This window comes from Oncorhynchus nerka, linkage group LG10 (assembly GCF_034236695.1).
Source record: "Oncorhynchus nerka isolate Pitt River linkage group LG10, Oner_Uvic_2.0, whole genome shotgun sequence".
NCBI classification, from domain to species: domain Eukaryota; kingdom Metazoa; phylum Chordata; class Actinopteri; order Salmoniformes; family Salmonidae; genus Oncorhynchus; species Oncorhynchus nerka.
Genome location: NC_088405.1, coordinates 3375496 through 3519674, shown reverse-complemented (window position 1 = coordinate 3519674; position 144179 = coordinate 3375496). Strand labels below are relative to the sequence as shown.

The 144179-nt window shown below is 45.7% G+C and overlaps 5 protein-coding genes across 10 annotated transcripts in view; 2 read left to right on the top strand and 3 right to left on the bottom strand.

Annotated features, from left to right (window-relative positions):
- LOC135573634 (thrombospondin-2-like) overlaps positions 1-34091 on the bottom strand; it is an 81324-nt gene extending 47233 nt beyond the window's left edge. The window contains exons 1-8 of the mRNA XM_065022928.1: positions 33519-34091; positions 23201-23254; positions 16223-16341; positions 13587-13757; positions 13396-13489; positions 10274-10444; positions 9678-9854; positions 9425-9598 (exon numbers count right to left, since the gene is read on the bottom strand). Coding sequence (XP_064879000.1) covers positions 9425-9598; positions 9678-9854; positions 10274-10444; positions 13396-13489; positions 13587-13757; positions 16223-16341; positions 23201-23252 — 958 coding nt within the window. The 5' untranslated portion in view covers positions 23253-23254; positions 33519-34091. The remainder of the gene's footprint in view (positions 1-9424; positions 9599-9677; positions 9855-10273; positions 10445-13395; positions 13490-13586; positions 13758-16222; positions 16342-23200; positions 23255-33518) is intronic.
- Positions 34092-74415: 40324 nt separating this feature from the next.
- On the bottom strand, positions 74416-81286 carry chac2 (ChaC, cation transport regulator homolog 2 (E. coli)). Of its 5 annotated transcripts, none has more exons than XR_010464801.1 (4): positions 80901-81285; positions 80691-80726; positions 74787-75711; positions 74416-74722 (listed from the first exon to the last, which is right to left on the bottom strand). XR_010464801.1 is itself a non-coding variant. In XM_065022925.1 (4 exons), exons 1-3 carry the CDS (start codon positions 81072-81074, stop codon positions 75232-75234), a joined length of 690 nt encoding a protein of 229 aa, XP_064878997.1. In that variant the 5' UTR covers positions 81075-81286; the 3' UTR covers positions 74416-75059; positions 75183-75231. The 5 variants fall into 5 exon arrangements, 4 of the variants coding, with proteins under 4 accessions (XP_064878997.1, XP_064878996.1, XP_064878995.1 ...); XM_065022925.1 differs by having other exon boundaries at positions 74416-75059; positions 75183-75711; positions 80901-81286; XM_065022924.1 differs by having other exon boundaries at positions 74416-75149; positions 75183-75711.
- Positions 81287-84508: 3222 nt separating this feature from the next.
- Positions 84509-90207, top strand: ube2d1b (ubiquitin-conjugating enzyme E2D 1b). Its single transcript, XM_065022927.1, has 7 exons — positions 84509-84708; positions 85617-85680; positions 86614-86645; positions 86790-86867; positions 86971-87076; positions 87378-87471; positions 87680-90207. Exons 1-7 carry the CDS (start codon positions 84685-84687, stop codon positions 87723-87725), a joined length of 444 nt encoding a protein of 147 aa, XP_064878999.1. The 5' UTR covers positions 84509-84684; the 3' UTR covers positions 87726-90207.
- A 2668-nt stretch (positions 90208-92875) lies between these two features.
- Positions 92876-132727, top strand: tfam (transcription factor A, mitochondrial). 2 transcript variants are annotated; one of them, XM_065022921.1, is made up of 9 exons: positions 92876-93126; positions 93458-93508; positions 99075-99202; positions 99294-99364; positions 107654-107803; positions 109280-109375; positions 110168-110224; positions 113416-113665; positions 132431-132727. In XM_065022921.1, exons 1-8 carry the CDS (start codon positions 93041-93043, stop codon positions 113635-113637), a joined length of 861 nt encoding a protein of 286 aa, XP_064878993.1. In that variant the 5' UTR covers positions 92876-93040; the 3' UTR covers positions 113638-113665; positions 132431-132727. The 2 variants fall into 2 exon arrangements, with proteins under 2 accessions (XP_064878993.1, XP_064878994.1); XM_065022922.1 differs by lacking the exon at positions 93458-93508.
- zgc:171971 (uncharacterized protein LOC569690 homolog) lies at positions 114763-140466 on the bottom strand. The gene is made up of 8 exons (XM_065022919.1): positions 139642-140466; positions 132649-132695; positions 132407-132552; positions 132178-132296; positions 126391-126493; positions 117000-117691; positions 116167-116316; positions 114763-115213 (listed from the first exon to the last, which is right to left on the bottom strand). Exons 1-8 carry the CDS (start codon positions 139810-139812, stop codon positions 115073-115075), a joined length of 1569 nt encoding a protein of 522 aa, XP_064878991.1. The 5' UTR covers positions 139813-140466; the 3' UTR covers positions 114763-115072.
- Positions 140467-144179: the final 3713 nt, after the last annotated feature.

The window sequence follows — 144179 nt, the reverse complement described above, 5'->3', positions numbered from 1 at the left end:
CCCTATCCGTGTCCTCATGCCCAGACCAGCTGGCTGGAGTGTTACAGACATATTCAATCACTCCCTATCCGTGTCCTCATGCCCAGACCAGCTGGCTGGAGTGTTTACGGACATATTCAATCACTCCCTATCCGTGTCCTCAGAGCAGACCAGCTGGCTGGAGTGTTACAGACATATTTAATCTCTCCCTATCCGTGTCCTCAGAGCAGACCAGCTGGCTGGAGTGTTACAGACATATTCAATCTCTCCCTATCCGTGTCCTCAGAGCAGACCAGCTGGCTGGAGTGTTTACGGGCATATTCAATCACTCCCTATCCGTGTCCTCAGAGCAGACCAGCTGGCTGGAGTGTTACAGACATATTCAATCTCTCCCTATCCGTGTCCTCATGCCCAGACCAGCTGGCTGGAGTGTTACAGACATATTCAATCACTCCCTATCCGTATCCTCAGAGCAGACCAGCTGGCTGGAGTGTTTACAGACATATTCAATCTCTCCCTATCCGTGTCCTCATGCCCAGACCAGCTGGCTGGAGTGTTACAGACATATTCAATCACTCCCTATCCGTGTCCTCATGCCCAGACCAGCTGGCTGGAGTGTTACAGACATATTCAATTGGACACTCCCTATCCACGTCTGCTGTCCCCACTTGCTTCAAGATGTCCACCATTGTTCCTGTACCCAAGAAAGCAAAGGTAACTGAACTAAATGTCTATCGCCCCGTAGCACTCACTTCTGTCATCATGAAGTGCTTTGAGAGGCCAGTTAAGGATCATATCACCTCTACCTTACCTGACACCCTAGACCCACTTCAATTTGCTTAGATCCACAGACGATGCAATCGCCATCGCACTGCACATTGACCTATCCCATCTGGACAAGAGGAACAAGAGGAATGCCTATGTATAATGCTGTTCATTGACTATAGCTCAGCATTCAACACCATAGTACCCTCCAAGCTCATCATTAAGCTCATGGTCCTAGGTCTGAACCCTGCCCTCTGCAACTGGGTCCTGGACTTCCTGACTGTCTGCCCCAGGTGGGGAAGGTAGGGAACAACAACTCCACTTTGCTGATCCTAAACACAGGGACCTCGCAAGAGTGCGTGCTCAGCCCCTTCCTGTACTCTCTGTTCACCCATGGCTGCGTGGCCACACACGCCTCCAACCCAATCATCAGGTTTGCAGATGACACAACAGTAGTGGGCTTGATTACCCAGAATGACGAGACAGCCTACAGAGAGGAGGTGAGGGCACTCGGAGTGTGGTGTCAGGAAAACAACCTCCCACCAAACATCCACAAAACAAAGCAGCTGATTGTGGAATTCAGGAAACAGCAGAGGGAGCAGCCCCCTATCCACATCGACGGGACTGCAGTGGACAAGGTGGAAAGCTTCAAGTTCCTCGGCGTACACATCACTGACAACCTGAAATGGTCCACCCACACAGACAGTGTGGTGAAGTAGGCGCAAAAGCGCCTCTTCAACCTCAGGAGGCTGAAGAAATTTGCCTTGGCCACTAAAACCCTCGTAAACTTTTACACATGCACAATTGAGAGCATCCTGTCGGGCTGTATCACTGCCTGGTACGGCAACTGCACCGCCCGCAACCGCAGGGCTCTCCAGAGGGGGGTGTGGTCTGCCCAACAAATCACCGGGGGCAAACTACCTGCCCTCCAGGACACCTACACCACCCGATGTCACTTTCTTTTACCTTTGGATTTGTGTGTATTGCTGTGAATTGTTAGATATTACTGCACTGTTGGAGCTAGGAACACAAACATTTAGTTAGATATTACTGCTCTGTTGGAGCTAGGAACACAAGCGTTTAGTTAGATATTACTGCTCTGTTGGAGCTAGGAACACAAGCGTTTAGTTAGATATTACTGCTCTGTTGGAGCTAGGAACACAAGCGTTTAGTTAGATATTACTGCTCTGTTGGAGCTAGGAACACAAGCGTTTAGTTAGATATTACTGCTCTGTTGGAGCTAGGAACACAAGCATTTAGTTAGATATTACTGCTCTGTTGGAGCTAGGAACACAAGCGTTTAGTTAGATATTACTGCTCTGTTGGAACTAGGAACACAATCATTTAGTTAGATATTACTGCTCTGTTGGAGCTAGGAACACAAGCATTTAGTTAGATATTACTGCTCTGTTGGAACTAGGAACACAAGCATTTAGTTAGATATTACTGCTCTGTTGGAGCAAGAAACACAAGCATTTAGTTAGATATTACTGGACTGTTGGAGCTAGAAACACAAGCATTTAGTTAGATACTTCTGCTCTGTTGGAGCTAGAAACAAGCATTTCACTGTTGGAGCTAGAAACACAAGCATTTAGTTAGGTACTACTGCTCTGTTGGAACACAAGCATTTAGCTAGGAACACAAGCATTTAGTTAGGTACTACTGCTCTGTTGGAGCTAGGAACACAAGCATTTAGTTAGGTACTACTGCTCTGTTGGAGCTAGAAACACAAGCATTTAGTTAGGTACTACTGCTCTGTTGGAGCTAGAAACACAAGCATTTAGTTAGGTACTACTGCTCTGTTGGAGCTAGGAACACAAGCATTTAGTTAGGTACTACTGCTCTGTTGGAGCTAGGAACACAAGCATTTAGTTAGGTACTACTGCTCTGTTGGAGCTAGGAACACAAGCATTTAGTTAGGTACTACTGCTCTGTTTAGGAACACAAGCATTTAGTTAGGTACTACTGCTCTGTTGGAGCTAGGAACACAAGCATTTAGTTAGGTACTACTGCTCTGTTGGAGCTAGGAACACAAGCATTTAGTTAGGTACTACTGCTCTGTTGGAGCTAGGAACACAAGCATTTAGTTAGGTACTACTGCTCTGTTGGAGCTAGGAACACAAGCATTTAGTTTACTACTGCTCTGGTAGGAACACAACTACTGCTCTGTTGGAGCTAGAAACACAAGCATTTAGTTAGGTACTACTGCTCTGTTGGAGCTAGGAACACAAGCATTTAGTTAGGTACTACTGCTCTGTTGGAGCTAGGAACACAAGCATTTAGTTAGGTACTACTGCTCTGTTGGAGCTAGGAACACAAGCATTTAGTTAGGTACTACTGCTCTGTTGGAGCTAGGAACACAAGCATTTAGTTAGGTACTACTGCTCTGTTGGAGCTAGGAACACAAGCATTTAGTTAGGTACTACTGCTCTGTTGGAGCTAGGAACACAAGCATTTAGTTAGGTACTACTGCTCTGTTGGAACTAGGAACACAAGCATTTAGTTAGGTACTACTGCTCTGTTGGAGCTAGGAACACAAGCATTTAGTTAGGTACTACTGCTCTGTTGGAGCTAGGAACACAAGCATTTAGTTAGGTACTACTGCTCTGTTGGAGCTAGGAACACAAGCATTTAGTTAGGTACTACTGCTCTGTTTAGGAACACAAGCATTTAGTTAGGTACTACTGCTCTGTTGGAGCTAGAACACAAGCATTTAGTTAGGTACTACTGCTCTGTTGGAGCTAGGAACACAAGCATTTAGTTAGGTACTACTGCTCTGTTGGAGCTAGGAACACAAGCATTTAGTTAGGTACTACTGCTCTGTTGGAGCTAGGAACACAAGCATTTAGTTAGGTACTACTGCTCTGTTGGAGCTAGGAACACAAGCATTTAGTTAGGTACTACTGCTCTGTTGCTCATTTGTTGGTACTAGCTAGGAACACAAGCATTTAGTTAGGTACTACTGCTCTGTTGGAGCTAGGAACACAAGCATTTAGCATTTAGGTACTACTGCTCTGTTGGAGCTAGGAACACAAGCATTTAGTTAGGTACTACTGCTCTGTTGGAGCTAGGAACACAAGCATTTAGTTAGGTACTACTGCTCTGTTGGAGCTAGGAACACAAGCATTTAGTTAGGTACTACTGCTCTGTTGGAGCTAGGAACACAAGCATTTAGTTAGGTACTACTGCTCTGTTGGAGCTAGGAACACAAGCATTTAGTTAGGTACTACTGCTCTGTTGGAGCTAGGAACACAAGCATTTAGTTAGGTACTACTGCTCTGTTGGAGCTAGGAAACACAAGCATTTAGTTAGGTACTACTGCTCTGTTGGAGCTAGGAACACAAGCATTTAGTTAGGTACTACTGCTCTGTTGGAGCTAGGAACACAAGCATTTAGTTAACTACTGCTCAGCTAGCATTTAGTTAGGTACTACTGCTCTGTTGGAGGAACACAAGCTAGGTACTAACTAGGAACACAAGCATTTAGTTAGGTACTACTGCTCTGTTGGAGCTAGGAACACAAGCATTTAGTTAGGTACTACTGCTCTGTTGGAGCTAGGAACACAAGCATTTAGTTAGGTACTACTGCTCTGTTGGAGCTAGAAACACAAGCATTTAGTTAGGTACTACTGCTCTGTTGGAGCTAGAACACAAGCATTTAGTTAGGTACTACTGCTCTGTTGGAGCTAGGAACACAAGCATTTAGTTAGGTACTACTGCTCTGTTGGAGCTAGAAACACAAGCATTTAGTTAGGTACTACTGCTCTGTTGGAGCTAGAACACAAGCATTTAGTTAGGTACTACTGCTCTGTTGGAGCTGTTAGGAACACAAGCATTTAGTTAGGTACTACTGCTCTGTTGGAGCTAGGAACACAAGCATTTAGTTAGGTACTACTGCTCTGTTGGAGCTAGGAACACAAGCATTTAGTTAGGTACTACTGCTCTGTTGGAGCTAGGAACACAAGCATTTAGTTAGGTACTACTGCTCTGTTGGAGCTAGGAACACAAGCATTTAGTTAGGTACTACTGCTCTTGGAGCTAGGAACACAAGCATTTAGTTAGGTACTACTGCTCTGTTGGAGCTAGGAACACAAGCATTTAGTTAGGTACTACTGCTCTGTTGGAGCTAGGAACACAAGCATTTAGTTAGGTACTACTGCTCTGTTGGAGCTAGGAACACAAGCATTTAGTTAGGTACTACTGCTCTGTTGGAGCTAGGAACACAAGCATTTAGTTAGGTACTACTGCTCTGTTGGAGCTAGGAACACAAGCATTTAGTTAGGTACTACTGCTCTGTTGGAGCTCTGTTGGAGCTAGAGCTAAACACAAGCATTTTTAGTTACTGCTCTGTTGGACTAGAAACACAACATTTAGTTAGGTACTACTGCTCTGTTGGAGCTAGGAACACAAGCATTTAGTTAGGTACTACTGCTCTGTTGGAGCTAGGAAACACAAGCATTTAGGAACACAAGCATTTAGGTACTACTGCTCTGTTGCTAGGAACACAAGCATTTGTTGGTACTACTGCTCTGTTGGAGCTAGGAACACAAGCATTTAGTTAGGTACTACTGCTCTGTTGCTCATTTAGTTAGGTACTACTGCTCTGTTGGAGCTAGGAACACAAGCATTTAGTTAGGTACTACTGCTCTGTTGGAGCTAGGAACACAAGCATTTAGTTAGGTACTACTGCTCTGTTGGAGCTAGGAACACAAGCATTTAGTTAGGTACTACTGCTCTGTTGGAGCTAGGAACACAAGCATTTTTAGTTACTGCTCTGTACTAGGAACACAAGCATTTAGTTGTACTACTGCTCTGTTGGAGCTAGGAACACAAGCATTTAGTTAGGTACTACTGCTCTGTTGGAGCTAGGAACACAAGCATTTAGTTAGGTACTACTGCTCTGTTGGAGCTAGGAACACAAGCATTTTTAGTTACTGGTACTAGAAACACAAGCATTTAGTTAGGTACTACTGCTCTGTTGGAGCTAGAAACAACATTTAGTTAGGTAACTGCATAGAAACACAAGCATTTAGTTAGGTACTACTGCTCTGTTGGAGCTAGAACACAAGCATTTAGTTAGGTACTACTGCTCTGTTGGAGCTAGGAACACAAGCATTTAGGTACTACTGCTCTGTTGGAGCTAGGAACACAAGCATTTAGTTAGGTACTACTGCTCTGTTGGAGCTAGGAACACAAGCATTTAGTTAGGTACTACTGCTCTGTTGGAGCTGCATTTAGTTAGGTACTAGCTAGGAACACAAGCATTTTTAGTTACTGCTCTGTTGGAGCTAGGAACACAAGCATTTAGTTAGGTACTACTGCTCTGTTGGAGCTAGGAACACAAGCATTTAGTTAGGTACTACTGCTCTGTTGGAGCTAGGAACACAAGCATTTAGTTAGGTACTACTGCTCTGTTGGAGCTAGGAACACAAGCATTTAGTTAGGTACTACTGCTCTGTTGGAGCTAGGAAACACAAGCATTTAGTTAGGTACTACTGCTCTGTTGGAGCTAGGAACACAAGCATTTAGTTAGGTACTACTGCTCTGTTGGAGCTAGAAACACAAGCATTTAGTTAGGTACTACTGCTCTGTTGGAGCTAGAAACACAAGCATTTAGTTAGGTACTACTGCTCTGTTGGAGCTCTGTTGGAGCTAGGAACACAAGCATTTAGTTAGGTACTACTGCTCTGTTGGAGCTAGGAACACAAGCATTTAGTTAGGTACTACTGCTCTGTTGGAGCTAGGAACACAAGCATTTAGTTAGGTACTACTGCTCTGTTGGAGCTAGGAACACAAGCATTTAGTTAGGTACTACTGCTCTGTTGGAGCTAGGAACACAAGCATTTAGTTAGGTACTACTGCTCTGTTGGAGCTAGGAACACAAGCATTTAGTTAGGTACTACTGCTCTGTTGGAGCTAGGAACACAAGCATTTAGTTAGGTACTACTGTTGCTCTGTTGGAGCTCTAGAAACACAAGCATTTAGTTAGGTACTACTGCTCTGTTGGAGCTAGGAACACAAGCATTTAGTTAGGTACTACTGCTCTGTTGGAGCTAGGAACACAAGCATTTAGTTAGGTACTACTGCTCTGTTGGAGCTAGGAACACAAGCATTTAGTTAGGTACTACTGCTCTGTTGGAGCTAGGAACACAAGCATTTAGTTAGGTACTACTGCTCTGTTGGAGCTAGGAACACAAGCATTTAGTTAGGTACTACTGCTCTGTTGGAGCTAGGAACACAAGCATTTAGTTAGGTACTACTGCTCTGTTGGAGCTAGGAACACAAGCATTTGTTAGGTACTACTGCTCTAGGAACACAAGCATTTAGTTAGGTACTACTGCTCTGTTGGAGCTAGGAACACAAGCATTTAGTTAGGTACTACTGCTCTGTTGGAGCTAGGAACACAAGCATTTAGTTAGGTACTACTGCTCTGTTGGAGCTAGGAACACAAGCATTTAGTTAGGTACTACTGCTCTGTTGGAGCTAGAAACACAAGCATTTAGTTAGGTACTACTGCTCTGTTGGAGCTAGGAACACAAGCATTTAGTTAGGTACTACTGCTCTGTTGGAGCTAGAAACACAAGCATTTAGTTAGGTACTACTGCTCTGTTGGAGCTAGGAACACAAGCATTTAGTTAGGTACTACTGCTCTGTTGGAGCTAGGAACACAAGCATTTAGTTAGGTACTACTGCTACTGCACTCTGTTGGTTAGTACTAGAGCTAGGAACACAAGCATTTAGTTAGGTACTACTGCTCTGTTGGAGCTAGGAACACAAGCATTTAGTTAGGTACTACTGCTCTGTTGGAGCTAGGAACACAAGCATTTAGTTAGGTACTACTGCTCTGTTGGAGCTAGGAACACAAGCATTTAGTTAGGTACTACTGCTCTGTTGGAGCTAGGAACACAAGCATTTAGTTAGGTACTACTGCTCTGTTGGAGCTAGGAACACAAGCATTTAGTTAGGTACTACTGCTCTGTTGGAGCTAGGAACACAAGCATTTAGTTAGGTACTACTGCTCTGTTCTGCATTTAGTTAGGTACTACTGCTCTGTTGGAGCTAGAAACTAGGAACACAAGCATTTAGTTAGGTACTACTGCTCTAGGAACACAAGCATTTAGTTAGACTGCTCTGTTGGGAACACAAGCATTTAGTTAGGTACTACTGCTCTGTTGGAGCTAGGAACACAAGCATTTAGTTAGGTACTACTGCTCTGTTGGAGCTAGGAACACAAGCATTTAGTTAGGTACTACTGCTCTGTTGGAGCTAGAACTAGGAATCAAGCACAAGCATTTAGTTTAGCTAGGAACACAAGCATTTAGTTAGGTACTACTGCTCTGTTGGAGCTAGGAACACAAGCATTTTTAGTTGTTAGGTACTACTGCTCTGTTGGAGCTAGGAACACAAGCATTTAGTTAGGTACTACTGCTCTGTTGGAGCTAGAACACAAGCATTTAGTTAGGTACTACTGCTCTGTTGGAGCTAGAAACACAAGCATTTAGTTAGGTACTACTGCTCTGTTGGAGCTAGGAACACAAGCATTTAGTTAGGTACTACTGCTCTGTTGGAGCTAGGAACAAGCATTTAAGCTATTTAGTAGGAACACAAGCATTTAGGTACTACTGCTCTGTTGGAGCTAGGAACACAAGCATTTAGTTAGGTACTACTGCTCTGTTGGAGCTAGGAACACAAGCATTTTTAGTTACTGCTCTGTTGGAGCTAGGAACACAAGCATTTAGTTAGGTACTACTGCTCTGTTGGAGCTAGGAACACAAGCATTTAGTTAGGTACTACTGCTCTGTTGGAGCTAGGAACACAAGCATTTAGTTAGGTACTACTGCTCTGTTGGAGCTAGGAACACAAGCATTTAGTTAGGTACTACTGCTCTGTTGGAAGTAGTTTTCACACCCTGGCCTTAGTTATCTGTGTTTTCTGTATTCTTTAGGTTATTCCTGGCCTAACCAGGGTGTGACATGGGTGATTTATTGTGTGTTTTCTTGTCTAGGGGTTTATCAGATTTATGGGGTTGTGTTCAGTGTAGTTGTCTAGGTAGGTCTATGGTTGCCTAGAGTGGTTCTCAATCAGAGGCAGGTGTTTATCATTGTCTCTGATTGGGAACCATATTTAGGCAGCCATATTCTTTGGGTATTTTGTGGGTGGTTGTTTCCTGTCTCTGTGTTCTCTGCACCAGTTAGGACTGGTTTGGTTTTGCCACATTTTGTATTCGTATAGTGTTTTCGTCTTTATTAAAGATGCTTAACAATAACCACGCTGCATTTTGGTCCTCCTCTCCTTCCCAGGAAGAAAACACGTTACACTAGGAACACAAGCATTTAGCCGCACCCGCAATAACATCTGCTAAATATGTGTAAGTGACCGATAACATTTGATTTGATTTGAGCAGAAAGGCCAAAATCAATGTTTCATCAAATCATTTTTTACATGTTTTTTTTATACTAAAGGGGTCCTAAAATTCCAAATCAAATAGCTAAATTATATCCTTGGTATGACAATCTTAAAACAATTCCATATGTTAGTTTAGACTGTTATGGATAAATTATCTGTACTGTATCCTAACTGTTTCAAAAACTTCCATAGTTTACTTGGATTGTTCCTGTTCACAACTATGTTGTCAGTGGAATAATGGTTCTTGGCCCTCTCTGTCATCCTATGTCTGCTACCTATTGGACAGGGTTGTGTATTGCAGGCTGCGTAGTCGGCCGTCTCTCCCACACAGTTCCTGCCTCCATGCCGGGGGGCGGGGTTAGAACACTCCCGCTGACGAATCATCAGCCCACTGCCACACGACACACTGCATGGTAACCAGGAAGACCACGGTCCCCAGACCCCGACAACTATAATCACACAAACAGTGTATCAGTCAATCCAACATCAACAATAGCAGTCATCTGGAATGTTTGTTTGTGTTCTCACTTGGACAGGGTGTAGCGTCACAGGGATGTGTCTCTGTAGTGTTGCCACGGCAGCCGCTGCCCCCGCGCTGAGCGAGGGGGAAGTTGCAGAGTCGAACACGCACAACGAGACCTGAACCACACGACACAGAACATGCAGACCACGGAGACCACAGGCCCCAGCCGCTGTTCCCATGGACTACACACACACACACACACACACACACACACACACACACACACACACACACACACACACACACACACACACACACACACACACACACACACACACACACACATTTTTATAAAAGGGAAATGATTGCTCAAACCCAACACCCAAACCTGAGCGTTCCATTCTGCCACCTCTGGTCTCTTGGCCCTCCCACCCATATGAGGGTCAGCTCCCCCCCAGACCAGTCAAAGATCTTCTCTGTCCTGACACCTCAACAGTGGAATGAGCTTCAGCCTAACGTCAGCAGAGTCCCAACCCCACCTTCCTAACATGTCTGAAACCGTACATCTTCAAAGAGTATCATAAATAAATACAACGACGTAGCTAACCATAATGTGTATTACAGGAGCTAGCTGTACTACAGGAGTTATTGGTGAACTCACCTCGGCTTTCACAACTTCCCAGGGTGCACCTGCGGGTTTGGAGGGAGGAGTCAGAACAGGACGTGGAGACATCATCACAAGATCGCCCTCTCCGCTGGAAGCCACGCCCACAGGTGACCGAACATTCCGTCCACTCCGACCATGGGGACCATCCATCTTCACTTCCCAACCCTATACACACACACGCACACAAACACAAACACACACAAACAAATACATACGCACACATATGTATACAAACTCTACGACTCTGACTCTAACACCATCATTAAGTTTGCCGATGACACAACAGTGGTAGGCCTGATCACCGACAACAATGAGACAGCCTATAGGGAGGAGGTCAGAGATCTGGCAGTGTGGTGCAAGGACAACAACCTCTCCCTCGATGTGATCAAGACAAATGAGATGATTGTGGACTACAGGCAAAGGAGGACCGAGCACGCCCCCATTCTCATTGACGGGGCTGTAGTAGAGCAGGTTGAGAGCTTCAAGTTCCTTGGTGTCCACATCACCAACAAACTAACATGGTCCAAGCACACCAAGACAGTCGTGAAGAGGGCACGACAAAACCTATTTCCCCTCAGGAGACTGAAAAGATTTGGAATGGGTCCTGAGATCTTCAAAAGGTTCTACTGCTGCACCATCAAGAGAATGACTGGTTGCATCACTGCCTGGTATGGCAATTGCTCGGCCTCCGACCGCAAGCACTACAGAGGGGAGTGCGTACGGCCCAGTACATCACTGGGGCCAAGCTTCCTGCCATCGAGGACCTCTATACCAGGAGGTGTCAGAAGAAGGCCCTAAAAAATGTCAAAGACTCCAGCCACCCTAGTCATAGACTGTTCTCTCTACTACCGCACTGCAAGCGGTACCGGAGTGCCAAGGCTAGGTCCAAGAGGCTTCTAAACAGCTTCTACCCCCAAGCCATAAGACTCCTGCACATCTAATCAAATGGCTATCCAAACTATTTGCATCCCCCCCCCCTCTCTTACCGCTGCTACTCTCTGTTATTATCTATGCATAGTCACTTTAACTTCTTAGTGACTGGGGGGCAGTATTGAGGAGCTTGGATGAATAAGGTGCCCAGAGTAAACCGCCTGCTACTCAGTCCCAGATGCTAATATATGCATATTATTAGTAGTATTGGATAGAAAACACTCTGAAGTTTCTAAAACTGTTTGAATGATGTCTGTGTGTATAACAGAACTCATATGGCAGGCAAAAACCTGAGAAAAAAATCCAACAAGGAAGTGGGAAATCTGAGGCTTGTAGGTTTTCAACTCAGCCCCTATTGAAGACACAGTGGGATATTGGTCATGTTGCACTTCCTAAGGCTTCCACTAGATATCAACAGTCTTTAGAACATTGTTTCAGGCTTCTACTGTGAAGGGGGGCTGAATGAGAGGGGAATGAGTCAGGTGTCTGGCAGAGTGCCACGGGCTCGTGATGCGCGGTCATGAGAGAGTTAGCTCTTGTTTCATTGCTTTTCTACAGACAAAGGAATTCTCCGGTTGGAACATAATTGAAGATTTATGGTAAAAACATCCTAAAGATTGATTCTATACATCGTTTGACATGTTTCTACGGACTGTAACAATTTTTTGGGACATTTTGTCTGCTCCTAGTGAACGCGCTTCATGACTTTGGATTTGTTTACAAAACGTGCTAACAAAAGTAGCTATTTGGACATAAATGATGGACATTATCGAAGAAATCAAAAATGTATTGTGGAACTGCGATTCCTGGGAGTGGATTCTGATGAAGGTCATCAAAGGTAAGTGAATATTTATAATGCTATTTCTGACTAATGTTGACTACACAACATGGCGGATATTTTTCGGCTGGTTTGGGCTCTGAGCGCCGTACTCAGATTATTTTATGGTGTGCTTTTTCCGTAATGTTTAAAAAAAAATCTGACACAGCGGTTGCATTAAGGAGAAGTTTATCTAAAGTTCCATGTATAATAGTTGTATCTATTATCAATGTTTATTATGAGTATTTCTGTGAATTGATGTGGCTCTCTACAAAATCACCGCATGTTTTGGAACTACTGAACATAACACGCCAATGTACTTTGAGATTTTTGGATATAAATATGCACTTCATCGAACAAAACATACATGTATTGTGTAACATGAAGTCCTATGAGTGTCAACTGATGAAGATCATCAAAGGTTAGTGATTAATTTGACCTCTGTGCTTTTTATGACTCCAGTCTTTCTCCAGTCCGTGACTTGGTGGTGACCTAACATAATCGTTTGTGGTGCTTTCGCTGTAAAGCCTTTTTGAAATCAGACACTGTGGCTGGATTAATGAGAATGTTATCTTTAAAATGGTGTAAAATACTTGTATGTTTGAGGAGTTTTAATTATGAGATTTTTGTTGTTTTGAATTTGGCGCCCTGCACTTTCATTGGCTGTTGGCGGGGTGGGACGCTACTGTCCCAAATATCCCAGCACTTTCACTGGTTGTTGGCGGGGTGGGACGCTACTGTCCCGAATATCCCAGCACTTTCACTGGCTGTTGGCGGGGTGGGACGCTACTGTCCCGAATATCCCAGAGAGGTTTTAATAACTCTACCTACATGTACATATTACCTCAATTACCTTGACTAACAGTGCCCCCTGGACAACCCAGACCCCTCTTCTACCCTGCTGCTACTCTCTGTTATTATCTATACAGTCACTTTAACTCTACCTACATGTACATATTACCTCAATTACCTCCACTAACCGGTGGCCCCTGGACTACCCAGACCCCTCTTTTACCCTGCTGCTACTCTCTGTTTATTATCTATACAGTCACTTTAACTCTACCTACATGTACATATTACCTCAATTACCTCCACTAACCGGTGCCCCCGCACATTGACTCTGTACCGGTACCCCCTGTAAATAGTCTCGCTATTGTTATTTTACTGCAGCTCTTTAACTACTTGTTACTTTTATTTCTTATTCTTATTCATATTTTTTAAACTACATTGTAAGTAAGCATTTCACTGTAAGGTCTACACCTGTTGTATTCAGGGCTTGTGACGAATACAATTTGATTTGACTAAATATGACTTCTGAAATAATCATTTGAAATAGACTAGAGTAAGTGAATGTGTTTAGATATCTCACCCAGACACACAGGGCAGCATTCCCCTTCAATGAAGGAAGGACTGGAACATATTACTGGAGGACAGGTGACCTGCCGACACACTGCCTTCCCCTCCTACACACACACACAACACACACACACACAGTAGTAAAGCAAAAGGGCCTAGAGATATCTTGACTCAAGAGTTGAGCGTGTGTGTGTGTGTGTTTACCTGGCAGGTACAGAATGTGCAGCTGTCTGAAACCCAGTCCTCCTCCCACTGATACACACGTCCGTCCTGCACACACACTCTCTCCTCTTCACCATCTTCTCCTCCTCCCTCTCTGTCCAAACTGCTGCCCAGCTCAGAGAGAGCTTCACGCAATGCCTCATTCTCCTCTGTCTGAACACACACAGATGAAGACGGCAGGAGGCTTGTGGATCTGGTTATGGTTAGCACTGATGCTGTGTGTGTGTGTGTGTGTGTGTGTGTGTGTGTGTGTGTGTGTGTGTGTGTGTGTGTGTGTGTGTGTGTGTGTGTGTGCGCGTCACACTCCATGAGAACCCAAGATATATATTTTTCCCCTCCAATGTTTGTAAACACTGTAAATGTAATCAAACACTGTACAGCCTCATAACATGGTTAAAACAATAGTGTTAGTCCTGTATAGCCTCATAACATGGTTAAAACAATAGTGTTAGTCCTGTACAGCCTCATAACATGGTTAAAACAATAGTGTTAGTCCTGTATAGCCTCATAGCATGGTTAAAACAATAGTGTTAGTCCTGTATAGCCTCATAGCATGGTTAAAACAATAGTGTTAGTCCTGTATAGCCTCATAACATGGTTAAAACTATAGTGTTGATATCATGGATGGTCAGTCCTGTACAGCCTCATAGCATGGTTAAAACAATAGTGTTAGTCCTGTACAGCCTCATAACATGGTTAAAACAATAGTGTCCAGTCCTGTATAGCCTCATAACATGGTTAAAACAATAGTGTTAGTCCTGTACAGCCTCATAACATGGTTAAAACAATAGTGTTAGTCCTGTACAGCCTCATAGCATGGTTAAAACAATAGTGTTAGTCCTGTATAGCCTCATAACATGGTTAAAACAATAGTGTTAGTCCTGTATAGCCTCATAACATGGTTAAAACAATAGTGTTAGTCCTGTACAGCCTCATAACATGGTTAAAACAATAGTGTTAGTCCTGTATAGCCTCATAACATGGTTAAAACAATAGTGTTAGTCCTGTACAGCCTCATAACATGGTTAAAACAATAGTGTTAGTCCTGTACAGCCTCATAACATGGTTAAAACAATAGTGTTAGTCCTGTATAGCCTCATAACATGGTTAAAACAATAGTGTTAGTCCTGTACAGCCTCATAGCATGGTTAAAACAATAGTGTTAGTCCTGTATAGCCTCATAACATGGTTAAAACAATAGTGTTCATAAGCATGGTTAAAACAATAGTGTTAGTCCTGTATAGCCTCATAACATGGTTAAAACAATAGTGTTAGTCCTGTACAGCCTCATAACATGGTTAAAACAATAGTGTTAGTCCTGTACAGCCTCATAACATGGTTAAAACAATAGTGTTAGTCCTGTACAGCCTCATAGCATGGTTAAAACAATAGTGTTAGTCCTGTACAGCCTCATAACATGGTTAAAACAATAGTGTTAGTCCTGTACAGCCTCATAACATGGTTAAAACAATAGTGTTAGTCCTGTATAGCCTCATAACATGGTTAAAACAATAGTGTTAGTCCTGGATGGTCTGTCCTGTACAGCCTCATAGCATGGTTAAAACAATAGTGTTAGTCCTGGATGGTCTGTCCTGTACAGCCTCATAACATGGTTAAAACAATAGTGTTAGTCCTGTACAGCCTCATAACATGGTTATAACTATAGTGTTGATATCATGGATGGTCTGTCCTTGCATCCACAGCTCTGTCTATTACTCTGAGAGTGGTTACATTTCTCCAGGCCCATCCCTCAGCTTTTTACCAAAACAGAGGCGGGGAGGTCGTTTTGTTATTGTTTCATCTGTGGACTTGCCCTTTAAACAGCTGCATATTATGAAGATATCAAAGTGTCACCAACACAAAGTTCAACAAGAGGCCGACAGCAAATGAAGCGTACTGCATATTATGAAGATATCAAAGTGTCACCAAGACAAAGTTCAACAAGAGGCCGACAGCAAATGAAGCGTATTGCATTTATTATTCACATGTAAATAGCACTTTTCAGTAGTGCTCAAAGCCATTCCATGAGTGAGGCATTTATTTTTCAACTTTAATCAATGAGCCCATTCAGTTCTCCATGACAACTAAATCATAAACAACAGAGTAGGGCTGGCTATGCTCAGGTGGGTCATGCTCAGGTAAAACTATTAGGCTAATCAATACTTCCATATTTCCAAGTCCTGTTCTTGAAGATCAAGGGGTATAACATTTATTGGAATGAGTGGAATTCTGATAAGCTTTGGTTTTTAATGTAAAGATATGGTTTAATCATGTTATTATATGTAGTAGAAAGCGATGGGTTAGAAGAAGCCTACTTAACCAATCCATAAAGTAAAATTTAACATCCATATATGGCCAGCTATGTAAACATTAACATTCATTTATCCTGCAATAGATGTTGTTCAATTGGTTACATACATTGTTGTCTTCTTCTAATGCCTCTTTAAGGGGAAAGTAATCTAAAAGTAACTGAATGTAATCAGATTACGTTACTGAGTTTGAGTAATCCAAAAGTTACATCACTGATTACTAGTTAGGACAGGTAACCAGTAACTGTAACGAATTCCATTTAGGAAGTAACCTAGCCAACCCTGTCTGTATGTGTCTGTGTGTCTTACAGCTCTCTGAAGGTCGTGCAGCAGACTAGTGGTAACGATGTGGAGGCCATGCAGCTCTGATAACAGATCATTCAGCTCCTCACAGGACCGACGACACATCACCTCAGGACGCTCCACCCCTACACACACACACACACACACACACACAGAATCAGAGCCAACCCAAACCAGATCCACAAGCCTTCTGCTGTCTTTATCTGTGTGTTCAGACAGAGTTTTCTTAACATTGTTTTTGAAAAAGGTGTTATGGATAGTAAAGGTGTTATGGATAGTGAAGGTGTTATGGATAGTGAAGGTGTTATGGATAGTGAAGGTGTTATGGATAGTGAAGGTGTTATGGATAGTGAAGGTGTTATGGATAGTGAAGGTGTTATGGATAGTGAAGGTGTTATGGATAGTGAAGGTGTTATGGATAGTGAAGGTGTTATGGATAGTAAAGGTGTTATGGATAGTGAAGGTGTTATGGATAGTGAAGGTGTTATGGATAGTGAAGGTGTTATGGATAGTGAAGGTGTTATGGATAGTAAAGGTGTTATGGATAGTGAAGGTGTTATGGATAGTAAAGGTGTTATGGATAGTGAAGTTGTCCTCCCTCTTACCTATCAGCGTATCTGTGCTCCTCCCTCTTACCTATCATCGTATCTGTGCGCCTCCCTCTTACCTGTCAGCGTATCTGTGTTCCTCCCTCTTACCTGTCAGCGTATCTGTGCTCCTCCCTCTTACCTATCAGCGTATCTGTGCTCCTCCCTCTTACCTGTCAGCGTATCTGTGCTCCTCCCTCTTACCTGTCAGCGTATCTGTGCTCCTCCCTCTTACCTGTCAGCGTATCTGTGCTCCTCCCTCTTACCTGTCAGCGTATCTGTGCTCCTCCCTCTTACCTATCAGCGTATCTGTGCTCCTCCCTCTTACCTATCAGCGTATCTGTGCTCCTCCCTCTTACCTATCAGCGTATCTGTGCTCCTCCCTCTTACCTATCAGCGTATCTGTGCTCCTCCCTCTTACCTATCAGCGTATCTGTGCTCCTCCCTCTTACCTATCAGCGTATCTGTGCTCCTCCCTCTTACCTGTCAGCGTATCTGTGCTACTCCCTCTTACCTGTCAGCGTATCTGTGCTCCTCCCTCTTAACTATCAGCGTATCTGTGCTACTCCCTCTTAGGACCGGAGCTATGGGACCGGAGCTATGGGACCGGAGCTATGGGACCGGAGCTACGGGACCGGAGCTATGGGACCGGAGCTATGGGACCGGAGCTACGGGACCGGAGCTATGGGACCAGCGGTACGGCACCGGAGCTACGGGACCGGAGCTATGGGACCGGAGCTACGGGACCGGAGCTACGGGACCGGAGCTACGGGACCAGCGGTACGGGACCAGCGGTACGGGACCGGAGCTACGGGACCGGAGCTATGGGACCGGAGCTACGGGACCAGCGGTACGGGACCAGCGGTACGGGACCGGAGCTACGGGACCGGAGCTATGGGATCGGCGCTATGGGACCGGCGCTATGGGACCGGCGCTATGGGACAGGAGCTACGGGACTGGAGCTACGGGACCAGCGGTACGGGACCGGAGCTACGGGACCGGAGCTATGGGACCGGAGCTACGGGACCGGAGCTACGGGACCAGCAGTACGGGACCAGCGGTACGGTACCGGAGCTATGGGACCGGAGCTACGGGACCAGCGGTACGGGACCGGAGCTATGGGACCGGCGGTACGGGACCGGCGCTACGGGACCGGCGGTACGGGACCGGAGCTATGGGACCAGCGGTACGGGACCGGAGCTACGGGACCGGAGCTACGGGACCGGAGCTACGGGACCAGCGGTACGGGACCGGAGCTATGGGACCGGAGCTATGGGACCGGCGCTATGGGACCGGAGCTACGGGACCAGCGGTACGGGACCAGCCGTACGGGACCGGAGCTATGGGACCGGAGCTATGGGACCGGAGCTATGGGAACAGCGGTACGGGACCGGAGCTATGGGACCGGAGCTATGGGACCGGAGCTATGGGACCAGAGCTATGGGACCAGCGGTACGGGACCGGAGCTATGGGACCGGAGCTATGGGACCGGAGCTATGGGACCAGCGGTACGGGACCGGAGCTATGGGACCGGAGCTACGGGACCGGAGCTACGGGACCGGCGGTACGGGACCGGAGCTACGGGACCGGAGCTACGGGACCGGAGCTATGGGACCGGAGCTACGGGACCGGAGCTACGGGACCAGCGGTACGGGACCGGAGCTATGGGACCGGAGTTATGGGACCGGAGCTACGGGACCGGAGCTATGGGAAGGAACAAATCTGGAACAAATCTCTTGCTCTGCAGTTAACCCACTGTTCCTAGGCCGTCATAGAAAATACTTGAAACCCTTGTAAGTGAACAGCTAAAAGAGTTTTTATTTACTAACTCTATTTTATCAATGTACCAATCGGGCTTCAGGAAGAAGCATAGCACAATTACAGCAGCCATGAAGGTTTTAAATTATATCAATGAAGCCCTTGACAAAAAACAGCACTGTGTCTCACTTTTTATTGATCTCTCTAAGGCTTTTGATACAGTTCATCATGATATACTAAGGCAGAGATTGTCGAGTGAAGGTCTTTCGGAGCAAGCAGTTGCATGGTTTGCTAACTATCTGTCTGATAGAACGCAGTGCACTCAATTTGATGGGCTTATGTCTGTTAAATTGTATGTCTTGAATGGTGTGCCCCAAGGCTCTGTACTTGGTCCTGTTTTATTCACTATTTATATAAATTATTTAGACAAAAAATGTCCAAACTGCACAACTTCATTTTTATGCTGATGATACTGTTATTTACTGTTGTGCCTCGTCTCTTACAAAAGCTTTCCAGAACTTGCACTGCTTTTTATACTGTTCAACATACCTTGTGTCAATTGAAGCTTATCCTCAATACTGGGCTCCGGGCAGCCGAGCGGAAATGGATGAAAACTCGCCTCCCTGCGGACCTGGCATCCTTTCACTCCCTCCTCTCTACATTTTCCTCTTCTGTCGCTGCTGCTAAAGCCACTTTCTACCACTCTAAATTCCAAGCATCTGCCTCTAACCCTAGGAAGCTCTTTGCCACCTTCTCCTCCCTCCTGAATCCTCCTCCCCCTCCCCCCCCTCCTCCCTCTCTGCAGATGACTTCGTCAACCATTTTGAAAAGAAGGTCGACGACATCCGATCCTCGTTTGCTAAGTCAAACGACACCGCTGGTTCTGCTCACACTGCCCTACCCTGTGCTCTGACCTCTTTCTCCCCTCTCTCTCCAGATGAAATCTCGCGTCTTGTGACGGCCGGCCGCCCAACAACCTGCCCGCTTGACCCTATCCCCTCCTCTCTTCTCCAGACCATTTCCGGAGACCTTCTCCCTTACCTCACCTCGCTCATCAACTCATCCCTGACCGCTGGCTACGTCCCTTCCGTCTTCAAGAGAGCGAGAGTTGCACCCCTTCTGAAAAAACCTACACTCGATCCCTCCGATGTCAACAACTACAGACCAGTATCCCTTCTTTCTTTTCTCTCCAAAACCCTTGAACGTGCCGTCCTTGGCCAGCTCTCCCGCTATCTCTCTCAGAATGACCTTCTTGATCCAAATCAGTCAGGTTTCAAGACTAGTCATTCAACTGAGACTGCTCTTCTCTGTATCACGGAGGCGCTCCGCACTGCTAAAGCTAACTCTCTCTCCTCTGCTCTCATCCTTCTAGACCTATCGGCTGCCTTCGATACTGTGAACCATCAGATCCTCCTTTCCACCCTCTCCGAGTTGGGCATCTCCGGCGCGGCCCACGCTTGGATTGCGTCCTACCTGACAGGTCACTCCTACCAGGTGGCGTGGCGAGAATCCGTCTCCTCACCACGTGCTCTCACCACTGGTGTCCCCCAGGGCTCTGTTCTAGGCCCTCTCCTATTTTCGCTATACACCAAGTCACTTGGCTCTGTCATAACCTCACATGGTCTCTCCTATCATTGCTATGCAGACGACACACAATTAATCTTCTCCTTTCCCCCTTCTGATGACCAGGTGGCGAATCGCATCTCTGCATGTCTGGCAGACATATCAGTGTGGATGACGGATCACCACCTCAAGCTGAACCTCGGCAAGACGGAGCTGCTCTTCCTCCCGGGGAAGGACTGCCCGTTCCATGATCTTGCCATCAGGGTTGACAACTCCACTGTGTCCTCCTCCCAGAGCGCTAAGAACCTTGGCGTGATCCTGGACAACACCCTGTCGTTCTCAACTAACATCAAGGCGGTGGCCCGTTCCTGTAGGTTCATGCTCTACAACATCCGCAGAGTACGACCCTGCCTCACACAGGAAGCGGCGCAGGTCCTAATCCAGGCACTTGTCATCTCCCGTCTGGATTACTGCAACTCGCTGTTGGCTGGGCTCCCTGCCTGTGCCATTAAACCCCTACAACTCATCCAGAACGCCGCAGCCCGTCTGGTGTTCAACCTTCCCAAGTTCTCTCACGTCACCCCGCTCCTCCGCTCTCTCCACTGGCTTCCAGTTGAAGCTCGCATCCGCTACAAGACCACGGTGCTTGCCTACGGAGCTGTGAGGGGAACGGCACCTCAGTACCTCCAGGCTCTGATCAGGCCCTACACCCAAACAAGGGCACTGCGTTCATCCACCTCTGGCCTGCTCGCCTCCCTACCACTGAGGAAGTACAGTTCCCGCTCAGCCCAGTCAAAACTGTTCGCTGCTCTGGCCCCCCAATGGTGGAACAAACTCCCTCACGACGCCAGGACAGCGGAGTCAATCACCACCTTCCGGAGACACCTGAAACCCCACCTCTTTAAGGAATACCTAGGATAGGATAAAGTAATCCTTCTCACCCCCCTTAAAAGATTTAGATGCACTATTGTAAAGTGGCTGCTCCACTGGATGTCATAAGGTGAATGCACCAATTTGTAAGTCGCTCTGGATAAGAGCGTCTGCTAAATGACTTAAATGTAAATGTAAATACTGACAAAACTAAACTAATGGTGTTTTCTAAAGCAAGAAATAGACCTCTGAACCTTTCACCTATTACTACCTGTCAGGGCAAGGAGATAGAGGTTGTAACCTCATATAAATATCTTGGAATTTTAATTGATGATGGCCTCTCTTTTAAATTGCATATTCAACAATTTACAAAAAAATTGAAGTTGAAATTGGGATTTTATTTTAGGAATAAGGCCTGATTTTCTTTTGAAGCCAGAAGGATGCTAGTATCAGCTACATTTATGCCTTTACTAGACTATGGCGATATTTTATATATGAATGCTTCTGCTCAGTGTTTAAGATCAATTGACACCCTTTACCATGGCACATTGAGATTTATTTTAAACAGCAAAACCCTTACGTACCACTGCACTTTATATACCAGGGTTGGCTGGCCTTCTCTAGTCACTCCTAGGCTCAGTCACTGGTATACTTTTATTTACAAAGCCATTACACACCACTGCACTTTATATACCAGGGTTGGCTGGCCTTCTCTAGTCACTCCTAGGCTCAGTCACTGGTATACTTTTATTTACAAAGCCATTACACACCACTGCACTTTATATACCAGGGTTGGCTGGCCTTCTCTAGTCACTCCTAGGCTCAGTCACTGGTATACTTTTATTTACAAAGCCATTACACACCACTGCACTTTATATACCAGGGTTGGCTGGCCTTCTCTAGTCACTCCTAGGCTCAGTCACTGGTATACTTTTATTTACAAAGCCATTACACACCACTGCACTTTATATACCAGGGTTGGCTGGCCTTCTCTAGTCACTCCTAGGCTCAGTCACTGGTATACTTTTATTTACAAAGCCATTACACACCACTGCACTTTATATACCAGGGTTGGCTGGCCTTCTCTAGTCACTCCTAGGCTCAGTCACTGGTATACTTTTATTTACAAAGCCATTACACACCACTGCACTTTATATACCAGGGTTGGCTGGCCTTCTCTAGTCACTCCTAGGCTCAGTCACTGGTATACTTTTATTTACAAAGCCATTACACACCACTGCACTTTATATACCAGGGTTGGCTGGCCTTCTCTAGTCACTCCTAGGCTCAGTCACTGGTATACTTTATTTATTTACAAAGCCATTACACACCACTGCACTTTATATACCAGGGTTGGCTGGCCTTCTCTAGTCACTCCTAGGCTCAGTCACTGGTATACTTTTATTTACAAAGCCATTACACACCACTGCACTTTATATACCAGGGTTGGCTGGCCTTCTCTAGTCACTCCTAGGCTCAGTCACTGGTATACTTTTATTTACAAAGCCATTACACACCACTGCACTTTATATACCAGGGTTGGCTGGCCTTCTCTAGTCACTCCTAGGCTCAGTCACTGGTATACTTTTATTTACAAAGCCATTACACACCACTGCACTTTATATACCAGGGTTGGCTGGCCTTCTCTAGTCACTCCTAGGCTCAGTCACTGGTATACTTTTATTTACAAAGCCATTTTGGGTTTACTACCTATTTGTGCATTTTTATTGTTCAGAAATGTGGTGGGTACTCGTTCGCTGGACTTTATCCTGCTAACTGTTCCAAATGTCCGAACTGAATTTGGTAAAAGGGCTTTATGTACTCTGCGCCATTGTCTTGGAACACCTTACAAACTACTTTTAAACTGGAAGAACTTGTCCTGATTGGTGATTTTAAATCACTGATGAAGGATTTTGAGGCTGATTCCCTGACCTGTCAATGTTTTTAATTTGCTGTTTTATACTCTTGCGAATTCAATGGTTTTTACTAGATTACTTGTAGTTTTTCATGTTGTCTGTCTGTAATTTTTTTGTAATGACTTGGTGCTGCCTATCTTGGCCAGGGCGCTCTTGAAAAATAGATTTTAATCTCAATGAGCCCTTCCTGGTTAAATAATGGTTAAATAAATAAGAATAAGAATGTGTTCTTAACTGACTTGCCTAGTAAAATAAAGGTAAACATAAAATAGGGTGCAGAATTACATTACCTGCTGTCAGATCACAGAGAAACACCATCAGCCAGGCAATCAGTGGTGTCATCCCTACACACACACACACACACATACACACACACACACACACACACACACACACACACACACATACACACACACACACACACACACACACACACACACATACACACACACACATACATACACATACACACACACACACATACACACATACACACACACACTCATACACACATACACACACACACACACACACATACACACACACACACATACACACACACACACACACACACACACACACACACACACACACAATTATACAGTGCATTTGGAAAGTATTCAGACTCCGTGATTTTTTTGACATTTTGTTAAATTACAGCTTTATTCTAAATGGATTAAATAAATACAAAATCCTCATCAAACTATACACACCCTACCCCATATAGACACCCTACCCCATATACACACCCTACCCCATATAGACACCCTACCCCATATACACACCCTACCCCATATAGACACCCTACCCCATATAGACACCCTACCCCATATACACACACTACCCCATATAGGTGATTTTAACACCCTATATAGACACCCTACCCCATATACACACTACCCCATATAGACACCCTACCCATATAGACACCCTACCCCACACACCCTACCCCATATACACACCCTACCCCATATAGACACCCCACCCCATATAGACACCCTACCCCATATAGACACCCTACCCCATATACACACCCTACCCCATATGGGGACACCCTAGACACCCTACCCCATATAGACACCCTACCCCATATAGACACCCTACCCCATATGGACACCCTACCCCATATAGACACCCTACCCCATAGACACCCTACCCCATATACACACCCTACCCCATATAGACACCCTACCCCATATACACACCCTACCCCATATACACACCCTACCCATATACACCCTACCCCATATGGACACCCTACCCCATATAGACACTACCCCATATGGACACCCTACCCCATATACACACCCTACCCCACACCCTACCCCATATAGACACCCTACCCCATATGGACACCCTACCCCATATACACCCCTACCCCATATACACACCCTACCCCATATAGACACCCTACCCCATGGGGTACCCTACCCCATATAGACACCCTACCCCATATACACACCCTACCCCATATACACACCCTACCCCATATACACACCCTACCCCATATAGACACCCTACCCCATATAGACACCCTACCCCATATACACACCCTACCCCATATGGACACCCTACCCCATATACACACCCTACCCCATATACACCCTACCCCATATACACACCCTACCCCATATACACTATATGGGGTATACCCCATATACCCCATATACACACCCTACCCCATATACACACCCTACCCCATATAGACACCCTACCCCATATAGACACCCTACCCCATATACACACCCTACCCCATATGGACACCCTACCCCATATGGGGACACCCTACCCCATATACACACCCTACCCCATATGGACACCCTACCCCATATAGACACCCTACCCCATATACACACCCTACCCCATATGGGGACACCCTACCCCATATACACCCTACCCCATATACACACCCTACCCCATATACTACCCCATAGACACCCCCCCCATATATACACCCTACCCCATATACACCCTACCCCCCTACCCCATATACACACCCTACCCCATATAGACACCCTACCCCATATGGACACCCTACCCCATATAGACACCCTACCCCATATAGACACCCTACCCCATATAGACACCCTACCCCATATGGACACCCTACCCCATATAGACACCCTACCCCATATACCCCATACACCCTACCCCATATAGACACCCTACCCCATATAGACACCCTACCCCATATAGACACCCTACCCCATATGGACACCCTACCCCATATACACACCCTACCCCATATAGACACACCCTAGACACCCCATATAGACACCCTACCCCATATAGACACCCTACCCCATATAGACACCCTACCCCACCCTACCCCATATACACACCCTACCCCATATGGACACCCTACCCCATATAGACACCCTACCCCATATAGACACCCTACCCCATATGGACACCCTACCCCACCCTACCCCATATAGACACCCTACCCCATATGGACACCCTACCCCATATACACACCCTACCCCATATAGACACCCTACCCCATATGGACACCCTACCCCATATAGACACCCTACCCCACACCCTATAGACACCCTACCCCATATAGACACCCTACCCCATATAGACACCCTACCCCATATAGACACCCTACCCCATATAGACACCCTACCCCATATAGACACCCTACCCCATATACACCCTACCCCATATAGACACCCTACCCCATATACACCCTACCCCTAGACACCCCCCATATGGACACCCTACCCCATATAGACACACCCTACACCCCCCATATAGACACCCTACCCCATAGACACCCTACCCCAGACACCCTACCCCATATAGACACCCTACCCCATATAGACACCCTACCCCATATAGACACCCTATAGACACCCTACCCCATAGACACCCTACCCCATACACCCTACCCCATATAGACACCCTACCCCATATAGACACCCTACCCCATATAGACACCCTACCCCATATAGACACCCTATAGACCCCATATACACACCCTACCCCATATAGACACCCTACCCCATATAGACACCCTACCCCATATAGACACCCTACCCCATATAGACACCCTACCCCCCATATAGACACCCTACCCCATATAGACACCCTACCCCATATAGACACCCTACCCCATATACACACCCCATATAGACACCCTACCCCATATAGACACCCTACCCCATATAGACACCCTACCCCATATAGACACCCTACCCCATATAGACACCCCTACCCCATATAGACACCCTACCCCCTATAGACACCCTACCCCATATAGACACCCTACCCCATATAGACACCCTACCCCATATAGACACCCTACCCCATATAGACACCCTACCCCATATACACACCCTACCCCATATAGACACCCTACCCCATATAGACACCCTACCCCATATGGACACCCACCCCTACCCCTACCCCATATAGACACCCTACCCCATATACACACCCTACCCCATATAGACACCCTACCCCATATAGACACCCTACCCCATATACACACACCCATATAGACACCCTACCCCATATACACCCTACCCCATATAGACACCCTACCCCATATACACACCCCATAGACACCCTACCCCATATACACCCACCCCCTGGACACCCCCATATACACACCCTACCCCATATAGACACCCTACCCCATATAGACACACCCCCCTACCCCATATAGACACCCTACCCCATATAGACACCCTACCCCATATAGACACCCTACCCCATATAGACACCCTACCCCATATAGACACCCTACCCCATATACACACCCTACCCCATATAGACACCCTACCCCATATAGACACCCTACCCCATATAGACACCCTACCCCATATAGACACCCTACCCCATATAGACACCCTACCCCATATAGACACCCTACCCCATATACACACCCTACCCTACCCCATATAGACACCCTACCCCATAGACATAGACACCCTACCCCATATACACACCCTACCCCATATAGACACCCTACCCCATATAGACACCCTACCCCATATAGACACCCTACCCCATATAGACACCCTACCCCATATAGACACCCTACCCCATATACACACCCCATATAGACACCCTACCCCATATAGACACCCTACCCCATATAGACACCCTACCCCATATAGACACCCTACCCCATATAGACACCCTACCCCCATATAGACACCCTACCCCATAGACACCCTACCCCATATAGACACCCTACCCCATATAGACACCCTACCCCACCCTACCCCATATAGACACCCTACCCCATATACACCCTACCCCTACACCCTACCCCATATAGACACCCTACCCCATATATACACCCACACCCTACCCCATATAGACACCCTACCCCATATAGACACCCTACCCCACCCTACCCCACCCCATATAGACACCCTACCCCATATAGACACCCTACCCCATAGACACACCCTACCCCATATAGACACCCTACCCCATATACACCCTACCCCATATAGACACCCTACCCCATATACACCCTACCCCATATAGACACCCTACCCCATATACACACCCTACCCCATATAGACACCCTACCCCATATAGACACCCTACCCCATATAGACACCCTACCCCATATAGACACCCTACCCCATAGACACCCTACCCCATATACACACCCTACCCCATATACACACCCTACCCCATATAGACACCCTACCCCATATACACCCTACCCCATATAGACACCCTACCCCATATAGACACCCTACCCCATATAGACACACCCTACCCCATATAGACACCCTACCCCATATAGACACCCTACCCCTACACCCTACCCCATATAGACACCCTACCCCATATAGACACCCTACCCCATATACACACCCTACCCCATATAGACACCCTACCCCATATAGACACCCTACCCCATATAGACACCCTACCCCATACACCTACCCCATATAGACACCCTAGACACCCTACCCCATATAGACACCCTACCCCATATAGACCCTACCCCACACCCTACCCCATATAGACACCCTAGACACCCTACCCCATATACACACCCTACCCCATATAGACACCCTACCCCATATACACCCTACCCCATATAGACACCCACCCTACACCCATATAGACACCCTACCCCATATAGACACCCTACCCCATATAGACACCCTACCCCATATAGACACCCTACCCCATATAGACACCCTACCCCATATAGACACCCTACCCCATATAGACACCCTACCCCATATAGACACCCTACCCCATATAGACACCCTACCCCATATAGACACCCTACCCCATATAGACACCCTATAGACACCCTACCCCATATAGACACCCTACCCCATATAGACACCCACCCCCTACCCCTATATAGACACCCTACCCCATATAGACACCCTACCCCATATAGACACCCTACCCCATATAGACACCCTACCCCATATAGACACCCTACCCCATATAGACACCCTACCCCATATAGACACCCTACCCCATATACACACCCTACCCCATATAGACACCCTACCCCATATAGACACCCTACCCCATATACACACCCTACCCCATATAGACACCCTACCCCATATAGACACCCTACCCCATATAGACACCCTACCCCATATAGACACCCTACCCCATATAGACACCCTACCCCATATAGACACCCTACCCCATATAGACACCCTACCCCATATAGACACCCTACCCCATATAGACACCCTACCCCATATACACACCCTACCCCATATACACACCCTACCCCATATACACACCCCTAGACACCCTACCCCATATACACACCCCATATAGACACCCCCCATATACACACCCTACCCCATAGACACCCTACCCCATATAGACACCCTACCCCATATAGACACCCTACCCCATATACACACCCTACCCCATATAGACACCCTACCCCATATAGACACCCTACCCCATAGACACCCTACCCCATAGACACCCTACCCCATATACACACCCTACCCCATATAGACACCCTACCCCATATAGACACCCTACCCCATATACACACCCTACCCCATATAGACACCCTACCCCATATACACACCCTACCCCATATACACACCCTACCCCATATAGACACCCTACCCCATATAGACACCCTACCCCATATAGACACCCTACCCCATATACACACCCTACCCCATATAGACACCCTACCCCATAGACACCCTACCCCATATACACACCCTACCCCATATACACACCCTACCCCATATACACACCCTACCCCATATAGACACCCTACCCCATATAGACACCCTACCCCATATACACACCCTACCCCATATAGACAAAGCGAAAACAGGTATTTAGACATTTCAGAAATGTTATTAAAAATGGAGAAAAAAAATACCTTATTTACATAAGTATTCAGACCCTTTGCTATGAGACTGGAAATTGAACTCAGGCGCATCCTGTTTCCATTGATCTTCCTTGAAATGCTTCTACAACTTGATTGGCGTAAACCTATGGTAAATTCTACTGATTGGACATGATTTGGAAAGGCACACACCTGTCTATATAAGGCCCCACAGTAAATAGTGCTTGGCAAAAACCAAGCCATGAGGTCGAAGGAATTATCCGTAGAGTTCCGAGACAAGACCATGTCGAGGCACAGATCTGGGGAAGGGTACCAAAAAATGTATGCAGCACTGAAGGTCCCCAAGAACACAGTGGTCTCCATCATTCTTAAGTGGAAGACGTTTGGAACCACCGAACTGGTGGTCACTCTGATAGAGCTCCTAAGGAGTTCCTCTGTGGAGATGGTTATCCTTCTGGAAGGTTCTCCCATCTCTGCAGTACTCCACCAATCAGGCCTTTATGGTAGAGTGGCCAGACGAAGCCACTCCTCAGTAAAAGGCACATGACAACCCGCTGGGAATGAACCCTAACCCTTTATGGTAGAGTGGCCAGACGAAGCCACTCCTCAGTAAAAGGCGCATGACAGCCCGCTGGGAGTTTGCCAAAAGGAACCTAATGGACTCAGACCATGAGAATCAAGATTCTCAATAACTATTTGGCCTGAATGCCAAGCGTCACATCTGGAGGAAACCAGGCACCATCCCTACGGTGAAGCATGGTGGTGGCAGCATCATGCTGTGGGGATGTTTTCAGGGACTGGGAGACTAGTCAGCGTGAAGGGAAAGACGAACAGAGCAAAGTACAGAGAGAACCTTGATGAAAACCTGCTCCAGAGCGCTCAGGATGTCAGACTGGGGTGAAGGATCACCTTCCAACAGGACAACGACCCTAAGCACACAGCCAAGACAACGCAGGAGTGGCTTCTGGACAAGCTAGCTTCCGTCCTCCTCTGTGTACATTGATTCAATACAAAACCTAGGAGGCTCATGGTTCTCAACCCCTTCCATAGACTTACACAGTGGCTGCGGTCCAAACACTGAAAAGACACCCCCTTGTCCACTTACCCTTGCCTTATTCCCTTGGGGAATCCCCGTCGCCATCTTGGAGGGTGGTCCAAATGATTAGCCAAGCAAGGGAAGATTGCACGTGAGGCCCTCAGCCCTCGTTTTTAGTCGGCTTTGCGAGTGTATAATTATGTTCACTCCGGGGCCTGAAACTCCCCATAATTCAATTTGTGACGATTGACGAAAAGTGCCAAAACGTAAAAATAATATCAATGGAGAAGTCAACATACAAGTGTAAGTAAAAATGAATGTAAATAAGTTCGAAATTGTGCTACTAACGCAGATGACGGCACAAACACGTTTTGGTTTGGTTATCTTTTGGAAATTGTAGAAATAAAACATTTTCCTTCTTCAGAAGTTCCAGCTTGGCAGGCTAACGTTAGCTAATTAATTTACTAGCTATCATACAGTAGGCAGGCTAACGTTAGCTAATTCATTTACTAGCTATCATACAGTAGGCAGGCTAATGTTAGCTAATTCATTTACTAGCTATCATACAGTAGGCAGGCTAACGTTAGCTAATTCATTTACTAGCTATCATACAGTAGGCAGGCTAACGTCAGTTAGCTAATTCGTTTGCTAGCTATCATACAGTAGGCGTAAATTTATAATTATATATTTAATATATGTAGACTTGCAATCATAATTGACTGGAACACATATAAAGCACCCACAAGTTACTGGTGGCTGAAAACACAATCATCGCGGGATGAACGAGTGACGAATTTCCGGCCAATGATGGTCCATTTAAAATCATTCCTGCCTCCTTCGCCCCTCGCCCTGCAAGTGTATACTAGTCACACATCATGATACGCCATCAGAAGTGTCCACTTATTTGAGGGCTGAGTGGACTATAATCGCTGCCAAGCTTGTAGCGTCATACCCAAGAAGACTCGAGGCTATAATCGCCGCCAAGCTTGTAGCGAGCGTCATACCCAAGAAGACTCGAGGCTGTAATCGCTGCCAAGCTTGTAGCGTCATACCCAAGAAGACTCGAGGCTGTAATCGCTGCCAAGCTTGTAGCGTCATACCCAAGAAGACTCGAGGCTGTAATCGCTGCCAAGCTTGTAGCGTCATACCCAAGAAGACTCGAGGCTGTAATCGCTGCCAAGCTTGTAGCGTCATACCCAAGAAGACTCGAGGCTGTAATCGCTGCCAAGCTTGTAGCGTCATACCCAAGAAGACTCGAGGCTGTAATCGCTGCCAAGCTTGTAGCGTCATACCCAAGAAGACTCGAGGCTGTAATCGCTGCCAAGCTTGTAGCGTCATACCCAAGAAGACTCGAGGCTGTAATCGCTGCCAAGCTTGTAGCGTCATACCCAAGAAGACTCGAGGCTGTAATCGCTGCCAAGCTTGTAGCGTCATACCCAAGAAGACTCGAGGCTGTAATCGCTGCCAAGCTTGTAGCGTCATACCCAAGAAGACTCGAGGCTGTAATCGCTGCCAAGCTTGTAGCGTCATACCCAAGAAGACTCGAGGCTGTAATCGCTGCCAAGCTTGTAGCGTCATACCCAAGAAGACTCGAGGCTGTAATCGCTGCCAAGCTTGTAGCGTCATACCCAAGAAGACTCGAGGCTGTAATCGCTGCCAAGCTTGTAGGCTCATACCCAAGAAGACTCGAGGCTGTAATCGCTCAAGCTTGTAGCGTCATACCCAAGAAGACTCGAGGCTGTAATCGCTGCCAAGCTTGTAGCGTCATACCCAAGAAGACTCGAGGCTGTAATCGCTGCCAAGTTTGTAGCGTCATACCCAAGAAGACTCGATGCTGTAACCGCTGCCAAGCTTGTAGCGTCATACCCAAGAAGACTCGAGGCTATAATCGCTGCCAAGCTTGTAGCGTCATACCCAAGAAGACTCGAGGCTGTAATCGCTGCCAAGAAGACTTGCTGCCAAGCTTGTAGCGTCATACCCAAGAAGACTCGAGGCTGTAATCGCTGCCAAGCTTGTAGCGTCATACCCAAGAAGACTCGAGGCTGTAATCGCTGCCAAGCTTGTAGCGTCATACCCAAGAAGACTCGAGGCTGTAATCGCTGCCAAGCTTGTAGCATCATACCCAAGAAGACTCAAGGCTGTAATCGCTGCCAAGCTTGTAGCGAGCGTCATACCCAAGAAGACTCGAGGCTGTAATCGCTGCCAAGCTTGTAGCGTCATACCCAAGAAGACTCGAGGCTATTTACATTTAAGTCATTTAGCAGACGCTCTTATCCAGAGCGAATCGCTGCCAAGCTTGTAGCGTCATACCCAAGAAGACTCGAGGCTATAATCGCTGCCAAGCTTGTAGCGTCATACCCAAGAAGACTCGAGGCTGTAATCGCTGCCAAGCTTGTAGCGTCATACCCAAGAAGACTCGAGGCTATAATCGCTGCCAAGCTTGTAGCGAGCGTCATACCCAAGAAGACTCGAGGCTGTAATCGCTGCCAAGCTTGTAGCGTCATACCCAAGAAGACTCGAGGCTATAATCGCTGCCAAGCTTGTAGCGAGCGTCATACCCAAGAAGACTCGAGGCTGTAATCGCTGCCAAGCTTGTAGAGTCATACCCATGAAGACTCGAGGCTGTAATCGCTGCCAAGCTTGTAGCGTCATACCCATGAAGACTCGAGGCTGTAATCGCTGCCAAGCTTGTAGCGTCATACCCAAGAAGACTCGAGGCTGTAATCGCTGCCAAGCTTGTAGCGTCATACCCAAGAAGACTCGAGGCTGTAATCGCTGCCAAGCTTGTAGCGTCATACCCAAGAAGACTCAAGGCTGTAAGCGCTGCCAAAGGTGCTTTAACAAAGTACTGAGTAAAGGGTCTAAATATTTATGTAAATGTGATATTGCATCTTTTTTTATTGTATACATTTGCAAAAATGTCTAAAAACCGGTTTTCCTTTGTCATTATGGGGTATTGTGATGTCATTATGGGGTATTGTGATGTCATTATGGGGTATTGTGATGTCATTATGGGTGATGTCATTATGGGGTATTGTGTGTAGATTGATGAGGGGGGAAACGATTTAATACATTTTAGAATAAGGCTGTAACGTACAAAATATGAAAAAGGTCAAGGGGTCTGAATACTTTCCGAATGCACTGTAGACTGATAAATAACATTTTTAATGGTCTCTGTTGCTTATAGGAACAGTGACACGAACAGCAGAGAAATGTTACAAACTAACATTGGACCTACCTGCATCAAATGGCCCAACTCCTCCTCAGTGTCCTGTTTTAATGTCCCAACTCCTCCTCAGTGTCCTGACGTCCCAACTCCTCCTCAGTGTCGTTTTAATGTCCCAACTCCTCCTCAGTGTCCTGTTTTAATGTCCCAACTCCTCCTCAGTGTCCTGACGTCCCAACTCCTCCTCAGTGTCCTGACGTCCCAACTGCTCCTCAGTGTCCTGTTTTAACGTCCCAACTCCTCCTCAGTGTCCTGTTTTAATGTCCCAACTCCTCCTCAGTGTCCTGACGTCCCAACTCCTCCTCAGTGTCCTGACGTCCCAACTCCTCCTCAGTGTCCTGTTTTAACGTCCCAACTTCTCCTCAGTGTCCTGTTTTAACGTCCCAACTTCTCCTCAGAATCCTTGTCAGATAGATCCACAGTAACATCCCACATCAGTTAAGCGTTACAATGCAAGAGAGAGAGAGAGAGAGAGAGAGTAATGTGTGTGTGTGTGTGTGTGTGTGTGTGTGTGTGTGTGTGTGTGTGTGTGTGTGTGTGTGTGTGTGTGACAGGAACCATATTTTACCTGTCTGTCTGGCATTAAGTAGAGCTACATATCTCCCAGAGAGAAACCCTACTGGGGATATGGAAAAAATGTGTGTGTGAGACCCTTCATGCTCAGATTATTATGGAGGAGACTCCTGGGTAAAACAACATCTCATCTCCCAGAACACACTGGGGTTCTTCTCTCTCTCTCTCTCACTAGGTTGTAGCAACTTCATGATGGGTATAGGGAACATTTGAGTATCATGTCATAGGCTGAATCTGTCACTGTTACATTGAACTGGGTGAATATGAATGACAGTAACCTAAACCTGTCACTGTTACATTGAACTGGGTGAATGACAGTAACCTAAACCTGTCACTGTTACATTGAACTGGGTGAATATGAATGACAGTAACCTAAACCTGTCACTGTTACATTGAACTGGGTGAATATGAATGACAGTAACCTAAACCTATTGATGTTACATTGAACTGGGTGAATATGAATGACAGTAACCTAAACCTGTCATGTTACATTGAACTGGTGAATGAATGACAGTAACCTAAACCTGTCACTGTTACATTGAACTGGGTGAATATGAATGACAGTAACCTAAACCTATTCATGTTACATTGAACTGGGTGAATATGAATGACAGTAACCTAAACCTAAACTGGTGAATATGAATGACAGTAACCTAAACCTGTCATGTTACATTGAACTGGGTGAATATGAATGACAGTAACCTAAACCTGTCACTGTTACATTGAACTGTTACATTAAACTGGGTGAATGGGTGAATGAATGACAGTAACCTAAACCTGTCACTGTTACATTGAACTGGGTGAATATGAATGACAGTAACCTAAACCTGTCACTGTTACATTGAACTGGGTGAATGACAGTAACCTAAACCTGTCACTGTTACATTGAACTGGGTGAATGACAGTAACCTAAACCTGTCACTGTTACATTGAACTGGGTGAATATGAATGACAGTAACCTAAACCTGTCACTGTTACATTGAACTGGGTGAATGACAGTAACCTAAACCCATCACTGTTACATTGAACTGGGTGAATATGAATGACAGTAACCTAAACCTGTCACTGTTACATTGAACTGGGTGAATGTGAATGACAGTAACCTAAACCTGTCACTGTTACTGAATGACAGTAACCTAAACCTGTCACTGTTACATTGAACTGGGTGAATATGAATGACAGTAACCTAAACCTGTCACTGTTACATTGAACTGGGTGAATATGAATGACAGTAACCTAAACCTATTGATGTTACATTGAACTGGGTGAATATGAATGACAGTAACCTAAACCTGTCACTGTTACATTGAACTGGTGTGAATGACAGTAACCTAAACCTGTCATGTTACATTGAACTGGGTGAATATGAATGACAGTAACCTAAACCTGTCACTGTTACATTGAACTGGGTGAATATGAATGACAGTAACCTAAACCTGTCACTGTTACATTGAACTGGGTGAATATGAATGACAGTAACCTAAACCTGTCACTGTTACATTGAACTGGGTGAATATGAATGACAGTAACCTAAACCCATTCACTGTTCACTGTTACATTGTCACTGTTACTGTGAATATGAATGACAGTAACCTAAACCTGTTGATGTTACATTGAACTGGGTGAATATGAATGACAGTAACCTAAACCTGTCACTGTTACATTGAACTGGGTGAATGACAGTAACCTAAACCTGTCACTGTTACATTGAACTGGGTGAATATGAATGACAGTAACCTAAACCTATTGATGTTACATTGAACTGGGTGAATATGAATGACAGTAACCTAAACCTATTGATGTTACATTGAACTGGGTGAATATGAATGACAGTAACCTAAACCTGTCACTGTTACATTGAACTGGGTGAATATGAATGACAGTAACCTAAACCTGTCACTGTTACATTGAACTGGGTGAATATGACAGTAACCTAAAATGACAGTAACCTAAACCTGTCACTGTTACATTGAACTGGGAATATGAATGACAGTAACCTAAACCTGTCATTGTTACATTGAACTGGGTGAATATGAATGACAGTAACCTAAACCTGTCATTGAACTGTTACATTGAACTGGGTGAATATGAATGACAGTAACCTAAACCTGTCACTGTTACATTGAACATTGACAGTAACCTAAACCTGTCATGTTACATTGAGCTGGGTGAATATGAATGACAGTAACCTAAACCTATTGATGTTACATTGAACTGGGTGAATATGAATGACAGTAACCTAAACCTGTCACTGTTACATTGAACTGGGTGAATGACAGTAACCTAAACCTGTCACTGTTACATTGAACTGGGTGAATATGAATGACAGTAACCTAAACCTGTCACTGTTACATTGAACTGGGTGAATATGAATGACAGTAACCTAAACCTGTCACTGTTACATTGAACTGGGTGAATGACAGTAACCTAAACCTGTGATGTTACATTGAACTGGGTGAATATGAATGACAGTAACCTAAACCTGTCACTGTTACATTGAACTGGGTGAATATGAATGACAGTAACCTAAACCTATCACTGTTACATTGAACTGGGTGAATATGAATGACAGTAACCTAAACCTGTCACTGTTACATTGAACTGGGGTGAATGACAGTAACCTAAAAACCTGGGTGAATATGAATGACAGTAATCACTGTTACATTGAACTGGGTGAATATGAATGACAGTAACCTAAACCTGTGATGTTACATTGAACTGGGTGAATATGAATGACAGTAACCTAAACCTGTCACTGTTACATTGAACTGGGTGAAATGACAGTAACCTAAACCTATTGACTGTTACATTGAACTGGGTGAATATGAATGACAGTAACCTAAACCTGTCACTGTTACATTGAACTGGGTGAATATGAATGACAGTAACCTGTCACTGTTACAAACTGGGTGAATGACAGTAACCTAAACCTGTCATGTTACATTGAACTGGGTGAATGACAGTAACCTAAAGTAACCTGAAACAGTAACCTAAACCTGTCACTGTTACATTGAACTGGGTGAATATGAATGACAGTAAACCTGTCACTGTTACATTGAACTGGGTGAATATGAATGACAGTAACCTAAACCTGTCACTGTTACATTGAACTGGGTGAATATGAATGACAGTAACCTAAACCCATCACTGTTACATTGAACTGGGTGAATGACAGTAACCTAAACCTGTCACTGTTACATTGACTGGGTGAATGACAGTAACCTAAACCTGTCACTGTTACATTGAGCTGGGTGAATATGAATGACAGTAACCTAAACCTGTCACTGTTACATTGAACTGGGTGAATATGTAACCTAAACCTGTCACTGTTACATTGAACTGGGTGTGAATGACAGTAACCTAAACCTGTCACTGTTACATTGAACTGGTGTGAATGACAGTAACCTAAACCTGTCACTGTTACATTGAACTGGGTGAATATGAATGACAGTAACCTAAACCTGTCACTGTTACATTGAACTGGGTGAATGACAGTAACCTAAACCTGTCACTGTTACATTGAGCTGGGTGAATATGAATGACAGTAATCTAAACCTGTCACAACCTGTCACAAAAACCTGTTTTTGCTTTGTCATAATGGGGTATTGTGATGTCAAGACCATGGTGCTTGCTCTGATCAGGCCCTACACCCAAACAAGGGCACTGCGCTCATCCACCTCTGGCCTGCTCGCCTCCCTACCACTGAGGAAGTACAGTTCCCGCGCAGCCCAGTCAAAACTGTTCGCTGCTCTGGCCCCCCAATGGTGGAACAAACTCCCTCACGACGCCAGGACAGCGGAGTCAATCACCACCTTCCGGAGACACCTGAAACCCCACCTCTTTAAGGAATACCTAGGATAGGATAAAGTAATCCTTCTCACCCCCCTTAAAAGATTTAGATGCACTATTGTAAAGTGGCTGTTCCACTGGATGTCTTAAGGTGAACGCACCAATTTGTAAGTCGCTCTGGATAAGAGCGTCTGCTAAATGACTTAAATGTAATGTAAAATGTCATTATGGGGCATTGTGATGTCATTATGGGGTACTGTGATGTCATTATGGGGTACTGTGATGTCATTATGGGGTACTGTGATGTCATTATGGGGTACTGTGATGTCATTATGGGGTACTGTGATGTCATTATGGGGTATTGTGATGTCATTATGGGGTATTGTGTGTAGATTGATGAGGGGGAAAACATATTTAATACATTTTAGAATAAGGCTGTAACGTACAAAATATGGAAAAAGTCAAGGGCTCTGAATACTTTTCGAATGCACTGTAAGTAATTGTAGTGTGTACAGTACTCTATATATTTTGTACCAATTCTCTCTGTCTCTCAGTTCAATTCAATTCAATGAAAAGGGCTTTATTGGCATGGGAAACATATGTTAACATTGCTAAAGCAAGTGAAATAGATAATAAACAAAAGTTAAATATTCAATCAAAACATTTCAAATGTGCAAATAGTTAATAAACTTAAATATGAGTTGTATTTACAATGGTGTTTGTTCTTCACAGGTTGCCCTTTTCTTGTGGCAACAGGTCACAAATCTTGCTGCTGTGATTCCACACTGTGGTATTTCACCCAATGGGAGTTTATCAAAATGAACCCCCCCTCTCTCTCTCTCCCCCCCCCCTCTCTCTCCCTCCTCCATCTCTCTCCCCTCTCTTTCTCTCTCCCCCGTCTCTCTCTCCCCCCTCTCCCCTCTTATCTCTCCACACTGTTTGGGGTATAGACATGTTGCCATAGCAGAGGCCAGATGGCCCTGCTCTGTTCTACGTGTGCCCCCCTCTCTCTGTCTCGCTCTCTCTCCCTCACTCTGTCTCTCTCTCCCTCTCCCTCTCTCTCTCTCTCCTCTCCCCCTCCCATTCTCTCTCTCCCCCCCTCTCTCCCCTCTCATCTCTCCACAGTGTTTGGGGTATAGACATGTTTCCATAGCAGAGGCCAATGGCCCTGCTCTGTTCTACGTGTTCTCTCTCTCTCTCACTCTCTCTCACTCTCTCTCTCCACCCTCCCTCTCTCTCTCCCCCCCCTCTCTCCCCCTCCTCCATCTCTCTCCCTCTCTTTCTCTCTCCCCCGTCTCTCTCTCCCCCCCCCTCTCCCCTCTCATCTCTCCACACTGTTTGGGGTATAGACATGTTGCCATAGCAGAGGCCAGATGGCCCTGCTCTGTTCTACGTGTGCCCCCCTCTCTCTGTCTCGCTCTCTCTCCCTCACTCTGTCTCTCTCTCCCTCTCCCTCTCTCTCTCTCTCCTCTCCCCCCATCCCCCCCCCATTATCTCCTCTCCCCCCCCCCCCATTCTCTCCCCCCCCATCCCCCATTTCTCTCTCTCTCCCCCCTCTCTCCCCTCTCATCTCTCCACAGTGTTTGGGGTATAGACATGTTTCCATAGCAGAGGCCAATGGCCCTGCTCTGTTCTACGTGTTCTCTCTCTCTCTCACTCTCTCTCACTCTCTCTCTCCACCCCTCCCTCTCTCTCTCTCTCTCCTCTCTCTCTCTCCACCCCCCACCCCTCTCTCTCTCTCCCCCTCTCTCTCTCTCTCTCTCTCTCTCTCTCTCTCTCCCTCTCCCCCTCTCTCTCTCTCTCTCTCCACCCCCTCTCTCTCTCTCTCTCTCTCTCTCTCTCTCTCTCTCTCACTCTCTCTCTCCTTCTCCCCCCTCTCTCTCTCTCTCCTCTCTCTCTCTCTCCACCCCCTCTGCCCCCATTCTCTCCCCCCCCTCTCTCTCCCCTCATCTCTCCACAGTGTTTGGCGTATAGACATGTTTCCATAGAAGAGGCCAATGGCCCTGCTCTGTTCTACGTGTTCTCTCTCTCTCTCTCTCTCTCCTCTCCCCCCATTCTCTCCAATCCCCCCCATTCTCTCTCTCTCTCCCCCCTCTCTCCCCTCTCATCTCTCCACAGTGTTTGGGGTATAGACATGTTTCGATAGCAGAGGCCAATGGCCCTGCTCTGTTCTCGTGTTCTCTCTCTCTCTCACTCTCTCTCACTCTCTCTCTCCACCCTCCCTCTCTCGCTCTCTCTCTCTCTCCTCTCTCTCTCTCTCTCTCCACCCCCACCCCCTCTCTCTCTCCCTCTCCCCCTCTCTCCTCCCTCTCTCTCTCTCTCTCTCTCTCTCTCTCCCTCCCTCTCTTATTACACCACCGCCATGTTAGTTATAAGTATGTATGTGTGTGTGTATGTGTGTGTGTGTGCGTGCGTGTGTGTGGTTCTGTCCTGCTGAGTCACAGATTAATCTCTCCAATCTCCTTTCCATCTGCTGGTTCCACTGTGAGAGGTAATGAGTCCTACATGTGTTGATGCTTGCACCAACACACATTCAAACAGTTTGGACACATCCACTCATTCCAGGGTTCCAAAGCACAGTCAAACATGAACACATACAGTACCAGTCAAAAGTTCAGACACATCTACTCATTCCAGGGTTTTTCTTTATTTGGACTATTCCAGGGTTTCTACAGTTGTAGAATCATTAATGAACCCTGGTCAAATGAATATTCCAGGGTTACAGTCAAACTTTGACTGGTGCTGTAAATTTGGACTATTTTCTACAGTATTAATGCTGTCAGCTCAAGAGGCAGCTAGAGGAAGCACTGTCTAGTCTGTCCTTATAGCTGTATCATCATGATGACTTGACCAGGGAGTTCTAGTGTTCTAGTTCTACTGTTCTAGTTCTACAGTTCCAGATGTACTGTTCTAAGTTCCAGATTTTTAATTTTTTAATTTTTTTAAATTTATTTTTATTTCACCTTTATTTAACCAGGTAGACTAGTTGAGAACACCTTTATTTAACCAGGTAGACTAGTTCTTTATTTAACCAGGTAGGCTAGTTGAGAACACCTTTATTTAACCAGGTAGACTAGTTGAGAACACCTTTATTTAACCAGGTAGGACTAGTTGAGAACACCTTTATTTAACCAGGTAGGCTAGTTGGGAACACCTTTATTTAACCAGGTAGACTAGTTGAGAACACAGGTAGGCTTTGAGAACACCTTTATTTAACCAGGACAACACCTAGTAGACTGAGAACACCTTTATTTAACCAGGTAGACTAGTTCACCTTTATTTAACCCTAGTTGAGAACATTTAACCAGGTAGGCTAGTTGAGAACACCTTTATTTAACCAGGTAGACTAGTTGAGAACACCTTTATTTAACCAGGTAGACTAGTTGAGAACACCTTTATTTAACCAGGTAGACTCAGTTGAGAACACCTTTAACCAGGTAGGGTAGTTGAGAACACCTTTATTTAACCAGGTAGGCTAGTTCCTTTATTTAACCAGGTAGGCTAGTTGAGAACACCTTTATTTAACCAGGTAAGTTGAGAACACCTTTATTTAACCAGGTAGACTAGTTGAGAACACCTTTATTTAACCAGGTAGACTAGTTGAGAACACCTTTATTTAACCAGGAGACTAGTTGAGAACAGTTTAACCAATGACTAGTTGAGAACACCTTTATTTAACCAGGTAGGCTAGTTACACACCTTTGAACCAGGTAGGCTAGTTGAGAACACCTTTATTTAACCAGGTAGGCTAGTTGAGAACACCTTTAAACCAGGTAGGCTAGTTACCTTTATTCTAACCAGGTAGGCTAGTTGAACACCTTTATTTAACCAGGTAGACTAGTTGAGAACACCTTTATTTAACCAGGTAGACTAGTTGAGAAACCTATTTAACCAGGTAGACTAGTTGAGAACACCTTTATAACCAGGTAGGCCAGTTGGAACACCTTTATTTAACCAGGTAGTTGAGAACATTTATTTAACCAGGTAGGCCAGTTGAGCGAACACCCATTTGTCACTAGACTAGTTGAGAACACCTTTATTTAACCAAGGCTAGTTGAGTAACCTTTATTTAACCAGGTCACTGTTAGAACACCATTTAACCAGGTAGGCTAGTTGAGAACACCTTTATTTAATGTCAGTTAACCTTTAAGAAACCAGGTAGGCTGTTAGAACTGCTTTGAAGGTAGGCTAGTTGAGAACAATTTAACCAGTAAGGCTAGTTGAGAACACCTTTATTTAACCAGGTAGGCTAGTTGAACACCTTTATTTAACTAGGCTGTTGAGAACACCTTTATTTAACCAGGTAGGCTAGTTGAGAACACCTTTATTTAACCAGGTAGGCTAGTTGAGAACACCTTTATTTAACCAGGTAGGCTAGTTGAGAACACCTTTATTTAACCAGGTAGGCTAGTTGAGAACACCTTTATTTAACCAGGTAGGCTAGTTGAGAACACCTTTATTTAACCAGGTAGGCTAGTTGAGAACACCTTTATTTAACCAGGTAGGCTAGTTGAGAACACCTTTATTTAACCAGGTAGGCTAGTTGAGAACACCTTTATTTAACCAGGTAGGCTAGTTGAGAACACCTTTATTTCTCAGTTGAACACCTTTATTTGAGGTAGGAATGAGAACACCTTTATTTAACCAGGTAGGCTAGTTGAGAAACCTTTATTTCAGGTAGGCTAGTTGAGAACACCTTTATTTAACCAGGTAGGCTAGTTGACACCTTTATTTAATGGTAGGCTAGTTAACCACAGGTAGGCTAGTTACCTTTTTTAACCAGGTAGACTAGTTGAGAACACCTTTATTTAACCAGGAACAGTTGAACACCTTTATTTAACCAGGTAGGCTAATTTAACCAAGGCTAGTTGAGAACACCTTTATTTAAAAAGGTAGGCTAGTTGAGAACACCTTTATTTAACCAGGTAGGCTAGTTGAGAACATTTAACCAGGTAGACTAGTTGAGAACACCTTTATTTAACCAGGTAGACTAGTTGAGAACACCTTTATTTAACCACTAGTTGAGAACACCTTTATTTAACCAGGTGGGTTGAACACCTTTATTTAACCAGGTAGGCTAGTTGAGAACACCTTTATTTAACCAGGTAGGCTAGTTGAGAACACCTTTATTTAACCAGGTAGGCTGTTGAGAACACCTTTATTTGTAACTAGTTGTGAACACCTTTATTTAACCATGACTAGTTGAGAACACCTTTATTTAACCAGGTAGACTGTTGAGAACACCTTTATTTAACCAGGAACTAGTTGGTGAACCTAGTTATTTAACCAGGTAGACTAGTTGAGAACACCTTTAAACCAGGTCACTAGTTGAGAACACCTTTATTTAACCAGGTAGGCTAGTTGAGAACACCTTTATTTAACCAGGTAGGCAGAACACCTTTATTTAACCAGGTAGGCTAGTTGAGAACACCTTTATTTAACCAGGTAGACTAGTTGAGAACACCTTTATTTAACCAGGTCTCTAGTTGAGAACACCTTTATTTAACCAGGTAACTAGTTGAGAACACCTTTATTTAACCAGGTTGCTTTATTTAACCAGTAGACTGAGAACACCTTTATTTAACCAGGTAGGCTAGTTAACCAGGTGTCCTAGTTGAGAACACCTTTATTTAACCAGGTAGGCTAGTTGAGAACACCTTTAAACCAGGTAGGCTAGTTACCTTTATTTTAGGCTAGATTTAGGGAACACCTTTATTTAACCAGGTAACCAGGCTAGTTGAGAACACCATTTAACCAGGTAGGCTAGTTGAGAAACCACCTAGTTATTTAACCAGGTAGGTTAGAACACTTTATTTAACCAGGTTAGTTGAGAACACCTTTATTTAACCAGGGTGAATAGGTTGAGAACAGTTATTTAACCAGGTAGGCTAGTTGAGAACACCTTTATTTGTAACTAGTTGAGAACACCTGATTTAACCAGGTAGGCTGTTGAGAACACCTTTATTTAACCAGGTAGGCTAGTTAGAACACCTTTATTTAACCAGGTAGGCTAGTTGAGAACACCTTTATTTAACCAGGTAGGCTAGTTGAGAACACCTTTATTTAACCAGGTAGGCTAGTTGAGAACACCTTTATTTAACCCAGTTGAGAACACCTTTATTTAACCAGGTAGGCTAGTTGAGAACACCTTTATTTAACCAGGTAACTAGTTGAGAACACCTTTATTTAACCAGGTAGGCTGTTACACCTTTATTTAACCAGGTAGGCTAGTTGAGAACACCTTTATTTAACAGTAGGCTAGTTGAGAACACCTTTATTTAACCAGGTAGGCTAGTTGAGAACACCTTTGAACCAGGTAGGCTAGTTGATGGAACACCTTTATTTAACCATAGGCTAGTTGAGAACACCTTTATTTAACCAGGTCACTAGTTGAGAACACCTTTGAACTGGGTAGACTAGTTGAAATATTTAACCAGGTAGTTGACAGGTAGTTGAGAACACCTTTATTTAACCAGGTCAGGCTAGTTGAGAACACCTTTATTTAACCAGGTAGGCTAGTTGAGGGTTGAGAGGCATAGGCTAGTGTAGGCTAGTTGAGAACACCAATTTAACCAGGTAGGCTAGTTGAGAACCTTTATTTAACCCTTTGAGAACACCTTTATTTAACCAGGTAGGCTAGTTGAGAACCACATTGAACTAGGGTTGAGAAACCTTTATTTAACCCAGGAACACCTTTATTTGACAGTGAGAAACCTTTATTTAACCTGTCACTGTTACATTGAACAGGTGGCTAGTTGAGAACACCTTTATTTAACCAGGTAGGCAGAACACCTTTATTTAACCAGGTAGACTAGTTACCTTTATTTAACCAGGTAGGCTAGTGAACACCTTTATGACTAGTTGAGAACACCTTTATTTAACCAGGTAGGCTAGTTGAGAACACCTTTATTTAACCAGGTAGACTAGTTACATTGAACCAGGTGATATATGAGAACACCTTTAAACCAGGTCACTAGTTGACAAACCTTTATTTAAAGGTGACTAGTTGAGAACACCTTTAAACCAGGTAGGCTAGTTGAGAACACCTTTATTTAACCAGGTAGGCTGTTGAGAACACCTTTATTTAACCTAGTTGGAACACCTTTATTTAACCCTAGTTGAGAACACCTTTATTTAACCAGGTAGGAATGAGAACACCTTTATTTAACCAGGTAGGCTAGTTGAGAACACCTTTGACTGGGTGAATAGTTGAGAACACCTTTATTTAACCAGGTAGGCTAGTTGAGTAACCTGTTGAAACCTGTCACTGTTACATTGAACTGGGTGAGTTGATGAACACCTTAATTTAACCAGGTAGGCTAGTTACACCTTTGAACCAGGTAGGCTAGTTGAGAACACCTTTATTTAACCAGGTAGGCTAGTTGATTGAACACCTTTATTTAACCAGGTAGGCTAGTTGAGAAACCTTCACTTTAACATTGGTGGTGGGCTGGGTGACCTTTATTTAATGACAGTTACACCTTTAAACCAGGTAGGCTAGTTGATGAACACTTTATTTAACCAGGTAGGCTAGTTGAGAACACCTTTATTTAACCAGGTACAGTTGAGAACACCTTTATTTAACCTGTAGGCTAGTTGAGAACACCTTTATTTAACCAGGTAGGCTAGTTGAGACAGTTGAGAACACCTTTAAACCCTGTCACTAGTTACACCTTTATTTAACTGGGTTGAATATGACCATAGACTAGTTGAGAACACCTTTAAACCAGGTAGGCTAGTTGTTACATTTAACTGGGTGACCTTTATTTAACCAGGTAGGCTAGTTGAGAACACCTTTAAACCTGTCACTTTATTTAACCAGGTAGGCTAGTTGAGAAACCCTTTACCTTTTTAACCAGGTAGGCTAGTTTACATTGAACCCTAGTTGAGACACCTTTATTTAACCAGGTAGGCTAGTTGAGAACACCTTTATTTAACCAGGTCACTAGTTGAGAACACCTTTATTTAACCAGGTGGCTAGTTGAGAACACCTTTATTTAACCAGGTAGGCTAGTTGAGAACACCTTTATTTAACCAGGTAGGCTAGTTGAGAACACCTTTATTTAACCAGGTAGGCTAGTTGAGAACACCTTTATTTAACCAGGTAGGCTAGTTGAGAACACCTTTATTTAACCAGGTAGGCTAGTTGAACACCTTTATTTAACAGGTAACTAGTTGAGAACACCTTTATTTAACCACTGTTGAGAACACCTTTATTTAACCAGGTAGAAGTTGAGAACACCTTTATTTAACCCCTAGGCTAGTTGTTGAACACCTTTATTTAACCTAGGCTAGTGACACCTTTATTTAACCAGGTATGACAGGTAGACTAGTTAACCTTTATTTAACCAGGTAGGCTAGTTGAGAACACCTTTATTTAACCAGGTAGACTAGTTGAACCCTAGTTGACACACACCTTTATTTCTAGTTGAGAACCTTTATTTAACCAGGTAGACTAGTTGAGAACACCTTTATTTAACCAGGTAGGCTAGTTGAGAACACCTTTATTTAACCAGGTAAACTAGTTGAGAACACCTTTATTTAACCAGGTAGGCTAGTTGTGAACACCTTTATTTAACCAGGTAGACTAGTTGAGAACACCTTTATTTAACCAGGTACTGTTGAGAACACCTTTATTTAACCAGGTAGGCTAGTTGAACACCTTTATTTAACCAGGTAGACTAGTGAGAACACCTTTATTTAACCAGGTAGGCTAGTTGAGAACACCATTTAACCTGGCTAGTTGGAACACCTTTATTTAACCAGGTAGACTAGTTGTGAACACCTTTATTTAACCAGGTAGACAGTTGAGAACACCTTTAAACCAGTTGAGAACACCTTTATTTAACCAGGTAGGCTAGTTGAGAACACCTTTATTTAACCAGGTAACACATTTAACCAGGTAGGCTAGTTGAGAACACCTTTATTTAACCAGGTAGTGAACACCTTTATTTAACCAGGTAGGCTAGACAGTTGAGAACACCTTTATTTAACCAGGTAGGCTAGTTGACAACACCTTTATTTAACCACTGTTACATTTAACTAGTTGAGAACACCTTTATTTAACCAGGGCTAGTTGAGAACACCTTATTTAACCAGGTAGGCTAGTTGAGAACACCTTTATTTAACCTAAACCAGGGCTAGTTGAGAACACCTTTATTTAACCAGGTAGGCTAGTTGAGAACACCTTTATTTAACCAGTCACTAGTTGAGAACACCTTTATTTAACCAGGTAGGCTAGTTGAGAACACCTTTATTTAACCAGGTAGGCTAGTTGAGAAACCTTTATTTAACCAGGTAGGCTAGTTGAGAACAAACCCTTTATTTAACCAGGTAGGCTAGTTGAGAACACCTTTATTTAACCAGGTAGGCTAGTTGAGAACACCTTTATTTAACCAGGTAGGCTAGTTGAGAACACCTTTATTTAACCAGGTAACTAGTTGAGAACACCTTTATTTAACCAGGTAGGCTAGTTGAGAACACCTTTATTTAACCAGGTTACCATTTAACCAGGTAGGCTAGTTGAGAACACCTTTATTTAACCAGGTAGGACTAGTTGAACACCTTTATTTAACCAGGAGACACCTTTATTTAACCAGGTAGACTAGTTGAGAACACCTTTATTTAACCAGGGTGCTTTATTTATGAATGACAACACCTTTATTTAACCAGGTAGACTAGTTGAGAACACCTTTATTTTAACCAGGTAGACTAGTTGACAACACCTTTATTTAACCAGGTAGACTAGTTGAGAACACCTTTATTTAACCCTAGTTGAGAACACCTTTATTTAACCAGGTAGACTAGTTGAGAACACCTTTATTTAACCATAGGCTAGTTGAGAACACCTTTATTTAACCAGGTAGCAGTTGAGAACACCTTTATTTAACCAGGTAGACTAGTTGAACACCTTTATTTAACCAGGTAGACTAGTTACTTTATTTAACCAGGTAGACTAGTTACCTTTATTTAACCAGGTCACTGTTGAGAACACCTTTATTTAACCAGGTATATGACTGTTGACAACACCTTTATTTGACTAGTGAGAACACCTTTATTTAACCCTAACCAGGACTAGTTGAGAACACCTTTATTTAACCAGGTAGGCTAGTTGACAACACCTTTATTTTGAGAACACATTTATTTAACCAGGTAGACTAGTTAACCTAGTTGAGAACACCTTTATTTAACCAGGTAGACTAGTTGAGAACACCTTTATTTAACCAGGTAGGCTAGTTGAGAACACCTTTATTTAACCAGGTAACTAGTTGAGAAACCTTTATTTAACCCTAGTTGAGAACACCTTTATTTAACCAGGTAGGCTAGTTGAGAACACCATTTAACCAGGTAGGCTAGTTGAGAACACCTTTATTTAACCAGGTAGGCTAGTTGAGAACAGACCAGGTAGGCTAGTTGAGAACACCTTTATTTAACCAGGTAGACTAGTTGAGAACACCTTTATTTAACCAGGTAGGCTAGTTGAGAACACCTTTATTTAACCAGGTAGGCTAGTTGAGAACACCTTTATTTAACCAGGTAGACTAGTTGACTAGTTGAGAACACCTTTTTTAACCAGGTAGGCTAGTTGAGAACACCTTTATTTAACCAGGTAGGCTAGTTGAGAACACCTTTATTTAACCAGGTAGACTAGTTGACAACACCTTTATTTAACCTGTAGACTGTTGACAACACCTTTATTTAACCAGGTAACCAGGCTAGTTGAGAACACCTTTATTTAACCAGGTAGACTAGTTGACAACACCTTTATTTAACCAGGTAGACTAGTTGACAACACCTTTATTTAACCAGGACTAGTTGACTAGTTGAGAACACCTTTATTTAACCAGGTAGACTAGTTGACAACACCTTTATTTAACCAGGTAGACTAGTTGACAACACCTTTATTTAACCAGGTAGACTAGTTGAGAACACCTTTATTTAACCAGGTAGACTAGTTGAGAACACCTTTATTTAACCAGGTAGACTAGTTGACAACACCTTTATTTAACCAGGTAGACTAGTTGACAACACCTTTATTTAACCAGGTAGACTAGTTGACAACACCTTTATTTAACCAGGTAGACTAGTTGACAACACCTTTATTTAACCAGGTAGACTAGTTGACAACACCTTTATTTAACCAGGTAGGCTAGTTGACCAACACCTTTATTTAACCAGGTAGACTAGTTGACAACACCTTTATTTAACCAGGTAGGTACTAGTTGACAACACCTTTATTTAACCAGGTAGACTAGTTGAGAACACCTTTATTTTGAGTTGAGAAAACCTTTATTTAACCAGGTAGACTAGTTGAGAACACCTTTATTTAACCAGGTAGACTAGTTGAGAACACCTTTATTTAACCAGGTAGGCTAGTTGAGAACACCTTTATTTAACCAGGTAGGACTAGTTGAGAACACCTTTATTTAACCAGGTAGGCTAGTTGAGAACAATTTATTTAACCAGGTAGACTATAACCAGGTAGACTAGTTGACAACAGTAACCAGGTGGCTAGAACACCTTTATTTAACCAGGTAGACTAGTTGTAGTTGAGAACACCTTTATTTAACCAGGTAGGCTAGTTGAGAACACCTTTATTTAACCAGGTAGGCTAGTTGAGAACACCTTTATTTAACCAGGTAGGCTAGTTGAGAACACCTTTATTTAACCAGGTAGGCTAGTTGAGAACACCTTTATTTAACCAGGTAGGCTAGTTGAGAACACCTTTATTTAAACCTTTACCTTTATTTAACCAGGTAGACTAGTTGAGAACACCTTTATTTAACCAGGTAGACTAGTTGAGAACACCTTTATTTAACCAGGTAGACTAGTTGAGAACACCTTTATTTAACCAGGTAGACTAGTTGAGAACACCTTTATTTAACCAGGTAGGCTAGTTGAGAACACCTTTATTTAACCAGGTAGGCTAGTTGAGAACACCTTTATTTAACCAGGTAGGCTAGTTGGAACACCTTTATTTAACCAAGACTAGTTGAGAACACCTTTATTTAACCAGGTAGGCTAGTTGAGAACACCTTTATTTAACCAGGTAGACTAGTTGACAACACCTTTATTTAAACTAGTTGAGAACACCTTTATTTAACCAGGTAGGCCAGTTGAGAACACCTTTATTTCTAGTTGAGAACACCTTTATTTAACCAGGTAGGCTAGTTGAGAACACCTTTATTTAACCAGACTAGTTGAGAACACCTTTATTTAACCAGGTAGGCTAGTTGAGAACAGTTTAACCAGAACACCTTTATTTAACCAGGTAGGCTAGTTGAGAACACCTTTATTTAACCAGGTAGGCTAGTTGAGAACACCTTTATTTAACCAGGTAGGCTAGTTGAGAACACCTTTATTTAACCAGGTAGGCTAGTTGAGAACACCTTTATTTAACCAGGTAGGCTAGTTGACCTTTGCTCTTTAACCAGGTACCTAGTTGATTTAACCAGGTACCTTTATTTAACCAGGTAGACTAGTTGAGAACACCTTTATTTAACCAGGTAGGCTAGTTGAACACCTTTATTTAACCAGGTAGGCTAGTTGAGAACACCTTTATTTAACCAGGTAGGCTAGTTGAGAACACCTTTATTTAACCAGGTAGGCTAGTTGAGAACACCTTCATTTAACCAGGTAGGCTAGTTGAGAACACCTAGTTTATTTAACCAGGTAGGCTAGTTGAGAACACCTTTATTTAACCAGGTAGGACTAGTTGAGAACACCTTTATTTAACCAGGTAGGCTAGTTGAGAACACCTTCATTTAACCAGGTAGGCTAGTTGAGAACACCTTTATTTAACCAGGTAGACTAGTTGAGAACACCTTTATTTAACCAGGTAGGCCAGTTGAGAACACCTTTATTTAACCAGGTAGGTACTAGTTGAGAACACCTTTATTTAACCAGGTAGGCTAGTTGAGAACACTATTTATTTAACCAGGTAGGCTAGTTGAGAACACCTTTATTTAACCAGGTAGACTAGTTGGAGAACACCTTTATTTAACCAGGTAGGCTAGTTGAGAACACCTTTATTTAACCAGGTAGACTAGTTGAGAACACCTTTATTTAACCAGGTAGGCTAGTTGAGAACACCTTTATTTAACCAGGTAGGCTAGTTGAGAACACCTTTATTTAACCAGGTAGGCTAGTTGAGAACACCTTTATTTAACCAGGTAGGCTAGTTGAGAACACCTTTATTTAACCAGGTAGGCTAGTTGAGAACACCTTTATTTAACCAGGTAGGCTAGTTGAGAACACCTTTATTTAACCAGGTAGGCTAGTTGAGAACACCTTTATTTAACCAGGTAGGCTAGTTGAGAACACCTTTATTTAACCAGGTAGGCTAGTTGAGAACACCTTTATTTAACCCAGAACACCTTTATTTAACCAGGTAGGCTAGTTGAGAACACCTTTATTTAACCCAGGAACACCTTTATTTAACCAGTTAGGCTAGTTGAGAACACCTTTATTTAACCAGGTAGGCTAGTTGAACACTTTATTTAACCAGGTAGGCTAGTTGAGAACACCTTTTTTAACCAGGTAGGCTAGTTGAGAACACCTTTATTTAACCCAGTTGGTAGGTAGGCTAGTTGAGAACACCTTTATTTGACAACACCTTTATTTAACCAGGGAGGCTAGTTGAGAACACCTTTATTTAACCAGGTAGGCTAGTTGAACACCTTTATTTAACCAGGTGGGCTAGTTGAGAACACCTTTATTTAACCAAGGTAGGCTAGTTGAGAACACCTTTATTTAACCAGGTAGGCTAGTTGAGAACACCTTTATTTAACCAGGTAGGCTAGTTGAGAAACCACCCTAGTTGAGAACACCTTTATTTAACCAGAGAACACCTTTATTTAACCAGTTAACCAGGTAGGCTAGTTGAGAACACCTTTATTTAACCAGGTTGAGAACACCTTTATTTAACCAGGTAGTTGAGAAACTTTATTTAACCTAGACTAGTTGAGAACACCTTTATTTAACCAGGTAGGACTAGTTGAGAACACCTTTATTTAACCAGGTAGACTAGTTCAACACCTTTAGGCTTTAACCAGGTAGACTAGTTGAGAACACCTTTATTTAACCAGGTAGGCTAGTTTGACAACACCTTTATTTAACCAGGTAGACTAGTTGAGAACACCTTTATTTAACCAGGTAGACTAGTTGACAACACCTTTATTTAACCATAGCAGAGGCTAGTTGAGAACACCTTTATTTAACCAGGTAGACTAGTTGACAACACCTTTATTTAACCAGGTAGACTAGTTGAGGCAACACCTTTATTTAACCAGGTAGACTAGTTGACAACACCTTGAGAACACCTTTATTTAACCAGGTAGGCTAGTTGAGAACACCTTTATTTAACCAGGTAGACTAGTTAACCAGGAGGCCAGTTGAGAACACCTTTATTTAACCAGGTAGGCTAGTTGACAACACCTTTATTTAACCAGGTAGGCTAGTTGAGAACACCTTTATTTAACCAGGTAGGCTAGTTGAGAACACCTTTATTTAACCAGGTCTAGTTGAGAAACCTTTATTTAACCAGGTAGGCTAGTTGAGAACACCTTTATTTAACCAGGTTGAGAACACCTTTATTTAACCAGGTAGGCTGAGAACACCTTTATTTAACCAGGTAGGCTAGTTTATTTAACCAGGTAGGCTAGTTGAGAACACCTTTATTTAACCAGGTAGGCTAGTTGAGAACACCTTTATTTAACCCTGAACACCTTTATTTAACCAGGTGTTGAGAACACCTTTATTTAACCAGGTAGGCTAGTTGAGAACACCTTTATTTAACCAGGTAGGACTGACAACACCTTTATTTAACCAGGTTAGAACACCTTTATTTAACCAGGTAGGCTAGTTGAGAACACCTTTATTTAACCAGGTAGGACTATTTAACCAGGTAGGCTAGTTGAGAACACCTTTATTTAACCAGGTAGGACTAGTTGAGAACACCTTTATTTAACCTAGGCTAGTTGAGAACACCTTTATTTCTAGGCTAGTTGAGAACACCTTTATTTCAACACCTTTAACCATAGGCTAGTTGAGAACACCTTTATTTAACCAGGTAGGCAGTTGAGAACACCTTTATTTAACCAGGGTTGAGAACACCTTTATTTAACTAGTCCACTTATTGGAGAACACCTTTATTTAACCAGGTAGGACTAGTTGAGAACACCTTTATTTAACCAGGTAGGCTAGTTGAGAACACCTTTATTTAACCCTAGTTGAGAACACCTTTATTTAACCAGGTAGGCTAGTTGAGAACACCTTTATTTAACCAGGTAGGCTAGTTGAGAACACCTTTATTTAACCAGGTAGGCTAGTTGAGAACACCTTTATTTAACCAGGTAGGCTAGTTGAGAACACCTTTATTTAACCAGGTAGGCTAGTTGAGAACACCTTTATTTAACCAGGTAGGCTAGTTGAGAACACCTTTATTTAACCAGGTAGGGTTAGAACACTTTATTTAACCAGGTAGGCCAGAGGAGAACACCTTTATTTAACCAGGTAGGCCAGTTGAGAACACCTTTATTTAACCAGCTAGTTGAGAACACCTTTATTTAACCAGGTAGGCTAGTTGAGAACACCTTTATTTAACCAGGTAGGCTAGTTGAGAACACCTTTATTTAACCAGGTAGGCTAGTTGAGAACACCATTTAACCAGGTAGACTAGTTGAGAACACCTTTATTTAACCAGGTAGGCTAGTTGAGAACACCTTTATTTAACCAGGTAGGCTAGTTGAGAACACCTTTATTTAACCAGGTAGGCTAGTTGAGAACACCTTTATTTAACCAGGTAGGCTAGTTGAGAACACCTTTATTTAACCAGGTAGGCTAGTTGAGAACACCTTTATTTAACCAGGTAGGCTAGTTGAGAACACCTTTATTTAACCAGGTAGGCTAGTTGAGAACACTTTATTTAACCAGGTAGGCTAGTTGAGAACACCTTTATTTAACCAGGTAGGCTAGTTGAGAACACCTTTATTTAACCAGGTAGGCAGTTGGTAACCACCAGTTGAGAACACCTTTATTTAACCAGTTAGTTGAGAACACCTTTATTTAACCAGGTAGGCTAGTTGAGAACACCTTTATTTAACCAGGTAGGGTTCCAACCAGGTAGGCTAGTCTTTATTTAACCAGGTAGGCTAGTTGAGAACACCTTTATTTAACCAGGTAGGCTAGTTGAGAACACCTTTATTTAACCAGGTAGGCCAGTTGAGAACACTCTTTATTTAACCAGGGTTCCAAACCACTAGTTGAGAACACCTTTATTTAACCAGTAGGACTAGTTGAGAACACCTTTATTTAACCAGGTAGGCTAGTTGAGAACACCTTTATTTAACCAGGTAGGCTAGTTGAGAACACCTTTATTTAACCAGGTAGGCTAGTTGAGAACACCTTTATTTTATTTGAGAACAACCAGGTAGGCTAGTTGAGAACACACCAGGTAGGCTAGTTGAGAACACCTTTATTTTTTAACCAGGTAGGCTAGTTGAGAACACCTTTATTTAACCAGGTAGGCTAGTTGAGAACACCTTTATTTAACCAGGTAGGCTAGTTGAGAACACCTTTATTTAACCAGGTAGGCTAGTTGAGAACACCTTTATTTAACCAGGAACACCTTTATTTAACCAGGTAGGCTAGTTGAGAACACCTTTATTTAACCAGGTAGGCTAGTTGAGAACACCTTTATTTAACCAGGTAGGACTAGTTGAACACCTTTATTTAACCAGGTAGGACTAGTTGAGAACACCTTTATTTAACCAGGTAGGACTAGTTGAGAACACCTTTATTTAACCAGGTAGGACTAGTTGAGAACACCTTTATTTAACCAGGTAGGACTAGTTGAGGCACCTAGGAAGTTGAGAACACTTTATTTGTAGGACTAGTTGAGAACACCTTTATTTAACCAGGTAGGCCAGTTGAGAACACTTTATTTAACCAGGTAGGACTAGTTGAGTTTATTTAACCAGGTAGGCTAGTTGAGAACACCTTTATTTAACCAGGTAGGCCAGTTGAGAACACCTTTATTTAACCAGGTAGGCTAGTTGAGAACACCTTTATTTAACCAGGTAGGCTAGTTGAGAACAAGTTCTCATTTGCAACTGCGACCTGGCCAAGATAAAGCATAGCAGTGTGAACAGACAACACAGAGTTACACATGGAGTAAACAATTAACAAGTCAATAACACAGTAGAAAAAAAAATGGGCAGTCTATATACAATGTGTGCAAAAGGCATGAGGAGGTAGGCGAATAATACAATTTTGCAGATTAACACTGGGGTGATAAATGATCAGATGGTCATGTACAGGTAGAGATATTGGTGTGCAAAAGAGCAGAAAAGTAAATAAATAAATATAAAAAAACAGTATAAAAACAGTATGGGAATGAGGTAGGTGAAAATGGGTGGGCTATTTACCAATAGACTATGTACAGCTGCAGCGATCGGTTAGCTGCTCGGATAGCTGATGTTTGAAGTTGGTGAGGGAGATAAAGTCTCCAACTTCAGCGATTTTTGCAGTTCGTTCCAGTCACAGGCAGCAGAGTACTGGAACGAAAGGCGGCCAAATGAGGTGTTGGCTTTAGGGATGATCAGTGAGATACACCTGCTGGAGCGTGTGCTACGGATGGGTGTTGCCATCGTGACCAGTGAACTGAGATAAGGCGGAGCTTTACCTAGCATGGACTTGTAGATGACCTGGAGTCAGTGGGTCTGGCGACGAATATGTAGCGAGGGCCAGCCGACTAGAGCATACAAAGTCGCAGTGGTGGGTGGTATAAGGTGCTTTGGTGACAAAACGGATGGCACTATGATAGACTGCATCCAGTTTGCTGAGTAGAGTGTTGGAAGCCATTTTGTAGATGACATCGCCGAAATCGAGGATCGGTAGGATAGTCAGTTTTACTAGGGTAAGCTTGGCGGCGTGAGTGAAGGAGGCTTTGTTGCGGAATAGAAAGCCGACTCTTGATTTGATTTTCGATTGGAGATGTTTGATGTGAGTCTGGAAGGAGAGTTTGCAGTCTAGCCAGACACCTAGGTACTTATAGATGTCCACATATTCAAGGTCGGAACCATCCAGGGTGGTGATGCTAGTCGGGCATGCGGGTGCAGGCAGCGATCGGTTGAAAAGCATGCATTTGGTTTTCGCGTTTAAGAGCAGTTGGAGGCCACGGAAGGAGTGCTGTATGGCATTGAAGCTCGTTTGGAGGTTAGATAGCACAGTGTCCAATGACGGGCCGAAAGTATATAGAATGGTGTCGTCTGCGTAGAGGTGGATCAGGGAATCGCCCGCAGCAAGAGCAACATCATTGATATATACAGAGAAAAGAGTCGGCCCGAGAATTGAACCCTGTGGCACCCCATAGAGACTGCCAGAGGACCGGACAGCATGCCCTCCGATTTGACACACTGAACTCTGTCTGCAAAGTAATTGGTGAACCAGGCAAGGCAGTCATCCGAGAAACCGAGGCTATTGAGTCTGCCGATAAGAATATGATGATTGACAGTCGAAAGCCTTGGCGAGGTCGATGAAGACGGCTGCACAGTACTGTCTTTTATCGATGGCGGTTATGATATCGTTTAGTACCTTGGGCGTGGCTGAGGTGCACCCGTGACCGGCTCGGAAACCAGATTGCACAGCGGAGAAGGTACGGTGGGATTCGAGATGGTCAGTGACCTGTTTGTTGACTTGGCCTTCGAAGACCTTAGATAGGCAGGGCAGGATGGATATAGGTCTATAGCAGTTTGGGTCCAGGGTGTCTCCCCTTTGAAGAGGGGGATGACTGCGGCAGCTTTCAATCCTTGGGGATCTCAGACGATATGAAAGAGAGGTTGAACAGGCTGGTAATAGGGGTTGCGACAATGGCGGCAGATAGTTTCAGAAATAGAGGGTCCAGATTGTCAAGCCCAGCTGATTTGTACGGGTCTAGGTTTTGCAGCTCTTTCAGAACATCTGCTATCTGGATTTGGGTAAAGGAGAACCTGGAGAGGCTTGGGCGAGGAGCTGCGGGGGGGGCAGAGCTGTTGGCCGAGGTTGGAGTAGCCAGGCGGAAGGCATGGCCAGCCGTTGAGAAGTGCTTATTGAAGCTTTCAATAATCATGGATTTATCGGTGGAGACCGTGTTACCTAGCCTCAGTGCAGTGGGCAGCTGGGAGGAGGTGCTCTTGTTCTCCATGGACTTCACAGTGTCCCAGAACTTTTTGGAGTTGGAGCTACAGGATGCAAACTTCTGCCTGAAGAAGCTGGCCTTAGCTTTCCTGACTGACTGCGTGTATTGGTTCCTGATTTCCCTGAACAGTTGCATATCACGGGGGCTATTCGATGCTATTGCAGTCCGCCACAGGATGTTTTTGTGCTGGTCGAGGGCAGTCAGGTCTGGAGTGAACCAAGGGCTGTATCTGTTCTTGGTTCTGCATTTTTTGAACGGAGCATGCTTATCTAAAATGGTGAGGAAGTTACTTTTAAAGAATGACCAGGCATCCTCAACTGACGGGATGAGGTCAATGTCCTTCCAGGATACCCGGGCCAGGTCGATTAGAAAGGCCTGCTCACAGAAGTGTTTTAGGGAGCGTTTGACAGTGATGAGGGGTGGTCGTTTGACTGCGGCTCCGTGGCGGATACAGGCAATGAGGCAGTGATCGCTGAGATCCTGGTTGAAGACAGCGGAGGTGTATTTGGAGGGCCAGTTGGTCAGGATGACGTCTATGAGGGTGCCCTTGTTTACAGAGTTAGGGTTGTACCTGGTGGGTTCCTTGATGATTTGAGTGAGATTGAGGGCATCTAGCTTACATTGTAGGACTGCCGGGGTGTTAAGCATATCCCAGTTTAGGTCACCTAACAGAACAAACTCTGAAGCTAGATGGGGGCGATCAATTCACAAATGGTGTCCAGGGCACAGCTGGGAGCTGAGGGTGGCCGGTAGCAGGCGGCAACAGTGAGAGACTTATTTCTGGAGAGGGTAATTTTCAAAATTAGTAGTTCGAACTGTTTGGGTATGGACCTGGAAAGTATGACATTACTTTGCAGGCTATCTCTGCAGTAGACTGCAACTCCGCCCCCTTTGGTAGTTCTATCTTGACGGAAGATGTTATAGTTGGGTATGGAAATCTCTGAATTTTTGGTGGCCTTCCTGAGCCAGGATTCAGACACGGCAAGGACATCAGGGTTAGCAGAGTGTGCTAAAGCAGTGAGTAAAACAAACTTAGGGAGGAGGCTTCTGATGTTGACATGCATAAAACCAAGGCTTTTTCGCTCACAGAAGTTAACAAATGAGGGTACCTGGGGACATGCAGGGCCTGGGTTTACCTCCACATCACCCGCGGAACAGAGAAGGAGTAGTATGAGGGTGCGGCTAAAGGCTATCAAAACTGGTCGCCTAGAGCGTTGGGGGCAGAGGATAAGAGGAGCAGGTTTCTGGGCATGGTAGAATATATTCAGGGCATAATGCGCAGACAGGGGTATGGTGGGGTGCGGGTACAGCGGAGGTAAGCCCAGGCACTGGGTGATGATGAGACAGGTTGTATCTCTGGACATGCTGGTTGTAATGGGTGAGGTCACCGCATGTGTGGGAGGTGGGACAAAGGAGGTAAAAGGGGTATGCAGAGTGGGTCTAGGGGCTCCATTGTGAACTAAAACAATTATAACCTGAACAACAGTATAGAAGGCATATTGACATCTGAGAGAGACATACAGCGAAGCATACAGTAATCACAGGAGTTGAATTTGGAAAGCTAGCTAAAAACAGTAGGCGAGGCTAATCCGCTAGCACAACAAACAGCAGGTAAAATGGCGTTGACTAGGCAACGGGGCCGACAGGTAAGACAAACAAGCAGAAAGGAGTACCGTGATTAATGGACAGTCCAGCGTGCGTCAGCTATGTAGCCAAGAGATCAGTGTCCAGGGGGCAGCGGTGGATGGGCAGGGGGGCTGGGCTGGCGAGTGTTATCCAGGTTTTTAAAAAAACTAACAATGACTAACTATCTTGTAGCTAGTTAGCTGGTTAGCGTCTGGAGGTTCTTGAGTGTGTCATAAAAATAAAAATAAGAGTAAAAGTAATAGCGATTCCGTATCACATTGGGTGAGGCAGGTTTCCGGAAGGTTTAAACAAATTAAAAATCAAAAAGAGATAGAAAGTAAATGGGGTCAGAGAGTGATTGGGACGCGGTGGTTCAGACGGTTAGCAGGCCTGTGCTAACAAGCTAACAGTTCGTAGGCCGGAGCTAGACAAGGTAGCAGTTAGCGGACCGGAGCTTGACAAGCTAGCCGTTAGCAGGCCGAATTAGCAAGCAGGGAGATAGCGAGGGCTAGAGAGTTAACCTTTGGGGGACGTCACGATGGGGTGAGTCTGTTTATTCCTCTTCATGCGGTGAGCTGGAGATACAGCGATTCAGAAAGCTCGCGGGCCTTGGCCAGCAGATGGATCTTTGGCGATGTCGCAGCGGAAAAGCCTGTTGAAACCCCCTCGGACGATTATGTCGGCGGACCAGTCGTGATGGATCGGCGGGGCTCCGTGTCGGCAGTAGAGGGTCAGTAGAGGGTCCAGGCCAATTGGCAAATTAGGTATTTTTGGACCTCTTCGGCTAGTCGGGAGATGGGCTTAGCTCGAGGCTAGCTCCAGGCTAACTGGTGCTTGCTCTGGGACAGAGACGTTAGCCAGGAGTAGCCAACTAATTGTAGTTCTACTGTTCTAGTTCTACTGTTCTAGTTCCACTGTTCTAGATGTACTGTTCTAGATGTACTGTTCTATATTTACTGTTCTAATTGTAGCTCTACTGTTCTAGTTCTACTGTTCTAGTTCTACTGTTCTAGTTCCATTGTTCTAGTTCTACTGTTCTAGTTCCATTGTTCTAGTTCCACTGTTCTAGATGTACTGTTCTAGATGTACTGTTCTAATTGTAGCTCTACTGTTGTAGTCCTACAGTTGTAGTTCTACGGTTCCAGATATACTGTTCTGATTGTAGTTCTACTGTTCTAGTTCTACTGTTCTAGTTCCACTGTTCTAGTTCCACTGTTCTAGATGTACTGTTCTATATTTACTGTTCTAATTGTAGCTCTACTGTTGTAGTCCTACAGTTGTAGTTCTACGGTTCCAGATATACTGTTCTAATTGTAGTTCTACTGTTCTAGTTCTACTGTTCTAGTTCCACTGTTCTAGTTCTACTGTTCTAGATGTACTGTTCTAATTGTAGCTCTACTGTTGTAGTCCTACAGTTGTAGTTCTACGGTTCCAGATATACTGTTCTGATTGTAGTTCTACTGTTCTAGTTCTACTGTTCTAGTTCCACTGTTCTAGATGTACTGTTCTATATTTACTGTTCTAATTGTAGCTCTACTGTTGTAGTCCTACAGTTGTAGTTCTACGGTTCCAGATATACTGTCCTAATTGTAGTTCTACTGTTTTAGTTCTACTGTTCTAGTTCCACTGTTCTAGTTCCACTGTTCTAGATGTACTGTTCTATATTTACTGTTCTAATTGTAGCTCTACTGTTGTAGTCCTACAGTTGTAGTTCTACGGTTCCAGATATACTGTCCTAATTGTAGTTCTACTGTTCTAGTTCTACTGTTCTAGTTCCACTGTTCTAGTTCTAGATCTACTGTTCTAATAATTATAATATTTTAGTTCAATTGTTGTAGTTCTAGTGTTCTAGATGTACTGTTCTATATTTACTGCTCTAATTATAGTTCTACTGTTCTAGTTCTACTGTTTCTAGCTCCACTGTTCTAGTTCTACTGTTCTAAATCTACTGTTCTAATAATTATAATAGTTTAGTTCAATTGTTGTAGTTCTAGTGTTGTAGTTCTAGTGTTATAGTTCTACGGTTCTAGTTCTAGTGTTGTAGTTCTAGTGTTGTAGTTCTAGTGTTGTAGTTCTACGGTTCTAGTTCTAGTGTTGTAGTTCTACGGTTCTAGTTCTAGTGTTGTAGTTCTAGTGTTATAGTTCTACGGTTCTAGTTCTAGTGTTGTAGTTCTAGTGTTGTAGTTCTAGTGTTGTATTTCTAGTGTTGTAGTTCTAGTGTTATAATTCTACGGTTCTAGTTCTAGTGTTGTAGTTCTAGTGTTGTAGTTCTAGTGTTATAGTTCTACGGTTCTAGTTCTAGTGTTGTAATCATTTCCGGTCACAACTTGTAGACTTGTTTACGTGCTGCTGTGCGGTTTGTTGCTAACCTTACTTTGCTACCTGCCAACTTTATGGTTTTTACTTTTTAATTACTGTTTATATTTTAATTTTTTACCCTCGCTCAACTTTTTTCATTAAATTTTTTCCCCTCGGATGCTTTATCTGGACGTGGTTCATCAGGACCTCCACCGGCCGAAGCTAAGTAGTAACATTAACATGATGCTTTATCTGGACGTGGTTCGCCAGGACCTTCACCAGCCGAAGCTAAGTAGTAACATTAACATGATGCTTTATCTGGACGTGGTTGATCAGGACCTCCACCGGCCGAAGCTAAGTAGTAACATTAACATGATGCTTTATCTGGACGTGGTTCATCAGGACCTCCACCGGCCGAAGCTAAGTAGTAACATTAACATGATGCTTTATCTGGACGTGGTTCATCAGGACCTCCACCGGCCGAAGCTAAGTAGTAACATTAACATGATGCTTTATCTGGACGTGGTTCATCAGGACCTCCACCGGCCGAAGCTAAGTAGTAACATTAACATGATGCTTCATCTGGACGTGGTTCGTCAGGACCTCCACCGGCCGAAGCTAAGTAGTAACATTAACATGATGCCTTTGAATTGCAGTCACTGTACTCATAATATCTGGACCCTCTCTTTCTAAACCGCCGCCATTGTTGCAACCCCTATTACCAGTCTGTTCAACCTCTCTTTCGTATCGTCCGAGATCCCTAAAGATTGGAAAGCTGCCGTGGCCAAACTGTTACAGACCTATATCCATCCCGCCCTGCCTTTCTAAAGTCTTCGAAAGCCAAGTTAACAAACAGATCACTGACCATTTCGATTCCCACCGTGCCTTCTCCGCTGTGCAATCCGGTTTCCGAGCTGGTCAGGGGTGCACCTCAGCCATGCTCAAGGTACTAAACGATATCATAACCGCCATTGATAAAAGACAATACTGTGCAGCTGTCTTCATCGACCTGGCCAAGGCTTTCGACTCAGGGTAGCCTAGTGGTTAGAGCGTTGGACTAGTGACCGAAAGGTTGCAAGTTCAAATCCCTGAGCTGACAAGGTACAAAACTGTCGTTCTGCCCCTGAACAGGGAGTTAACCCACTCTTCCTAGGCCGTCATTGAAAATAAGAATTTGTTCTTAACTGACTTGCCTCGTTAAATAAAGGTTAAAAAAAAGCATTCTTATCAGCAGACTCAACAGCCTTGGTTTCTCAAATGACTGCCTCGCCTGGTTCACCAACTACTTGTCAGATAGAGTTCAGTGTGTCAAATCGGAGGGCCTGTTGTCCGGACCGCTGGCAGTCTCTATGGAGGTACCACAGGGTTCAATTCTCGGGCCGACTCTCTTCTCTGTATACATCAATTATGTCGCTCTTGCTACTGGTGATCCACCTCTACGCAGACGACACCATTCTGTATACATCTGGCCCTTCTTTGGACACTGTGTTAACTAACCTCCAGACGAGCTTCAATGACATACAACTCTCCTTCCGTGGCCTCCAACTGCTCTTAAATACAAGTAAAACTAAATGCATGCTCTTCAACCGATCGCTGCCCACACCCGCCCGCCCGACTAGCATCACTCTCTGGACGGTTCTAACTTAGAATATGTGGACAACTACAAATACCTAGGTGTCTGGCTAGACTGTAAACTCTCCTTCCAGACTCATATTAAACATCTCCAATACAAAATTAAATCTAGAATCGGCTTCCTATTTTGCAACAAAGCCTCCTTCACTCACGCTGCCAAACATACCATCGTAAAACTGACTGTCCTACCGATCCTCGACTTTGGCGATGTCCTTTACAAAATAGCCTCCAACACTCTACTCAGCAAACTGGATGCAGTCTATCACAGTACCATCCGTTTTGTCACCAAAGCCCCATATACCACCCATCACTGCGACCTGTATGCTCTCGTCGGCTGGCCCTCGCTACATATTCGTCGCCAAACCCACTGGCTCCAGGTCATCTATAAGTCTTTGCTAGGTAAAGCTCCGCCTTATCTCAGCGCACTGGTCACGATAACAACACCCCTCCATAGCACGCGCTCCAGCAGGTATATCTCACTGGTCATCCCCAAAGCCAACACCCCCTTTGGCTGCCTTTCCTTCCAGTTCTCTGCTGCCAGTGACTGGAACGAATAGCAAAAATAGCTGAAGCTGGAGACTTACATTTCCTTCACCAACTTTAAGCACCAGCTATCTGAGCAGCTAACCGATTACTGCAGCTGTACATAGTCCATCTGTAAATAGCCCATCCAACTACCTACCCATATTGTTTTTATTTACCTTTCTGGTCTTTTGCAGACCAGTATCTCTGCTCATCTATCATGCCAGTGTTAATTTGCTAAACAGTAATTACTTCACCACTATGGCCTATTTATTACCTTACCTCCTCACGCCATTTGCACACACTGTATACAGACTTTCTTTTTTTCTATTGTGTTATTGACTGTACGATTGTTTATTCCATGTGTAACTCTGTGTTGTTGTTTGTGTCGCACTGCTTTGCTTTATCTTGGCCAGGTCGCAGCTGTAAATGAGAACTTGTTCTCAACTGGCCTACCTGGTTAAATAAAGGTGTCAAAATATACAGGAGAATGGGGCCTCCTGGGTGGCGCAGTGGTTAAGGGCTGTGCCACCAGAGACTCTGGGTTCGCGTCCAAGCTCTGTCGTAACTGGCCGCGACCGGGAGGTCCGTGGGACGACGCACAATTGGCCTAGCGTCGTCCGGGTTAGGGAGGGTTTGGCCGGTAGGGATATCCTTGTCTCATCACACACCATTGACTCCCGTGGCGGGCCGGGCGCAGTGCACGCTAACCAAGGTCGCCAGGTGCACGGTGTTTCCTCCGACACATTGGTGTGGCTGGCTTCCGGGTTGGATGCGCGCTGTGTTAAGAAGCAGTGCGGCTTGGTTGGGTTTTGTAGCGGAGGACGCATGACTTTCGACCTTCGTCTCTCCTGAGCCCGTACGGGAGTTGTAGCGATGAGACAAGATAGTTTCTCCTCTGACAAATCAACTGTAAATTTCGGTGTTCAAGGCTCCGTTTTAGGACCACTGTTGTTTTCACTATATATTTTACCTCTTGGTGATGTCATTCTGGAACATAATGTTAACTTTCACTGCTATGCGGACAACACACAGCTGTACATTTCGATGAAACATGGTGAAGCCCCAAAATTACCTTCCCTGGAAGCCTGTGTTTCAGACATAAGGAAGTGGACGGTGGCAAATGTTCTACTTTTAAACTCAGACAAAACAGAGATTCTAGTTCTAGGTCCCAAGAAACAAAGAGATCTTCTGTTGAATCTGACAATTAATCTTGATGGTTGTACAGTCGTCTCAAATAAAACTGTGAAGGACCTAGGCATTACTCTGGACCCTGATCTCTCTTTTGACGAACATATCAAGACAGCTTTATTCCATCTACGTAACATTGCAAATATCAGAAACTTTCTGTCCAAACATATTGCAGAAAAAGGTATCATTGCTTTTGCCACTTCTAGGTTAGACAACTGCAATGCTCTACTTTCCGGCTACCCGGATAAAACACTAAATAAACTTCAGTTAGTGCTAAACACTGCTGCTAGAATCTTGACTAGAACCAAACAATGTGATCATATTCCTCCAGTGCTAGCCTCTCTACACTGGCTTCCTGTTAAGGCAAGGGCTGATTTCAAGGTTTTACTGCTAACCTACAAAGCATTACATGAGCTTGCTCCTAACTATCTCTCTGATTTGGTCCTGCCGTACATACCTACACGTACGCTATGGTCACAAGACGCAGACCTCCTTATTGTCCCTAGAGTTTCTAAGCAAACAGCTGGAGGCAGGGCTTTCTCCTCAGTTATTATGGAAAGGTCTGCCTATCCATGTGAGAGAAGCAGACTCGGTCTCAACTTTTAAGTCTGTACTGAAGACTCATCTCTTCAGTGGGTCATATGATTGAGTGTAGGCCCAGGAGTGTGAAGGTGAACGGAAAGGCACTGGAGCAAGGAACCGCCCTTGCGGTCTCTGACTGGCTGTCTCCCCTCTCTCCACTGGGATTCTCTGCCTCTGACCCTATTACAGGGGCTGAGTCACTTGCTTACTGGTGCTCTTCCATGCAGTCCCTAGGAGAGGTGCATCACTTGAGAGGGTTGAGTCACAGACGTGATCTTCCTGTCCGGTTTTGCGCCCCCTCAGGCCCGTGTGGTGGAGATCTTTGTGGGCTATACTCAGCCTTGTCTCAGGGTAGTAGGTTGGTAGATATCCCTCTAGTTGTGTGGGGGCTATACTCAGCCTTGTCTCAGGGTAGTAGGTTGGTAGATATCCCTCGAGTGGTGTGGGGCTATACTCAGTGTTACGGATATAGTTATCCTGTGTGTGTGTGTGTATCCTGTGTGTGTTTCTTTTCTCTCCTTCTCCCCTCACAGGTGAAAATCATCACTCCCCAATCAATCAGAAGACACACCTCCTCCTATTTCCTACCCTATCACAGTTCCTTCCCCATGGTTTAAAAACCCCATCATTTGTTTGCTCTGGAGCAATCTCTAGCTCAATCTCTCTGTAAATGCCATGTCAGTAGGTCTCTGTGTTTCACTCTCGCTTTGTGTCTTAACCTCTTTTTTGTTTGAGCACCTCCATAGCACTTTGTCATCACCTGTGAGTATTGTTTTTGGTTATGGTGTTTGTGTTTGTTTGCTGGTGGGAAAAGGGGAAACCAAGACAAGTCGCCCATGGGCATACACTACCCGTAGGTGAACTTTGTTAAATACACTAGTTAGAACTGGGCGGACCACCCACTGTATTTTTGGTTAGTTAGTTAGCTGTTGTTAAAGTAGGCTAGTCTAGCTTAGGGGTGTTTTGGATGCTTATTGTTTCTTTCCTTGGGTCCAGCTCAGCCCCTTTTCCTGCTCCCCCCATTACCGTGTGTTTATAAATAAACCTAGAGTTTGACGGTAGATTTCTGTTGTCGTGGTTATTTCGTGCACACTTTTACTTTGTCACCATAATAATTTGCATGAGTTATGTTACGGGTCTCATTACCATCCCCCCTAGACTGTCGGGCCAAAAGGGATTCGTAACATAAGTGGGGGCTCATCCGGGATCTGTCATAACTGACACCCATGCCGCTCATGTAGATTGTTGTAGTGGTATAGTTCAGTGTTGAGCGTCATAGCTGAAGTAGCATTAGTGTTTGCTATTTTCTTTGGCACTTGTGAAGTAGTGTAAAATGACTACTTTTGATTTGAGATCCTTTTTGGATAACCCTTCGTGGGAGGTTTTTGACAAATGTCGTAGAGTTGATTTAGTGACCTTAGCTGACCATTATTCAGTATCGATTCAGCAGAGTTTAGTTAAGGCGGAGGTTAAACAGCTAGTATTAAATGTATTGTTGGAAGAGCAGGTGCTTGTGTTACCGCTGCCTGAGTCTACTACCCCTGTAGGGGATGTTGCTGCTCCTGTAAGCCCATTGGTGTCTGATAATGAGGGCGAGGCTAAAACACCAGCCACATTGTCCCGTTTTGATCCACTCTCCCCACTGTCAAATGGTGATGCCAGGAGGGATGTCCGTTTAGCACAGTTCCAACTGGAGGTGGAAGAGAGAGCACAAATTAGGCGAGAGACTCTCCAGTTGGAGATATGCAAAATAGAGGCAGAAAAAGAACGAGAACAACGGCATTTGGAGATGTGTAAAATTGAGGCAGACAGAGAACAAAGGCAGTTGGAGTTCAAAATGCGCCAGATGGAACTGGAGGCAGAGACAGCGAGGCTAGCCTCCGGTCCTACTGTGCCTGTTTGTGAGCCGTCCTCACCTGCTGTGTCCTCCAACACGTTTGACATTAGTAGGCAGATTGCCTTAGTACCTTTGTTCAGAGAGTCAGAGGTTGACTCCTATTTTTGTGTATTTGAGCGTATAGCCGTAGCATTGAAATGGCCTGAAGAGGTATGGTGCCTATTACTTCAGTGTAAATTAACTGGTAAAGCCCAAGAGGTTTTGTCAGCGCTACCTCTGGAGGACAGTTTGAATTATGAAGTGGTCAAAGCTACTGTTCTTCGTGCCTATGAGCTTGTGCCTGAGGCATACCGACAGAGATTTAGGTCTCATAGAAAGTCTTCTAGTAAGACTTATGTGGAATTTGCTAGAGACAAGGGAAATCTGTTTGATAAATGGCACGCTGCTAGTAAGGTAACTGATTTCAACTCTCTCCGGGAGTTAATCTTGTTGGAAGAGTTTAAAAATTGCTTACCCGAACGCATTGTAGTTTACCTAAACGAACAGAAAGTATCCTCCCTGGCAGAAGCGTCTGTGTTGGCAGACGAGTTTGTGTTGACGCACAAGAGTGTGTTTTCGGCTCAAACTGAGAGTAGAGCCACTGAGTTTCCTACCTTTAGCCCTAGTCGGCCAGCAGTAGTATATCAAGCACGCCAGAAGAATGAGCGTCCCTGTTTCTATTGTCATAAAGTAGGACATATGATTAATGATTGCTTCCTGCTTAAACGCAAACAAGGGATGCCTCTTCGTGCCAAGCCACCAACAGGTGTTGCTCTAATTCGTACGGTTGTGAGGTCTACAACAAAACAGGTGCCTCAGGGTAACTGTAGTTTGAAAGTCTCAGTCCCCGACCACAGTTATGAACCATTCATTTTCGAGGGGTTTGTGTCCCTAACGAATGACGAAGCGTCTCAACGACCGGTTAAAATCCTTAGAGATACTGGTGCGGCGCAGTCGTTTATATTGTCTGATGTGTTGCCCTTATCTGACGATACATATTGTGGTTCCAGTGTGTTAGTGCAGGGTATTGAAATGGGTTTTGTCCCAGTGCCATTGCACTTTGTGAAAGTACACTCTGAGTTAATCAGTGGAATATTCAGAGTGGGGGTACGTCCTATGTTGCCAGTGAAAGGTGTGACCTTTATAATGGGTAACGATATTGCCGGAGGAAAGGTAGTACCCGTATTGGAAGTATTGGATAAAAGTGACCACTCTCTCTCTAATGAGCTGGCACAGAGTTATCCACATGTGTTCCCCGCTTGTGCTGTCACTCGTGCTCAGGCACTACAAGAGGGTGACAAAATAGATTTGTCGAACACTGTTCTGTTCAAAGAGGTTGATCAAGAATATGGATTGTGTGATACCTCTGAGAAGCTGATCACCTCTGACAAACAGCCCAGGAAAGAATCAAAGAACGTTGAACTTATTGCTGATGCAATACAGTTACCAGTCACTCGTGAGCAGCTGATTGCTAACCAAAAGGTTGACAACCAGCTTGATAAATGTTTTCTAGTGTTGTCTCATTGGAAGATGTGAAGAAGAAGAACGTGGCTTACTTCATTGATGGTAATCTCCTCATGCGTAAATGGAAATCCCATGTTGACGCGGATGGAGATTGGAATGCTGTTTACCAAATAGTGATTCCTACAGCCTTTCGACAAAATGTGTTATCCCTTGCTCATGATCACCAGTGGTCTGGTCATTTAGGAATCACAAAAACTTATGATCGGATCCTTCGACATTTCTTTTGGCCGGGTTTAAAACAAGATGTGGCTCAGTTCTGTCGGACATGCCACACATGTCAGATAACAGGAAAACCAAATCAGGTTATTCCTCCCGCTCCTCTTTGTCCCATACCTGTCATAGGTGAACCATTCGAGCATGTGGTGGTTGATTGTGTCGGACCGTTACCGAAGACAAAATCGGGTAACCAGTTTTTGTTAACGATAATGTGTATGGCTACAAGATACCCCGAGGCCATTCCTCTGAGAAGGATTACAGCCCCGGTAGTGAGTAAAGCCTTAATAAAATTCTTCACGACATTCGGGTTACCTAGGGTGGTACAAAGCGATCAAGGTACCAATTTCCTATCCAAGCTCTTCAGGCAGGTGTTAAAATCCTTGTCAATTACGCACCGTGTGTCAAGCGCCTATCACTCAGGGTGCACTTGAAAGATGGCATCAGACACTATGCTACGTAAATATTGTTTGGAATCTGAGAAAGATTGGGATGAGGGAGTTCCTCTAGTTTTGTTTGCTGCTCGTGAAACTGTGCAGGAGTCCCTAGGTTTCAGCCCGGCTGAACTAGTGTTTGGTCACACAGTGAGAGGACCAATGAAAGTCCTTAAAGAACAGTTCTTGTCCCAAGAGTTGTGTACCAGAGACGAGAATGTGTTGGCAGATGCTTTGTCTCGTGTGTAATGATTGTTGTATGTTTTGGCAAGGTTGACTTTGTTATTGTTGTGAGTATTCATTGTAATACTGTGGTCGCAATCCCTAGGGTTGCTTCTTTAAGGGTGGGAGTGTTACGGATATAGTTATCCTGTGTGTGTGTGTGTATCCTGTGTGTGTTTCTTTTCTCTCCTTCTCCCCTCACAGGTGAAAATCATCACTCCCCAATCAATCATCAATCAGAAGACACACCTCCTCCTATTTCCTACCCTATCACAGTTCCTTCCCCATGGTTTAAAAACCCCATCATTTGTTTGCTCTGGAGCAATCTCTAGCTCAATCTCTCTGTAAATGCCATGTCAGTAGGTCTCTGTGTTTCACTCTCGCTTTGTGTCTTAACCCCTTTTTTGTTTGAGCACCTCCATAGCACTTTGTCATCACCTGTGAGTATTGTTTTTGGTTATGGTGTTTGTTTGTTTGCTGGTGGGAAAAGGGGAAACCAAGACAAGTCGCCCATGGGCATACACTACCCGTAGGTGAACTTTGTTAAATACACTAGTTAGAACTGGGCGGACCACCCACTGTATTTTTGGTTAGTTAGTTAGCTGTTGTTAAAGTAGGCTAGTCTAGCTTAGGGGTGTTTTGGATGCTTATTGTTTCTTTCCTTGGGTCCAGCTCAGCCCCTTTTCCTGCTCCCCCCATTACCGTGTGTTTATAAATAAACCTAGAGTTTGACGGTAGATTTCTGTTGTCGTGGTTATTTCGTGCACACTTTTACTTTGTCACCATAATAATTTGCATGAGTTATGTTACGGGTCTCATTACCATCCCCCCTAGACTGTCGGGCCAAAAGGGATTCGTAACACTCAGCCTTGTCTCAGGGTAGTAGGGTGGTAGATATCCCTCTAGTGGTTTGGGGGCTATACTCAGCCTGGTCTCAGGGTAGTAGGGTGGTGGTTGGTAGATATCCCTCTAGGGTGGCCTGGGTTGGTAGATATCCCTCTAGTGGTGTGGGGGCTATACTCTGCCTGGTCTCAGGGTAGTAAGTTGATGGTGGTTGGTAGATATTCCTCTAGTGGTGTGGGGGCTATACTCAGCCTGGTCTCAGGGTAGTAGGGTGGTAGATATCCCTCTAGTGGTGTGGGGGCTATACTCAGCCTGGTCTCAGGGTAGTAAGTTGGTGGTCTGTTTATATCCATCTAGTAGTGTGGGGGCTGTGCTTTGGCATAGTGGGTGGGGTTATATCCAGCCTGGTTGGCCCTCCAGGGGTATTGTCGGACGGGGTCACTGTGTCCCCCGATCCCCCCTTCTCAGCCTCCAGTATCTATGGTGCAATAGTTCATGTGCTGGGGGGCTGGGGTCAGTCTGTTATATCTGATGTAATTCTCCTGTCTTATCAGGTGTCATGTGTGAATTTAAGTATGATCCCTCTAATTCTCTCTTTCCCTCTCTCCCTCCCTGAGCCCTAGGACCATGCCTCAGGACTACCTAGCCTGATGACTTATGGCTGTCCCCAGTCCACCTGGTCATGCTGCTGTTCCAGTTTCAACTGTTCTGCCTGCGGCTATGGAACCCTGACCTGTTCACCGGAAGTGCGACCTTGTCCTGGACCTGCTGTTTTTGACTCTCTCTCTTTACCTTACCTGCTGTCTCGACCTCTGAATGCTTGGCTATGAAAAGCCAACTGACATTTACTCCTGAGGTACTGACCTTTTGCACCCTCTACAACCACTGTGAATATTATTCGACACTGCTGGTCATCTATGGACGTTTGAACATCTTGAAGAAGAATCTAGCCTTATGCACAGTTATAATCTCCAACCGGTACAGGCAGAAGAGGTCTGATCACCCCTCAGAGCCTGGTTCCTCTCTAGGTGTCTTCCTAGGTTCCTGCCTTTCTAGAGAGTTTTTCCTAGCCACCATGCTTCTACATCTGCATTTCTCCCTGTTTGGGGTTTTAGGCTGGGTTTCTGTACAGCACTTTGTGACATCTGCTGATGTAAAAAGAGCTTTACAAATAAACGTGTGTTGATTGGAATACATTTTGATTGATTAGCTTACCTGTGCAATATTGACGTAAGCTCAGAACCACTTGTGTTTCAAACTAGGGTTTGTTTTATCGCTGTGTTGATCAATGGACAGTTTATTACCTCCGTCAGAAAAACATGTAGCTTGAAGTTGTTTGTATTTGTATTTCTTTTTGCAATAAAGATGGTGGAGCAACAATAATACACATTTACAATAGGCCTATATTAAAAAATACATACAGCCAAATGATAGATATGGTTCTGTATATCCATCTACAGTGCCTTCGCAAAGTATTCAGACCTCTTGACTTTTTCCACATTTTGTTAATTTACGGCCTTATTCTAAAATGTATTAAATGTTTTTTTCCCCCCTCATCAATCTACACACAATACCCCATAATGACATCACAATACCCCATATCGACAAAGCAAAAACAAGTTTTTAGAAAAGTTGGCAAAACCCCCCAAAATATTTCATTTACATAAGTATTCAGACCCTTTACTCAGTACTTTGTTAAAGCACCTTTGGCAGTGATTACAGCCTCAAGTCTTCTTGGGTATGACGCTACAAGCTTGGCACACCTGTATTTGGGGAGTTTCTCCCATTCCTCTCTGCAGATCCTCTCAAGTTCTGGACGGTTTGGATGAGGTCCTGAGAGCTCTGGAGCAGGTTTTCATCAAGGATCTCTCTGTAATTTGATCCGTTCATCTTTCACTTGATCCTGACTAGTCTCCAAGTCCCTACGACTGAAAAACATCCCCACAGCATGATGCTGCCACCATCATGCTTCACCGTAGGGATGGTGCCAGGTTTCCTCTGCTTAGCATCCAGGCCAAAGAGTTCAATTTTAGTGGTTTTTGCTCTGACATGCACTGTCAACTGTGGGACCTTATATAGACAGGTGTGTTCCTTTACAATCATGTCAAATCAATTGAATTTACCACAGGTGGACTCCAATCAAGCTGTAGAAACATCAAGGGTGATCAATGGAAACAGGATGCACCTGAGCAAAATTGAGTCTCAGAGCAAAGGGTCTGAATACTTTAAAAAATGTACCCAAGAAATGTAAAAACCTGTTTTCGCTGTAAGGTCTACTACACCGGTTTCATTATGGGGAATTGTGTCGATTGATTGACATTTTTTTTCATTTAATCCATTTTAGAATAAGGCTGTAACTTTACAAAATGCGGAAGGGGCCTGAATACTTTTTGAAAACACTGTGTGTATATTCCGTTTTAGGTCAGTTAGGATCACCACTTTATTTTAAGAATGTGAAATGTCAGAATAATAGTAGAGAGAATAATTTATTTCAGCTTTTATTTCTTTCATCACATTCCCAGTGGGTCAGAAATGTACATACACTCAATTAGTATTTGGTAGCATTGCCTTTAAATTGGTTAACTTGGGTCAAACGTTTCGGGTAGCCTTCCACAAGCTTCCCATAATAAGTTGGGTGAATTTTGGCTCATTCCTCCTGACACAGCTGGTGTAACTGAGTCAGGTCTGTAGGCCTCCTTACTCACACACGCTTTTTCAGTTCTGCCCAAATGTTCTATGGGATTGAGGTCATTTTGCCACAACTTTGGAAGTATGCTTGGGGTCATTGTCCATTTGGAAGACCCATTTGTGACCAAGCTTTAACTTCCTGACTGATGTCTTGAGATGTTGCTTCAATATATCCACGTAATTTTCCTGCCTCATGATGCCATCTATTTTGTGAAGTGCACCAGTCCCTCCTGCAGCAAAGTACCCCCACAACATGATGCTGCCACCCGTGCTTCACGGTTGGGATGGTGTTCTTCGGCTTGCAAGCCTCCCCCTTTTTCCTCCAAACATAACGGTGGTCATTATGGCGAAACAGTTCTATTTTTGTTTTATCAGACCAGAGGACATTTCTCCAAAAAGACCCCATGTGCAGATGCAAACCGTAGTCTGCTTTTTATGGCGGTTTTGGAGCAGTGGCTTCTTCCTTGCGGAGTGGCCTTTCAGGTTATGTCTATAACTGTCAGAGCATCTTACAGATTACTGCACCTGTACATAGCCCACCTATAATTTAGCCCAAACAACTACCTCTTTCCCAACTGTATTTAATTTATTTATTTATTTTGCTCCTTTGCACCCCATTATTTTTATTTCTACTTTGCACATTCTTCCATTGCAAAACTACCATTCCAGTGTTTTACTTGCTATATTGTATTTACTTTGCCACCATGGCCTTTTTTGCCTTTACCTCCCTTCTCACCTAATTTGCTCACATTGTATATAGACTTGTTTTTTTTTTTACTGTATTATTGACTGTATGTTTGTTTTACTCCATGTGTAACTCTGTGTCGTTGTATGTCTCGAACTGCTTTGCTTTATCTTGGTCAGGTCGCAATTGTAAATGAGAACTTGTTCTCAACTTGCTTACCTGGTTAAATAAAGGTGAAATAAAAAATAAATAAAATATCGGTCTCGTTTTACTGTGGAAATAGATACTTTTGTACCTGTTTCCTCCATCCTCTTCACAAGGTCCTTTGCTGTTGTTCTGGGATTGATTTGCACTTTTCGCACCAAAGTACGTTCATCTCGAGGAGACAGAACGCATCTCCTTCCTGAGCGGTATGATGGCCGCGTGGTCCCATGGTGTTTATACTTACGTACTATTTTTTTGTACAGATGAACGTGGTACCGTCAGGCGTTTGGAAATGGCTCCCAAGGATGAACCTGACTTGTGGAGATAAAAATAAAAAAAAATCGGAGGTCTTGGCTGATTTCTTTAGATTTTCGCATGATGTCAAGCGAAGAGGCACTGAGTTTGAAGGTAGGCCTTGAAATACATCCACAGGTACACCTCCAATTGACTCAAATTATGTCAATTAGCCTATCAGAACCTTCTAAAACCATGACATCATTTTCTGGAATTTTCCAAGCTGTTTAAAGACACAGTCAACTTAGTGTATGTAAACTTCTGACCCACAGGAATTGTGATACAATGAATTCTAAGTGAAATAATCTGTCTGTAAAGAATTGTTGGAAAAGTTACTTGTGTCATGCACAAAGTAGATGTCCTAACCTCCTTGCCAAAACTATAGTTTGTAGTTTGTTAACAAGAAATGTGTGGAGTGGTTGAAAAACGAGTTTTAATGACTACAACCTAAGTGTATGTAAACTTCCGACTTCAACTGTACATATTACCTCAATGCGTCAGTTTTGTTGCTAAATAACCAACCCGTCTATATGGACTGAAGAGTGAGACAGCTATTTAATATGACATCACTGGAGACTGAGACAAGTGTTTAAAATGACATCACTGGAGCGTGAGACAGGTTTAAATGACATCACTGGAGCGTGAGACAGGTTTAAATGACATCACTAGAGTCAGTCCTAACCCTAACCCAGCTCTGCTCTGAACAGTCCTAACCCTAACCCAGCTCTGAACAGTCCTAACCCAGCTCTGAACAGTCCCAACCCTAACCCAGCTCTGAATGGTCCTAACCCTAACCCAGCTCTGAACGGTCTTAACCTTAACCCAGCTCTGAACAGTCCTAACCTTAACCCTAACCCAGCTCTGAACAGTCCTAACCCTAACCCGGCTCTGAACAGTCCTAACCAACCCAGCTCTGAATGGTCCTAACCCTAACCCAGCTCTGAACAGTCCTAACCCAGCTCTGAATGGTCCTAACCCTAACCCAGCTCTGAACAGTCCTAACCCAGCTCTGAATGGTCCTAACCTTAACCCGGCTCTGAATGGTCCTAACCCTAACCCAGCTCTGAACAGTCCCAACCCAGCTCTGAACAGTCCTAACCCTAACCCGGCTCTGAATGGTCCCAACCCTAACCTTAACCCAGCTCTGAACAGTCCCAACCCAGCTCTGAACAGTCCTAACCTTAACCCAGCTCTGAACAGTCCCAACCCAGCTCTGAACAGTCCCAACCCAGCTCTGAACAGTCCCAACCCAGCTCTGAACGGTCCTAACCTTAACCCGGCTCTGAATGGTCCTAACCTTAACCTTAACCCAGCTCTGAACAGTCCCAACCCGGCTCTGAATGGTCCTAACCTTAACCCGGCTCTGAATGGTCCTGGAGACAATCACATGACTGACAATCCACAGCATCCCTGCGATGGTTTACTGACACACATGTAGTAAGTGTGTGTGCTAGTCTCTCTCTAACCAGGTCTTCGAGAGAGAAGAGGTGTGTGTCTGAGTCTTCAGGGAGGAGGGTCCTCAGCGCCTCAGCCAATGAAAACAGGTATTCAGTGTTCCGTCCACTCGGTCCAACAGCATCTACAATCTGATTGGCTATCAGCTCCAGGGGGGCGGGACCCAGGTAGTCAGGGCTGTCATTAGAACCGATGTAGAGCAGAGCCTGGCTGGGTTCAGGGGGAGTGTCAGTGTGTCGTGTGGGGGTCACGGAGGGTCTGGGGTGAAAGTTCACTGCGATGACGCGGTAACCGCCCTTCTCCCGGTAGTCAAGGTAACACTTCACTTCCTGCTCTCGGCCAGACGGCAGCTTATATGCCACGCCCCAGACACAACCCTGAGAGAGTGAAAGAGAGAAGCCCAGTTATACCAGGCACGACCTTTACCAATAAAACTACCAGAGACCAGTCACTGCCAATAGCAGAAGGAGACACAGGAAGACATTCAGTGACTGTTGGTGGCGAAGAGCTCGGGTGACCAGAGCTCAGAAAGTCCCAGGTTTATGGAAATTAGCAGCGACACAACTGTGCAATAACTAAATCAGAGGAAGGAGGGTCTTGTTAGCTAGCTTTGACACTGTGCTGGATTGGCTAACAGCCAAAGAGACGCTGTGCTGGATATGCTGACAGCCAATGAGACGCTGTGCTGGATATGCTGACAGCCAATGAGACGCTGTGCATGCTGTTTGGAAGCTACACTGACAAAGGGAGAACTGGCCAGCAGAGACAAGGGCAGAAGACAAATCTGAGGACATCTATATTAGAGGTCTGTAGTCTGGAATCAAAATGTATTTTAATAGTCACATGCGCTGAATTACAACAGACCTTACAGTGAAATCCTTCTTACAAGCCCCTAACCAACAATTCAGTTTAAAAAATACGAATAAGAAATAAAAGGGAACAAGTAATTAAAGAGCAGAAGTAAAATAACAATAGCGAGGCTATATACAGGGGGTAACGGAACAGAGTCAATGTGGAGGCTATATACAGGGGGTACCGGAACAGAGTCAATGTGGAGGCTATATACAGGGGGTACCGGTACAGAGTCAATGTGGAGGCTATATACAGGGGGTAACGGAACAGAGTCAATGTGGAGGCTATATACAGGGGGTACCGGAACAGAGTCAATGTGGAGGGTATATACAGGGGGTAACGGAACAGAGTCAATGTGGAGGCTATATACAGGGGGTACTGGAACAGAGTCAATGTGGAGGCTATATACAGGGTGTTACGGTACAGAGTCAATGTGGAGACTATATACAGGGTGTTACGGTACAGAGTCAATGTGGAGACTATATACAGGGGGTACCGGTACAGAGTCAATGTGGAGGCTATATACAGGGGGTACCGGAACAGAGTCAATGTGCGGGGGCACCGGTTAGTCGAGGTAAAATGTACAGTTGAAGTCAGAAGTTTACATACACCTTAGCCAAATACATTTAAACTCAGTTTCACAATTCCTGACATTTAATCCTAGTAAAAATTCCCTGTCTTAGGTCAGTTAGGATCCCCACTTCATTTTAAGAATGTGAAATGTCAGAATAATAGTAGAGAGAATGATTTATTTCAACTTGTATTTCTTTCATCACATTCCCAGTGGGTCAGAAGTTTACATACACTCAATTAGTATTTGGTAGTATTGCCTTTAAATTGTTTAACTTGGGTAGAACGTTTTGGGTAGCCTTCCACAAGCTTCCCACAATAAGTTGGGTGAATTTTGTTCCATTCCTCCTGACAGAGCTGGTGTAACTGAGTCAGGTTTGTAGGCCTCCTTGCTCGCATACACTTTTTCAGTGATGTCCACTCCAATACCTTGACTTTTGTTGTCCTTAAGCCATTTTGCCACAAACTTTGGAAGTATGCTTGGGGTCATTGTCCATTTGGAAGACCCATTTGCAGCAGTGGCTTATTACTTGCTGAGTGGCCTTTCAGGTTATGTCGATATAGGACTCGTTTCACTGCGGATATTGATACTTTTGTACCCGTTTCCTCCAGCATCTTCACAAGGTCCTTTGTTGTTGTTCTGGGATTGATTTGGTCTCATGTTGCTATACTTGCGTACTATTGTTTGTACAGATGAACGTGGTACCTTCAGGCGTTTGGAAATTGCTCCCAAGGATGAACCAGACTTGTGGAGTTCTACAAATATTTTTCTGAGGTCTTGCCTGATTTCTTTAAATTTTCCCATGATGTCAAGCAGAGGCACTGAGTTTGAAGGTAGGCCCTGAAATACATCCACAGGTACACCTCCAATTGACTCAAATTATGTCAATTAGCCTATCAGAAGCTTCTAAAACCATGACATCATTTTCTGGAATTTTCCAAGCTGTTTAAAGACACATTCAACTTAGTGTATGTAAACTTCTGACCGACTGGAATTGTGATACAGTAAATTACAAGTTAAATAATCTGTCTGTAAACAATTGTTGGTAAAATTACTTGTGTCATGCACAAAGTAGATGTCCCAACCGACTTGCCAAAACTATAGTTTGTTAACAAGAAATTTGTGGAGTGGTTGAAAAACAAGTTTTAATGACTCCAACCTAAGTGTATGTAAACGTTAGACTGTACATGTTGGTTATTAAAGTGACTATACATAGATAATAACAGAGAGTAGCAGTGGCGTAAAATAAGGGGGGGGGGGAGCAATGCAAATAGTCTGGGTAGTCATTTGATTAGGGGGGGTAATGCAAATAGTCTGGGTAGCCATTTGATTAGGGGGGCAATGCAAATAGTCTGGGTAGTCATTTGATTAGGGGGGGGTAATGCAAATAGTCTGGGTAGTCATTTGATTAGGGGGGTAATGCAAATAGTCTGGGTAGTCATTTGATTAGGGGGGTAATGCAAATAGTCTGGGTAGTCATTTGATTAGGGGGGGGTAATGCAAATAGTCTGGGTAGTCATTTGATTAGGGGGGTAATGCAAATAGTCTGGGTAGTCATTTGATTAGGGGGGTAATGCAAATAGTCTGGGTAGGATTAGTCTGGGTAGCCATTTGGGGGCAATGCAAATAGTCTGGGTAGTCATTTGATTAGGGGGGGTAATGCAAATAGTCTGGGTAGTCATTTGATTATGGGGGGGTAATGCAAATAGTCTGGGTAGTCATTTGATTAGGGGGGGGGTAATGTAAATAGTCTGGGTAGCCATTGGATTAGATGTTCAGGAGTCATATGGCTTGGGGGTAGAAGCAGCTTCGAACCTTGGACCTAGACTGTTACAGTGTTGCTTTTGATTAGATGTTCAGGAGTCATATGGCCTGGGGGTAGAAGCTGCTTCGAACCTTGGACCTAGACTGTTACTGGAACAGTGTTGCTTCTATCCCTCTTACCTTCCACTCCACAAAAGACTGCGTCCTTGCAGAGCAAGAGAAACAACTACTTCATAATGCCGCCGGAGGGGATGACTGATGTTTTACGGGCTCCTAACCAACTGTGCTATTTTTTACATAGTTTTATAACTCATTTTGTACATAATGTTGCTGCTTCCGTCTCTTATGACTGAAAAGAGCTGCTGGACATCAGAATAGCGATTACCCACCTCTAACTAGACCAAATCTCCATCATCAACGTGAAGAAAAGACAGAGGAAAAGGGGGAGGAGGGCGGGTGCCTTGTAAGAATTTGCCGACGAGTAGGTAAACCACCACTTCCCTCCGTATTACTGGCCAACGTGCAGTCATTGGAAAACAAACTGGAAGATCTACGATTAAGACTATCCTACCAACAGTGCATTAAAAACTGTAATATCTTATGTTTCACCAAGACGTGGCTGAACGACGACACAGATAATATAGAGGGATTTTCCATGCATCAACAGGACAGAGCAGCTACGTCAGGAAAGACGAGGGGCGGGGGTGTGTGTCTATTTGTCAATAACTGCTGGTGAGCGATGTCTAATATTAAAGAAGTCTCGAGGTATTGCTCACCTTGAGTACCTCATGATAAACTGTAGACCGCACTATCTACCAAGAGAGTTCTCATCTATAGTATTCGTAACCGTCTACTTACCACCACAAACCGATGCTGAAACTAAGACCGCACTTAACAAGCTGTATAAGGCCATAAGCAAACAACTCTAGACCACCCTTACTCCATACACAAGACGCATACAAAGCTTTCTCTCGCTCTCCATTTGGCCAATCTGACTATAATTCTATCCTCCTGATTCCTGCTTAGTGACTCGCTCAATACGGAAGTGGTCAGATGACTCAGATGCTGTTCATTGGCGAAAGCTCAGCATTCAACACCATAGTGCCCACAAAGCTCATCACTAAGCTAAGGACCCTGGGACTAAACACCTCCCTCTGCAACTGGAACCTGGACTTCCTGACGGGCCGCACCCAAGTGGCAAGGGTAGGCAACAACACACGCTGATCCTCAACACTGGTGCATGCTTAGTCCCCTCCTGTACTCCCTGTTCACCCATGACTGCGTGGCCAAGCACAACTCCAACATTAAGTTTGCTGACGATACAACAGTAGTAGGCTTGATCACAGACAATGATGAGACAGCCTATAGGGAGGAGGTCAGAGACCTCAACCTCTACCTCTATGTGAAAAAGACAAAGGAGCTGATTGTGGACTACAGGAAAAGGACGGCCCAACAGGCCCCCATTAACATTGACGGGACTGGAGTGGAGCGGGTCGAGAGTTTCAAGTTCCTTGGTGTCCATGTCACTAACGAACTACCATGGTCCAAACACACCAAGACAGTCGTGGAGAGGGCACGACAACACCTTTTCCCCCTCAGAGGAGACTGAAAAGATTTGGCATACAACACCTGTTGTATTCAGCATTTCACTGTAAGGTCTACTACACCTGTTGCATTCAGCATTTCACTGTAAGGTCTACTACACCTGTTGCATTCAGCATTTCACTGTAAGGTCTACTACACCTGTTGTATTCAGCATTTCACGGTAAGGTCTACTACACCTGTTGTATTCAGCATTTCACGGTAAGGTCTACTACACCTGTTGTATTCAGCATTTCACAGTAAGGTCTACTACACCTGTTGTATTCAGCATTTCACGGTAAGGTCTACTACACCTGTTGCATTCAGCATTTCACTGTAAGGTCTACTACACCTGTTGTATTCAGCATTTCACGGTAAGGTCTACTACACCTATTTTATTCAGCATTTCACTGTGAGGTCTACTACACCTGTTGTATTCAGCATTTCACGGTAAGGTCTACTACACCTGTTGTATTCGGCACATGGGGTGGCAGGTAGCCTAGTGGTTAGAGTGTTGGACTAGTTGCCATGTCACACCTGTTACATTACCACACACACACAGGTGTAAGTAACTATGTGGCAGCTCACCTCTGGGTCCTCCACCAGAGTCACAACTCGGCCAGGCTGAAAAGAGAAGACAGGGAGGAGCCGATTGAGTTTTAATAAATACAACCTTTAGAGGTCAACAGCATTGAGCCTCCAGTCACCGTATTACAGTTCAGATGCTGTAGAGCACTTATGTAGCTAGCTGGATATCACCAATAGTCAACATAGACTGTTCCTTAATAATAAACTTACACTCCCTTCACTAGTCATCCATACAGATAGATACGTCACCTTGCCTGGCACTCCCCTGTGGTCGGTGCTGCCTTGCCAGAAGCGCCGGCTGAAGCCTTTAATGTAGCCGATCAGCTTCTCCTCATAGGGAAAATCCACCTTCCAGATCAGAGAGCCATAACCGAACACCCACATAGCTACTGTACCTGCTCCTCCACCTGGCTGGATAACAACTGTCACACCTCACGTAGCGTGTACTGTCAAACATTTAGTTTTTAGCACTATACACCACCATCTTTTCTGTTAGTGGCAGCTAATACTGTACTGCATTCACAACGGAGCTCAATGACGCGACCAGCTACTTCTATCTCAAGCAACCAGCAACTCGTCACGTGATAGTCAGACAGAACTTGCAAGCACAGACTTTACTTGCCAGGCATTAGTAATCAATCATCATCAAATTCAATCTGCACGCAAAATCAAGTCAAAGTTTAATCGTCACGTGCACAGGATACAGTAGGGGTGTAATCATTATGTCGATTCTGTTGCAAAACGTTTCTGTATCTGTGACACGGGCAGCGCCAATGAGAAAGGTTACATGCATATAATAATGCGATTATTGTGGATAGTCGGATTAATATAATAGTTGATTAAAACGTTTACATGCTTTGCAAGAACGACTTGCCTAATAATCATGTGTACATGGACACATCTGAAATCAGGCTACATAATGGCACTCTGATAAATACAGAACATCGCCAATCAAAATAAATGTTCTACCATAGCGACAACGTTATTTTTGGGAAGTATATTTGATTCTCAGTTCGGACATATAACGTGTGTATATGATAACTATTTCTAAAACATACTTCCAATTGTTCCGAACTCACTTTACTCGCGCTAGAGGGAAGCTTGCTCTACTGAAGAACACGGACTACTTTAAAATGGAGATAGCCTCAATGAGTTTGTTTATATGACCAGGAATCGCTAGAGGGAAGCTTGCTCTACTGAAGAACATGGACTACTTTAAAATGGAGATAGCCTCAATGAGTTTGTTTATATGACCAGGAATAATTTTATATTAAATTGATTATGGCAGAAGGCAGATTATACAATAGTCATGTTAGCACCTTACTCTGCTTGTCTTAATTGCCATAAAGACAAAATCGAAGCATACACTGGTTAAAACACCTGGTTTTCTGAGCAATCTTTCAAATGATTAGGACATGTAAACACCTTAAATAAACTGATGGGACGCCAATTAAGGTGTTTACATGTCCTAATAATCAGTCATAAATTTACATACACCTTAGCCAAATACATTTAAACTCAGTTTTTCACAACTCCTGACATTTAATCCTAATTAAAATTCCCTGTCTTAGGTCAGTTAGGATCACCACTTTATTTTAAGAATGTGAAATGTCAGAATAATAGCAGAGAGAATAATTTATTTGAGCTTTTATTTCTTTCATCACATTCCAAGTGGGTCAGAAGTTTACATACACTCAATTAGTATTTGGTAGCATTGCCTTTAAAATGGTTTAACATGGGTCAAACGTTTTGGGTAGCCTTCCACAAGCTTCCCACAATAAATTGGGTGAATTGTGGCCCATTCCTCCTGACACAGCTGGTGTAACAGTCAGGTTTGTAGGCCTCCTTGCTCGCACATGCTTTTTCAATTCTGCCCACAAATGTTCTATGGGATTGAGGTCAGGGCTTTGTGATGGCCACTCCACTACCTTGACTTTGTTGTCCTTAAGCCAGTTTGCCACAACTTTGGAAGTATGCTTGGAGTCTTGGTCCATTTGGAAGACCCATTTGCAACCAAGCTTTAACTTCCTGACTGATGTCTTGAGATGTTGCTTCAATATATCCATATAATTTTCCTCCCTCATGATGCCATCTATTTTGTGAAGTGCACCAATCCCTCATGCAGCAAAGCACCCCCACAACATGATGCTGCCACCCCGTGCTTCACGGTTGAGATAGTGTTCTGTGGCTTGCAAGCCTCCCCCTTTTTCCTCCAAACATAACGATGGTCATTATGGCCAAAAAGTTATATTTTTGCTTCACCGGACGAGAGGACATTTCTCCAAAAAGTACGATCTTTGTCCCCATGTGCAGTTGCAAAACGAAGTTTGGGATTTTTACTTTCGGTTTTGGAGCAGTGGCTTCTTCCTTGCTGAGCAGACTTTCAGGTTGTCGAAATAGGACTCTTTTTACTGTGGATATAGATACTTTTGTACCTGTTTTCTCCAGCATCTTCACAAGGTCCTTTGCTGTTGTTCTGGGATTGATTTGCACTTTTCGCACCAAAGTACGTTCATCTCTAGGAGACAGAACGCATCTCCTTCCTGAGCGGTATGACGGCTGCGTGGTCCCATGGTGTTTGTACTTGCATACTATTGTTTGTACAGATGAACGTGGTACCGTCAGGCGTTTGGAAATTGCTTCCAAGGATGAACCAGGCTTGTGGAGGCCTACAATTTTTTTTCTGAGGTCTTGGCTGATTTCTTTAGATTTTCCCATGATGTCAAGCAAAGAGGCACCGAGTTTAAAGGTAGGCCTTGAAATACATCCACAGGTACACCTCCAATTGACTCAAAAAATGTAAATTAGCCTAACAGAAGCTTCTAAAACCATGACATAATTTTCTTGAATTTACAAGCTGTTTAAAGGCACAGTCAATTTAGCATCTGTAAACTTCTGACCCACTTGAATTGTGATAGAGTGAATTGTAAGTGAAATAATCTGTCTGTAAACAATTGTTGGAAAAATTAAGTATTTGTCCTAACCGACTTGCCAAAACTATAGTTTGTTAACAACAAATGTGTGGAGTGGTTGAAAAACGAGTTTTAATGACTCCAACCTAAGTGTATGTAAACGCAAATAGTCTGGGTAGCAATTTCAATAGATGTTCAGGAGTCTTGTGGCTTGGGGGTAGAAGCTGTTTAGAAACCTCGTGGATATAGACTTGGAGCTTGCCGTGCGGTAGCAGAGAGAACAGTTCATGACTAGGGTGGATGGAGTCTTTGACAATTTTTTGTGCTTCCTCTGACCCCGCCAGGTATAGAGGTCCTGGATGGCAGGAAGCTTGGCCCCAGTGATGTACACACTACCCTCTGTACCAGGCAGTGATGCAACGAGTCAGGATTCTCTCGAAGGTGCAGCTGTAGAACCTTTTGAGGATCTGAGGACCCATGCCAAATCTTTTTAGTCTCCTGAGGGGGAATTGGTTTTGTCGTGCCCTCTTCACGACTGTCTTTGTGTGCTTGGACCATGTTAGTTGGTGATGTGGACACCAATGAACTTGAAGCTCTCAACACAATAGGATATAGAGTATAAAATTATGAAATGTGCTTTGTCAAGTTGGGGACAAAGATCGTTTGTCAAGTTGGTTTATTCTTTATTCTTATTTAAAAGTAATAAACACACTCAGTTGAGCTAACTATGAGCTAACTATTTAAAAATACAATAATCAATTAATTGATAGTGGGAAATAAATATGTTATTTCAATAATCAATCATTGTTGAAAGGTAGAAATGCATTGTGCATAATGCTTCTGGGAGCTGGAACACTACTACATTTTCCGAAGAGGAACTACAATCCCCCAAACCCCCTTGTTTAAAGCCGACCGTAAACAGAAAGCGGAAACAATAGGGAACCACATACACACACCCTTGTCTTGGCGACCTACTCAGGGAAATAAAATACCTTTACCTTTTAAGCAATACTATTAAATAGACATCTAAAGAAAATACGAAGTCGACGAGTACTTGAGGGCATTTGACTAAGTCGGTCACCATGGCACTGAAAAGAATACAGAAGGTAAGATGGTTAGCTAGCATTGTGGCTAGCTGTGCCAGGGTGGCTAGCTGTAGCTAGCTGTGCCGGGGTGGCTAGCTGTAGCTAACTGTGCCGGGGTAACCGGCCGGCTGTGCCAGGGTGGCTAGCTGTAGCTAGCTGTGCCGGGGTGACCGGCCGGCTGTGCCAGGGTGGCTAACTGTAGCTAGCTGTGCCGGGGTGACCGGCCGGCTGTGCCAGGGTGGCTAGCTGTAGCTAACTGTGCCGGGGTAACCGGCCGGCTGTGCCAGGGTGGCTAACTGTAGCTAGCTGTGCCGGGGTGACCGGCCGGCTGTGCCAGGGTGACTAGCTGTGCCAGGGTGGCTAGCTGTGCCGAGGTGGCTGGATACCTAACGTTAGCCGAACCGAACCTCATCTATCGGAAGTTATTGTTTATTAATGTTACGCTAGCTAGATAATTGGTTCATTTCTAATCCTAACCACATAGCCAGCTATCGAGCTAGACTGCACACATACGAGGAGGCTAGTTAACAATGAATTAACACGGCCCACAATCTTAATGTTTAGCATTACATGATATCATGGTATGTACCACGTCTAAACTAGATTGTAATTTTCTTTGTCAGCCATTCAACCCCTCTCCAGGACACAGCTATTCATGCTAAATACACTTATTTAGGTGCAGCACCTGTACATGTTGTAATGATTACTAGTCTAATTTGACTTGAGGTTGTAGCTAAGGCAGGGCATTATGAAGTAGGCCTATCATTATTACAGTTAAATATATATACGAATAAAGCTATGACTAGGGACATGTTAAGAAACCCAGCTATTTCGTGGATGTAAAATGTATCTGACCTCGTCCTCAAGGACAGCTTTCAGTTCCATGTGTAACCCTTAGCACTACTTGTCTGACTTGTTTTGTCCCCTAGGAGCTTCATGACCTGCAGAGGGATCCGCCAGCACAGTGCTCTGCTGGACCCGTGGGAGAGGACTGTAAGTTTAGGACTCTGAGGGTAATGTAGTCTATATCCGGTGAAGGGGAGAGGGACTAAGGCTGGTGGTATAGGCCCTACCTAGAGGGACTAAGGCTGGTGGTATAGGCCCTACCTAGAGGGACCTGGGCTGGTGGTATAGGCCCTACCTAGAGGGACCTGGGCTGGTGGTATAGGCCCTACCTAGAGGGACCTGGGCTGGTGGTATAGGCCCTACCTAGAGGGACCTGGGCTGGTGGTATAGGCCCTACCTAGAGGGACCTGGGCTGGTGGTATAGGCCCTACCTAGAGGGGCTGGTTGTATAGGCCCTACCTAGAGGGGCTGGTTGTATAGGCCCTACCTAGAGGGGCTGGTTGTATAGGCCCTACCTAGAGGGGCCGGTTGTATAGGCCCTACCTAGAGGGACCTGGGCTGGTGGTTTAGGCCCTACCTAGAGGGACCTGGGCTGGTGGTATAGGCCCTACCTAGAGGGGCTGGTTGTATAGGCCCTACCTAGAGGGGCCGGTTGTATAGGCCCTACCTAGAGGGGCTGGTTGTATAGGCCCTACCTAGAGGGGCTGGTTGTATAGGCCCCTACCTAGAGGGGCCGGTTGTATAGGCCCTACCTAGAGGGACCTGGGCTGGTGGTTTAGGCCCTACCTAGAGGGACCTGGGCTGGCCCTACCTGGTATAGGCCCTACCTAGAGGGGCCGGTTGTATAGGCCCTACCTAGAGGGGCCGGTTGTATAGGCCCCTACCTAGAGGGGCCGGTTGTATAGGCCCCTACCTAGAGGGGCCGGTTCTATAGGCCCCTACCTGGAGGGGCCGGTTGTATAGGCCCTACCTGGAGGGGCCGGTTGTATAGGCCCCTACCTGTAGGGGCCGGTTCTATAGGCCCCTACCTGGAGGGGCCGGTTCTATAGGCCTAATACATGTTCTCTTTCTATATTCCAGTGTTCCATTGGCAAGCAACAATAATGGGGCCAGTGAGTATGACTTCAAAAGGATGTGTGTGGTTTATTGATTGCAACATGGGTCATCTGAACAATAGGTTTGAATGGATGTTGAAATAATTTTATTGTACATTTTCATAATTTATAACAATGTATATCTGTTCCTGTTATTCCTAGGGTGATAGTCCATACCAAAGTGGTGTCTTCTTTCTCACAATCCACTTCCCCACCGACTATCCCTTCAAGCCACCAAAGGTAAGAATTGATTTGTTATGCAAGTCATTACATCATTAAACTGTTGCTAAAGAATGGTCCTCTTGGATAAATTGAACATAAACACATGTCCATCTTTCTACAGGTAGCATTCACAACAAAGATCTATCATCCAAACATCAACAGTAACGGGAGCATCTGCTTGGACATCTTGCGATCCCAGTGGTCTCCAGCATTAACTGTATCAAAAGGTGAGTTAACTGGGCTGGTACTTTACTACACATCCTGCCACAATGTAGCTGGCTAACTGGTAGAAATGACACACCTGGTTCCATGTTAAAACATTGTTCCATCCAACACTTGTAGAATGTTCTATTACAACCCTCCTATAACTTTAACCTGATCATTAAATCACAATATTACAACCCTCCTATAACTTTAACCTGATCATTAAATCCAAATTAACAATCTCACTGATTGTGAATAGAATGTGAAATGCCGATGACCATTTAAGACACAACTTCATCATCTGTCACTTCATCTGTTTTCCAGTTCTGTTGTCCATATGTTCGTTGCTTTGTGACCCGAACCCGGACGACCCCTTAGTTCCAGACATAGCACAGATCTACAAACTAGACAAAGAGAAGTGAGTATATTGTAACTGTGTAAAGTGTTAGGCCTATTTCTCCAATGAGCTGCTGGAACCAAACTCTTTGAATAATGGGGTACCTATTTAGATCGTTGCAGTATATTTGAACATTCTAAAGCAAATCAACAGCGATGACATTTAAATTTGGTTTCATATTATTTCTGCCATTGTTATTGTGAGATAACCCTATTTATTTTGTTTCCAGATACAACAGACTAGCAAGAGATTGGACTCAGAAGTATGCAATGTAAAGGCCCTCCTGAAGATTTTTTTTTAAGTCACAAAACACTGTACATTCTGGTAATAGAAAGTAAACTTAGGTGATATGGAACACATTGTACTGTCAACATTTATCATGTGAACCCATGAACTATAGATGATTTTGTGTTTACAGGGGGTATACACTGCACATATGTACATTAAGGGTTGATAGATATGGGGGACAACAACTGTACATTGTTGTTATCCCTACTTCCTGGTTGTGGGAACTTTTGTTTCTCGTCTCATGAATGGAAGAGGAAGTCATTAGAATACTGTAGCCCACGGTTACATTCAGAATACTGTAGCCTGCTGTTCCAGTCATCAGAATACTGTAGCCTGTTAGTCATCAGAATACTGTAGCCTGCTGTTCCAGTCATCAGAATACTGTAGCCTGCTGTTAGTCATCAGAATACTGTAGCCTGCTGTTAGTCATCAGAATACTGTAGCCTGCTGTTCCAGTCATCAGAATACTGTAGCCTGCTGTTCCAGTCATCAGAATACTGTAGCCTGCTGTTAGTCATCAGAATACTGTAGCCTGCTGTTCCAGTCATCAGAATACTGTAGCCTGCTGTTAGTCATCAGAATACTGTAGCCTGTTGTTAGTCATCAGAATACTGTAGCCTGCTGTTCCAGTCATCAGAATACTGTAGCCTGCTGTTCCAGTCATCAGAATACTGTAGCCTGCTGTTAGTCATCAGAATACTGTAGCCTGCTGTTAGTCATCAGAATACTGTAGCCTGCTGTTCCAGTCATCAGAATACTGTAGCCTGCTGTTCCAGTCATCAGAATACTGTAGCCTACTGTTAGTCATCAGAATACTGTAGCCTGCTGTTCCAGTCATCAGAATACTGTAGCCTGCTGTTAGTCATCAGAATACTGTAGCCTGCTGTTCCAGTCATCAGAATACTGTAGCCTGCTGTTAGTCATCAGAATACTGTAGCCTGCTGTTAGTCATCAGAATACTGTAGCCTGCTGTTCCAGTCATCAGAATACTGTAGCCTGCTGTTCCAGTCATCAGAATACTGTAGCCTGCTGTTAGTCATCAGAATACTGTAGCCTGCTGTTAGTCATCAGAATACTGTAGCCTGCTGTTCCAGTCATCAGAATACTGTAGCCTGCTGTTCCAGTCATCAGAATACTGTAGCCTGCTGTTAGTCATCAGAATACTGTAGCCTGCTGTTAGTCATCAGAATACTGTAGCCTGCTGTTAGTCATCAGAATACTGTAGCCTGCTGTTAGTCATCAGAATACTGTAGCCTGCTGTTAGTCATCAGAATACTGTAGCCTGCTGTTCCAGTCATCAGAATACTGTGGCCTGCTGTTAGTCATCAGAATACTGTAGCCTGCTGTTAGTCATCAGAATACTGTAGCCTGCTGTTAGTCATCAGAATACTGTAGCCTACTGTTAGTCATCATAATACTGTGGCCTGCTGTTAGTCATCAGAATACTGTGGCCTACTGCTACAGTACAACATACTCATGGCTCTCCTGACTGTCACCCATAAAGAGGGAAATGGCCTACTGCTACAGTACAACATACTCATGGCTCTGCTGACTGTCACCCATAAAGAGGGAAATGGCCTACTGCTACAGTACAACATACTCATGGCTCTGCTGACTGTCACCCATAAAGAGGGAAATGGCCTACTGCTACAGTACAACATACTCATGGCTCTGCTGACTGTCACCCATAAAGAGGGAAATGGCCTACTGCTACAGTACAACATACTCATGGCTCTGCTGACTGTCACCCATAAAGAGGGAAATGGCCTACTGCTACAGTACAACATACTCATGGCTCTGCTGACTGTCACCCATAAAGAGGGAAATGGCCTACTGCTACAGTACAACATACTCATGGCTCTGCTGACTGTCACCCATAAAGAGGAAATGGCCTACTGCTACAGTACAACATACTCATGGCTCTGCTGACTGTCACCCATAAAGAGGGAAATGGCCTACTGCTACAGTACAACATACTCATGGCTCTGCTGACTGTCACCCATAAAGAGGAAATGGCCTACTGCTACAGTACAACATACTCATGGCTCTGCTGACTGTCACCCATAAAGAGGGAAATGGCCTACTGCTACAGTACAACATACTCATGGCTCTGCTGACTGTCACCCATAAAGAGGGAAATGGCCTACTGCTACAGTACAACATGCTCATGGCTCTGCTGACTGTCACCCATAAAGAGGGAAATGGCCTACTGCTACAGTACAACATACTCATGGCTCTGCTGACTGTCACCCATAAAGAGGGAAATTGAGGAATCAAACCAATTTGACAGTTTTCTTTTTATTGTATCCATCTATTCTGGACCTACTTTAGTTGTTTTAGCATTAAGTCAGAACTTCATTAAAACATTGAAATACATTCTCTGCCATTAACAGTGATTTAGGGGCTTCAGTTATGGCTATGGCTTATGCTGTTTAGCACTTTTGTATAATTAAAGAATGGTACACTTTATTAATGCTCATGTGTTCTAATTCACTGCTGTTGAAAGCATGGAAACTTGTCCTGAGGTAAGCATGAGTTAGTTTTATTATGAGTTAAATATTACACTGGTTTAAAGGCTCAACATGTTCAGTAGAGTGAATGATGCTCACAGTGAGTTGAGTTGTTGTAACTGCTGACTCCTGAAAGACACTCCCTGGGAAATGAGTGCAGACCACTGGGTGGAGATTCAGAGGGTTACTCAACTGATCAAACAAAGTGTGATGGGTCTGCCCCTGTTACTGGGTATGGCCAAGGGGCATCAGGCTGTCTTACAGAAAGTGTGATGGGTCTGCCCCTGTTACTGGGTATGGCCAAGTGGCATCAGGCTGTCTTACAGAAAGTGTGATGGGGGCTTGTCTGCCCCTGTTACTGGGTATGGCCAAGGGGCATCAGGCTGTCTTACAGAAAGTGTGATGGGGGCTTGTCTGCCCCTGTTACTGGGTATGGCCATGGGGCATCAGGCTGTCTTACAGAAAGTGTGATGGGGGCTTGTCTGCCCCTGTTACTGGGTATGGCCAAGGTGCATCAGGTTGTCTTACAGAACGTGTGATGGGGGCTTGTCTGCCCCTGTTACTGGGTATGGCCAAGGGGCATCAGGCTGTCTTACAGAAAGTGTGATGGGGGCTTGTCTGCCCCTGTTACTGGGTATGGCCAAGGGGCATCAGGTTGTCTTACAGAACGTGTGATGGGTCTGCCCCTGTTACTGGGTATGGCCAAGGGGCATCAGGTTGTCTTACAGAACGTGTGATGGGGGCTTGTCTGCCCCTGTTACTGGGTATGGCCAAGGGGCATCAGGCTGTCTTACAGAAAGTGTGATGGGTCTGCCCCTGTTACTGGGTATGGCCAAGGGGCATCAGTCTGTCTTACAGAAAGTGTGATGGAGGCTTGTCTGCCCGTTACTGGGTATGGCCAAGGGGCATCAGGTTGTCTTACAGAACGTGTGATGGGGGCTTGTCTGCCCCTGTTACTGGGTATGGCCAAGGGGCATCAGGTTGTCTTACACCAGTAGCTGTTTGTTTACACTGCCGTCTTCATCCACCTGGCCAAAGCTTTCAACTCTTGTCAATCACCATATTCAACAGCCTTGGTTTCTCTAATGACTGCCTCGCCTGGTTCACCAACTACGTCTCAGATAGAGTTCAGTGTGTTAAATCGGAGGGCCTGTTGTCCGGACCACTGGCAGTCTCTATGGGGGTGCCACAGGGTTCAATTCTCGGGCCGACTCTTTTCTCTGTATATATCAACGATGTCGCTCCTGCTGCTGGTGATTCTTTGATCCACCTCTACGTATACGACACCATTCTGTACACATCTGGCCCTTCTTTGGACACTGTGTTAACAAGCCTCCAAACGAGCTTTTGACTCACATCAAAAATCTCCAATCCAAAGCTAAATTGAGAATCGGCTTCCTATTTCGCAACAAAGCATCCTTCACTCATGCTGCCAAACATACCCTTGTAAAACTGACCATCCTACCGATCCTTGACTTCGGCGATGTAATTTACAAAATAGCCTCCAATACTCTACTCAGCAAATTGGATGCAGTCTATCACAGTGCAATCCGTTTTGTCACCAAAGCCCCATTTTCTACCCACCACTGCGACCTGTATGCTCTCGTTGGCTGGCCCTCGCTTCATACTCATCGCCAAACCCACTGGCTCCAGGTCATCTACAAGACCCTGCTAGATAAAGTCCCCTTATCTCAGCTCGCTGGTCGCCATAGCAGCACCCACCTGTAGCACGCACTCCAGCAGGTATATCTCTCTGGTCACCCCCAAAACCAATTCTTCCTTTGGCCTCCTCTTTCCAATTCCCTGCTGCCAATGACTGAAACGAACTACAAAATTCTCTGAAACTGGAAACACTTAGCTCCCTCACTAGCTTTAAGCACCAACTGTCAGAGCAGCTCACAGATTACTGCACCTGTACATAGCCCATCTATTATTTAGCCCAAACAACTACCTCTCCCCCTATTGTATTTATTTAGCTCCTTTGCACCCCATTATTTCTATCTCTACTTTGCACATTTTTCCACTGCAAATCTACCATTCCAGTGTTTTACTTGCTATATTGTATTTCCTTTGTCACGATGGCCTTTTTTTGGCCTTTACCTCCCTTATCTCACCTCATTTGCTCACATTGTATATAGACTTATTTTTCTACTGTATTATTGACTGTATGTTTGTTTTACTCCATGTGTAACTCCGTGTTGCTGTATGTCTCGAACTGCTTTGCTTTATCTTGGCCAGGTCGCAATTGTAAATGAGAACTTGTTCTCAACTTGCCTACCTGGTTAAATAAAGGTGAAAAAAAAATGAAAAAATATCGCAGCATTTATCATTTATATAAATGAAACCCATGGGTCAAGAACGCAAAAAATATAATTTATATAAATGAAACCCTCAAGAACGCAAAAAATATAATTTATATAAATGAAACCTGTGGGTCAAGAACGCAAAAAATATAATTTATATAAATGAAACCCGTGGGTCAAGAACGCAGCAATTTATTGGAGTAATTCAAAAGTCACTTGATTATTTATTGGTCACATAAATAATTGGTTGACGTTCCCATTTTTCGTGAATGTGCTGCAGTGAATCTTAAACTACGTAAACACTGCCATGACCTTTTCCCACAATGCAGCGCAGCGGTGAAGGCGGGTTATCCGTGCATGGCAGGGGCAAACGGACATTATTGCATTAGGTAGCTAATAAACAACGAGGAACTTGTGAGCCAGTCAGTCCGGGACAGTACCATTGTTGTCTCTGTCAAAGCTGTGTCCCGACCGTCTAGTCAACCAGACATGGCACCTTTCGGTCTGATGTTTTCTGGGGTTTGCCTTTTGAAAAAGTCATTCAGTCTCTTCTCCCACGCATCCAGTCTTACAAGGTAACATAAGGAGCAAAACTTCCCGTTGTCAAGATAGATATGTTAGGTAGGTAGTTAGTAAGCCACCCTGTACAATTTATAATTGGTATTTTAGATTTTTGGACATTCATAAAACCAATTATGCAAAGGAATTGCTTTATTTCCAGCTATCACGCCAGTATTAGTCTAATTAGAGCCTAGTTAGTTAGCTAGTTAAGGTTAGCCAAGGTTAGCTTGACTGGCACTGACTGGTATCCAATGACATGTTTTATTTTTGTCAAATGTTTTTAACCTTTAAAAATGGACAAGTCAGTTAAGAACAAATTCTTATTATTTCCAATGACTGCAAAAGGCCTCCTGTTTGGACGGGGGCTGGTGCCTGCTGGACTGTAAATTCATCAAGGTACTCCACTTTGTTTACCTTTGTTTATCTGTCTTCCCTAGCCCCGAACTCAGGCCCTGTGTCTAGTTAACTGACCCTCTCTGCCCATTCATCTCCATTTTACCTGTTGTTGTTGTCTTAGCTGATTAGCTGTTGTCTTACCAGTTGTTGACTTAGCTAGCTCTCCCAATCAACACCTGTGATTGCTTTATGCCTCTCTCAAATGTTAATAAGTCTTGTATACTGTTGTTTAGGATAATTATCATTGTTTTAGTTTACTGCAGAGCCCCTAGTCCCACTAAATGCCTTAGATACCTCCTTTGTCCCATCTCCCACACATGCGGTGACCTCACCTAGTATAACCAGCTTGACCAGAGATGCAACCTCTCTTATCATCACTCAGTGCCTGGGCTTACCTCCACTGTACCCGCACCACACCATACCCCTGTCTGCACATTATGCCCTGAATCTATTCTACCACACCCAGAAATCTGCTCCTTTCTGGCCCTTGTTTGGACACTGTTAACTAACCTCCAAATGAGCTTCAATGCCATACAACACTCCTTCTGTGGCCTCCAACTGCTCTTAAACGCCTGCAAAGCCAAATGCATGCTATTCAACCGTTCGCTGCCCGCACCTGTCCGCCCGCCCGACTAGCATCACTACGGTGGACGGTTCTGACCTAGAATACGTGGACAACTACAAATACCTAGGTGTCTGGCTAGACTGTAAACTCTCCTTCCAGACTCATATCAAACATCTTCAATAAAAAATCTAATCTAGAATCGTCTTTCTATGTCTCAACAAAGCCTCCTTCACTCACGCCGCCAAACTTACCCTAGTAAAACGGACAATCCTACCGATCCTCGACTTCGGCGAAGTCATCTACAAAATAACTTTGAATACTCTACTCAGCAAATTGGATGTAGTCTGTCACAGTGCCATCTCTTTTGTTACCAAAGCACCTTACACCACCCACCACTGCGACTTGTATGCTCTAGTCGGCTGGCCCTCGCTACATATTTTTTTCCAGACCCACTGGCTCCAGGTCATCTATAAGTCTGTGCTAGGTAAAGCTCCGCCTTATCTCAGCTCACTGGTCACGATAACAACACCCACCCGTAGCCCTCGCTCCAGCAGATATTTCTCACTGGTCATCCCCAAAGCCAGCACCTCCTTTGGCCGCCTTTCCTTCCAGTTCTCTGCTGCCAGTGACTGAAACGAATTGCAAAAGTCGCTGAAGCTGGAGACTTACATTTCCCTCAATAATTTTAAACATCTGCTATCTGACCAGCTAAACCGATTGCTGCAGCTGTACATAGTCCATCTGTAAATAGTCCTTCCAATCTACCTACCTCATCCCCATATTGTTTTTATTTACTCTGCTGCTCTTTTGCACACCTGTATCACTACTTACACACCAGCATCTGCTCATCATCATCTGCACATCTATCACTCCAGTGTTAATCTGCTAAATTTGAATTACTTTGCTACTATGGCATATTTATAGCCTTACTTCCTCATGCCATTTGCACACACTGTATATAGGGGCGGCAGGGTAGCCTAGTGGTTAGAGCGTTGGACTATTAACCGAAAGGTTTCAAGTTCATATCCCCGAGCTGACAAGGTACAAATCTGTAGTTCTGTCCCTGAACAGCCACTGTTCCTAGGCCGTCATTGAAAATAAGAATTTGTTCTTAACTGACTTGCCTAGTTAAATAAAGGTAAAATAAAAAATATAGACTCTTTTTTTTCTATTGTGTTATTGACTGTACACTTGTTTATTCCATGTGTAACTCTGTGTTGTTGTTTCTGTCGCACTGCTTTGCTTTATCTTGGCCAGGTCGCAGTTGTAAATGAGAACTTGTTCTCAACTAGCTTACCTGGTTAAATAAAGGTGAAATCTTTTTTAAATTAAAAAATCTATGACAAAACACATCACAACAAGAGATACCATAACACTACATAAAGAGAGACCTAAGACAACAACACGGCAGCATCACAAAACATGGTAAAACATTATTGGGTGTCACGTGCAACAGGTGTAGACCTTACAGTGAAATGCTTACTTACAGGCTTTAACCAATAGTGCAAAAAAGGTGTTAGGTGAGCAATAGGTAAGTAAAGAAATAAAACAACAGTAAAAAGACAGGCTATATACAGTAGCGAGGCTATTTTTTATTTATTTTTTATTTCACCTTTATTTAACCAGGTAGGCTAGTTGAGAACAAGTTCTCATTTGCAACTGCGACCTGGCCAAGATAAAGCATAGCAGTGTGAACAGACAACACAGAGTTACTCATGGAGTAAACAATTAACAAGTCAATAACACAATAGAAGAAAAAGGGGGAGTCTATATACATTGTGTGCAAAAGGCATGAGGTAGGCGAATAATTACAATTTTGCAGATTAACACTGGAGTGATAAATGATCAGATGGTCATGTACAGGTAGCGATATTGGTGTGCAAAAGAGCAGAAAAGTAAATAAATAAAACAGTATGGGGATGAGGTAGGTGAAAATGGGTGGGCTATTTACCAATGAGGTAATGTTTCTGTTCTATACCGTAGCAGGGTGAGATGGTTCCAGTTTGGAGTCAGAGGACCAGACACTGGTCTATACAATGAAAACTGTTGACACAGCAGATGCTGTCTGCTATGTATTATAGATACCTTTCATACAAATCTTAACCTTGTGACCCATTCTATGTATCTGTTGTTCGTCATATAGGTTGAAAGGGGTGTATTAGAAATGGTGCATCATTGAAAGTCAAATGCTATTGCAAAGCTCTCATTGTTAAAGATTTAGTTTAAGTATAACTTTGACTTGTGTGATAAGTTTGTCTCTCCTCATTTGATACTAGAGAAATGAGCCACCACACCACTATACATGATCCCTACTACACACTAGGTGTCGACCGATTAATCGCTATGGACGATTAATTAGGACCGATCTCAAGTTCTCATAACAATCTGAAATCGGTATTTTTGGAGACAGATTTTTAAAACATTTATTTAACTAGGCAAGTCAGTTAAGAACACATTCTTATTTTCAATGACCGCCTAGGAACGGTGGGTTAACTGCCTTGTTCAGGGGCAGAACGACAGATTTTCACCTTGTCAGCTCAGTGGTTCCAATCTTGCAACCGCACAGTTAACTAGTCCAACGCTCTAACCATTGCACTCCACGAGTAGCCTGCCTGTTACGTGAATGTAGTAGAAGCCAAGGTAAATTGCTAGCTAGCATTAAACTTATCTTATAAAAAAAAAATCAATCATAATCACTAGTTATAACTACTGATCCAGTTTAGCAGGCAATATTAACCAGGTGAAATGGTCATTTCTCTTGCGTTCATTGCACGCAGAGTCAGGGTATATGCAACAGTTTGGGCTGCCTGGCTTATTGCAAACTAATTTGCCAGAATTTTACGTAATTATGAAATAACATTGAAGGTTGTGTGTAACAACAATATTTAGACTTAGGGATGCCACCCGTTAGATAAAATACCGAACGTTTCCGTATTTCACGGAAATAATAAACGTTTTGTTTTCTAAATGATAGTTTCCGGATTCAATCATATTAATGACCAAAGGCTCGTATTTCTGTGTGTTATTATGTTATAATTAAGTCTGATTTGATAGAGCAGTCTGGCTGAGCAGCAGCAGGCCCGTAATCATTCATTCAAACAGCACTTTCGTGCGTTTTGCTTCGCAAGCACAGCGATGTTTAGTCAGCCAACAATTGTGCAAGTTCTCCCACTTAAAAAGATTAGAGGCCTGTAATTTTCATCATAGGTACACTTAAACTATGACAGACAAAATGAGGGGGAAAAAAATCCAGAAAATCACATTGTAGGATTTTAAATGAATTTATTTGCAGATTATGGTGGAAAATAAGTATATATGCATAGGCATTTTAATCATATCTACATACTACCTCAATCAGCCTGACTAACCGGTGTCTGTAGAAGCCCCGCTACTGTATATAGCCTCTACTGTTTATATAAGAAATAAGAATGTGTTCTGTTATGAGAACTTGAGATCGGCCCTAATTATTCGGCCATAGCGATTAATCGGTCGACACCTAGTGTGTAGTAGGGATCATGTATAGTGGTGTGGTGGCTCATTTCTCTAGTATCAAATGAGGAGAGACAAACTTATCACACAAGTCAGTTATACTTAAACTAAATCTTTAACAATGAGAGCTTTGCAATAGCATTTGACTTTCAATGATGCACCATTTCTAATACACCCCTTTCAACCTATATGACGAACAACAGATACATAGAATGGGTCACAAGGTTAAGATTTGTATGAAAGGTATCTATAATACATAGCAGACAGCATCTGCTGTGTCAACAGTTTTCATTGTATAGACCAGTGTCTGGTCCTCTGACTCCAAACTGGAACCATCTCACCCTGCTAAGGTATAGAACAGAAACATTACCTCATTCTCTGGAATGCTCAGCAGCAGCTACTCTTCCTGGGGTTTATTATGGATCCCCATTAGTTCCTGCCAAGGCAGCAGCTACTCTTCCTGGGGTTTATTATGGATCCCCATTAGTTCCTACCAAGGCAGCAGCTACTCTTCCTGGGGTTTATTATGGATCCCCATTAGTTCCTGCCAAGGCAGCTGCTACTCTTCCTGGGGTTTATTATGGATCCCCATTAGTTCCTGTCAAGGCAGCAGCTACTCTTCCTGGGGTTTATTATGGATCCCCATTAGTTCCTGCCAAGGCAGCAGCTACTCTCGCTGCTACGGTATAGAACAGAAACATTACCTCATTCTCTGGAATGCTCTTTAGGTTTTATCACCCAAAGACATCGTAAATCTCCAGTCAGTGTAATCTCCCAGAAGCCCATCCTCAGTAGAACACACACACAATAGTTAACAAAATACTCTATTCTGTTGCATAACACAACCATGATGCAATAAAAGCATTATAACATAATCTTGCAATTTTTCCATTACAAGGGATAATGTGCTGTGGGGATAATGTGCTGTATGGATAATGTGCTGTATGGATAATGTGCTGTATGGATAATGTGTTGTAGGGATAATGTGCTGTATGGATAATGTGTTGTAGGGATAATGTGTTGTATGGATAATGTGCTGTAGGGATAATGTGCTGTATGGATAATGTGTTGTAGGGATAATGTGTTGGGTGTGTGTGTTGTGGGGATAATGTGTTGTGGGGATAATGTGTTGTAGGGATAATGTGCTGTATGGATAATGTGTTGTAGGGATAATGTGTTGTAGGGATAATGTGTTGTGGGGATAATTTGCTGTATGGATAATGTGTTGTAGGGATAATGTGTTGTGGGGATAATGTGTTGTAGGGATAACGTGTTGTGGGGATAACGTGTTGTGGGGATAACGTGTTGTGGGGATAACGTGTTGTGGGGATAACGTGTTGTGGGGATAACGTGTTGTGGGGATAACGTGTTGTGGGGATGTGTTGTGGGGATAACGTGTTGTGGGGATAATGTGTTGTGGGGATAATGTGTTGTGGGGATAACGTGTTGTGGGGATAACGTGTTGTAGGGATAATGTGTTGTGGGAATAATGTGTTGTGGTGTGTGTTGTAGGTTCGTCAATGTGATCCCAGCGGTAAAGAGTTTGACCACCATTGCAGGCGCTCCCCCTAAGAGGCCCCTGAACGGATACATGAGATTTGTGAAACAGCAACAACCTCTCGTTGTCAGGGAGTATCCAGGTGACTGGTGTTAGAATGGACAGTGTCTCTACAGCTTCACTCATTCCTTTGTCTTCACACATCACTGAGGTAATGTTGATGTGAGTTTCAGATGTCAAAGCTGTCGATGTGATAAGGAGGATTGCACAGCAGTGGAGAACTCTGACAGCAGACCAGAAACAGGTAGGTTGGTAGGTAGGCGCCCCCCAGACCCTGACAGCAGGGCCCCCCAGACCCTGACAGCAGGGCCCCCCAGACCCTGACAGCAGACCAGAAACAGGTAGGTTGGTAGGTAGGCGCCCCCCAGACCCTGACAGCAGGGCCCCCCAGACCCTGACAGCAGGGCCCCCCCAGACCCTGACAGCAGACCAGAAACAGGTAGGTTGGTAGGTAGGCGCCCCCCAGACCCTGACAGCAGGGCCCCCCAGACCCTGACAGCAGACCAGAAACAGGTAGGTTGTTAGGTAGGCCCTCCCCAGACCCCAGCAGGGCCCCCAGACCCTGACAGGGCCCCCCAGACCCTGACAGCAGACCAGAAACAGGTAGGTTGGTAGGCCCTCCCCAGACCCTGACAGCAGACCAGGCCCCCAGACCCTGACAGCAGGGCCCCCAGACCCTGACAGCAGACCAGAAACAGGTAGGTTGGTAGGTAGGCCCCCCCAGACCCTGACAGCAGACCAGAAACAGGTAGGTTGGTAGGTCCCCAGACCCTGAGGCCCCCCAGACCCTGACAGCAGGGCCCCCAGACCCTGACAGCAGGGCCCCCAGACCCTGACAGCAGACCAGAAACAGGTAGGTTGGTAGGTAGGCCCCCCCCCCCAGAGGGCCCCCAGACCCTGACAGCAGACCAGAAACAGGTAGGTTGGTAGGTAGGCCCTCCCCAGACCCTGACAGCAGGGCCCCCCAGACCCTGACAGCAGACCAGAAACAGGTAGGTTGGTAGGTAGGCCCTCCCCAGACCCTGACAGCAGACCAGAAACAGGTAGGTTGGTAGGTAGGCCCTCCCCAGACCCTGACAGCAGGGCCCCCCCAGACCCTGACAGCAGACCAGAAACAGGTAGGTTGGTAGGTAGGCGCCCCCCAGACCCTGACAGCCCCCAGACCAGAAACAGGTAGGTTTGGACCCTGACAGCAGGACCCTGACAGCAGGCCCTCCCCAGACCCTGACAGCAGACCAGAAACAGGTAGGTTGGTAGGTAGGCCCTGACAGCAGGGGCCCCCAGACCCTGACAGCAGACCAGCAGGGCCCCCAGACCCTGACAGCAGGGCCCCCAGACCCTGACAGCAGACCAGAAACAGGTAGGTTTGGTAGGCGCCCCCAGACCCTAGACCAGAAACAGGGGCCCCCCCAGACCTGACAGCAGGGCCCCCAGACCCTGACAGCAGCAGGGCCCCCAGACCCTGACAGCAGACCAGAAACAGGTAGGTTGGTAGGTAGGCCCTCCCCAGACCCTGACAGCAGGGCCCCCCCAGACCCTGACAGCAGGGCCCCCCAGACCCTGACAGCAGACCAGAAACAGGCCCTCCCAGACCCTGACAGCAGACCAGAAACAGGTAGGTTGGTAGGTCCCCAGACCCTGGCCCTCCCCAGGTAGGTTGGTAGGTAGGCCCCTCCCCAGACCCTGACAGCAGGGCCCCCAGACCCTGACAGCAGACCAGAAACAGGTAGGTTGGTAGGTAGGGCCCCCCAGACCCTGACAGCAGGGCCCCCCCAGACCCTGACAGCAGGGCCCCCCAGACCCTGACAGCAGACCAGAAACAGGTAGGTTGGTAGGTAGGCCCTCCCCAGACCCTGACAGCAGACCAGAAACAGGTAGGTTGGTAGGTAGGCCCTCCCCAGACCCTGACAGCAGACCAGCAGGGGCCCCCCCAGACCCTGACAGCCCCCAGACCAGAGAAACAGGTAGGTTGGTAGGTAGGCCCCCCCAGCCCTGACAGCAGACCAGAAACAGGTAGGTTGGTAGGTAGGCCCCCCCAGACCCTGACAGCAGGGCCCCCCCCAGCACCCTGACAGCAGGGCCCCCAGACCCCTGACAGCAGGCCCCCCCCCCCAGCCCCCCCAGACCCTGACAGCAGACCAGAAACAGGTAGGTTGGTAGGTAGGGCCCCCAGACCCTGACCCTGACAGCAGACCAGAAACAGGTAGGTTGGTAGGTAGGCCCTCCCCAGACCCCAGCAGGGCCCCCAGACCCTGACAGCAGGGCCCCCAGACCCTGACAGCAGACCAGAAACAGGTAGGTTGGCAGGTAGGCCCCCCCAGACCCTGACAGCAGACCAGAAACAGGTAGGTTGGTAGGTCCCAGACCCCCTCCCCAGACCCTGACAGCAGACCAGCAGGGCCCCCCCAGACCCTGACAGCAGACCAGAAACAGGTAGGTTGGTAGGTAGGCCCTCCCCAGACCCTGACAGCAGGGCCCCCCCAGACCCTGACAGCAGACCAGAAACAGGTAGGTTGGTAGGTAGGCCCCCCCAGACCCTGACAGCAGGGCCCCCCAGACCCTGACAGCAGACCAGAAACAGGTAGGTTGGTAGGCCCTCCCCAGACCCTAGGCCCCCAGACCCTGACAGCAGGGCCCCCAGACCCCCAGAGGTAGGCCCCCCCTGACAGCAGACCAGCAGGGCCCCCAGACCCTGACAGCAGGGCCCCCAGACCCTGCAGGCCCCCAGAGCAGGTAGGGCCCCCAGACAGGGCCCCCAGACCCTGACAGCAGGGCCCCCAGACCCTGACAGCAGACCAGAAACAGGTAGGTTGGTAGGTAGGCCCTCCCCAGACCCTGACAGCAGACCAGAAACAGGTAGGTTGGTAGGTAGGCCCTCCCCCCAGACCCCCCAGAGGCCCCCCCCTGGCCCTCCCCACCCTGCAGACCAGAAACAGGTAGGTTGGTAGGTAGGCCCTCCCCAGACCCTGACAGCAGGGCCCCCCCAGACCCTGACAGCAGACCAGCAGGGCCCCCCCAGACCCTGACAGCAGACCAGAAACAGGGCCCCCAGACCCTGACAGCAGGGCCCCCCAGACCCTGACAGCAGACCAGAAACAGGTAGGTTGGTAGGTAGGCCCTCCCCAGACCCTGACAGCAGACCAGAAACAGGTAGATTGGTAGGTAGGCCCTCCCCAGACCCTGACAGCAGACCAGAAACAGGTAGGTTGGTAGGTAGGCCCTCCCCAGACCCTGACAGCAGACCAGAAACAGGTAGGTTGGTAGGGGCCCCCCCAGACCCTGACAGCAGACCACCCTGACAGCAGACCAGAAACAGGTAGGTTGGTAGGTAGGCCCTCCCCAGACCCTGACAGCCCCCAGACCCTGACAGCAGGGCCCCCCAGACCCCAGAGGGCCCCCCCTGACAGCAGACCAGAAACAGGTAGGCCCCCCCAGACCCTGGCCCCCAGCAGGGCCCCCAGACCCTGACAGCAGGGCCCCCAGACCCTGACAGCAGACCAGAAACAGGTAGACAGCAGGGTTGCCCTCCCCCAGGGCCCCCTGACCCTGACAGCAGCAGGGCCCCCAGACCCTGACACCAGAAACAGGTAGGTTGGTAGGTAGGCCCTCCCCAGACCCTGACAGCAGACCAGAAACAGGTAGGTTGGTAGGTAGGCCCTCCCCAGACCCTGACAGCAGACCAGAAACAGGTAGGTTGGTGTCTTGAGCCCTCCCCCCCCAGACCCTGACAGCAGGGCCCCCAGACCCTGACAGCAGACCAGAAACAGGTAGGCCCCCAGACCTTGACAGCAGGGCCCCCAGACCCCAGCAGACAGGCAGGGCCCCCAGACCCTGACAGCAGACCAGAAACAGGTAGGTTGGTAGGTAGGCCCTCCCAGACCCTGACAGCAGGGACCAGACAGCAGGTAGGCCCTCCCCAGACCCTGACAGCAGACCAGAAACTGAGGCCCTCAGCAGGGCCCCCAGACCCTGACAGCAGACCAGAAACAGGAGGGCCCCCCAGACCCCCCCAGACCCTGACAGCAGACCAGAAACAGGTAGGTTGGTAGGTAGGCCCTCCCCAGACCCTGACCCTGACAGCAGACCAGAAACAGGTAGGTTGGTGTAGGCCCCCCCAGACCCTGACAGCAGGGCCCCCAGACCCTGACAGCAGGGCCCCCAGACCCTGACAGCAGACCAGAAACCCAGAGGGCCCCCAGACCCTGAGCAGACCAGAAACAGGGGCCCCCCCAGACCCTGACAGCAGACCACAGGTAGGTTGACCCTGTCCCCCAGATTCAGCAGACCAGAAACAGGTAGGTTGGCCTCCCAGACCCTGACAGCAGGGCCCCCAGACCCAGACAGCAGACCAGAAACAGGTAGGTTGTGGTGAGGCCCTCCCCAGTGACAGCAGGGCCCCCCCCCTGACCCAGAAACAGGTAGCAGGTAGGCCCCCCCCAGACCCTGACAGCAGACCAGAAACAGGTAGGTTGGTAGGTAGGCCCTCCCCAGACCCTGACAGCAGACCAGAAACAGGTAGGTTGAGCAGACCAGGTAGGCCCAGACCCTCCAGAGGGCCCCCTGACAGCAGACCAGAAACAGGTAGGTTGGTAGGTAGGCCCCCCCAGACCCTGACAGCAGGGCCCCCAGACCCTGACAGCAGACCAGAAACAGGTAGGTTGGTAGATGACAGTAGGCCCCCCCCCAGACCCTGACAGCAGGGCCCCCAGACCCTGACAGCAGGGCCCCCAGACCCTGACAGCAGACAGCAGGTAGGTTGGTAGGTAGGCCCTCCCCAGGGCCCCCAGACCCTGACAGCAGGGCCCCCACCAGAAACAGGTAGGTTGGTAGCCCTCCCCAGACCCTGACAGGCCCCCCCCAGACCCTGACAGCAGACCAGAAACAGGTAGGGCCCCCCCAGCCCTGACAGCAGGGCCCCCCCAGACCCTGACAGCAGACCAGAAACAGGTAGGTTGTGTCTTGATTCAGTAGACAGCAGGGGCCCCCAGACCCTGACAGCAGGGCCCCCAGACCCTGACAGCAGACCAGAAACAGGTAGGTTGTGCCCCCCTTGATTCCAGACAGCAGGGCCCCCAGAGCCTGACAGCAGGGCCCCCAGACCCTGACAGACCAGAAACAGGTAGGTTGGTAGGTAGGCCCTCCCCAGACCCTGACAGACCAGAAACAGGTAGGTTGACAGGCCCTCCCCAGTCCCAGAGCAGACCAGAAACAGGTAGGTTGTGTCTTGATTCAGTAGACAGCAGGGCCCCCAGACCCTGACAGCAGGGCCCCCCAGACCCTGACACCTTGGACAGCAGACCAGAAACAGGTAGGTTGTGTCCCTGACAGCAGGGCCCCCACCTGACAACAGGGTCCCTGCAGACCAGGCCCCCAGACCCCAGCAGGGCCCCCAGACCCTGACAGCAGGGCCCCCAGACCCTGACAGTGGGCCCCCAGAAACAGGTAGGACCCTGACAGCAGGGCCCCCCCCTGAGAGGGCCCCCCCTGACAGCAGACCAGAAACAGGTAGGTAGGTCCCAGACCCTGGCCCCCAGACCCTGACAGCAGGGCCCCCAGACCCTGACAGCAGACCAGAAACAGGTAGGTTGTGGTCAGGGCCCTGACAGCAGGGCCCCCAGACCCTGACAGCAGACCAGAAACAGGTAGGTTGGTAGGTAGGCCCTCCCCAGACCCTGACAGCAGACCAGAAACAGGTAGGTTGACAGGTAGGCCCTCCCCAGACCCTGAGCAGCAGACCAGACCCTGACCCCCCTTGACCCTGACAGCAGGCCCCCCAGACCCTGACAGCAGGGCCCCCAGACCCTGACAGCAGCAGACCAGAAACAGGTAGGTTGTGTCTTGAGGTAGGCCCCCCAGACCCTGACAGCAGGGACAGCAGACCCAGACCCCCCCAGACCCAGACCCTGACAGCAGGGCCCCCCCCCCAGACCCTGACAGCAGGGCCCCCCAGACCCTGACAGCAGACCAGAAACAGGTAGGTTGGTAGGTAGGCCCTCCCCAGACCCTGACAGCAGACCAGAAACAGGTAGGTTGGTAGGTAGGCCCTCCCCAGTCCCTGACAGCAGACCAGAAACAGGTAGGTTGTGTCTTGATTCAGTAGACAGCAGGGCCCCCCAGACCCTGACAGCAGGGCCCCCCAGACCCTGACAGCAGACCAGAAACAGGTAGGTTGTGTCTTGATTCAGTAGACAGCAGGGCCCCCCCAGAGCCTGACAGCAGGGCCCCCCAGACCCTGACAGCAGACCAGAAACAGGTAGGTTGGTAGGTAGGCCCTCCCCAGACCCTGACAGCAGACCCTGAGGCCCTCCCCAGCAGCAGACCAGAAACAGGTAGGTTGTGTCTTGACAGGGCCCCCAGTCCCTGACAGCAGGGCCCCCCAGACCCTGACAGCAGACCAGAAACCTTGATTCAGGACAGCAGAGGGCCCCCAGACCCTGACAGCAGACCCAGACAGGGCCCCCCAGACCCTGGACAGCAGACCAGACCAGAAACAGGTAGGTTGTGTCTTGATTCAGTAGACAGCAGGGCCCCCCAGACCCTGACAGCAGGGCCCCCCAGACCCTGACAGCAGACCAGAAACAGGTAGGTTGTGTCTTGATTCAGTAGACAGCCCCCCCAGACCCTGACAGCAGGGCCCCCCAGACCCTGACAGCAGACCCAGGAGTCCCTGACAGAGGGCCCCCAGCAGGGCCCCCCCCAGACCCTGACAGCAGGGCCCCCAGACCCTGACACCGTGGACAGCAGACCAGAAACAGGTAGGTTGTGTCTTGATTCAGTAGACAGCAGGGCCCCCCAGACCCTGACAGCAGGGCCCCCCAGACCCTGACACCTTGGACAGCAGACCAGAAACAGGTAGGTTGTGTCTTGATTCAGTAGACAGAGGGCCCCCACCCTGACAGCAGGGCCCCCAGACCCTGACAGCAGGGCCCCCAGACCCTGGACCCTGACAGCAGACCAGAAACAGCAGGGCCCCCCACCCTGACAGCAGGGGGCCCTCCCCAGACCCCAGACCAGACCCTGACAGCAGGGCCCCCCAGACCCTGACAGCAGGGCCCCCAGACCCTGGACAGCAGACCCCCAGACCCTGACAGCAGGGCCCCCAGACCCTGACACCTTGGACAGCAGACCAGAAACAGGTAGGTTGTGTCTTGATTCAGTAGACAGCAGGGCCCCCCAGACCCTGACACCTTGGACAGCAGACCAGAAACAGGTAGGTTGTGTCTTGATTCAGTAGACAGCAGGGCCCCCAGACCCTGACAGCAGGGCCCCCAGACCCTGACAGCAGGGCCCCCCAGACCCTGACAGACACCCTGGACAGCAGACCAGAAACAGGTAGGTTGTGTCTTGATTCAGTAGACAGCAGGGCCCCCCAGACCCTGACACCGTGGACAGCAGACCAGAAACAGGTAGGTTGTGTCTTGATTCAGTAGGGACACTTCAGGGCCCCCAGACCCTGACAGCAGGGCCCCCCAGACCCTGACAGCAGACAGCAGGGCCCCCAGACCCTGTGGACAGCAGACCAGAAACAGGTAGGTTGTGTCTTGATTCAGTAGGGACACTTCAGTAGACAGCAAGGGCCCCCCAGACCCTGACACCTTGGACAGCAGGCCCCCAGACCCTGACACCTTGGACAGCAGGGCCCCCAGACCCTGACAGCAGGGCCCCCAGACCCTGACACCTTGTGACAGCAGGGCCCCCAGACCCTGACAGCAGGGCCCCCAGACCCTGACACCTTGGGCAGACCAGAAACAGGTAGGTTGTGTCTTGATTCAGTAGACAGCAGGGCCCCCAGACCCTGACACCTTGGACAGCAGACCAGAAACAGGTAGGTTGTGTCTTGATTCAGTAGACAGCAGGGCCCCCAGACCCTGACACCGTGGACAGCAGACCAGGTAGGTTGTGTCTTGATTCAGTAGGGACACTTCAGTACCCTGACAGACAAGGGCCCCCAGACCCTGACACCTTGGACAGCAGGGCCCCCAGGACAGCAGGGCCCCCAGACCCTGACACCTTGACCAGAAACCCCCAGACAGCAGGGCCCCCAGACCCTGACACCTTGGACAGCAGGGCCCCCAGACCCTGACACCTTGTACAGCAGGGCCCCCAGACCCTGAAACCAGGGCCCCCAGAACCTGACACCTTGGACAGCAGGGCCCCCAGACCCTGACACCGTGGACAGCAGGGCACCCAGACCCTGACACCTTGGACAGCATGCCCCCCAGACCCTGATAGCAGGGACCCCCAGAACCTGACACCTTGGACAGCAGGGACCCCAGATATCTTCTTTCTCCGTGTGTGACGGAGAATACATTTGACACTTCTGTAGTCCATATTTGCACCTTCCATCAGAGAAGACGACACCGACTGTCATGCGTCTACTTCCTACCAACATGGATGTACTTGACAGTATTTAAATAACTGAAAAAAGGCTGTTTGACTTATAGCCTACCTGAAATTGACATATCAGTGTTGTTGTACTGTGGACAGACTTGTGTGATTAATTAGCTAAATACATGTTGACTTTCCCCCACAGCCTTTTCAACAGGCGTCAGTGGTTGCCAGGGAACAGTTTAAGGTGGACATGCAGAGGTACCAGTCCCAGCTCACACCTGCAGAGGCTGCTGCTCTGAAACAGGAGAGGAGACTGAGGCTGGCCAAGAGGAAAGCCATCAGGAGGAAGAGGGTGAGTGTAGCTCATTGATCTTCATAGTAGAGGTTGACCGGTTAATCAGAATGGCAGATTAATTCGGGCCGATTTCAAGTTTTCATAACAATCGGAAATCTGTATTCTTGGACACCGATTTGGCCGAATTTTTTAAATTGTATTTTAATTTATTTTTTACACCTTTATTTAATCTTTATTTAACTAGGCAAGTCAGTTAAGAACACATTCTTATTGTCAATGACGGTGGGTTAACTGCCTCGTTCAGGGGCAGAACGACAGATTTTCACCTTGTCAGCTCGGGGGATCCAATCTTTCAACCTTACAGTTAACTAGTCCAAGCTATAACCACCTGCCTCTCGTTGCACTCCACAAGGAGTCTGCCTGTTACGCGAATGCAGTAAGCCAAGGTAAGTTGCTAGCTAGCATTAAACGTATCTTATAAAAAACAATCAATCATAATCACTAGTTAACGACACATGGTTGATGATATTACTAGATATTATCTAGCGTGTCCTGCGTTGCATTTAATCTGACTGAGCATACAAGTATCTGACTGAGCGGTGGTAGGCAGAAGCAGGCGCGTAAACATTCATTCAAACAGCACTTTCTTTGCGTTTTGCCAGCAGCTCTTCGTTGTGCATCAAGCATTGCTCTGTTTCTGACTTCAAGCCTATCAACTCCCGAGATGAGGCTGGCGTAACCGAAGTGAAATGGCTAGCTAGTTAGCGCGTGCTAATAGTGTTTCAAACGTCACTCGCTCTGAGCCTTGGAGTGGTTGTTCGTTCCCCTTGCTCTGCATGGGTAACGCTGCTTCGAGGGTGGCTGTTGTCGTTGTGTTGCTGGTTCGAGCCCAGGGGGGAGCGAGGAGAGGGACGGAAGCTATACTGTTACACTGGCAATACTAAAGTGCCTATAAGAACATCCAATAGTCAAAGGTTAATGAAATACAAATGGTATAGAGGGAAATAGTCCTATAATAACTACAACCTAAAACGTCTTACCTGGGAATATTGAAGACTCATGTTAAAAGGAACCACCAGCTTTCATATGTTCTGAGCAAGGAACTTAAACGTTAGCTTTCTTACATGGCACATATTGCACTTTTACTTTCTTCTCCAACACTTTGTTTTTGCATTATTTAAACCAAATTGAACATGTTTCATTATTTATTTGAGGCTAAATTGATTTCATTGATGTATTATATTAAGTTAAAATAAGTGTTCATTCAGTATTGTTGTAATTGTCATTATTATCTACTTTTTTGGTCCTCCAGTAATCGGTATCGGCATTGAAAAATCATAATCGGTCGACCTCTACTTCATAGTGATGTGCTGTGGGCCGTGGACACTATTTGGCATGCCAGGCCCCTCCTAGTGAATGTAATGGCATACTACTAAGGCCTTGTGATAGTATTAGTAGTGGTGTGTTCTGATGTTGTGCCACTGAAATGTTCCTGGTGACTCGTCTGACTCGACCACCATCTTCCACTTTTAGGAGTTGAACAGTCTTGGCAAACCCAAACGGCCCCGGTCGTCCTTTAACATCTTCATGGCAGAACACTTTGAGGAGTCCAGGGGGACGACCACACAGGTTGGTCCTGAGGAGTCCAGAGGGGGGGGTTGGTACTGAGGAGTCCAGGGGGGGGCACTCAGGTTGGTACTGAGGAGTCCAGAGGGGGGAACCACTCAGGTTGGTACTGAGGAGTCCAGGAGGGGTACCACTCAGGTTGGTACTGAGGAGTCCAGGGGGGAGGTTGGTACTGAGGACACGACCAGGTTGGTACTGAGGAGTCCAGGAGGGGGACGACCACTCAGGTTGGTACTGAGGAGTCAGGTTGGTACTGAGGAGTCCAGGGGGGACCACACAGATTGGTACAGTCCAGGGGGGACCACACAGGTTGGTACTGAGGAGTCCAGGGGACCACTCAGGGGGAGGACCACGCAGGTTGGTACTGAGGAGTCCAGAGGGGGGAACTACGCAGGTTGGTACTGAGGAGTCCAGAGGGGGGACCACTCAGGTTGGTACTGAGGAGTCCAGAGGGGGGGGACCACTCAGGTTGGTACTGAGGAGTCCAGAGGGGGGGGAACCACTCAGGTTGGTACTGAGGAGTCCAGGAGGGGTACCACTCAGGTTGGTACTGAGGAGTCCAGAGGGGGGGAACCACTCAGGTTGGTACTGAGGAGTCCAGAGGGGGGGGGGGGCACACAGGTTGGTATCAGTGTCCAGTAATCAAATACTTTTTCATGAGTTCTGAGTCAATGGGATGAAAATATAATATTCTTTAACACATTCCATTATACCAGCGTTAAAGAGATGGTTGATATGTAATCTAAATGTAACGGTATAACACCTGTTATAATGCTGTCACCTTTTTCCCCTCAGGGCAAGATGAAGATGCTGCGGGAGGACTGGACCAAACTGTCAACCTCACAGAAACAAGTAGGTGGAATGAAGTGTTTGATACAGGGCATTCGTTACGTTTCATTAAGGATCTCTCTGTACTTTCCTCCGTTCATCTTTGCCTTGATCATGACTGCTGCCACCACCATGCTTCACCGTAGTGATGGTGCCAGGTTTCCTCCATACGTGATGCTGCCACCACCATGCTTCACCGTAGTGATGGTGCCAGGTTTCCTCCAGACGTGATGCTGCCACCACCATGCTTCACCGTAGTGAATGGTGCCAGGTTTCCTCCAGACGTGATGCTGCCACCACCATGCTTCACCGTAGTGATGGTGCCAGGTTTCCTCCAGATGTGACTCTTGGCATTGGGGCCACAGAGTTCAATCTTGGTTTCATCAGACTGGAGACGTGTTTGTTTCTCATGGTCTGAGAGTCATTTAGGTTCCTTTTTGCAAGCTCCAAGCGGGCTGTCACGTTCCTTTTACTGAGGAGTGGCTTCCGTCTGGCCACTCTACCATAGATGCCTGATTGGTGAAGTGCTGCAGAGATGGTTGTCCTTCTGGAAGGTTCTCCCTCTCCTTTTATACATCTCTGTTTCGACGCCAAACATGCCAATGCTGTATCTGACCAAACTTTCAATTTTGGTCCCATCGGACCAGAGCACCTTCTTCCAGTCATAATTTAAATGACGTTTGGCTCCAAGCGTTTGCGTCTGTGTCTTGGGGTCAGAAAGGGCTTTCTTCTGGCAACCCTTCCAAAGAGCCTGTGGTTTTGGAGGTGGTGTCTGTTGGAGCTTTTTGATACCTGGTGACCCCAAGACGCCACCAAGGCCTGCAATTCTTTCACAGTGATTCTTGGGGATTTTGTTGCTTCTCTCACCATCCTCCTCCCATTCCTGGAGGGGGGTCTTCTACCCGTGAGGTTTTCAACTGTTCCATATCTTTTATAATTTGTAATAATTGCGCTGACAGGGCTCAGTGGTATATTCAACCGTTTGTGGATCTTCTTGTAGCCACTACCAGGTTTATGAAGGTCTACGACCATCTGTCTCTTTTGACCTGCCAGTTCTGTTATTTTCTTCATGGTGTTGGATGACAAAGGGATATTACATGCGTGTTACCTCATTTTGATACCCTAGTGAAACAGGAAGTGATGTAATGGCTCAATTTAAGTTCCTTAAGACTTAAATAATTGTGAAACCTTGATTTGGAGGACATTAATTTTTAATTACTAGGCTAACTGACTCTGATGTTGGGTTAGGGTTGGCTAACTGACTCTGATGTTGGGTTAGGGTTGACTAACTGACTCTGATGTTGGGTTAGGGTTGGCTAACTGACTCTGATGTTGGGTTAGGGTTGACTAACTGACTCTGATGTTGGGTTAGGGTTGACTAACTGACTCTGATGTTGATGTTGGGTTAGGGTTGACTAACTGACTCTGATGTTGACTCTGGTTAGGGTTGGCTAACTGACTCTGATGTTGGGTTAGGGACTCTGATGTTGGGTTAGGGTTGGCTAACTGACTCTGATGTTGGGTTAGGGTTGACTAACTGACTCTGATGTTGGGTTAGGGTTGACTAACTGACTCTGTTGGGTTAGGGTTGGCTAACTGACTCTGATGTTGGGTTAGGGTTGACTAACTGACTCTGATGTTGGGTTAGGGTTGGCTAACTGACTCTGATGTTGGGTTAGGGTTGGCTAACTGACTCTGATGTTGACTAACTGACTCTGATGTTGGGTTAGGGTTGACTAACTGACTCTGATGTTGGGTTAGGGTTGGCTAACTGACTCTGATGTTGGGTTAGGGTTGACTAACTGACTCTGATGTTGGGTTAGGGTGACTAACTGACTGACTAACTGACTCTGTTGGGTTAGGGTTGGCTAACTGACTCTGATGTTGGGTTAGGGTTGGCTAACTGACTCTGATGTTGGGTTGACTCTGATGTTGGTTGACTAACTGACTCTAACTGACTCTGATGTTGGGTTAGGGTTGGCTAACTGACTCTGTGATGTTGGGTTAGGGTTGACTAACTGACTCTGATGTTGGGTTAGGGTTGGCTAACTGACTCTGATGTTGGGTTAGGGTTGACTAACTGACTCTGATGTTGGGTTAGGGTTGACTAACTGACTCTGATGTTGGGTTAGGGTTGGCTAACTGACTCTGATGTTGGGTTAGGGTTGACTAACTGACTCTGATGTTGGGTTAGGGTTGGGTTGGCTAACTGACTCTGATGTTGGGTTAGGGTTGACTAACTGACTCTGATGTTGGGTTAGGGTTGACTAACTGACTCTGATGTTGGTTAGGGTTGTTGACTCTGATGGGTTGACTCTGACTAACTGACTCTGACTAACTGACTCTGATGTTGGGTTAGGGTTGACTAACTGACTCTGATGTCTGCAGGTTGACTAACTGACTCTGAACTGACTAACTGACTCTGATGTCTACATGACTAACTGACTCTGTTGGTCTACATGACTAACTGACTCTGATGTTGTTAGGGTCTGACTAACTGACTCTGTCTACATGACTAACTGACTGTGTGCTCTGCAGGTCTACATGACTAACTGACTGTGGTCTACATGACTAACTGACTCTGTGGTCTACATGACTAACTGACTGTGGTCTACATGACTAACTGACTCTGTGCTCTGCAGGTCTACATGACTAACTGACTCTGTGCTCTGCAGGTCTACATGACTAACTGACTCTGTGTGCTCTGCAGGTCTACATGACTAACTGACTCTGTGCTCTGCAGGTCTACATGACTAACTGACTCTGCTCTGCAGGTCTACATGACTAACTGACTCTGTGCTCTGCAGGTCTACATGACTAACTGACTCTGTGCTCTGCAGGTCTACATGACTAACTGACTCTGTGCTCTGCAGGTCTACATGACTAACTGACTCTGTGCTCTGCAGGTCTACATGACTAACTGACTCTACATGACTAACTGACTCTGTGCTCTGCAGGTCTACATGACTAACTGACTCTGTGGTCTACATGACTAACTGACTCTGTGCTCTGCAGGTCTACATGACTAACTGACTCTGTGCTCTGCAGGTCTACATGACTAACTGACTGATGTTGTTTCAGGTCTACATGACTAACTGACTCTGTGCTCTGCAGGTCTACATGACTAACTGACTCTGTGCTCTGCAGGTCTACATGACTAACTGACTCTGTGCTCTGCAGGTCTACATGACTAACTGACTCTGTGTGCTCTGCAGGTCTACATGCAGCTGGCGGAGGATGATAAAGTGCGCTATAAGAATGAGATGAAGTCCTGGGAGGAACACATGATGGATATTGGACGGGAGGACCTGATCAGACGGAAAGAGACCCACAAGAACAAAACCGCTACTAAAAGAGGCAAACAGAAATCCAAAGTGAAAGTGGTGAAAACTAAATCTGCAGGAGCTACGACAGTGAGGAGTGGGAAAAAGGCCTGAGTTGTTCTGGAGAGGAAGGGCGATGAAGGCAAGTTACCCGTCCCAAATAAAATACAAGTCATATCAATGCTCCTAGCGCCTCAAACTGTGAATGAACCTTCACCAGTCTGGGAAAGATGATGAAACAAAACATTCTCAACCGACAGTCATAAAGCCGTGTTCTTTCTAGTATGAAAAGATGAATTATGTTGAAGTTAAGTTCCTGTCACCAGGGCCACGTTCTGTATATACTGTCTCTATACACAGTGACCAGGCTAGTCTATACTAGATATAGTCTTTGTTAAGACTGTCTCTATACACAGTGACCAGGCTAGTCTATACTAGATGTAGTCTTTGTTAAGACTGTCTCTATACACAGTGACCAGGCTAGTCTATACTAGAGGTAGTCTTTGTTAAGACTGTCTCTATACACAGTGACCAGGCTAGTCTATACTAGATGTAGTCTTTGTTAAGACTGTCTCTATACACAGTGACCAGGCTAGTCTATACTAGAGGTAGTCTTTGTTAAGACTGTCTCTATACACAGTGACCAGGCTAGTCTATACTAGAGGTAGTCTTTGTTAAGACTGTCTCTATACACAGTGACCAGGCTAGTCTATACTAGAGGTAGTCTTTGTTAAGACTGTCTCTATACACAGTGACCAGGCTAGTCTATACTAGATGTAGTCTTTGTTAAGACTGTCTCTATACACAGTGACCAGGCTAGTCTATACTAGAGGTAGTCTTTGTTAAGACTGTCTCTATACACAGTGACCAGGCTAGTCTATACTAGATGTAGTCTTTGTTAAGACTGTCTCTATACACAGTGACCAGGCTAGTCTATACTAGAGGTAGTCTTTGTTAAGAGACGTGTTGACCAGTTACTTCGTTTGTAGACTTAGTTTTTGCTCATGTTTTGTATCTAATTTTTTTATTAAATAAACATTTACCTACATAAATAAAGACTTCATATTATACCCAATGTTTATGCAGCGAAAACAAATTGGGAGGAAATCGACAAAGTACATAAACGCTGTTAATCCTCACATCATGTGATAAAACTACGATATCTACACAGATATCTACACAGTTCATCCTAATAAAACTACGATATCTACACCGATATCACACAGTTAATCACATGTGATAAAACTACGATATCTACACAGTTAATCCTCACATCGTGTGATAAAACTACGATATCTACACAGTTAATCCTCACATCGTGTGATAAAACTACGATATCTACACAGTTAATCCTCACATCGTGTGATAAAACTACGATATCTACACAGTTAATCCTCACATCGTGTGATAAAACTACGATATCTACACAGTTAATCCTCACATCGTGTGATAAAACTGTACAATGTCTACACAGTTAATCCTCACATCGTGTGATAAAACTGTACAATGTCTACACAGTTAATGCTGAAAAAGGTGAACTGAATATAAGTTAGAGATGTGCCGAGTGGTCAGGTGATGGCTCCTGTAGCAGAGCCTGGAAGTCTGGAGAGCAGACCAGCTTGTGCTTGACGTTCCCCAGGATACTCATGTCTCCAGTCAGGCCCTCAGACAGACGCACAGACACCAGTTGCTGTGGGAGAAATAACAGATGATTCAGCCGCTTATTGTCTGACCCCTAAGCCATTGTCTGCACATCCTGGATCACAGTGAATCAGGACTAAACACACCCTGGATCACAGTGAATCAGGACTAAACACATCCTGGATCACAGTGAATCAGGACTAAACACATCCTGGATCACAGTGAATCAGGACTAAACACATCCTGGATCACAGTGAATCAGGACTAAACACATCCTGGATCACAGTGAATCAGGACTAAACACATCCTGGATCACAGTGAATCAGGACAGTGAAACTAAACACATCCTGGATCACAGTGAATCAGGACTAAACACATCCTGGATCACAGTGAATCAGGACTAAACACATCCTGGATCACAGTGAATCAGGACTAAACACAGTGAATCAGGACTAAACACATCCTGGATCACAGTGAATCAGGACTAAACACATCCTGGATCACAGTGAATCAGGACTAAACACATCCTGGATCACAGTGAATCAGGACTAAACACATCCTGGATCACAGTGAATCAGGACTAAACACATCCTGGATCACAGTGAATGGATCACTGGATCACAGTGAATGACTAAACACATGGGACTAAACACATCCTGGATCACAGTGAATCGGGACTAAACACATCCTGGATCACAGTGAATCGGGACTAAACACATCCTGGATCACAGTGAATCGGGACTAAACACATCCTGGATCACAGTGAATCAGGACTGTGGTTCTTTAGGACTTAACAGGAGAACTAGACTGTTAGGTACCTGTTCTAAAGGGGAAGGCAGCTCCCTCTGAGACGTCCATAGTGATGTGTCTCAACACCATCTAACCCTGTAATGTCTTATATTAACAGACCTGTTCTAAAGGGGCAGGCAGCTCCCTCTGAGACGGCCATAGTGATGTGTCTCAACACCATCTAACCCTGTAATGTCTATTATATTAACAGACCTGTAGGAAAGAGAAGGCAGCTCCCTCTGAGACGTCCATAGTTATGTCTCCCAGCACCAGCTGCACCTTGCCAGACTTCCTGATCTGTAGTTTACCCAGAAACCCCTCTGTGAACTCTGACAGGACAGGAACGTCTTTACCAGCAGTGTCCTGAGGAAGAACATGGCCTTTAGGGTTAGTGGTCAGGGGAACTCTGACTGGATGGGAACACTGTCTCTAGCAGGGTCCTGAGGAAGAACATGGCCTTTAGGGTCAGGAGTTAGGAGAACTCTGACTGGATGGGAACGCTGTCTCTAGCAGGGTCCTGAGGAAGAACATGGCCTTTAGGGTCAGGGGAACTCTGACCGGATGGGAACGCTGTCTCTAGCAGGGTCCTGAGGAAGAACATGGCCTTTAGGGTCAGGGGGGGAACTCTGACCCGGATGGGAACACTGTCTCTAGCAGGGTCCTGAGGAAGAACATGGCCTTTAGGGTTAGGGGTCAGGAGAACTCTGACTGGATGGGAACACTGTCTCTGAGGAAGAACATGGCCTTTAGGGTCAGGGGTCTGAGAACTCTGACTGGATGGGAACGCTGTCTCTGGCCTTTGAGGAAGGTCAGGGGTCAGGAGAACTCTGACTGGATGGGAACGCTGTCTCTAGCAGGGTCCTGAGGAAGAACATGGCCTTTAGGGTCAGGGGTTAGGAGAACTCTGACTGGATGGGAACGCTGTCTCTAGCAGGGTCCTGAGGAAGAAGATGGAATACAGAAAATGTAGACCTTGGTGTGAAATGCTTCCCTGTTAGAATGAAGTGGACGGTAGGAAATAAGGATAGAATGTGGTCGTTACTCACTGGTGCTTTAATGTGAGAGGTGCGCTTGCCGTCGGACTTGGAGTCTTTTTTACCATTTCTTTCTGGGGCTGTGATTGGCTGGCTGGTGGCTGTGGCTGGCTGGCTTTGGACGGAGGCTGTGGTTGGCTGGCCAGGGATAGTATCAGGTAGCTGGATGAACAGCAACTCTTCTGTCTCTGAAACCATCAGCTGGTGGAAGAGCTCTGCTACAGAGGGCTGGTCAGGGCTCAGGACCCCCTGGCCTGGTCTATACTGAGGGATCTGGCCTGGTCCGTACTGAGGGATCTGGTCTGGTCTATACTGAGGGATCTGGTCTGGTCCGTACTGAGGGATCTGGTCAGGGCACAGGACCCCCTGGCCTGGTCTGTACTGAGGGATCTGGTCTGGTCCGTACTGAGGGATCTGGTCAGGGCACAGGACCCCCTGGCCTGGTCCGTACTGAGGGATCTGGTCTGGTCCGTACTGAGGGATCTGGTCTGGTCTATACTGAGGGATCTGGCCTGGTCCGTACTGAGGGATCTGGTCTGGTCTATACTGAGGGATCTGGCCTGGTCCGTACTGAGGGATCGGGCCTGGTCCGTACTGCGGGATCTGGCCTGGTCCGTACTGAGGGATCTGGCCTGGTCCGTACTGATGTCCTGCTCCATACTGAAGGGGCAGGTTTGGGTTAGTAGTAGCAGGGGCTCTGAATGCTGTAGGGCAACAAACACAGGACCATCAGCTACCTGGGAACCAGTTTGGATTGACAAGACTGGAACACGTGTTAATGTATTGAGTCTGTGGACCTCTGTATATCCCCATGTATTGAGTCTGTGTATACCCCCCATGTATTGAGTCTGTGGTCCTCTGTATATCCTCCATGTATTGAGTCTGTGGACCTCTGTATATCCCCCATGTATTGAGTCTGTGGACCTCTGTATATCCTCCATGTATTGAGTCTGTGGACCTCTGTATATCCTCCATGTATTGAGTCTGTGGACCTCTGTATATCCCCCATGTATTGAGTCTGTGGACCTCTATATCCCCATGTATTGAGTCTGTGGACCTCTGTATATCCCCCATGTATTGAGTCTGTGGACCTCTATATCCCCCATGTATTGAGTCTGTGGACCTCTATATCCCCCATGTATTGAGTCTGTGGACCTCTGTATATCCCCCATGTATTGAGTCTGTGGTCCTCTGTATATCCCCCATGTATTGAGTCTGTGGACCTCTATATCCCCATGTATTGAGTCTGTGGACCTCTGTATATCCCCATGTATTGAGGCTCTGTATATCCCCATGTATTGAGTCTGTGGACCTCTGTATATCCCCATGTATTGAGTCTGTGGACCTCTGTATACCCCCCCATGTATTGAGTCTGTGGACCTCTGTATACCCCCCATGTATTGAGTCTGTGGACCTCTGTATACCCCCCATGTATTGAGTCTGTGGACCTCTGTATATCCCCATGTATTGAGTCTGTGGACCTCTGTATATCCCCCATGTATTGAGTCTGTGGACCTCTGTATACCCCCCATGTATTGAGTCTCTGTATATCCCCATGTATTGAGTCTGTGGACCTCTGTATATCCCCATGTATTGAGTCTGTGGACCTCTGTATATCCCCCATGTATTGAGTCTCTGTATATCCCCATGTATTGAGTCTGTGGACCTCTGTATATCCCCATGTATTGAGTCTGTGGACCTCTGTATATCCCCATGTATTGAGTCTCTGTATATCCCCATGTATTGAGTCTGTGGACCTCTGTATATCCCCATGTATTGAGTCTGTGGACCTCTGTATACCCCCCATGTATTGAGTCTGTGGACCTCTGTATATCCCCCATGTATTGAGTCTGTGGACCTCTGTATATCCCCATGTATTGAGTCTGTGGACCTCTGTATATCCCCATGTATTGAGTCTGTGGACCTCTGTATATCCCCCATGTATTGAGTCTGTGGACCTCTGTATATCCCCATGTATTGAGTCTCTGTATATCCCCATGTATTGAGTCTGTGGACCTCTGTATATCCCCATGTATTGAGTCTGTGGACCTCTGTATATCCCCATGTATTGAGTCTCTGTATATCCCCATGTATTGAGTCTGTGGACCTCTGTATATCCCCATGTATTGAGTCTGTGGACCTCTGTATATCCCCATGTATTGAGTCTCTGTATATCCCCATGTATTGAGTCTCTGTATATCCCCATGTATTGAGTCTCTGTATATCCCCATGTATTGAGTCTGTGGACCTCTGTATATCCCCATGTATTGAGTCTGTGGACCTCTGTATATCCCCCATGTATTGAGTCTGTGGACCTCTGTATATCCCCATGTATTGAGTCTGTGGACCTCTGTATATCCCCATGTATTGAGTCTGTGGACCTCTGTATATCCCCATGTATTGAGTCTGTGGACCTCTGTATATCCCCATGTATTGAGTCTCTGTATATCCCCATGTATTGAGTCTCTGTATATCCCCATGTATTGAGTCTGTGGACCTCTGTATATCCCCATGTATTGAGTCTGTGGACCTCTGTATATCCCCATGTATTGAGTGGACCTCTGTATATCCCCCATGTATTGAGTCTGTGGACCTCTGTATATCCCCATGTATTGAGTCTGTGGACCTCTGTATATCCCCCATGTATTGAGTCTCTGTATATCCCCATGTATTGAGTCTGTGGACCTCTGTATATCCTCCATGTATTGAGTCTGTGGACCTCTGTATATCCCCATGTATTGAGTCTGTGGACCTCTGTATATCCCCATGTATTGAGTCTGTGGACCTCTGTATATCCCCATGTATTGAGTCTGTGGACCTCTGTATATCCCCCATGTATTGAGTCTGTGGACCTCTGTATATCCCCATGTATTGAGTCTGTGGACCTCTGTATATCCCCATGTATTGAGTCTCTGTATATCCCCATGTATTGAGTCTCTGTATATCCCCATGTATTGAGTCTGTGGACCTCTGTATATCCCCATGTATTGAGTCTGTGGACCTCTGTATATCCCCATGTATTGAGTCTGTGGACCTCTGTATATCCCCATGTATTGAGTCTGTGGACCTCTGTATATCCCCATGTATTGAGTCTGTGGACCTCTGTATATCCCCCATGTATTTGCATGTCTAATTGTCTACATCCTGTGCATCCAGGGCCTTCAGGAAACACCCCTTTGACTTATTCCTCATGATGTTACAGCCTGAATTTAAAATGGATTACATTGAGATTGTGTCACTGGCCTACCTACACGCAACACCCCATAATGTCAAAGTGGAATTATGTTTGTAGAATTTTAAAAATGAAAAGCTGAAATGTCTTGAGTGAATAAGTTTTCAACCCCTTTGTTATAGCAAGCCTAAATAAGTTCCGGAGTACAAATGTGCTTAACAATGGATTTAACAATCTAGGTTTTAATTTTTTTTTACCCCTTTGTCTCCCCAATTTCGTGTTATCCAATTGGTAGTTAGTCTTGTCTCATCGCTGCAACTCCCATACGGACACGGGAGAGCCGAAGGGCCATGCGTCCGCTGAAACCCAACCAAGCCGCACTGCTTCTTGACACAATGCCCTCTTAACCCGGAACCCAGCCGCACTGCTTCTTGACACAATGCCCTCGTAACCCGGAAGCCAGCCGCACTGCTTCTTGACACAATGCCCTCTTAACCCGGAAGCCAGCCGCACCAATGTGTTTCGGAGGAAACACCGTACACCTGGTGACCGTGTCAACGTGCACTGTGCCCAACCCGCCACAGGAGTCGCTAGTGCGCGATGGGACAAGGACATCCCTGCCAGCCAAACCCTCCCGTAACCCGGGCGACGCTGGGCCAATTGTGCCGCCCCATGGGTCTACCGGTCGGCTGCGACAGAGCCTGGACTCGAGCCCAGAATCTCTAGCCTTGCGCCACTCGGGAGGCCTGCCTCGATCTAGGTAGGACAAATCTAAACAGGACGTTGTTCGCCTTAGCAATCTCGCTGGAATAAAGATCTGCTCCATTCCTGTCATTATTCAAAGAGATTGATAATACCTCACATCTCAAAAAAGGACTTCTTAATGTTAGATCCCTCACTTTCAAGGCAGTTACAGTCAATGAACTAATCACTGATCATGATGTGATTGGCCTGACTGAAACATGGCTCAAGCCATTAAATGAGGCCTCACCTCCTGGTTACACTCGTGACCATATCCCCCGTGCATCCCGCAAAGGCGGAGGTGTTGCTAACATTTTTTTATGACAGCAGATTTAAATTTATGAAAACATGACTGCGTTTGTCTTTTGAGCTTCTTGTCATGAAATGTATGCAGCCTACTCAATCACTTTTTATAGCTACTGTTTGCAGGCCTCCTGGGCTGTATACAGCGTTCCTCACTGAGCTCCTATCGGACTTTGTAGTCATGGCAGATATTCACATTTTTGCTGACTTCTAATGGTAAAGTCCACAGACCCACTCAGTCTTTCGGAGGCATCATCAACTGGGTTGTGTCCATGTCTCTGGACCTACTCAGTCTTTGGGAGGCATCATCAACTGGGTTTTGTCCAACATGTCTCTGGACCTACACATTGCCACAGTCAGACCCTGGAACTAGTTTTGTCCAACTTGTCTCTGGACCTACACATTGCCACAGTCAGACCCTGGAACTAGTTTTGTCCAACTTGTCTCTGGACCTACACATTGCCACAGTCAGACCCTGGAACTAGTTTTGTCCAACTTGTCTCTGGACCTACACATTTCAGACCCTGGAACTAGTTTTGTCCAACTTGTCTCTGGACCTACACATTGCCACAGTCAGACCCTGGAACTAGTTTTGTCCAACTTGTCTCTGGACCTACACATTGCCACAGTCAGACCCTGGAACTAGTTTTGTCCTGTGGAATAAATATTGTTGGTATAAATGTTTTTCCTCATAATTCTGGACTATGGGACCATCATTTTATTACATTTGCAATCGCAACAAATGATCTGCTCAGACCCCAACCAAGGATCATCAAAAGCCATGCTATACATTTTCGGACAACGCAAAGATTCCTAGATGCCCTTCCAGACTCCGTCCACCTACCCAAGGATGTCGGAGTACAGAAATCAGTTAACCACCTAACCGAGGATCTAAAAGTAACTTTGTGTAATACCCTAGATGCAGTCGCACAACTAAAAACAAACATTTGTCACAAGAAACTAGCTCCCTGGAAGTTTTCCGACTAGCTTGGAAAGACAGTACTGTGCAGTATCGAAGAGCCCTCACCACCAAACTGGGAGTCTTCCGACTAGCTTGGAAAGACGGTACCGTGCAGTATCGAAGAGCCCTCACCACCAAACTGGGAGTCTTCCGACTAGCTTGGAAAGACAATATCAAAAATCACTAACTGCTGCTTGATCGGCCTACTTTTCCAACCTAGTTGAGGAGAATAGAAACAATCCACAATTTATTGTTGATACTGTCGCAAAGCTAACGAAACAGCAGCCCTCCCCAAGTGAGGAATGGCCTTTACTTCAGCAGTGATGAATTCATGAACTTCTTTGACGAAAATATAATATTCATTAGAAAGCAAATTTCTAACTCTTTTGAATGTGATTATTTCTCCCAAACTCCGTTGTCCTGAGTCTGCACAGAACTGCCAGGACCTCGGATTAATGGAGATACTCAAGTTCTTTTAATCCTGTATCTCTCAACACATTCACAAAAATAGTCATGGCCTCTAAACCTTCCAGCTGTCTACTGGTCCCTATTCCAACTAAACTACTGAAAGAGCTACTTCCTGTGCTTGGCCCTCCTATGTTGAACATCATAAATGGCTCCCTATCCAGATGTGTATACAAAACGCTCCAGTCTCTTTTTAAACCGCGTCATAGTACTGAGACCACACTTGTGTAGGTGGTAAATTACCTTTTTAATAGCATCAGACCAAGGCTTTTCTGTCTGTCCTTGTGCTCCTAGGCTTTAGTGCAACTTTTGACACCACATTCTTTTGGAGATTAGAAACCCCAAAAATTGGTCCAGGCAGACAATCTGAAACTTTCTGTAAAAAATAAAATGATGCAGAAAAGCTAATCCAGGCTTTTGTCACTTCTAGATTAGACTGCGATTCTCCAGCTACCTGCATAAAGCACTAAATACAGCTGCTAGACTCTTGACTCAAACCGTCAAATTTGATCATTACTCCAGTGCCTCTACACTGGCTTCCTGTCGAGGCGGATTTTCAAGGTTTTACTGTTAACCCACAAAGCAATACATAGACTTGCTCCTACCCATCTCTCTGGTCCTGTCGTACCTACACGTACGCTATGGTCACAACACACAGGGCTTCTTACTGTCCCTACAATTTCTAAGCAAACAGCTGGAGGCAGGGCTTTCTCCTTTTTAAGGAATGGTCTGCCTATCCATGTGAGAGACGCAGACTTTGGTCTCAACCTTTTAAGTCTTTTATTGAAGACTCATCTCTTCAATAGGTCCTATGATTAAGTGTAGTCTGGCCTAGGGGTGCGAAGGTGAACGGCAAGGCACTGAAGCGATGAACCGCCCTTGCTGTCTCTGACTGGCTGTCTCCCCTCTCTCCACTGGGATTCTCTGACCCTATTACGGGGACTGAGTCACTGGCTTGCTAGTGCTCTACCATGCTGTCTCTGCCTGTCCGTCTCCCCTCTCTCCACTGGGATTCTCGGACCCTATTACGGGGACTGAGTCACTGGCTTGCTAGTGCTCTACCATGCTGTCTCTGCCTGTCCGTCTCCCCTCTCTCCACTGGGATTCTCTGCCTCTGACCCTATTACGGGGACTGAGTCACTGGCTTGCTGGTGCTCTCCCATGTTGTCCCTAGGAGGTCAGCATCGTGTCTTGCCAAGCTTTTTTCACTGTACTTGACATGAGTGGGTTGAGTCACTGACATGATCTTCCTCTCTGGTCTTGGGTGACATCTTTGTGGGCTCCACCTTGTCTCAGGGTAGTATGTTGGTGGTCTGTTGATGTCCCTCTGATGTTGGGGGGGGGGGGGGGGGCTTTGGCAAAGTGGGTGGGGTTATACCTGCCTGGTCGCCCCCCCTCAGTCCCCAGTGTCAAGGGGGCTAGTGTCAGTCTGTCCTATCCTGTCTTCTCTGGTGTGATCTTAAGTATGCTCCCTCTAATTCAGCCATCTCTCTCTGCCCCAGGACCATGCCTGACAACTCCTGGCTGTCCCCACTCCCCCAGGTCATGCTGCTGATCCAGTTTCTGCTGTTCTGCCTGCGGCTATGGAACCCTAGGCATGAAGTCATAAACAGCGCAATGCTTGAAGCACAGCGAAGAGCTGCTGGAAAACGCAGTAAAGTGCTGTTTGAATGAATGCATTCGAGCCTGCTGCTGCCTACCACCGCTCAGTCAGACTGCTCTATCAAATCATAGACTTAATTATAATATAATAACACACAGAAATATGAGCCTTAGGTCATTAATTTGGTTAAATCCGGGAACTATAATTTCGAAAACAAAATATTTATTCTTTCAGTGAAATACGGAACTGTTCAGTATTTTATCTAACGGGTGGCATCCCTAAGTCTAAATATTCCTGTTACAACCTTCAATGTTATGTCATAATTAAGTAATATTCTGGCAAATTAGTTCGCAACGAGCCAGGCAGCCCAAACTGTTGCATATACCTTGACTCTGCGTGCAATGAACGCAAGCGAAGTGACACAATTTCCCTAGTTTAATATTGCTTGCTAACCTGGATTTCTTTTAACTAAATATGCAGGTTTGAAAAAATATACTTCTGTGTATTTATTTTAAGAAAGGCATGGATGTTTATGGTTAGGTATTGGTGCAACGATTGTGCTTTTTTCACAAATGCGCTTTTGTTAAATCATCCCCTGTATGGCGAAGTTGGATGTCTTTGTTAGGAAGAAATAGTCTTCACACAGTTCGCAACGAGCCAGGTGGCCCAAACTGCTGCATATACCCTGACTCTGTTGCACAGAACACAAGAGAAGTGACACAATTTCCCTGGTTAAAATAAATTTGTGTTAGCAGGCAATATTAACTAAATATGCAGGTTTAAAAATATATACTTGTGTATTGATTTTAAGAAAGGCGTTGATGTTTTTGGTTAGGTACACATTGGTGCAACGACATTGCTTTTTTTCGGGAATGCGCTGGTTAAATCACCCGTTTTGCGAGGTAGGCTGTGATTCGATGATAAATTAACAGGCACCGCATCGATTATATGCAACGCAGGACAAGCTAGTTAAACTAGTAATATCATCAACCATGTGTAGTTAACTAGTGATTGTTAAGATTGTTTTTTATAAGATACGTTTAATGCTAGCTAGCACCTTACCTTGGCTCCTTGCTGCGCTCACATAACAGGTAGTCCGCCTGCCACGCAGTCTCCTCGTGGAGTGCAATGTAATCGGCCATGATCGGTGTCTTAAAAATGCTCATCACCGATTGTTATGAGAACTTGAAATCGGCCCTAATTAATCAGCCATTCTGATTAATCGATCGACCTCGGCTATGGAAAATCAACTGACATTTACTCCTGAGGTGCTGCCCTGCTGCGCACTCTACAACCACTTATTTGACCCTGTTGGTCATCTATGATCATCCTGAATAACAATCTAGCCTTAATGGCCATGTACTCATCTCTGCACAGCCAGAATAGGATCCCATTTCTTCCTAGACTCCTGCCTTTCTAGGGAGTTTTTCCTAGCCACCGTGCTTCTACATCTGCATTGCTTGCTGTTTGTGGTTTTGGGCTGGGTTTCTGTATAAGCACTTTGTGACATCTGCTGATGCAAAAAGGGCTTTTTAAATCAAGTTGATTGGACTCAGTGTAATAGTCGAATATTGTTTAACATGATTTTTTTAATGACTACCTCATCTCTGTACCCCACACATACAATTATCTGGAAGCTCCCTCAGTCGAGCAGGGAATTTCAACCACAATGAGGTCTTCCAATGCCTCAAAGGGCACCTATTGGTAGATGGGTAAAAAACAGACGTTGAATATCTGAGCATGGTGAAGTTATTAATTACACTTTGGATGGTGTATCAATACACCCAGTCACTACACAGATATAGGCGTCCTTTCTAACTTAGTTGCTGGGGTAGAAGGAAACCACTCGGATTTCACAAGGCCAATGGTGGCTTTAAAACTGTTAGAGTTTAGTGGCTGATAGTAGACCTGAGGATGGATCAACAACATTGTAGTTACTCCACAATGTGAAAATATTGTGCAAAGCTCTTAGACACTTACCCACTGCCAAAGGTGATTCTAACATGTATTGACTCATGGGTGTGAATACTTACGTAAATTTGATATTTCTATTTCATTTGATACATTTTGAAATCTCATTTTGAATACATGCTGTATTCCACAATGTGGAATAAGTCAAGGGGTATGAATACTTTCTGAAGGCACTGTATATACTTACATGGAGTTGTTGCTTCTGTAGTCAGGAAGTTGCTAGATTGATACAGTGGCAGTTGAATTGGCTTGTTCTTGGCATCATTTTTCAAACCAGGATCATCCAAAAACTACATGGGGGGGAAGTGTGCGGTTTAAATAAATATATGTATTTCAACCAGGGGTTGGAACCGGTTCATGGAAATAATGAAATGTTTCTACGAACAGAATCAGAACCGGGAACGAAAGTGATCTATACTGTTCCGGAACAGAACTGTTACGTTAAACACATGGGAACCAGTTAATAACGTTATCCCTCTGTTAATCAGAAACTTCTTGGATTCACTTTTTCAATGCTAGTTAAGGATACTATAGTTATCACATTTCACGTAGTATTTTTTAACTACAGAAAGGTAAGACGTGATTTGCATTCTGGTGCCGCTCTGCACACACAACCTTGTTAACTAGCTAGCTTCTCTGGTCGAATGTTAAACCAACTCTGAAGATCAAAGACATTCAAAGTTCCTCCAGAAGCCGCTCGTCTGTAGGTACAATGCTGTGGTCCTAATTCGACATTTCAGTTGCATCTCACGCCTGACTAGTCTATCACACATGTAAACAACTCACTGAGCTATAGCTTTCCAACTCCATAACAAGCTGCTCTACCTGCACTGCATGATTGGTGAAGTAGGTTTAAAAAGGAACGATATAAACCGGTACTTTCGTTTTGTTCAAACCAGTTCAGAACTTTTATTTTGCTGGTCAGAACAGAAAAGAACGGGGCTGGTCATTAAGGCTGTTACTTTAGGTTGACTAGTCATTAAGGCTGTGTGTTTTACTTTAGGTTGACTAGTCATTAAGGCTGTTACTTTAGGTTGACTAGTCATTAAGGCTGTTACTTTAGGTTGACTAGTCATTAAGGCTGCTACTTTAGGTTGACTAGTCATTAAGGCTGTTGTACTTTAGGTTGACTAGTCATTAAGGCTGTTACTTTAGGTTGACTAGTCATTAAGGCTGTTACTTTAGGTTGACTAGTCATTAAGGCTGTTTACTTTAGGTTGACTAGTCATTAAGGCTGTTGTACTTTAGGTTGACTAGTCATTAAGGCTGTTGTACTTTAGGTTGACTAGTCATTAAGGCTGTTGTACTTTAGGTTGACTAGTCATTAAGGCTGTTGTTTTACTTTAGGTTGACTAGTCATTAAGGCTGTTGTACTTTAGGTTGACTAGTCATTAAGGCTGTTACTTTAGGTTGACTAGTCATTAAGGCTGTTACTTTAGGTTGACTGTCATTAAGGCTTTACTTTAGGTTGACTAGTCATTAAGTTGACTGTCATTAGGCTTTAGGTTGACTAGTCATTAAGGCTGTTACTTTAGGTTGACTAGTCATTAAGGCTGTTGTACTTTAGGTTGACTAGTCATTAAGGCTGTTACTTTAGGTTGACTAGTCATTAAGGCTGTTACTTTAGGTTGACTAGTCATTAAGGCTGTTGTACTTTAGGTTGACTAGTCATTAAGGCTGTTGTACTTTAGGTTGACTAGTCATTAAGGCTGTGTGTTTTACTTTAGGTTGACTAGTCATTAAGGCTGTTACTTTAGGTTGACTAGTCATTAAGGCTGCTACTTTAGGTTGACTAGTCATTAAGGCTGTTGTACTTTAGGTTGACTAGTCATTAAGGCTGTTAGTTTAGGTTGACTAGTCATTAAGGCTGTTACTTTAGGTTGACTAGTCATTAAGGCTGTTTTACTTTAGGTTGACTAGTCATTAAGGCTGTTACTTTAGGTTGACTAGTCATTAAGGCTGTTACTTTAGGTTGACTAGTCATTAAGGCTGTTAGTTTAGGTTGACTAGTCATTAAGGCTGTGTGTTACTTTAGGTTGACTAGTCATTAAGGCTGTTACTTTAGGTTGACTAGTCATTAAGGCTGTTGTACTTTAGGTTGACTAGTCATTAAGGCTGTTAGTTTAGGTTGACTAGTCATTAAGGCTGTGTGTTTTACTTTAGGTTGACTAGTCATTAAGGCTGTTAGTTTAGGTTGACTAGTCATTAAGGCTGTTTTACTTTAGGTTGACTAGTCATTAAGGCTGTTACTTTAGGTTGACTAGTCATTAAGGTTGTTAGTTTAGGTTGACTAGTCATTAAGGCTGTTACTTTAGGTTGACTAGTCATTAAGGCTGTTGTACTTTAGGTTGACTAGTCATTAAGGCTGTTGTACTTTAGGTTGACTAGTCATTAAGGCTGTTACTTTAGGTTGACTAGTCATTAAGGCTGTTGTACTTTAGGTTGACTAGTCATTAAGGCTGTTGTACTTTAGGTTGACTAGTCATTAAGGCTGTTTACTTTAGGTTGACTAGTCATTAAGGCTGTTAGTTTAGGTTGACTAGTCATTAAGGCTGTTGTACTTTAGGTTGACTAGTCATTAAGGCTGTTACTTTAGGTTGACTAGTCATTAAGGCTGTTACTTTAGGTTGACTAGTCATTAAGGCTGTTACTTTAGGTTGACTAGTCATTAAGGCTGTTACTTTAGGTTGACTAGTCATTAAGGCTGTTACTTTAGGTTGACTAGTCATTAAGGCTGTTAGTTTAGGTTGACTAGTCATTAAGGCTGTTACTTTAGGTTGACTAGTCATTAAGGCTTTTACTTTAGGTTGACTAGTCATTAAGGCTGTTAGTTTAGGTTGACTAGTCATTAAGGCTGTTACTTTAGGTTGACTAGTCATTAAGGCTGTTACTTTAGGTTGACTAGTCATTAAGGCTGTTAGTTTAGGTTGACTAGTCATTAAGGCTGTTACTTTAGGTTGACTAGTCATTAAGGCTGTTGTACTTTAGGTTGACTAGTCATTAAGGCTGTGTGTTTTACTTTAGGTTGACTAGTCATTAAGGCTGTTTTACTTTAGGTTGACTAGTCATTAAGGCTGTTTACTTTAGGTTGACTAGTCATTAAGGCTGTTAGTTTAGGTTGACTAGTCATTAAGGCTGTATGTTTTACTTTAGGTTGACTAGTCATTAAGGCTGTTACTTTAGGTTGACTAGTCATTAAGGCTGTTAGTTTAGGTTGACTAGTCATTAAGGCTGTTACTTTAGGTTGACTAGTCATTAGGTTGACTTTAGGTTGACTAGTCATTAAGGCTGTTAGTTTAGGTTGACTAGTCATTAAGGCTGTTTTACTTTAGGTTGACTAGTCATTAAGGCTGTTACTTTAGGTTGACTAGTCATTAAGGCTGTTAGTTTAGGTTGACTAGTCATTAAGGCTGTTTTACTTTAGGTTGACTAGTCATTAAGGCTGTTACTTTAGGTTGACTAGTCATTAAGGCTGTTACTTTAGGTTGACTAGTCATTAAGGCTGTTACTTTAGGTTGACTAGTCATTAAGGCTGTTACTTTAGGTTGACTAGTCATTAAGGCTGTATGTTTTACTTTAGGTTGACTAGTCATTAAGGCTGTTACTTTAGGTTGACTAGTCATTAAGGCTGTTGTACTTTAGGTTGACTAGTCATTAAGGCTGTTGTACTTTAGGTTGACTAGTCATTAAGGCTGTTACTTTAGGTTGACTAGTCATTAAGGCTGTTACTTTAGGTTGACTAGTCATTAAGGCTGTTACTTTAGGTTGACTAGTCATTAAGGCTGTTGTACTTTAGGTTGACTAGTCATTAAGGCTGTTTACTTTAGGTTGACTAGTCATTAAGGCTGTTTACTTTAGGTTGACTAGTCATTAAGGCTGTTTTACTTTAGGTTGACTAGTCATTAAGGCTGTTTTACTTTAGGTTGACTAGTCATTAAGGCTGTTTTACTTTAGGTTGACTAGTCATTAAGGCTGTTACTTTAGGTTGACTAGTCATTAAGGCTGTTACTTTAGGTTGACTAGTCATTAAGGCTGTTGTACTTTAGGTTGACTAGTCATTAAGGCTGTTACTTTAGGTTGACTAGTCATTAAGGCTGTATGTTTTACTTTAGGTTGACTAGTCATTAAGGCTGTTGTACTTTAGGTTGACTAGTCATTAAGGCTGTTAGTTTAGGTTGACTAGTCATTAAGGCTGTTACTTTAGGTTGACTAGTCATTAAGGCTGTTTTACTTTAGGTTGACTAGTCATTAAGGCTGTTACTTTAGGTTGACTAGTCATTAAGGCTGTTACTTTAGGTTGACTAGTCATTAAGGCTGTTACTTTAGGTTGACTAGTCATTAAGGCTGTTGTTACTTTAGGTTGACTAGTCATTAAGGCTGTTACTTTAGGTTGACTAGTCATTAAGGCTGTTTTACTTTAGGTTGACTAGTCATTAAGGCTGTTACTTTAGGTTGACTAGTCATTAAGGCTGTTACTTTAGGTTGACTAGTCATTAAGGCTGTTTTACTTTAGGTTGACTAGTCATTAAGGCTGTTGTACTTTAGGTTGACTAGTCATTAAGGCTGTTTACTTTAGGTTGACTAGTCATTAAGGCTTTAGGTTGACTAGTCATTAAGGCTGTTACTTTAGGTTGACTAGTCATTAATTACTTTAGGTTGACTAGTCATTAAGGCTGTTGTACTTTAGGTTGACTAGTCATTAAGGCTGTTGTACTTTAGGTTGACTAGTCATTAAGGCTGTTTTACTTTAGGTTGACTAGTCATTAAGGCTGTTGTACTTTAGGTTGACTAGTCATTAAGGCTGTTACTTTAGGTTGACTAGTCATTAAGGCTGTTACTTTAGGTTGACTAGTCATTAAGGCTGTTACTTTAGGTTGACTAGTCATTAAGGCTGTTACTTTAGGTTGACTAGTCATTAAGGCTGTTACTTTAGGTTGACTAGTCATTAAGGCTGTTACTTTAGGTTGACTAGTCATTAAGGCTGTTACTTTAGGTTGACTAGTCATTAAGGCTGTTTACTTTAGGTTGACTAGTCATTAAGGCTGTTTACTTTAGGTTGACTAGTCATTAAGGCTGTTACTTTAGGTTGACTAGTCATTAAGGCTGTTACTTTAGGTTGACTAGTCATTAAGGCTGTTACTTTAGGTTGACTAGTCATTAAGGCTGTTACTTTAGGTTGACTAGTCATTAAGGCTGTTACTTTAGGTTGACTAGTCATTAAGGCTGTTAGTTTAGGTTGACTAGTCATTAAGGCTGTGTGTTTAGGTTGACTAGTCATTAAGGCTGTGTGTTTTACTTTAGGTTGACTAGTCATTAAGGCTGTTGTACTTTAGGTTGACTAGTCATTAAGGCTGTTGTACTTTAGGTTGACTAGTCATTAAGGCTGTTACTTTAGGTTGACTAGTCATTAAGGCTGTTGTACTTTAGGTTGACTAGTCATTAAGGCTGTTACTTTAGGTTGACTAGTCATTAAGGCTGTTACTTTAGGTTGACTAGTCATTAAGGCTGTTGTACTTTAGGTTGACTAGTCATTAAGGCTGTGTGTTTAGGTTGACTAGTCATTAAGGCTGTGTGTTTAGGTTGACTAGTCATTAAGGCTGTTGTACTTTAGGTTGACTAGTCATTAAGGCTGTGTGTTTAGGTTGACTAGTCATTAAGGCTGTGTGTTTAGGTTGACTAGTCATTAAGGCTGTGTGTTTAGGTTGACTAGTCATTAAGGCTGTTGTACTTTAGGTTGACTAGTCATTAAGGCTGTTACTTTAGGTTGACTAGTCATTAAGGCTGTTACTTTAGGTTGACTAGTCATTAAGGCTGTTACTTTAGGTTGACTAGTCATTAAGGCTGTTACTTTAGGTTGACTAGTCATTAAGGCTGTTACTTTAGGTTGACTAGTCATTAAGGCTGTTACTTTAGGTTGACTAGTCATTAAGGCTGTGTGTTTAGGTTGACTAGTCATTAAGGCTGTTGTACTTACATCATCCCGTTGAAGCTTGTGTAACATATCATTTTCCTCTGAGGCACGTCTCTCCTTCTTAAAACACTTAGCTACAGGAGAGGATCTGCTGTCTGTCAGGTCGGTCCCTCTCCACCCCCCTGCACAGAACAGAGGACAGGACACACTGGAATCCAGTGTTTCTAATGATAATAACCTGTTTCTTTAACACACAGTAAAGGCAGCTTCTGGCAGAGAAGGTCCAATTCACCTGGTTTCTTTACTGTGTCTGCAGGACCCTGTTCAAAGATGGAGTGGGACTGAATGATCTGAGGGGTGCGCTCTCTTCTCTCCTTGGGCCTCTCCTCCCTCACTCTTCTGTCCTTCTTTGGTGCAACATGGGCCTCTTCCTTTAACCTGGGGGAAGGAGTTCAATGTTAACATGTATTCTTCTAAACTGGATCCTTGGTAGTCTAATGGAATGTGTCTTCAAGCAATACAGTCGACACTCACTCATCTTTACTCTTCCTCAGAGAATGGACATTGGGTACGAAGGTTTTCTGTAATAAAAATATAAATGTATTAATTTCTACTATTTTGTCACATCTGAATATCATGAATGTCATGTTTAATGCTTGTGACAGGACACTGGACAGCTGTATATCTGCTTTTGTTCAGCACCCACTGTGTTTCTGTTTCACTGTAGACTGGTTATTTAGTAGTGCTCACAATAGAGTGGTGAGGACGATGAGTCTACCGTGTCCAGAAGAGACTTCACCATTCATTGTCTAGATTCAGATTCACGCAGACATCCTTTTAAGCTTTTACGATTGACATTTACAGCTGATTTTGGCGTAGTATATCGATTCGCTCTCCTTAAATATTTCTCATCTGTTATTCCTTTGTCTCTGAATTGTTTAATCAAACCTTTCCCCCCGACAGCTCCTGATATCAGGGTATGAAAACTACAATCTGTTCTGAAATAGCCTAGTGCGCATGTGCGCCCAGCTATATCATGTCTCTAGCTTGTTTTCCCTGGCTAAACTAGCCGTGTTCGTCATTGTCAAACATAAATACTGCACCCTCAACTTCAAAACCAATTTGCTAGTTAGTTATACAATTATGTAACTAAGAAATTCGCTGGAAAGAAACTTAAATTATGTATTGTTTTGTTTAACAGTCATGACTGGTTTGAGTTATTTATTTATCTTTATTTAACTAGGCAAGTCAGTTAAGAACAAATTCTTATTTTCAATGACGGCCTAGGAACAATGGGTTAACTGCCTTGTTCAGGGGCAGAACGACAGTTTTGTACCTTGTCAGCTCAGGGGTTTGAACTTGCAACCTTCCGGTTACTAGTCCGTAAGATAACGTTGGCGAAGGATGATATCATTGCTGCTATATCATTGCTGCTTAACCCGGATCCAAGTTCCCTTTTGGTCCACCGATGTCAATGGCGTAGGGTTAGCTGGACGCTTGACTGGTCTTGGGACTGGGACACCCTGCAGCTTCTCCCCGCATAGCTCGATGTCATTGGCGTAGGGTTAGCTGGACGCTTGACTGGTCTTGGGACTGGGACACCCTGCAGCCTCTCCCCGCATAGCTCGATGTCATTGGCGTAGGGTTAGCTGGACGCTTGACTGGTCTTGGGACTGGGACACCCTGCAGCTTCTCCCCGCATAGCTCGATGTCATTGGCGTAGGGTTAGCTGGACGCTTGACTGGTCTTGGGACTGGGACACCCTGCAGCCTCTCCCCGCATAGCTCGATGTCATTGGCGTAGGGTTAGCTGGACGCTTGACTGGTCTTGGGACTGGGACACCCTGCAGCTTCTCCCGCATAGCTCGATGTCATTGGCGTAGGGTTAGCTGGACGCTTGACTGGTCTTGGGACTGGGACACCCTGCAGCTTCTCCCGCATAGCTCGATGTCATTGGCGTAGGGTTAGCTGGACGCTTGACTGGTCTTGGGACTGGGACACCCTGCAGCCTCTCCCCGCATAGCTCGATGTCATTGGCGTAGGGTTAGCTGGACGCTTGACTGGTCTTGGGACTGGGACACCCTGCAGCCTCTCCCCGCATAGCTCGATGTCATTGGCGTAGGGTTAGCTGGACGCTTGACTGGTCTTGGAACTGGGACACCCTGCAGCCTCTCCCCGCATAGCTCGATGTCATTGGCGTAGGGTTAGCTGGACGCTTGACTGGTCTTGGGACTGGGACACCCTGCAGCCTCTCCCCGCATAGCTCGATGTCATTGGCGTAGGGTTAGCTGGACGCTTGACTGGTCTTGGGACTGGGACACCCTGCAGCCTCTCCCCGCATAGCTCGATGTCATTGGCGTAGGGTTAGCTGGACGCTTGACTGGTCTTGGGACTGGGACACCCTGCAGCTTCTCCCCGCATAGCTCGATGTCATTGGCGTAGGGTTAGCTGGACGCTTGACTGGTCTTGGGACTGGGACACCCTGCAGCCTCTCCCCGCATAGCTCGATGTCATTGGCGTAGGGTTAGCTGGACGCTTGACTGGTCTTGGGACTGGGACACCCTGCAGCTTCTCCCGCATAGCTCGATGTCATTGGCGTAGGGTTAGCTGGACGCTTGACTGGTCTTGGGACTGGGACACCCTGCAGCCTCTCCCCGCATAGCTCGATGTCATTGGCGTAGGGTTAGCTGGACGCTTGACTGGTCTTGGAACTGGGACACCCTGCAGCTTCTCCCCGCATAGCTCGATGTCATTGGCGTAGGGTTAGCTGGACGCTTGACTGGTCTTGGAACTGGGACACCCTGCAGCCTCTCCCCGCATAGCTCGATGTCATTGGCGTAGGGTTAGCTGGACGCTTGACTGGTCTTGGGACTGGGACACCCTGCAGCCTCTCCCGCATAGCTCGATGTCATTGGCGTAGGGTTAGCTGGACGCTTGACTGGTCTTGGGACTGGGACACCCTGCAGCTTCTCCCCGCATAGCTCGATGTCATTGGCGTAGGGTTAGCTGGACGCTTGACTGGTCTTGGGACTGGGACACCCTGCAGCTTCTCCCCGCATAGCTCGATGTCATTGGCGTAGGGTTAGCTGGACGCTTGACTGGTCTTGGGACTGGGACACCCTGCAGCCTCTCCCCGCATAGCTCGATGTCATTGGCGTAGGGTTAGCTGGCCGCTTGACTGGTCTTGGGACTGGGACACCCTGCAGCCTCTCCCCGCATAGCTCGATGTCATTGGCGTAGGGTTAGCTGGACGCTTGACTGGTCTTGGGACTGGGACACCCTGCAGCTTCTCCCCGCATAGCTCGATGTCATTGGCGTAGGGTTAGCTGGACGCTTGACTGGTCTTGGGACTGGGACACCCTGCAGCCTCTCCCCGCATAGCTCGATGTCATTGGCGTAGGGTTAGCTGGACGCTTGACTGGTCTTGGGACTGGGACACCCTGCAGCCTCTCCCCGCATAGCTCGATGTCATTGGCGTAGGGTTAGCTGGACGCTTGACTGGTCTTGGGACTGGGACACCCTGCAGCTTCTCCCCGCATAGCTCGATGTCATTGGCGTAGGGTTAGCTGGACGCTTGACTGGTCTTGGGACTGGGACACCCTGCAGCCTCTCCCGCATAGCTCGATGTCATTGGCGTAGGGTTAGCTGGACGCTTGACTGGTCTTGGGACTGGGACACCCTGCAGCTCTCCCCGCATAGCTCGATGTCATTGGCGTAGGGTTAGCTGGACGCTTGACTGGTCTTGGGACTGGGACACCCTGCAGCCTCTCCCCGCATAGCTCGATGTCATTGGCGTAGGGTTAGCTGGACGCTTGACTGGTCTTGGGACTGGGACACCCTGCAGCCTCTCCCCGCATAGCTCGATGTCATTGGCGTAGGGTTAGCTGGACGCTTGACTGGTCTTGGGACTGGGACACCCTGCAGCTTCTCCCCGCATAGCTCGATGTCATTGGCGTAGGGTTAGCTGGACGCTTGACTGGTCTTGGGACTGGGACACCCTGCAGCCTCTCCCCGCATAGCTCGATGTCATTGGCGTAGGGTTAGCTGGACGCTTGACTGGTCTTGGGACTGGGACACCCTGCAGCCTCTCCCCGCATAGCTCGATTTTTATATGTTGAAAAATGGTAACGTCTTCAAAACTCAGTCCACTCTGTTCAAAACATGTTCTTTCTTGTTTTGGAAACAGAAAATTTTATTGAGATCAAATGTTTCATCGATGAGAAAATGAGCAGAATGTCAGCGAAAATCCATCTTTTCCCACTGCCGGCCACATAACACAACATGGTAGCAGCACAAGCAGCACTGCCGGCCACTGGGCCTCCTCTCACTACCATATTTGGTAGTAAGTGGAAACGCTAAACTGCCGGCCACTGGGCCTCTCACTACCATATTTGGTAGTAAGTGGAAACGCTAAACTGACGGCCACTGGGCCTCCTCTCACTACCATATTTGGTAGTGAGTGGAAACGCTAAACTGCCGGCCACTGGGCCTCCTCTCACTACCATATTTGGTAGTGAGTGGAAACGCTAGACTACCGGCCACTGGGCCTCCTCTCACTACCATATTTGGTAGTAAGTGGAAACGCTAAACTGCCGGCCACTGGGCCTCCTCTCACTACCATATTTGGTAGTAAGTGGAAACGCTAAACTGCCGGCCACTGGGCCTCCTCTCACTACCATATTTGGTAGTGAGTGGAAACGCTAAACTGCCGGCCACTGGGCCTCCTCTCACTACCATATTTGGTAGTGAGTGGAAACGCTAGACTGCCGGCCACTGGGCCTCTCACTACCATATTTGGTTGTGAGTGGAAACGCTAAACTGCCGGCCACTGGGCCTCCTCTCACTACCATATTTGGTAGTAAGTGGAAACGCTAAACTGCCGGCCGCTGGGCCTCCTCTCACTACCATATTTGGTAGTAAGTGGAAACGCCAAGCGGATGCTTCACATTTACACCTCAGGTGAAATATCTGTCTCGTTCTATCTATGGGATTAGCAGAACCATTGAGGGCTTCCACCATTTTAATGTGGTCAACTGGGTGGGACTTCCACCTTCATTGGCTCCTCCCTCCTGCTGATCCTATTGGAGTCATGTCCAACTGGGTCATCAGGGGGGTTCAGCCAATCGTAAAGAAGATCAACCTTTTTTCCCTTGGGCACAGAAAACAGCACAAATGTTTGTACCATTGTTTTGTGCTGCTACCATGTTGTGCTGCTACCATGTTGTGATGCTACCATGCTGTGTTGCTACCATGCTGTGTTGCTACCATGCTGTGTTATGTGTTACTGCCTTGCTATGTTGTCTTAGGTCTCTCTTTATGTAGTGTTGTCTCTCTTGTCGTGATGTGTGTTTTTTGTTCTATATATATTCATTTTTTCAATCACAGCCTCCATCCCCGCAGGAGGCCTTTTGGTTGGCCGTCATTGTAAATAAGAATGTGTTCTTAACTGACTTGCCTAGTTAAATAAAGGTTATTTACATTTTAGTGGCCCCCCACTTTATGGTGGAGATAATATATTTATGTTTTAAAGTACATTTCCTGGCATTCTACACCTTTTGCCATGGGGGGAAGATAATGTTGCAGTTTTAAAGCAAGTTTTCTGCAGTTCTACACATTTTGGCATGGGGAAGAGAGACATTTTTTCAATTTTATAACACATTTCATGCAATTCTACATGTTTTGCCTGGGGCAGAGCCATTTTTAGTTGTTGCAGTTTTACAGCTAATTTCATGTAGTTCTGCATGTGCCCTGCGTGCCTGGTCGGTATACCTGGGGTTAGGGTTGGGGCGTGGTCGGTATACCTGGGGTTAGGATTAGGGCGTGGTCGGTATACCTGTGGTTAGGGTTAGGGCCTGGTTGGTATACCTGGGGTTAGGGCGTGGTCGGTATACCTGGGGTTAGGGTTAGGGCCTGGTCGGTATACCTGGGGTTAGGGCGTGGTCGGTATACCTGGGGTTAGGGTTAGGGCCTGGTCGGTATACCTGGGGTTAGGGCGTGGTCTGTATACCTGCGGTTAGGGTTAGGGCCTGGTCGGTATACCTGGGGTTAGGGCGTGGTCGGTATACCTGGGGTTAGGGTTAGGGCCTGGTCGGTATACCTGGGGTATACCTGGGGTTACCTGGGGTTAGGGTTAGGCCTGGTTGGTATACCTGGGGTTAGGGTTAGGGCCTGGTCGGTATACCTGGGGTTAGGGTTAAGGCCTGGTTGGTATACCTGGGGTTAGGGTTAGGGCCTGGTCGGTATACCTGGGGTTAGGGTTGCCTGGTCGGTATACCTGGGGTTAGGGTTAGGTATACCTGGGGTTAGGGTTAGGGCCTGGTATACCTGGGGTTAGGGTTAAGGCCTGGTCGGTATACCTGGGGTTAGGGTTAGGGCCTGGTCGGTATACCTGGGGTTAGGGCGTGGTCGGTATACCTGGGGTTAGGGTTAGGGCGTGGTCGGTATACCTGGGGTTAGGGTTAGGGCCTGGTCGGTATACCTGGGGTTAGGGTTAGGGCCTGGTCGGTATACCTGGGGTTAGGGTTAAGGCCTGGTCGGTATACCTGGGGTTAGGGTTAGGGCGTGGTCGGTATACCTGGGGTGGCAGGTATCCTAGTGGTTAGGGTTAGGGCTAGGGCGTGCCTGGTCGGTATACCTGGGGTTAGGGCGTGGTCGGTATACCTGGGGTGGCAGGTATCCTAGTGGTTAGGGCGTGCCTGGTCGGTATACCTGGGGCGGCCGGTATCCTAGTGGTTAGGGTTAGGGCCTGGTTGGTATACCTGGGGCGGCAGGTATCCTAGTGGTTAGGGTTAGGGCCTGGTCGGTATACCTGGGGTTAGGGCGTGGTCGGTATACCTGGGTTTAGGGCGTGGTCGGTATACCTGGGGTTAGGGTTAGGGCCTGGTCGGTATACCTGGGGTTAGGGCCTGGTCGGTATACCTGGGGTTAGGGTTAGGACCTGGTCGGTATACCTGGGGTTAGGGCGTGCCTGGTCGGTATACCTGGGGTTAGGGTTAAGGCGTGCCTGGTCGGTATACCTGGGGTTAGGGTTAAGGCGTGCCTGGTCGGTATACCTGGGGTTAGGGTTAAGGCGTGCCTGGTCGGTATACCTGGGGTTAGGGTTAGGGCGTGCCTGGTCGGTATACCTGGGGTTAGGGTTAAGGCGTGCCTGGTCGGTATACCTGGGGCGGCCGGTATCCTAGTGGTTAGGGTGTTGGACTAGTAACCGAAAGGTTGCAAGATCAAATCCCCGAGCTGACAAGGTAAAAACCTGTCATTCTTCCCCTGAACAAGGCTGTCATTGAAAATAAAATGTTGTTCTTCACTGACTTAAAAAAAACATTGGCTACGATTAGTTTAGATAGTCTAGCCAGACAATTTATCAATTCAATTTATTTTCTTCTCACATGGCTAATTGAGACCGCTTATTTTACGTGTGCCTGGAGCAGGGCCCTGATGGCACAGATACAAAGATGAGCCCTCTATCTATCTCTATGGGTTGGGTACGTATTCTGTGATATACAGTATGAGCGTTTCCATTGGGTATCACCTTTTTGAACCCGCCCAGAGTCAGGTCTCGGGACCGCAGGGACGTCAGTCTGCCTGGAGGAGGGGGAGAGTTCAGCACCGTCCGATGAGGTAACCCACTGCCAGCTACATTTGGTCTGGTGATACCGGAGTAGCCAGCCATAAAGTCCGTGTTGCTGCTTGGATCAGTCATTCTGCTAATCACCGTCTGGAACGGACGGCTTTGTGACAATACAGTATTAAGGGGTTGAAGGCTATACTAAACATACACCCTTTATTCCATGGGGAAGCCTACAAATGAAATGGCAGCATAACTCTGATTTGGAATAAACAATATTTGAACCGAATTCCTATTTCTTCTTCGTCGCGCTGTCCAATAGCCTAATAAACAGATATGATATGTGAATGAACAACAGGCCTTCTTACTGTGAAGTCAGAGAATGCAGGTATCCCCTCCGTAAACACGGATATCGGTGTTCAAACAACACTCTGTTATTGTACTGTAAGCCTCCAGAAACTGTAGCGTCCATCTTGTCCGTAATGTCTGGGCACATCTGAGCAACAACAGCCTTATACAATCCAAATCCAACAGTCTCCTGGAAAGAATATTGTAGGTGTTGCGTACAAGGCCTTGGTAAAAAAGCAGTTGGCTACATCCTTGATACAAAGTAACTTACTACCGGAACACTTGAGCGACTCTTCAGTAAACACAACCTACATTCCACGCGCTAGTTCTTACTAATACAGGATACTTCACAATAGACGGTAATCGCTCATTCGGTTCCCGGAGTTAATCACATCAGCACCGTTTATTCTGCTTTGTTATGTCTTCACGTGATTCCATTATCTGAACACCAGGTGGCAGTGTTTATTCGGTCTCAGAAGAATAGCTGTATTGTGTTTTTGTTTGTTTATTTCACCTACCAGGTAGGCCAGTTGAGAACACCTTTATTTAACCAGGTAGGCCAGTTGAGAACACCTTTATTTAACCAGGTAGGCCAGTTGAGAACACCTTTATTTAACCAGGTAGGCCAGTTGAGAACACCTTTATTTATCCAGGTAGGCCAGTTGAGAACACCTTTATTTTCCAAGGCCAGGTTGAGAACACCTTTATTTAACCAGGTAGGCCAGTTGAGAACACCTTTATTTAACCAGGTAGGCCAGTTGAGAACACCTTTATTTAACCAGGTAGGCCAGTTGAGAACAAGTTCTCATTTACAACTGCGACCTGGCCAAGATAAAGCAAAGCAGTGAGACAGAAACAACATCACAGAGTTACACATAGAATAAACAAACATACAGTCAATAATACAGTAGGAAAAAAATATATATACAGCATGTGCAAATGAGGTAGGATACCTCAGGTAATAAATAGGCCATGGTGGCGAAGTAATTACAATATAGCAATTAATCACTGAACCTGTATGGGTGTTGTAACCTGATAAAATTGTAGAATAGAACCCCAATTGTAGAATAGAACCCCAATTGTATTTGTTCCAATTCATTATTGTTCTGTTTCTTTTTCTGACATTTTGGTGGAAAAATATACAAATTCCTGTGAGATGATAAGGCCCAGGACTGTGCAACGTGGTAAAGGCCACACGCTCTCATGCAATACTATGCCAATTGGCCACATGGTGGCGCTACAACCAATAGGATTTGCTCACTTTGAAAGGTCAGCCACTAGTCATGAAATTTGGTCCATTGGTCCCTCTCCTCACAAGGAACCCAGAGAGTCGGCCATGATGGATTTTCCACCATTTAGAATGTTGTGAAACTCACTTGAAACTCTACTCCTCTCGCACCGATTGACGGATCTGCACAAAACTTGACATGTGGCATGTGTGGACCAAGGTTTATCAATACTAGTAACAAAAGCATGGCCGCTATTTCCCAATGAATATTCATGTGGGCGTGGTCTCACACATAAATGCAGACGAGGATATTCGTATTGTGACAAATTGGTACACTGTCAAAACTCAACAAATGTAAGCACATTTAGATTGACCACACGGTGGCGCTCTAACCAGCAGGGATGTCTAGTCAACCTAAAGTAACAGCCTTAATGACTAGTCAACCTAAAGTAACAGCCTTAATGACTAGTCAACCTAAAGTACCACACGGTGGCGCTCTAACCAGCAGGGATGTCAGTCCAGCTAAGTTGTAGAGTATGGTTCAGTTCGGCACATGGTGGTGCTGTTTTACAGGACAAAATGTCATGCAAGTTCATTGGCTTGTAGCGCCATGTTGTTTGATGTAGAGTCTTGGAAAATACTGTGTTTACAGATGTCCGTGGATAGCTGCTACATACCAAGTTGGGTGTTGATCGGTCCAGCGGTTTTGGTGAAGTAGAATTTGAAAGTAATTAAGAAAAGGTCCGAAATGGGCATTTTGTATGATCTGTTTGATGCCGAGTTCTGATATTTGGCAAGCACGGTATAAAGTACAAATGTATTCATCCAACTGGAATGGGTCCAATTTGTCCTGATGATGGAACTATGCAACCAACAATATGAACCAACTATGCAACCAACAATATGAACCAACTATGCAACCAACAATATGAACCAACTATGCAACCAACAATGCTTATTTACAAAATCATCTGAGACACCTACTGCAGCCCTCATAGGCCTCACTCCCCCTTATCTGAGACACTCCCCCTTATCTGAGACACCTACTGCAGCCCTCATAGGCCTCACTCCCCCTTATCTGAGACACCTACTGCAGCCCTCATAGGCCTCACTCCCCCCTATCTGAGACACCTACTGCAGCCCTCATAGGCCTCACTCCCCCTTATCTGAGACACCTACTGCAGCCCTCATAGGCCTCACTCCCCCTTATCTGAGACACCTACTGCAGCCCTCATAGGCCTCACTCCCCCCTATCTGAGACACCTACTGCAGCCCTCATAGGCCTCACTCCCCCTATCTGAGACACCTACTGCAGCCCTCATAGGCCTCACTCCCCCTATCTGAGACACCTACTGCAGCCCTCATAGGCCTCACTCCCCCTATCTGAGACACCTACTGCAGCCCTCATAGGCCTCACTCCCCCTATCTGAGACACCTACTGCAGCCCTCATAGGCCTCACTCCCCCTATCTGAGACACCTACTGCAGCCCCTCCCCTATCTAGACACCTACTGCAGCCCTCATAGGCCTCACTCCCCCCTATCTGAGACACCTACTGCAGCCCTCATAGGCCTCACTCCCCCTTATCTGAGACACCTACTGCAGCCCTCAGGCCTCACTCCCCTTATCTGAGACACCTACTGCAGCCCTCATAGGCCTCACTCCCCCTATCTGAGACACCTACTGCAGCCCTCATAGGCCTCACTCCCCCTTATCTGAGACACCTACTGCAGCCCTCATAGGCCTCACTCCCCCTTATCTGAGACACCTACTGCAGCCCTCATAGGCCTCACTCCCCCTTATCTGAGACACCTACTGCAGCCCTCATAGGCCTCACTCCCCCTTATCTGAGACACCTACTGCAGCCCTCATAGGCCTCACTCCCCTTATCTGAGACACCTACTGCAGCCCTCATAGGCCTCACTCCCCTTATCTGAGACACCTACTGCAGCCCTCATAGGCCTCACTCCCCTTATCTGAGACACCTACTGCAGCCCTCATAGGCCTCACTCCCCCTTATCTGAGACACCTACTGCAGCCCTCATAGGCCTCACTCCCCCCTATCTGAGACACCTACTGCAGCCCTCATAGGCCTCACTCCCCCTATCTGAGACACCTACTGCAGCCCTCCCCCTTATCTGAGACACCTAGCCCTGCAGCCCTCATAGGCCTCACTCCCCTTATCTGAGACACCTACTGCAGCCCTCTGCAGGCATAGGCCTCACTCCCCTTATCTGAGACACCTACTGCAGCCCTCATAGGCCTCACTCCCCCTATCTGAGACACCTACTGCAGCCCTCATAGGCCTCACTCCCCTTATCTGAGACACCTACTGCAGCCCTCATAGGCCTCACTCCCCCTTATCTGAGACACCTACTGCAGCCCTCATAGGCCTCACTCCCCCTTATCTGAGACACCTACTGCAGCCCTCATAGGCCTCACTCCCCCTTATCTGAGACACCTACTGCAGCCCTCTTATCTGAGACACCCTCCACATACAACACCTGTTCACTCCCCCTATCTGAGACACCTACTGCAGCCCTCATAGGCCCCTCCCCCTTATCTGAGACACCTACTGCAGCCCTCATCCTCCACATACAACACCTGTTCACTCCCCCTTATCTGAGACACCTACTGCAGCCCTCATCCTCCACATACAACACCTGTTCCTCCCCCTATCTGAGACACCTACTGCAGCCCTCATAGGCCTCACTCCCCTATCTGAGACACCTACTGCAGCCTCATAGGCCTCTAGGCCTCCTCCCCCTTATCTGAGACACCTACTGCAGCCCTCATAGGCCTCACTCCCCCTTATCTGAGACACCTACTGCAGCCCTCATCCTCCACATACAACACCTGTTCACTCCCCCTTATCTGAGACACCTACTGCAGCCCTCATCCTCCACATACAACACCTGTTCACTCCC

Coding starts and splice junctions, on each gene's coding strand:
- chac2 (XM_065022925.1), bottom strand. CDS start 81,074: ATGTGGGTGTTCGGTTATGGCTCTCTGATCTGGAAGGTGGATTTTCCC. Junction 80,727..80,900: donor GGATGACTAGTGAAGGGAGT/GTAAGTTTATTA, acceptor TTCTCTTTTCAG/CCTGGCCGAGTTGTGACTCT. Junction 75,712..80,690: donor CTCTGGTGGAGGACCCAGAG/GTGAGCTGCCAC, acceptor TCACTCTCTCAG/GGTTGTGTCTGGGGCGTGGC.
- zgc:171971 (XM_065022919.1), bottom strand. CDS start 139,812: ATGACTGATCCAAGCAGCAACACGGACTTTATGGCTGGCTACTCCGGT. Junction 132,297..132,406: donor AGACACAGTAAAGAAACCAG/GTGAATTGGACC, acceptor TGTTCTGTGCAG/GGGGGTGGAGAGGGACCGAC. Junction 126,494..132,177: donor ACAAGCTTCAACGGGATGAT/GTAAGTACAACA, acceptor CCCCCCATGTAG/TTTTTGGATGATCCTGGTTT.
- tfam (XM_065022921.1), top strand. CDS start 93,041: ATGGCACCTTTCGGTCTGATGTTTTCTGGGGTTTGCCTTTTGAAAAAG. Junction 93,127..93,457: donor CACGCATCCAGTCTTACAAG/GTAACATAAGGA, acceptor TGACTGCAAAAG/GCCTCCTGTTTGGACGGGGG. Junction 110,225..113,415: donor TGTCAACCTCACAGAAACAA/GTAGGTGGAATG, acceptor TGTGCTCTGCAG/GTCTACATGCAGCTGGCGGA.
- ube2d1b (XM_065022927.1), top strand. CDS start 84,685: ATGGCACTGAAAAGAATACAGAAG. Junction 86,868..86,970: donor ATCCCTTCAAGCCACCAAAG/GTAAGAATTGAT, acceptor ATCTTTCTACAG/GTAGCATTCACAACAAAGAT. Junction 87,077..87,377: donor AGCATTAACTGTATCAAAAG/GTGAGTTAACTG, acceptor TCTGTTTTCCAG/TTCTGTTGTCCATATGTTCG.